This window comes from Eumetopias jubatus, unplaced genomic scaffold, assembly GCF_037043125.1.
Source record: "Eumetopias jubatus isolate StellerSeaLion01/CBP00866 unplaced genomic scaffold, mEumJub1_p1.0 scaffold_10, whole genome shotgun sequence".
NCBI lineage: Eukaryota > Metazoa > Chordata > Mammalia > Carnivora > Otariidae > Eumetopias > Eumetopias jubatus.
This window is the reverse complement of record NW_028274816.1, coordinates 60,050,895-60,195,073: the sequence shown is the minus strand read 5'-3', so window position 1 is coordinate 60,195,073 and position 144,179 is coordinate 60,050,895. Positions and strand designations below refer to the sequence as shown.

Here is a 144,179-nt window from a genome sequence, read left to right as displayed (position 1 = left end):
AAAAGTTTTTGAATTTTGTGTCCTAATGCAAGCAAGGATGCATGTGTAAGATTTGTTCCCAGTGTAATTTATCTGATGCTGATTTAGGGATGAGTTCTGACTTAGAGCTGTGGTTCTCAAACTGAGCCTGCAGCAACCTCAGAGAGGGTTTGTTAATACATGATTTCTGGGCCCCTCTGCGGTGTACTCTTTCAAGTAGTTCTGGATTGTGCCAGAAATTCTTTTTTAGAGTCTAGGGTAATGCTACTCGTGCTGGTCAAGAGATTATACTTTGAGAACCAGTGCCTGGGGGCACATTTACTGTTGTCTTCTCCAGTCAGAGTGTAGACCCATATAGCTACAGACAGATGGTATACAAGTACTCCCGTTAACCTGGGTGCTGAGAGTGACTATCCAGATGTCTATGTGGGATTAATTGTGGGCTGGGTTGATTTTCTTCCCTTTTCGGTTTTAAGTCTGAGGACTGACTCTGGTCCAGTAAGATCATAGAAGGGTCCACTCAAATTCTGTATGGGTAGGCCAAGCCAAAACCCTAAATTCAAGGTACATGCCATTGTGGTCTTGTCTGTGTCATCACCACAACTCTGTCTTACATATATTAGCTAATTTGGTTCTCATCATGGCCCTGAAACATAGATTACACTATTATTGCTATATTTTAGATGAAAAAAAACTGAGGTAGTGTGATTTAGCCAATGTCAATAAATCTGTTTCTACGAGTTTGGGTTTGTCTTTTGTTTTTTTTTTCTTTTTAATATTCCATGTATAAGTGATATGTATGTTTCTTGAGCTATTTCATTTTTTTTTAAATTTTATTATGTTAGTCACCATACATCATTAGTTCTTGAGGTGGTGATCCACAATCCATTGCTTTCGTATAACACCCTGTGCTCCATGCAGCACGTGCCCTCCTTAACACCCATCACCGGGCTCACCCCTCCCCCTCCCCCCTCCCCTCTAGAACCCTGTTTGTTTCTCAGAGTCCATAGTCTCTCGTGGTTCATCTCTCCCTCCGATTCCCCCCCTTCATTTTTCCCTTCCTTCTCCTAATGTCCTCCATGTTATTCCTTATGTTCCACAGATAAGTGAAACCATATGATAATTGACTTTCTCTGCTTGACTGATTTCACTTAGCATCATCTCCTCCAGTCCCATCCATGTGGATGTAAAAGTTGGGTATTCATCCTTTCTGACGGCTGAGTAATATTCCATTGTACATATGGACCACATCTTCTTTCTCCATTCGTCTGTTGAAGGGCATCTTGGCTCTTTCCACAGTTTGGCTATTGCGGACATTGCTGCTATGAACATTGGGTGCATATGGCCCTTCTTTTCACTACATCTGTGTCTTTGGGGTAAATACCCAGTAGTGCAATTGCTGGGTCATAGGGTAGCTCTATTTTTAACTTTTTGAGGAACCTCCACACTGTCTTCCAAAGTGGCTGTACCAACTTGCATTCCCACCAACAGTGTAAGAGGGTTTCCCTTTCTCCACAACCTCTCCAACGTTTGTTGTTTCTTGCCCTGTCCATTTTTGCCATTCTAACTGGTGTAAGGTGGTATCTCAATGTGGTTTTGATTTGAATTTCCCTGATGGCTACTGATGATGAACCTTTTATTCATGTATCTGTCAGCCATTTGTATGTCTTCTTCAGAGAAGTGTCTTTTCATATCTTCCCACTTTTTGACTTGATTATTTGTTTTTTGGGTGTTGAGTTTGAGAAGTTCTTTACAGATCTTGGATACTAGCCCTTTATCTGTAGTGTCATTTGCAAATATCTTCTCCCATTCTGTGGGTTGCCTCTTTGTTTTGTTGACTGTTTCCTTTGCCGTGCAGAAGCTTTTTATCTTGATGAAGTCCCAAAAGTTCATTTTTGCTTTTGTTTCACTAGCTTTGGGAGATGTATCTTGAAAGAAGTTGCTGTGGGCAATGTCAAAGAGGTTACTGCCTATGTTCTCCTCTGGGATTTTGATGGATTCCTGTCTCACATTGAGGTCTTTCATCCACTTTGAGCTTATCTTTGTGAATGGTGTTAGAGAATGGTCGAGTTTCATTCTTCTGCATGTGGCTGTCCAATTTTCCCAGCACCATTTATTGAAGAGGCTGTCTTTTTTCCATTGCATGTTTTTTCCTGCTTTGTCAAAGATTATTTGACCATAGAGTTGAGGGTCCATATCTGGGTTCTCTATTCTGTTCCATTGGTCTGTATGTTTTTGTGCCAGTACCATGCTGTCTTGGTGATCACAGCTTTGTAATATAGCTTGAAATCGGGCAATGTGATGGCCCCAGCTTTGTTTTTCTTTTTCAACATTTCCTTGGTGATTCGGGGTCTTTTCTGATTCCATACAAATTTTGGGATTTGAGTTACTTCATTTAGAATAATGCCCTCAAGTTCCAACGATGTGGTTGCAAATAACAGGATTTCTTTCTTTCTCGTGGCGGAATAATGTTCCTGTGTGTCTGTGTGTATTCTAAATCTTCTTTAACCATTCATGCATAGATAAATACTTAGATTGTTTCCATGTGTTATAAATAATGCTGCAATGAACACGGGGGTGCAGAGATCACTTTGAAATCTTGACATTATTTTCATTGGATATATACCCAGAAGTAGGGTTGTGGAATAATATGGTAATTCTATTTTATGCTTTAGAAAGCCTCCATATTATTTTCCACAGTGTCTGCACCAATTTGCGTTCTTGCTCACAGTGCACATTTCCATTTTTTCCCCAACCTCCTCCACACTTGTAATCTCTAGTCTTTTTGACGGTAACCATTCTATCATGCATGAAGTGATATGTCACTGTGGTTTTCATCGGCATCTTTTAAAAAAAATTTAAGCTATACACCCAACGCGAGGCTCAAACTCATGATACCGAGATCAAGTCACGTGCTCTACCAACTGAACCAGCCAGTTTTCCCTCATTTGCATTTTCTTGATTTGTATTTTTTTTTTTTTATGATTTGTATTGTTGAGCATTTTTTCACATACATATGTTGGCAATTTATGTGTCTGCTTTGGAACATGTCTATTCAGTTCCTCTGACCATTTTTTAGCCACATTGTTTGGTTTATGCTCTTGAGTTGTATGAGTTCCTTATATATTTTGGATAATAATGTCTTTTCTGGTGTGTTTTACAAATATTTTCTTCCATTCCATATGTTACCTTTTTATTGTTTCTTTCACTGTGCACAAGGCTTTTTAGTTTGATGTAGTCATGCTTATATTTTTGCTTTAGTTGCTTGTGCTTTTGTATTCATATGCAAAAATCATTGCCACAGCCAATGTAAAGGAGCTTTATCCCTATATTTTCTTCCAGGAGTTTTATAGTTCCAGGTCTTATGTTTACATCTTTAATATATTTTGAGTTAATTTTTTTTATTTTTTTAAAGATTTTATTTATTTGAGAGAGCGCACGCAACAGCGCGTGAGAGGGGAGAGGGTCAGAGGGAGAAGCAGACTCCCTCCTGAGCAGGGAGCCTGATATGGGATTCAGTCCTGGAATTCCGGGATCATGACCTGAGGCGAAGGCAGACGCTTAACCGACTGAACCATCCAGGCGCCCTTTTGAGTTAATTTTTGTGAACACTGTAGGATAGGGTCCCAGTTTCATTTTTCTGCATGTTGTTCTCCAGTTTTCTCAGAACCATTTATTGAGACTATTCTTTCTCCATTGAGTATTCTTGGTTCCCTCATCAAATATTAGTTGACTGTATATGCAAGTGCTTACTTCTGTCTCTTCATTCTGTTCCGTTCGTCTGTGTGCCTGTTTTGATGCCAGTACCATACTGTGTTAATTATGATAGCTTTGTAGTAGAATTTGAAATCAGAAAGTGTAATGCTTCCAGCTTTGTTCTTCATTCCCAAGGTTGCTATGGCAATTTGTGTTCTTTTGTGGATTTAGATAGACGTAGATTTTTTTTTTCAAGCAAAATGCCATTGGAATTTTGATAGGGATTGCATTCAATCTATAGATTGCTTTGGGCTTTTTTTTTTTTTTTTAAGATTTATGTATTTTAGGGGCGCCTGGGTGGCCCAGTCTTTAAGCGTCTGCCTTCGGCTCAGGTCATGATCCCAGGGTCCTGGGATCGAGCCCCGCATCGGGCTCCCTGCTTGGAGGGAAGCCTGCTTCTCCCTCTCCCACTTCCCCTGCTTGTGTTCCCTCTCTCGCTGTCTGTCTGTCTCTGTCAAATGAATAAAAAAAATAAAAAATAAATAAAAATAAATACATTATAAAAAATTTATTTTAGGGAGCAAGAGAGTGCATATCGGGGAGGGCTAGATGGAAAGAATCTCAAGCAGACTCTCTGCTGAATGCAGGGCTGGACAAGGGGCTTGATCTCACGACCCCGAGATCATGACCTCAGCTGAAACCAAGAGTCAGACACTTAACCAACTAAGCCACCCAGGTGCCCCAGGTAGTATGGACAATTTAACAGTATTAATTCTGAGCCATTAACATGGAATAGATTTCTTCTTATTTGTACCTTGCTCAGTTTTTTTCATCAGTCTTATCCTTTTCGATGTACAGATCCTTTACCTCCTGGGTTACATTTATTCCTAAGAATTTTATTCTTTCTCATGATATTGTATATGGGATTAATTTAATTCTTTCAGGTATTTTGTTAGTAGTGTATGGAAAAACAAGTGATTTTTGTTTGTTGGGTTTGTATCCTGCAACTTTACTGAATTTGTTGATTAGTTTGAACAGTGTTTTGTTACAATTCACTATTTTAGAATTTTTTATATGTAAGATCATAACATACGATTTTATTTATATGTGGGATCTAAAAAAAACCAACTGAATAGGCAAACAAATGAAAAGGAAAATCAGACATATGATCAGACATATAAATACAGTAAACAAATTGATGGTTGCCAAAGGGAATGAAGGTGGAGGGGTGGACCAAATGGGTGAAGAGCAGTGGAACATACAGGCTTCCAGTTATGGAATGATCAAGTCATGGGAATAAAAGGTACAGCACGGGGAATATACACTTGTGGTGAGCATAGCATAGCATAATGTACAAAGATATTGAATCACTATGTTGTACACTTGAAACTAATGTAACAATGTGTGTCAACTACACTAAAAAAAATGAAAAGATCATTATCTTCAAAGAAAATGTACTCCTTTTTTTCTGACTTTGATGACTTTTCTCTTTTTTTCACATACTTGGTCTGTTTCAGACTTCCAGCACTATGTTGAACAGGAGCGGTAAGATTGGTCAGTCTTGTCTTTCTCCTGATATTAGAGGAAAATATTTCAACCTTTCAGCATTGAATATGATAGTTAGCTGTGGGCTTTTTGTATATGGCCTTTACTATGTTGAGAATACAGCCCTTCTATACCCAGTCTGCTATTGGTTTTTATCATGAAAGCATGTTTTGTCGGATGCTTTTTCTGATCTCTTGAGATGATCATATTTTTCCTTTCATTCTATGAATGTGGAATATCACATTTATTGACTTATATGTGTTAAGGCATAAATGGGGTTTGGTCATGGCATATAATGTTTTTAATGTGCTGTTGAATTTACCTTGTGAATATTTTGTTGAGAATTTTTATATTTATATTCATCACAGATATTAGCCAGTAGTTTAGTTTTCTTGTTCTTATCTGGTTTTGGTGTCATATAATATTTGCTTCTAAAATGAATTTGGGAGTGTTCCTTCCTCTTGAGATTTTTGGAAGAGTTTGAGAAGGATTGTTCTCGAGCCTTTGCCTGGTAGAATTCATCAGGGAAATCAACTGGTGCTTTGGTTTTCTTTGTTGGAAGATTTTGATTGTGGATTTGGTCTCCTTATTCATTACTGGTTCAGATTTTCTACTTCTTCATGATTCAGTCTTGGTTGATTTCTGTTTCTAGGAATGTATCTCTTTCTTCTAGGTTGTCAAACTAGTTGGCATATTGTTCATTGTTGTCTCTTCTGATCCTTTTTATTTCTTTGGTAAATGTTATGTTTCCCCTTTCATTGCTGGTTTCATTTAAATCTTCTCTTTTATTTACCTTTGCAAAAAACCATCTCTGAATGTCATTGATCCTTTCTATTGTTTTTCTGTCTCAATTTAATTTTTGTCTTTAATTTATTCCTGCTCTGATCATTGCTCTGTCCTTTTTTCAGTTAACTTTTGGCTTAGGTTCTTTTTTTTTTTTCTCCAGTTCTTTTAGGTATAAAGTTAGATTATTTGAGATCTTTTTTCTTAATGTAGGCATTTATTGTTATTAAGTTCTGTCTTAGAGCTGCTTTTAAAGTGTACTATAGGTTTTGATATGTTGTTTCTATTTTCCTTTGGATGTTTTATTTTTACTTTATTTTTAAATTTCTTCTTTGGCCATTGGTTCTTCAGGAGTGTGTTGTTTGGTTTCCACATATTTGTAAATTTTCCCCAGAATCTCTCCTGTTACTAGTGCCCGGTTTCATACCATTGTGACTGAAAAATACTTATCATGATATCAACCTTCTTAAATATGCTAATGCTTATTTTGTGGCCCATCATATCTATCTTGGAGAATATTCAGTGTGAACTTGAGAGAATATTCTGCTGTGAGGTGGACTGTACTGTTTATGTCTGTTAGGTACATTTGGTCTAAAGTATAGTTCAAGTCCAAAAGTTCCTTACTGATTTTCTGTCTGGATGATTTATTCATTTTTTAAAATCTTTTTGTATTGTCTGTTTCTCCTCGCAAATCTGTTAGTATTTGCTTAATATATTGAGGTCCCCCAATACTCAGGGCATGTCTGTGATTGTCTTCTTGATGAGTTGACAACTTCATCATATAATTGTTGCAGCTTTTGGCTTAAAGTCTACTTTTTCTAATAAAAGTATAGCTAACACTGCTTTCTTTTGGTCTCTGTTTGAAATGTCCTTTTCCAAGGCTTCATTTTGAGGTTATGTGAATCTGGAGTGAAGTTTTTGTAGGCACCATATAGTTGGTCTTGTGTTTTTATCCATCCAACCACTCTATGACTTATGAGTGGAAAATGTAATCTATTGATGTGTAATTATTGATAGGTAAGGACTTGCCAATGCCATTTTGTTTTCTTGCTATTTTGTTTCCTGTATCTTTCTTCCTCTCTTGCCGTTTTTGAATTGATTTCTGTAGTAGTATGCTATGATTCTCTTCTCTTTATATTTTTTGAATCTAATGCAGGTTTTTTGTGGTTCCACGAGGCTTACATAAAACAGAGATGTAATAGCCTATTTCATGCTGATAAAAATTTAACTTCAGTTAGACACAAAAACGCTACCATTTTACTCCTCCCCTCCCCCATTTTTATATAGAATCACAATTTAATAATGTTAAATTTAATCTTAAAATGTTCATATTAAAAATTATAGCTATTGTTATGTTTTAGCTATATTTATTTTTAATAATCTTGTCCTTTAACTTTTATACTAATGTTAACTGGTTAACGTACCACCTTGTTATATTATTAGAATACTCTTAACTATATACTTATCTCCATAAGTCTGCTGTAGATTCTCATGTTTTTATATTACTAATTGTTGTCTTTTTATTTCATCTCGAGGAACTCCTTTTAGCATTTCCTGTAAGGCAGGTCTAGTGATGATGAACTCCCTCAGCTTTTGATTTTTTTTTTCTTCAGCTTCTGATTTTTGGGGAAAAGTCTTTATCATTCCCTCATTTACTTTGCTGAACATTCTTTGTTGGCAGTTTTTTCCCTTGAGCACTTTGAATAGATCATCCTCTTCTCTGCTGGCCTGAAGGTTTCTGCTGAAATATCCACTGATAGCTTTATGAGGGTTTGCCTGTAAGTTAAAATCTTCTTTTCTCTTACTGCTTTTAGGAATCTTTGATTTTTGACAGTTTTATTGTAATATATATTGGAGAAGACCTCTGAGTTTGGTGACCAATGAGCTTCATGAACGTGGATATTCAAATCTCTGCCCAGATTGGGAAGTTCTCAGCCATCATTTCCTTAAATAAGCTTTCTGCCCTCTTCTACATACCCTCTGAGACTCCAGTAATTTGCCAATTGTTTCTTTTGATGGTATCACATAGTCTTTCTTCACTCGTTTGGGTTTTTTTTTTTTTCTTTGTTCTCCGACTGGATATTTCAAGTTCCTATCTTCTAATTCACAGATTAATTCTTTTGCTTGATTCTTTCTGATATTGTTGCTCTCTATTACTTTTCTTGAAATATATTTGACATGTAAATTTAAGCTGTACAATGTGTCAGTTTGATGTACTTATATATTGTAATATGATTGCCATTGTAGTAAATAGCACCTCTATCATGTCACATAATGTCTTTTTTATGGTTAGGAAATTTAAGATGTAGTCTTTTAAGAAATCTGATTATTATAATACAATGTTGTTGTCTAGATTCACTACACTGTGCATTAGATCTCCAGGACTCACTTACTTGTAGTTTAAAGTTTCTACCCTTGAACAACAACTGTCCTATCCCCCAACCCCTTGAAACTCGTCGTTACCATTCTGCTCTTTGCTTTTATGAGACTGGTTTTTTTTAGACGCCACATGTAAGTGATACCATATTTCTCTTTTTCTATCTGACTTATAGCACTCAGCATAATACCCTTAGGGTCCAACACTGTCCCAAATGGCAGGATTTCCTTTTTTATGGCTGAATAACATTCCATTGTATATGTGCACTGCATTTTCTTTAATCATTCATCTGTCAATGTACATTTTAATAGTTTCTGTATCTTAACTATTATAAATAATGCTGGAATAAACATGGGGGTGCAGATATCTTTTGAAGATAGCAATTTCATCACCTTTGGAAAAATACCCAGAAGCACATCTGCCGGGTTATATGGTAGTTCAATTTTTAATGTTTTGAGGAACCTTCATATTGTTTTCCATGGCAGCTGTACCTATTTACCTTTGCACCAAAGTGTACAAGTGTTTTTTTTTCCCCCACATCCTCAGCAACACTTATTATTTCTTGTGTTTTCAATAATAGCCATTATAATTGGCGTGAGGTGATCTCATTGTGGCTTTAAATTGCATTTCCCTTATGATTAGGAATGTTGAGCACCTTTTCATGTACCTGTCGGCCATTTGTATGTCTTCTTGAAAATTTTTTTATTCATATTCTCTGTCCATTTTTTTAATTGGTTTGGGGGTTTGAGGTTTATAAATTCTTCATATATTTTAGATATTAACCACTCCTTCATACGTGGATATTAACCAAATAGATGATTTGCAAATATTTTCTCTCATTTCACAGATTGTCTTTTCACTCCATTGATGATTTCCTTTGCTGTACAGAAGCATTTTCTACGTTTAAGTATTTGAGGTATTCTGAGAAATTTATTTTTACAATAATTTACTTTTAAAAAACCAATATGACCTTTATTATACCAATTTTTTACTTATTGTATAATTGACAACAAATTACATGTATTTAAAGTGAACAGTGTGATGTTTTGATATACATATACAGTGTGAAAAGATTCTCACAATTAAGCTAATTAACATATTCACCACCTCACATTTGCAGGGGGGGGGTAAGAACAATTAAAATCTGCGCTCTCAACAAATATCAAGTATGCAATATAGCATTGTTAACTATAGTCAAGATATTGAACATTAGATCTCCAGAACTTATTCAGCCTGTATACCAAAACTTGGTCACAGGGTATAAGCATCTCCACATATCTCTCACCTCTATCTCTTGATAACCATTCTGTTCTCTACTTCTAAAAATTTCACTGTTTTAGATTCTACATATGAGTGATGTCATCTAGTATTTTTGTGTTTGGCTTATTTCATTAACATAATGTCTTCCATGTTCATCTATGTAGTTCCAAATAAGATTACCTCAGTTTTTAAGGCTGAGTAATATTTTAGGGGGTGTGTGTATGTTCAGGAACCGCTATAATGTTTTTCATAGTGGCAATACCTATTTACATTCTCAACAAAAGTACACAATGACTTCTTTTTCCCTGCACCTTTGAGAACATTTGTTATCTTTTGTCTTTCTGTTAACAGCCATTTTCACAAGTGTGAAGTGATATCTCATTCTGGTTTCAGTTTGCATTTTCATGATGATTAGTGGTGTTGAGCACTTTTTTTTTTTTTAATGAAATTTTTTTTTAAAGATTTTATTTAACTGACAGAGAGAGAGGGAACACAAGCGGGGGGAGTGGGAGAGGGAGAAGCAGGCTTCCCACCGAGCAGGGAGCCCGATGTGGGGCTCGATCCCAGGACCCTGAGATCATGACCTGAGCCGAAGGCAGTCGCTCAACCAACTGAGCCACCCAGGCGCCTCTTGAGCACTTTTCATACACCTGTTTGCCATTTGTAGGTTTTCTTTTGAGAAATATCTATTCGGGTCCTTGCCCATTTTGCTATTTAGTTCCTTATATGTTTGGATATTAGTCCATATTAGATATTGGTTTGCAGATATTTCCTCCCATTACATAGTCTCTTCCCTCTTGATTTTTTCCTTTGCTGTTCAGAAACATGTTAGTTTGATGCAATCTAATTTTTTCCCCTCTATTTGCTTTTGTTTCCTGTGCTTTTGGGGTTGTATCCAAAAATACATTGTCCATACCAATTTCAACAATTTTTTCCCTATATCTTCTAATAATTTTACAGTTTCAGATCTGACATTTAAGTCTCTAATCCATTTTGAGTTGATTTTTGTACATAGTGTGAGATAAGGGCCAATTTCTTTCTTGTGCATGTGGATATCCAGTTTCCCTCATCATTTATTAAAGAGATTGCCCTTTCCCCATTGTATTTTTCTGGCATCATTGTCAAAGATCAGTTGACCGTAAATGTGTGGATTTATGTCTGAGCTCTTTATTCTGATCCATTGTTCAATTGTCTGTTTTTGTGTTACTACCATACTGCTTTGATTACTATACCTTTGTAGTATAATTTGAAAGCCTGCAGTGTGATGCTTCAGGTTCAGTGTGATGCTTCAGCTCTGCTCTTTATGTTCAAGATTGCTTTGGATATTTAGGTCTTTTGTGGTTCCACACAAATTTCTTGTGTGTGTGTGTGTGTGTGTGTGTGTGTGTGTGTGTGTGTGTGTGTGTGTGTGTGTGTGTGACATGAGTTTTAGGACTGCTTTTTCTATTTCATGTGAAAACTGCCAATGGAATTTTCATCAGGATTGCATTGAATTTATAAATTGTTTTGGGTAGTATGGACATTTTAATATTTTTTTAAGATTTATTTTTAGAGGGAGCGAGTGTCCACACCTGTGCCCAAGGTGGGAGGAGGAGCAGAGGGAGAGAATCTTCAAGCAGACTCCCCACTGAGCCCAGAGCCCGATGCAGGGCTCCATCTCACAACCCATGAGTCAGATGCTTAACTGATTGAGCCACCTAGGCACCCCTTAATATTTTTTTTCAGTTCATTAACAGAGGTTATCTTTCTATTCATTTGTCTTCAGTTTCTTTGAGTATTTTATAGTTTTCAGTGTACACATCTTTTGCATTCTTAACTTTTTTCCTATTTTTTTTTTTGGTGCTATTACAAATGGGAGTTTTTTCTTCTTTTTCTGAGAGTTTGTTAGTGTGTAGAATCACAACTTTTTTTTTTTTTTAAGATTTTATTTATTTGACAGAGAGCACAGGCAGAGAGAAAGGGAGAAGCAGGCTCCCTGCAGAGCAGGGAAAGCCCAATGTGGGACTCGATCCCAGGACCCTGGGACCATGACCCGAGCCACCCAGGTGCCCCACAACTGATTCTTGACTGTTCATTTTTCATCCTGCAACTTACTGAAATCATTTATTCGTTTTAGCCATTTTTTGTTTTGTGGTGCATGTTTAGAATTTTCTGAATATAGGATGATGTCATCTGCAAACAGGGACAATTTAACTTCTTCCTTTATGATTTGGATTTTCTTTCTTTTTCTTTCCATTCCGCTCTGGCTAGGACTTCAAGTATTATATTGAATGGAAGTGGCAAGAATAGGAAACCTCGGCTTGTTCCTCAACCTAGAAGAAAAGCTTTCAGCTTTCACCATCCCATAGGATGTTAGTTTTGGGCTTGTCATAGATGGCTTTTATCATGTGAGGGAAATTCCTTCTATACCTAATTTGTTGAGTGTCTTTACCATGAAAGGAAATTTTATTTCATCAAATAATTTTTATTTATCTATTAATATGATTGTATGATTTTCACCTTCATTCTGTTAATGTGTATCACATTTATTGATTTGTATATGGTGAGCTATCCTTGAACCTTACAGATAAATCCCACTTTATCATGGTGTATGAGCCCTTTAATGTGATGTGGAATTTGTTTGCCAGTATTTTTTGAAGATATTTGCATCTGTGTTTTTCAGGGCTATTGACCTGTAATGTTTTGTAGTACCCTTGTCTCGTTTTGCTATCAGGGGAATGATGGCCTCATGAGTTTGGAAATGTCCCTTCCGCTAATTTTTTTAGAAGATAAATTTTGGCTTTAATTCCTTAAATGTTTGGTATAATTCACTGGTAAAGCATCTGGTTCTGGGATTTTCCTTAGAGGTCTTTTGAATACTAATTCAGTATCTTTACTCACTATTGATCTGCTCAGATTTTCTATTTATCCACTATTCAGTCTTGGTAGGTTGTATGTTTCTAGGAATTTGTCTATTGTTTTCTAGGTAATCAATTTGTTGGCATGTGATGGTTAATACTTGTCTCTTATGGTCCTTTATATTTCTGTGGTATCATTTTAATGATACATCTTTATTGCTGGTCTTTCTTCTAGCTAATTGTCAATTTGGGTTATTTTAAAAAAATTTTATTGATCTTGTGTACTATCTTTATGGTCTCTTGCTTTAACTTCTGCTTTCATCTTTATTATTCTAACTAAGTTTGGTCTTTTTCTAGTTTCTTGAGTTGTAAAGTTAGGTTGTTTAATGGAGATCTTTTTTTTTAAAATTTTTTATTTCTTACAGTGTATTAGTTAACATAGAGTAGTTTCAGGGGTAGAATTTAGTGATTCATCAGTTGCATATAAAACCCAGTGCTCATTCCATCAAGGGCCCATCACTCAATTACCCCATCCCCCCACTCACCTCCCCTCCAGCAACCCTCAGCTTGTTCCCTATAGTTAAGAGTCTCTTATGGTTTGCCTCCCTCTGTTTGGTTTTTCCTTCCCTTCCCCTAGGCTCATCTGTTTTCTTAAATTCCACTTATGAGATTTTTTTTCCTTTATGTATTTATCACTTTCAAGATCCCTCTTTGAATTGCTTTTGCTGCATTCCCTAAGTTTTGGTATACTGTGTTTCCATTTTCATTTGTTTCAAGGTATCTTTTGATTCTCCCTATGACTACTTTGACACACTGCTTGTTCACAACTGTGTTGTTCAATTCCCACATATTTGTGCATTTTCCAGCATTCTTGATATTGATTTCTGGTTTCACATCATCATGGTAGGAAACAATCCTTGATAGGATTTCAGTCCTTTTGTATTTTTAAAGGCTTGTTTGTGGCTTAACAGATGCTCTATCTTTGGGAATGTTCTCTCTGTTCTTGAGAAGAATGGGCATTTTACTGCTGTTGGATAGAATGTATTATGTATGTCTATTAGGTACACTTGATCTAAAGTATAATTTCAAGTCTAGTATTGCCTGATGGATATTCTATTTGAGTGACCTACCAGCATTGAAAATTGGGTATTGAAGTTCCCTATTATTGTAGATCTCTGTATTTTTCCCTTTATAGATGTTAATATTTGCTTTATATATTTAGGAACTTCAATGCTGGGCGCAAACAAAATTATAATCTCTTAAAGAATTAACCCATTTATCGTTATAACCTTCTCTGTTCCTCTGATAGGTTTTCACTTAAAGTCTGATTGTCTGAGGCTAGTCAGCTTGCTCTCTTTTGATTATCATTTGTGTGGAATATCATTTTCCAACCCTTCAACTTTATCCTATATAGGTCCTCAAAGTTAACATGAGTTGTATACACAGCATAGGACTAGATTTAAAAAATCCTTCAGCCACTCTCTTATTTGGGAAATTTAATCCTTTTACACTTTAATTATTGATGAAGACTCATTGCCATTTTGTTAGTAACAAAGGAACTACAATACAGGTAGAAAGCAACTTTCTTCCTCTCTATCTTCGTTTGTGATTTAATCTTTTAGTGTATCCTTTGATTCCTTTTTCTGGGCATATTGTGTATTTACTACAAAATTTTTGTTTCCCATGAGGCTTACATAAAACTACTTGTAACAGTCTAGTTTAACCTGGAAACGACTTAATTTTGACTACGTACTAAAATTTTACAGTTGTACTTCTCCCTTTTTCTGATATTTTGTTATTGATGTTACAATTTACACATTTTCAGTGTGTATCCACTAACAAATTATTATAGTTGTCATTTTAAATTCTTTTCACTTCTATACTGTAGAAAATGGCTTATACACCACCACTACAGTATAAGAATATTCTGTATTTGACTATGTACTTACCTTCACTAGTGAGTTTTTATGTTTTCATGCTAATTAGTGTCCTTTTGCTTCAGTATGAACAACTCCTTTCAGTATTTGTTGTATAGCACTTATAGTGGTTAAAGAAATCCCTCAACATTTACTTGTCTGGGAACATCTTTCTCTCTCCTTTATTTCTAAAGGACAGCTTTGCTGATATAGTATTTTTGGTTCATAGTTTTTCACTTTCAACAGTTTGAATATATTATCCCACTCTTAATCTGCAAGTTTCTTGTGGGGCTCTCTTGTATGTTATAGGTCACTTTTGCTAGTAACAAAATTTTTACTTTGACTTTTTATTGTCTTTTTTTAATTTTAATCTGAGAAAGAGAGAATGGGAGACAGCACGAGAGGGAAGAGGGTCAGAGGGAGAAGCAGACTCCCTGCTGAGCAGGGAGCCCGATGTGGGACTCAATCCTGGGACTCCGGGATCATGACCTGAGCCGAAGGCTGTCGCTTAACCAATGAGCCACCCAGGCGCCTGTGTCTTTTTTTTTTTTTTTTAAGATTTTATTTATTTATTTGACAGAGAGAGGGAACACAAGCAGGGGGAGTGGGAGAGGGAGAAGCAGGCTTCCTGCTGAGCAGGGAGCCCGATGCGGGGCTCGATCCCAGGACCCTGGGATCACGACCTGAGCTGAAGGCAGATGCTTAACGATTGAGCCACCCAGGTGCCCCCTTTTTATTGTCTTGATGTAGATCTCAACTTGCGAACTATTTGGGGTCCTTTGGACTTCATGAACATGCACTTGGATTTCTTTCCCCAGATGTGGGAAGTTTTCAAGCCATTATTTCTTTACACACATTTTCTGTCCCTTTCTCATTCTCTGACTTCCATAACTCATGAGACTACAAGTAAAACAATGTACAAGACTTTCTTTTTTCCCCACTTTCATTTTTTCTTTTTGCTCCTCTGAGCGGATATCAAATGTTCTGCTCAAGTTTGCTGATTCTTGGTTCAGTTTGCTCAAGTCTACTTTTGAAAGCCTATATTAAATTTTTCAGTTCAGGGATGCCTGGGTGGCTCAGTCAGTTAAGCATCTGACTTTGGCCCAGGGTCATAGGATTGAGCCCCACATTGGGCTCCCCACTCAGCGGGGAGTCTGCTTGTCCTTCTGCCCCTCCTCCAACTCCCGCTCGCTCTCCCTCTCAAAATCTTTATCAGGGTAAATGAAAGGGATATGGTTTAATCTGAAACCAGTTGCAATTTGCTCCCAGTTGCAAAAGCTGAAACAATTTGAGCAACAAAATAAATATCATCATGTTGGATTGAAAATGTTACAATATAAGGTTATATGATATGTGTGTGTGTGTATATATATATAAACTATGTCTTGTCTCCTTAGAGGAGTAGTCCACCTTTTCACTATTGAGTATGTTAGCTGTGGGCTATGTTGAGGTTCATATACCCATTATCATGAGTGGATGTTGAATTCTGTCAAAGGCTTTTCCTGCATTTATTGAGATGATTGTAGGAGGTTAATCCATTATTTTGTTAATGTGCTGTAACACATTGATTTATGGATATTGAGCCATCCTGCATCCCCGGAATAAATCCCATTTGATAATAGTACGTAATCCTTTCAATGCCCTGTTGAATTCAATTTGCTACTATTTTCATGAGGATTTATACATCTCTGTTTATCAGGTAATTGGCTAGTAGTTTCCATTCCTTGTAGTGTCCTTGTTTGGTTTTGGTATCAGGGTAATGCTGACCTCATGCAATGAGTTTGGAAGTGTTCCCTCCTCTTTCATTTTTTGGGCTACTTTGAGAAGAACTGGCAATCTTTACTTTTTCAGTCTCCTTACTAGTAACTGGTCTCTCCAGGTTTTCTAGTTCTTTTTCAATCTTGGTAGGTTGACTAGTAGGAAAGTTCCATTGCTGGGCTGTCCAATTTGTTGGGATATAATTGTAGCAGTCTTTTAGATCCTTTGTATTTGTGTGATGTCAGTTGTAATGTCTCTTATTTCTGTTCTAATTTTCTTCTGACTTTGGGCTTTTTATTTCCTTTAATAGGACAAAGAAGCTATCAGTTGTTCAATTACAAAATGTTAAATCCACAAATATATGATTTCTAGTTTTAACCAGTGTGTTTGGAAAAGAGGCTTGATGTGGTTTTCTGGCCTAGCATATGCTAGATCCTAGAGAATGTTCCAGACGTGCTTAAGAATTTGTATTCTGATGCTGTTGGATGGAATGTTCTATGTCTCTTGATGCCATCTGGTCTAATGTATAATTTAAGTCCAAAGTTTCCCTATTGATTTTCTGTCCAGATGCAGTCCCCTACTATTATTGTATCCCTGTCTCTTAATACTTACTTTATGTATTTAGGTGTTCCTAAGTATTTATACATGTTATATGCTCTTGTTTGATACCTTTATCATTATACAATGACCCTCTTTGTTTTATAAGAGACCTTAAGCCAAAGATTATAACTCTGGCCCCACTTGCTTGGAAGATCTTTTTCCAACTCTTCATTTTCAGTCTATGTGTCCTTAAAGCTGAAAGTCAGTGTCTTATAGGGAATATATACCTGGGTCTTGTATTTATGCCCATTTAGCCACTCTGTCTTTTAATGTAATTATTCATGCGTATGGGCTTACTACTATTGCCATTTTGTCCCTTTATGATTTGCTGTCTGGCATACCTAGATCTAATACAAGTTTTCCTTTGTGGTTACCATGAAGATCGATAAGCTGACATTTTTTACTTTCCCCACCCATGTTTTGGTGTCACAATTTACATATTTTTACCTTATGGGTCCATTAAGTTATTTTAGTTACAATTTTTAATACTTTTGTAACTGTCATACTAGAGTTAGGTGATTTACCCACCACTAACACGAGAGTATTCTGACTTTAACTACGTATTCACCTTTACCAGTTAGTAACAGGAAAACATGTGAAAGTATAAATCGAATTAGGTGTCCTTTCATTTCAGCTTGAAGAAGTTAACTCCTTCAGCCTACACTTGCCTGGGAAACTTCCTTCCATTTTGAAAGACAACTGTGCCAGGTAGAGTATTCTTGGTTCGCAGTTTTCTGCTTCCAGCACTTTTGGACACTTTGGGTTTGTGATCAACTCCCAGCAGAAATGCAGTCATCACTGTAGTTTCAGATATTTTCTATGTACTCAATATTGAGTGTATGGGAAAAGCTTTTCTTTTTCCATATTAACTAATAACAGACAAGGTCCTACATGATGGAAGCAGAAAATATTAGATGCTGTGATCTGTTAGATGACAGAACCACAGCAAGGCACATGCATCTGAGAAGTTCACCCCCAGGCTCCTGAACTTGTTAGCAACAGAAACAAGGAAGGATACAGAGGGCTTGAGAAAAATTTTCGAAGGGGTGGGGGGCATGCCATGAACTTTTATTAAAAATCACGAGATGATTTATACAACTGCTGCAAATAGGAAAAGTCTATTTGACATAGCTGTTCTCTAAGAATATTAATTTCCCAAATCTTATGAAGAGTCTCAAAAATAAGAAGTCTCATATATGCCATGATATCCAAAATTATTTAGTTTTAGCAAACATTGGCAACTTTAGGAATTTCTAGCAAGGTTAAGTGAATCTTATGCCAGGACTACAATAGTTTTTCATTAAGAAATATAACTTTTAAAGTTATAAAAATGGATGTATTATATTCAACTTAATCAAAGATGTCACTGACCCCCAGTGCTAGTTTACTTATTGAGAAATAGATCAATCACCTCTAGGGTCAAAAAGAACACTAGGAAATCCCAACACCCTGTATTATTTAGCACCTTGTGGTATTAGTGAAGAATTAGCCACTGGAAAAGAAGGGTTCCAATAATCTCTGTTTACAAAGAGTCAAGGGGAAAATATTACAAGAAAAATCAAAATATTATAAAGATTATGACAAACATATAGTACATAGTTTAGGCACATTCTAAGCACCTAGAAGATATTTTAAAGTGAGGCTGCAGTTTAAAATAGGAGTAAATCTAACAAGACATGTGAAAAGCCTCTATTAATAAAATTGTGCACTCCCTACTTAGGTAGGTAGTATAGATTTGAAAAAAGGAAAACCTGACCATTTCCTTGGGTAGAATAATATTAGAGACATAAGCACATGTATATTATACAGAAGAATAAACAGTGGTAACCTTCAGGAGTTATTTACAATACCTATGCACAAAGATATAGCAAAAGGGAAGCTGTCTACAATAAGCACATAAAAAGATGTTTAACCTAACTAATCACCAGAGAATGCAAAACCACAATGAGATACCACCTCACACACACACAGCAACTGTTGGTAAGGATGTGGAAAAATTGGAGCCCTGGGCATTGTTTATAGGAATGTAAGTTGGTGTTGCTGCTCTAGAAAACAGTGTAGATACCCAAAATAATTGAATGCAGGGTCTCCAAGAGGTATTTGTAAACCTATGTTCTTAGCATTATTCACAACAGCCAAAAGGTGGGGGAAAAAATCCAGGTGTTATTGTTACATAAATGGATATTGTGATATATGCTTATAATAAATTCATGCCACAGCCTGGATGAAGCTTGAAGACATTAAGCTCAGGGAAATACACCAGTAACAAAAATCATTCTACTCATATGAGATGCCTAGAATAATCAAATTAATGGAGGCAGTAAACAGAATGGTGGTTGACAGGGACTGGGGAGAATAGGAAATGGAGTTATTGAATGGGCACAGAGTTTCGGTTTTTTAAATGATTCCGTTCAGCCTTTCTGTAAGTCCAATCATTCCTTAATGTTTTAAAAACATGTATCCTTGAGAGATGTCAGCACATAGCTCAATAAGCTGTCACTCCTGTATCTACCCCCACCCCCATTAACAATTTAGCATCCATCTACTTATGAAAGTACATTCCTGAGCGCTTTGGGATCCAGGTAGGAAAGTGTGAAATTCCTGAACAGTCTAAGACCAAGGAGAGCCCTTTTAAGAAAGCAGGCTTTCATCCAGGCAGCTCATGGACTGACCAGGGTCCCAGATACAGAAACATTTCCACAATCCTGAGGACCTACCCACAGCCCCACTGGCTATAGGGCCGTCACCAGTACTCTATACCAAGGGCCTTGGGAGCAGTCACACCCATCTGTATGTCCAGTAACGGACATAGAGACCTTGGTCTTGGCTGTGGACCCTGAAGTAGCCATGAATACTGGAGTTCTTTAAGTCCACCAGCCTCCAGCCAACTGTAGATTCTGAAAGGGCCCTGTAAATTGGGTCCAGCCCATCCCCATTATAGTCAACTAGTCCTTCCTGGCCCAGGGACATAGTAGGAGAGTCCCAGGTACAGATCTGAAAATAGCTCTGTACCCTTGAGGACTTGGCTATAGTCCTGTTTGGCTTGGTTTTGTCACTTGTGCAATGGATAATAGACATTCGGACCTCAGTGCAGGCTGTGGACCCTGAAGGTGCCCTAACTGGCTCCAGCACCTCTCAGCCACAGTCCTGGGGCCTCTTGATTTTGCTGCACATCAAGCATAGGAACTCAGGTTCAGTAACATCCTCGACTCCAGCCCCTTCACACTCATAGTCTGTCAGCAGTCTCCCAGCAGGAGACATTCCCATCTCTAATTCCTGAAATTCTGAAAGGGCCCTATACCGAGCTCCCCATACATCACAGCTGCAGTGCAGTGCACTAAAGACACCCAGGAGGAAACATACCCATGTCTCTGGAATTTAGAAAGGGCCCTATACACTGTCCATGGACAATCCTGCGTGCACAAGGATGAGGCAGGAGACACCTTTGCACCTAAGGAGATGTTGAAAGGGCCCTATACTCAGGTACAAGCCCTCTAGTCATGGTCAGGGACCAGCCCATCTAAGGACTTACCAGGAAACATCCATTTGTGCCTCCAGAGTTGTGTCTGAGGACAACAAACATGACTGTAGAAGTTGTAATAGACCTGGAGCACAGTTCCAGTCCCTCTCAACCATGGCCCCAGGCCAGTCCTATCTACCTAGGGACCCATCAAGTGACAAGACAGCATCCCTCTCAGAAACGATGTGGGAGCCAGAGTTGCCATGTACCTGGTAATGGGCTCACTGTTGGAGGACCCAATTGGGGCCCCATGTGTATGCTCATCCTGGTGCCACTCTACTGAGCAAGGTAGTGGAGGCAGTTCCACCCGCTCAGGGACCAGACAGGATCCATACCCATCCAGGTCCCCGATAACATGCCCACCAACCACAGACCCACCAGCAGTCTCATAACTGGCTCCATCCTAGCATGATTGTGATTTTGAAGGTAATACCATCAACCCAGAGAACAGATAGGAATATACGGAAATCCTGGACCTGAGGAATACAACGACAGAAGTGAAACATTCAGTAGATTGCACAACAGATTTGATAATGTAGAATAAAGTGTAAGTGAACTTAAAGACAGACTAATCAAAGTTAGCTAGCTAGATAAACCAAAAGAAAAAGGAAAAGTGAAGACTACATGAATTGTGGGACACTGTCATCTTAGTGAATATTAGTATCACAGAAGTCCCAGAAGGAGATGAGAGAGAGAAAGGAGAACAATTAAAGAAATGATAGCTAGAACCCTGCCAAATCTAGGGAGAGAGATGGGTATTCAGGTACAGAGGTACAGAATGTTGAAAGGACCCCAGCCTGAATCAACACAAGATTACTCTAAGGCACTTATAATAAAAAATATTAAAAGTCAAAGACAAGGAGAGAATTATTAATGCAGCAAGAAAAAAACAACTCGCTGTATTCAAGGGAATCCCTATAAGGATAACAGTGGATTTCTTTGCAGAAACTTTGTAAACAAGGAGGAAGTGGATAATATATATTCAATGCTGAACGAAAAACCTGTCAACTGAGAATACTATATACAACAAATCAAGCCTTCAGAGATGAAAAATCTATCCAGAAAAACAAAAGCTAAGAGAGCTCATCACCACTATACCTGCCTTACAAAACTGAAGAGAGTTCTTCAGGCTGAAATAAAAGGATGTTAAGTGACATGAAATATGAAAGTATAAAACTCACTGGCAAAAGTATATATAAATTCATAATACCCTGCCACTATAATAGTGGTATGTAGATAACTTTTATAGTAGAGAAACAAGTGAATATTAAAAATGACTATAACTCCAATAGCAGCACCTGGCTGGCTCAGAGCATGACTCGATCTCAGAACCATGAGTTCAAGCCCCACATTGGGCATAGAGCTTAAAGAAAAATAAGAAATGACTATAACTACAATGATTTACTAATGGCTGCACACTACACAAAGAAGTGTGACATTAACAGTATAAAACAGGAAAGTAAAAGTGTAGAATTAATTTAAAGTACCTTTTATACATGCAAGATCCTTTAAGTATGCCTCATAGAAACCAGAAATAAGAAACCTAGCGTAGGGCGCCTGAGTGGCTCAGTTGGTTAAGCAACTGGCTTCGGCTCAGGTCATGATCCTGGAGTCCCGGGATCGAGTCCCACATGGGGCTCCCTCTGACTCTCCCCCATCATGTGCTCTCTCTTAATAAAATCTTAAAAAGAAACCTAGTGTAGTTTCCAGGAAGATAAAGAAAAGGAATTCATTTGTACCACATCAGAAACAAACCCCACAAAACCCCACAAAGGAACACTGCAAGAGGGGGAAAAAGGAAGTAAAACAGCAGCAACAACCACCACCAGAAAACAATGAAAGGGCAAGTTTAAGTCCTTATAAATAAATGGTCTCATATTGAATAACAAAAATAGAAAAAATTTTTACATCAATATGCTACCTAAAATATACTCACTTTAACATTAAAGACACATGAGAGGATGAAAGTGAGGGATGAAGAAAAAAATTCCATGCAACTGGTAACCCAAAGAGAGCTGAAGTGACCATACTCATAAAATAGACTTTCAGTCAAAATTGGTAACGACACAAAGATTACATCAATAAAGGATCAATTCATCAAGAGACTATAACAATAAATTTATATGCATTCATTATAAGAGGACCTAGATATTTAAACCAAATCTTAGCAAAACTAAAAGAATAAATAATAAAAGTAGGGAATGTCAGTATTCCACTTTCAACATTTTCAAACAGAAAATTAGTGGATCTACATAACACTATAGACAAATGGACCTAACATATACCCAGAACATTCAACAGCACCAGAAAACACATTCTTCTCAAGTGCACACAAAACTATCTCCAGAATAGATCATATGCTGAGCCACAAAGCCAACCTAAACACATATAATATTAAAGCCATAACTCAAAACTTTCTAAACGAAATGGTACAGAACTAGATATCATTAACAGGAGGAAAATTAATTTCATAAATATGTAGAAATAAATAGCCTGAAGTTAGCTACAGAAAAGAAATATTAAAGATTAGAGCAGAAATTTTAAAAAGTGAAAAAAAAAATAGAACTGAAAACAAAAACACTTAGCTGGACTAACCAAGTGGGGGAAAAGGACCCAAATCAACAAAATTATGAATGAAAGAGACATTACAACTGATACCACAAATACAAAAGACCATGAGAAAGTACTATTAACAACCCCATACCAACAAACTGGACAACCAAGAAGAAATAGAAAAATCCCTAGACACATTCAACCTATAAAGATTGAATCAGAAAATAGGAATCTGAACAGACCAATTACTAATAAGGAGACTGAATCCATTAACAAAAATCTCATGACAAAGCAAAGCACAGGATCAGATGGCTTCACTGGTGAATTTTACCAAATATTTAATGAAGAATTCTCAAATTTTATGAAAAATATCAAAAAGGAGCAAGCACTCCCAAACTCATTTCACAAGGCCAGCATTACCCTGATACCAAAGCCAGAAAGGGACACCAAAAGAAAACTACAGGCAAATACCCCTATTAACAGAGATGCAAAATTCCTCAAGAAAATAAATTGAATACAGAAGCATATTAAAAGAATCATTCGGCACAGTTGGGATTTATCCCTGGGATGCAAGCATGATTCAATATACACAAGTCAATCCATGTGACACATCACATTAATAGAATAAAAAATCTTATGATCCTCTCAATACATGTAGAAAAAACATTTTAAAAAATTCAGCACCCACTCATGATAAAATTCAACAAATTAGGTAGAGAAGTAATATACATAGGCATAATAAAGACCATATATAACAAGCCTACCAGCGACCTCATACTCAATGATGAAAGGATAAAAGCTTTTCCTCAAACACTGCGAACAAGACAAGAGTGTCCACCTTTACCAATCCTATTTAAGATAGCCCTGAGCATCCTACCCAGCTCAATCCGGCAAGAAAAATAAATAAAGGGTAACAACATGGATGGAACTAGAAGGTATTATGCTTAAGTGGAATAAGAAAGACAAATACCATATGACTTCACTTATATGTGAAATCTAAAAAACAAAACAGACTCATAGATACAGGAAAGAAACTATTGGTTACCAGAGTGAAAAGGTTTTAGGGGTTGAAATAGGGGTGGTTGAAATAGGTGAAGGAGATTAAGAGGTAAAAACTTCCAGTTAAAAAAATAAGTAAATCATGGGCGTGTAGTATATTGCATAGAGAATATGGGCAATAATAGTGTAGTAACTTTGTATGAAGAAAGAAGGTAATTAGACTTATTGTGGGGGTGTCATAATGTATAAAATATTGAATCACTATGATATACACCTGAAACTCGTAGGATTTGGTCTGTCAAATATACTTTAATTTTTTTTAAGATTTTATTTATTTGAGAGAAAGAGAGCCCAAGCAGGGGAAAGTGGCAGAGGGAGAGGAAGAAGCAGGCTCCCCACAGAGCAGGGAGCCCGATGCACACTTGATCCCAGGACTCTGAGATCATGACCTGAGCTGAAGGCAGACACTTAACCGGCTGAGCCACCCAGGCACCCCAAATATACTTTAATTTTTAAAGAGCATTAAAAGGGGCACCTGGGTGGCTCAGCTGTTAAGTGTCTGCCTTCAGCTCAGGTCATGATCCCAGGGTCCTGGGATCCAGCCCCGCATCAGGCTCCCCCCTCTGTGGGAAGCCGGCTTTTCCCTCTCCCACTCCCCCTGCTTGTGTTCCCTCTCTCGCTGTGTGTGTCTCTCTGTCAAATAAATAAATAAAATCTTTAAAAAAAAAAAAAGCACTAAAATTGAAAAGGAAGAAGTAAAATTGTCTCTATTTGCAAGGGACATGATTTTACATATAGAAAATCCTATAAACTCTGCGCACGACACATCCACACACACACACACACACAAAACCTGCTCGATATCATCAACAAATTTAGTAGTTACAGGACACAAAATTGACATACAAAAGTTAGTAGGAGCATTTCTATATACTAACAGTGATTATCCGAAAAAGACTAAAGAAAATCCCATTTACATCAGCATTTTTTAAAAGATCTTATTTATTTGACAGAGGGGAAGCAGCAGGCAGAGAGAGAAACAGGCTCCCTGCTGAGCAGGGAGCCCAATGTAGGGCTTGATCCCAGGACCCTGAGATCATGACCTGAGCCGAGGACAGACGCTTAACAACTGAGCCACCCAGGCGCCCCACTTAGGAATAAATTTCATGAAGGAAGAGAAAGACAACTGGAGACCTTAAAAAATTGATTTAAAGATAGCACAAATAAATGGAAAGGTATCCTATGTTCAGGAATTGGAAAAATTAATACTGTTAAAATGCCCATATTACCCAAAGCCATCAATAGATTCAATGTAATCCCTATCAAGATCCCAATGGTAAGAGTGCCTGGGTAACTCAGTTGGTTCAGAATCCAACTCCTGATTTTGGCTCATGTCATGATCTCAGGGTTGAGAGATCAAGTCCCATATTGGGCTCTGGGCTGAACGTGGGGCTTGCTTAAGATTCTCTCTCTCCTTCTCCCTCGTCCCTTCCCCCGCTCACGTGCGCTAAAACAAGACTCCAATGATATTAAATATATATGTATACTTGGGGCGCCTGGGTGGCTCAGTCGGTTAAGCAGCTGCCTTCGGCTCAGGTCATGATCCCGGGGTCCTGGATTGAGCCCCACATCCAGCTCCCTGCTCAACGGAGAGCCTGTTTCTCCCTCTCTCTGCTACTCTGCCTACTTGTACTCTGTCAAATAAATAAAATCTTAAAAAAAATTATATATATATACTTAATGGAAGTTTAATTATCCTGCAGTATTATCAGTTTCAGTTATACAATAGGATTCAACAATTCTACAATTGGAGGCTGGGAAGATGGCAGAAGTGGAGGACCTTACGCTCACTTCCTCCCATGGACACAACTAAATAAAATTCACATCAGTATAAACAACCCAGAAAATAACCCAAAGACTGGCATAACAAACTCCACAATTAATGTAGAGAAAGGCCACATCTAAGAGGGTAGGAAGGGTGGAGACACAGAGGGGAGCTAAACAGATCCACAGGGCCAACCGTGGGAGAGGAGGACCCATGGCCATGGAGAAGGGACAGAAACAAACTATCACACAGGGGAGCCCACATGGGGGAAGATGAATCCCCTTAACATTTGGCTTGGAAAACTAGAGGGGCCAAATTTCATGAGTTCTTATAACCAGCAGGACTTAAAGCCTGGTACTTTAAAAATCAGTGGGCTCAGTTCTGGGAGATCCTGGAAGGCGATAAGAACTGAGTCACCCACTTAAAGAGACAGGACAACAAACAGCTCACAAAGATACAGCATAGAAATGGCATTTTGAAAAATGCCTGGGGTATACCAGAGGCATATTTGTTTATTAATCTCAGAGTGTGTGCTGGAGGGGCAGAGAACATTGGGAGGCTTCTTCAGGAACATAGGAGCTGGTGGGCAGTATTTCCCTCTCCTGTCCCTCACCCTAGACACAGCCATCTATGGGAACCAGTGCACAATTAACACTCACTACCTAACTTGCTAACACCATGCATCCTGTGCATCTCCTTCCCTTGTGTTTCTGTGGATCTGCCCCCTACTGCCAGGCCTGCCTCAGTCACAGCAGATGCAGGTACCCTCCTGCAGAGGACCAGCACAAATCATGCTAACAACACACCTCCTGCCCCACTCTTCTGCAGATCTCCCCCTACAGTAAGCTCTTGTGTGGAGCCCATCCAAAGTGATGCCACAAGCCTGGCAGTTTGAAAGAAACCTGAACAGGGACCAGCACCACTCCAAAGTAACCCCTGACCTGGGGAAAAAGATAACCATACACACAAATCCAACTGTGGCTCCTGCAATGGGCTGGGGACAGACAGTTGGTCTGATTGAATATCCCACCCACCAATGAGAGCTTCTCAAGGGACAACACAGGGAACGTGCCCAGGTTGATGCTCCTACATCTCTGGCAAATGCCTGGTCTGACTCAACTCAATCCCAAGACAGTCCCACACTGGCCTACTAATACCACAGGTACCAATCCCTGACTGCAACAGACAAAGAGAGCCACTGCAGACGATTGGACTGAAAGAAAAACTGGCTCAGTCACAACAGCAAGGGGCATGCAACACATGTAAGACACCCCTGAAACACCAGGTTCTGGTGAACAGGACATTGCACTGCAGGACACTACAGGAACTCTTTTTCATAAAGCTACTACTTTCAAGAACAGGAGACATAGCTGACTTTCTTAACCCACAGAAAAAGACACCGAGAATTAGACAAAATGAGGGGACAGAGGAATATGTCCCAAATGAAAGAAGGGGACAAAATCACAGCAAGGGAGCTAAGCAAAATGAGAGAATTAACATGCCTGATAGAGAATTTAAAGTAATGATCATAAAGAGACTCAACAGACTTGAGAAAAGAGTGGAGGACATCAGTAATAGCCTTAACAAAAAGATAACATTAAAAAGTACAAATCAGAAATGAAGAACTCAATAAATGAAATTTAATATACACTAGCTGGTATAAATAGTAGATTAAAAGAAGCAGAAAAATGAAACTGCAACCTGGAGGACAGTAATAAGAAGCAATCAAACTGAGCAGGTGAGAAAAAAATAACAAATGAGAATAGGGGCCCTGGGCTGACTCAGTAGAGAACGTGACTCTTGATCTCAGGGTCATGAGTTAGAGCCCCACATTGGGTGTGGAGCTTGCTTAAATAAATAAAACTTTAAAAAATAACAAATGAGAGGGGCGCCTGGGTGGCTCAGTCGGTTGAGCATCTGCCTTAGGCTCGGGTCATGATCCCAGGGTCCTGGGATCGAGCCCCACATCAGGCTCCCTGCTCGGCGGGGAGCCTACTTATCCCTCTCCCTCTGCCCCTCCCCCTGCTTGTTCTCTCTCTCAAATGAATAATCAATAAATAAAATCTTTAAAAATAAATGAGAGGGCGCCTGGGTGGCTCAGTTGGTTGGGTGACTGCCTTTGGCTCAGGTCATGATCCTGGAGTCCCGGGATCGAGTCCCACATCGGGCTCCCTGCTCAGCGGGGAGTCTGCTTCTCCCTCTGACCCTCTTCCCTCTCATGCTCGCTCTCATTCTCTCTTCTCTCAAATAAATAAATAAAGTCTTTAAAAATAAATAAATAAATAAAAATAAATGAGAATAGACTTAGGGAACTCAGTGACATTATCAAATGTAGTGATATTTCCATTGTAGAGATCCCAGGAGAAACAAGAGAAAAGGGGGCAGAAAATTTGTTTGAATTAAAAATACTGAAAAGTTCCCAAATCTGGGGAAGGAAACAAATCCAGATCGAGGAGGCACAGAGATCCCCTAGCAAAATCAACCCAAGTAGGTCCACACCAAAACACTAGTAATTAAAATGGCAAAAAGTAGGGGCGCCTGGGTGACTCAGTCAGTTAAGCATCTGCCTTCCGCTCAGGTCATGATCGCGGGGTCCTGGGATCTAGTCCCGCATTGGGCTCCTTGCTAAGCGGGGAGCATGCTGCTCCCCCTGCCTGTGTGTGCACTCTTTCTCCCAGACAAATAAAACTTTTAAAACAATTTAGGAAAGGGGGGGTGGAGCAAGATGGCGGAGGAGTAGGAGACCTGGATTTCATCTGGTCTCAGGAATTCAGCTGGGTAGGGATCAAACCATTCTGAGCACCTACGAACTCAACAGGAGATTGAATAGCAACAACTCTATGAACAGAAAACCGACCACTTTCTGGAAGCTTGCAGGGAACAAAAGCTCCCGAGAGCAAACTCGACCAGATTGCTTAGCCTGGACCAGCAAGGGCGGGGCAATTCTGCCTCAGGCAAAGACATTTGGGAACCCCGGCAACAGGCCCCTCCCCCAAAAGATCAGCACGAACAGCCAGCCAAGACCAAGTTTACCAATCAATGAGAACGGCAGAAGTCCAGAGCTAGGGGAATACTGCATATAAAATTCATGACTTTTTTACCATGATTCATTAGTCTTTCAAAGTTAATTTAACTTTTTTTTTAAATTTTTCTTTTTCCACCATCTTATTTTTTAAAAAAACATTTTTATTTTTCATTTTTAGAGTCATATTCTATCCCTTCATAGTAGTTACCCTTATTTTTGGCAGATATATAAGTTGTTCTCTCTTTAAAATTTTGAGATACAGTTTCTTCTAACATATCAAAATATACCCTAAATCTCTAGTGTATGGCTTTGTTCTAGTCTCCTGCCTGATCACATTCTCTCCCTTTTTTCCTCTTTCCTTTTTTTTAATCCTCTTATTTCTTTCTTCAAACATCTTATCAATTCCTTTTTAAAAATGTTTTGGGCGCCTGGGTGGCTCAGTTGGATAAGCGACTGCCTTCAGCTCGGGTCATGATCCTGGAGTCCAGAGATCGAGTCCCACATCGGGCTCCCTGCTCAGCAGGGAGTCTGCTTCTCCCTCTGACCCTCTTCCCTCTCGTGCTCTCTCTCATTCTCTCTCTCTCAAATAAATAAATAAAATCTTTAAAAAAAATGTTTTATAATTTTCATCTTTACAGTCATATTCCATCCCTTCATCGTATCAACCCTTATTTTGTACATATATAATTTTCTTTAAAATTTTAGGAGGCACTTTCTTCTAACAGACCAAAATACACCCAAAATCTAGTGTGTGGCACTGATCTATGCACCAGCCTGATCATATTTGATCATATTCTGTTTTTTTTTTGTTTTGTTCTGTTTTTGTTTGTTTTTTTATCTTTTTCTTTTCTTTCTTTCTTTTTTCTTTCTTTCTCTTACTTTTCCCCTGGTTTCAGGTCTTTTCTGATTTTATACAGTATATTTGCTGGGGATGTTGTAAACCTGTTAGCATTTTGTTCTCTCATTCATCTATTCTCCTCTGGACAAAATGACAAGATGAAAAAAATCACCTCAACAAAAGGAATAAGAGGTAGTACCATCTGCCAGGGACCTACTCAATACGGACATTACTGCGATGTTGGAACTAGAGTTCAGAATCATGACTTTAAAGATATTAGCTGGGCTTGAAAAAAGCATGGAAGTTATTAAAGAAACCCTTTCTGGAGAAATAAAAGAACTAAAATCTAACCAAGTCGAAATCAAAAAGGCTATTAATGAGGTGCAATCAAAAATGGGGGCACTAACTGCTAGGATAAATGACGCAGAAGAGAGAATCAGCAATATAGAAGACCAAATGATGGAAAATAAAGAAGCTGAGAAAAAGAGAGATAAACAACTACTGGATCACGAGGGCAAGGGAATTCGAGAGATAAGCGATACGATAAGATGAAACAACATTAGAATAATTGGGATCCCAGAAGAAGAAGAAAGAGAGAGAGGGGCAGAAGGTATATTGGAGCAAATTATAGCAGAGAACTTCCCTAATATGGGGAAGGAAACAGGCATCAAAATCGAGGAGGCACAGAGAACCCCTCTCAAAATCAATAAAAATAGGTCAACACCCCGACATCTAATAGTAAAACGTACGAGTCTCAGAGACAAAGAGAAAATCCTGAAAGCAGCTCGGGAGAAGAGATGTAACCTATAATGGTAGAAACATTAGATTGGCAACAGACCTATCCACAGAGACCTGGCAGGCCAGAAAGTACTGGCATGATATCTTCAGAGCACTAAACGAGAAAAATATGCAGCCAAGAATACTATATCCAGCTAGGCTGTCACTGAAAATAGGAGAGATAAAAAGCTCCCAAGACAAACAAAAAACTAAAGGAATTTGCAAACATGAAACCAGCCCTCCAAGAAATATTGAAAGGGGTCCTCTAAGCAAAGAGAGAGCCTAAAAGCAGCATGGACCAGAAAGGAATACAGACAATATACAGTGACAGTCACTTTACAGGCAATACAATGGCACTAAATTCATATCTTTCATTAGTGACCCTGAATGTAAATGGGCTCAATGCCCCAATCAAAAGACACAGGCTATCAGATTGGATTAAAAAACAAGACCCATCAATATGCAGTCTGCAAGAGACTCATTTTAGACCCAAAGACACCCCCACATTGAAAGTGAAGGGGTGGAAACAAATTTACCATGCTAATCGACACCAAAAGAAAGCTGAGGTGGAAATCCTTATATCAGACAAATTAGATTTTAAACCAAAGACTGTAATAAGAGATGAGGAAGGACACTATATCCTACTTAAAGGGTCTATCCAACAAGAAGATCTAACAATTGTAAATATCTATGCCCTGAACATGGGAGCAGCCAATTATATAAGGCAATTAATAACAAAAGCAAAGAAACACATTGACAACAACACAATAATACTGGGGGACTTTAACACCCCCCCTCACTGAAATGGACAGATCATCTAAGCAAAAGATCAACAAGGAAATAAAGACTTTAAATGACACACTGGACCAAATGGACTTCACAGACATATTCGGAACATTCCATCCCAAAGCAATGGAATACACATTCTTCTCTAGTACCCATGGAACATTCTCCAGAAGTGATCACATCCTAGGTCACAAATCAGGGCTCAACCGGTACCAAAAGACTGGGATCATTCCCTGCATATTTTCAGACCACAGTGCTTTGAAACTAGAACTCAATCACAAGAGGAAAGTCGGAAAGAACGCAAATACATGGAGGCTAAAGAGCATCCTACTAAATGAATGAATGGGTCAACCAGGAAATTACAGAAGAATTTAAAAAATTCATGGAAACCAATGAAAATGAAAACACAACTGTTCAAAATCTTTGGGATGCAGCAAAGGCAGTCCTAAGAGGAAAGTATATAGCAATACAAGCCTTCCTCAAGAAACAAGAAAGGTCTCAACTACACAACCTAACCCTACACCTAAAGGAGCTAGAGAAAACACAGCAAATAAAGCCTAAACCCAGCAGGAGAAGAGAAATAATCAAGATCAGAGCAGAAATCAGTGAAATAGAGACCAAAAGAACAGTAGAACAGATCAACAAAACTAGAAGCTGGTTCTTTGAAAGAATTAACAAGATTGATAAACCCCTGGCCAGACTTATCAAAAAGAAAAATGACCCAAATCAACAAAATCATGAATGAAAGAGGAGAGATCACAACCACACCAAAGAAATACAAACAGTTATAAGAACATATTATGAGCAACTGTATGCCAGCAAATTAGATAAGCTGGAAGAAATGGATGCATTCCTAGAGATGTATCAACTACCAAAATTGAACCAGGAAGAAATAGAAAACCCGAACAGACCTATAACCACTAAGGAAATTGAAGTAGTCATCAAAAATCTCCCAACAAAAGCCTAGGGCCAGAAGGCTTCCCAGGGGAATTCTACCAAACATTTAAAGAAGAATTAATACCTATTCTTCTGAAACTATTCCAAAAAATAGAAATGGAAGGAAAACTTCCAAACTCATTTTATGAGGCCACCATTCCCTTGATCCCCAAACCAGACAAAGACCCCATCCAAAAGGAGAATTAGAGACCAATATCCCTGATGAACATGCATGCAAAAATTCTCACCAAAATCCTAGCCAATAGGATCCAACAGTACATTAAAAGGATTATTCACCACAACCAAGTGGGATTTATCCCTGGGCTTCAAGGTTGGTTCAACATCCACAAATCAATCCACGTGATACAATATATTAACAAAAGAAAGAACAAGAATCATATGATCCTCTCAATAGATGCAGAAAAAGCATTTGACAAAGTACAGCATCCTTTCTTGATCAAAACTCTTCAGAGTATAGGGGTAGAGGGTACATACCTCAATATCATAAAAGCCATCTATGAAAAACCTACAGCGAACATCATTCTCAATGGGGAAAAGCTGAGAGCTTTCCCCCTAAGGTCAGGAACGCGGCAGGGATGTCCACTACCACCACTGCTATTCAACATAGTATTAGAAGTCCTAGCCACAGCAATCAGACAACAAAAAGAAATCAAAGGCATGCAAATCGGCAAAGAGGAAGTCAAACTCTCACTCTTTGCAGATGATATGATACTTTATGTGGAAAATCCAAAAGACTCCACCCCAAAACTGCTAGAACTCATACAGGAATTCAGTGAAGTGGCAGGATATAAAATCAATGCACAGAAATCAGTAGCATTCCTATACACCAACAACAAGACAGAAGAGAGAGAAATTAAGGAGTCGATCCCATTTACAATTGCACCCAACACCATAAGATACCTAGGAATAAATCTAACCAAAGAGGCCAAGGATCTGTACTCAGAAAACTATAAAATACTCATGAAAGAAATTGAGGAAGACACAAAGAAATGGAAAAACGTTCCATGTTCATAGATAGGAAGAACAAACACTGTGAAGATGTCAATGCTACCTAGAGCAATCTACACATTCAATGCAATCCCCATCAAAATATCATCCATTTTTTTCAAAGAAATGGAACAAATAATCCTAAAATTTGTATGGAACCAGAAGAGATCCCGAATAGCCAGAGGAATGTTGAAAAAGAAAAGCAAAGCTGGCGGCATCACAATTCCAGACTTCCAGCTCTTATTACAAAGCTGTCATCAAGACAGTATGGTACTGGCACAAAAACAGACACATAGATCAATGGAACAGAATAGAGAGCCCAGAAATGGACCCTCAACTCTATGGCCAACTAATCTTTGACAAAGCAGGAAAGAATGTCCAATGGAAAAAAGACAGTCTCTTCAACAAATGGTGTTCGGACAATTGGACAGCCACATGCAGAAGAATGAAACTGGACCATTTCCTTACACCACACACAAAAATAGACTCCAAATGGTTGAAAGACCTAAACGTGAGACAGGAGTCCATCAAAATCCTAAAGGAGAACACAGGCAGCAACCTCTTCGACCTCAGCCACAGCAACTTCTTCCTAGAAACATTGCCAAAGGCAAGGGAAGCCAGGGCAAAAATGAACTATTGGGCCTTCATCAAGATAAAAAGCTTTTGCACAGCAAAAGAAACAGTCCACAAAACCAACAGACAACCGACAGAATGGGAGAAAATATTTGCAAATGACATATCAGATAAAGGGCTAGTATCCAAAAATCTATAAAGAAGTTATCAAACTCAACACCCAAAGAATAATCCAATCAAGAAATGGGCAGAAGACATGAGCAGACATTTTTCCAAACAAGACATCCAAATGGCCAACAGACACATGAAAAAGTGCTCAACATCACTGGGCATCAGGGAAATCCAAATCAAAACCTCAATGAGATACCACCTCACACCCGTCAGAATGGCTAAAATTAACAAGTCAGGAAATGACAGATGTTGGCGGGAATGTGGAGAAAGGGGAACCCTCCTACACTGTTGGTGGGAATGCAAGCTGGTGCAACCCCTCTGGAAAACAGTATGGAGGTTCCTCAAACAGTTGAAAATAGAGCTACCATACGACCCAGCAATTGCACTACTGGGTATTTAGCCCAAAGATACAAATGTAGGGATCTGAAGGGGTACGTGCACCCCAATGTTTATAGCAGCAATGTCCACCATAGCCAAACTGTGGAAAGAGCCAAGATGTCCATCGACAGATGAATGGATAAAGAAGATGTGGTATATATACACAATGGAATATTATGAAGCCATCAAAACGAATGAAATCTTGCCATTTGCAACGACGTGGATGGAACTGGAGGGTGTTATGCTGAGTGAAATAAGTCAATCAGAGAGACATGTATCATATGACCTCACTGATATGAGGAATTCTTAATCTCAGGAAACACACTGAGGGTTGCTGGAGTGGTGGGGGGTGGGAGGGATGGGGTGGCTGGGTGATAGACATTGGGGAGGGTATGTGCTATGGTGAGCGCTGTGAATTGTACAAGACTGTTGAATCACAGATCTGTACCTCTGAAACAAATAATGCAAAATGTTAAGAAAAAAAAAAAGAAGAAGATAGCAGGAGGGGAAGAATGAAGGGGGGGGGAAATCGGAGGGGGAGACGAACCATGAGAGACGATGGACTCTGAAAAACTGAGGGTTCTAGAGGGAAGGGGGTTGGGGGGATGGGCTAGCCTGGTGATGGGTATTAAAGAGGGCACGTTCTGTGTGGAGCACTGGGTATTATGCACAAGCAATGAATCATGGAACACTACATCAAAAACTAATGATGTAATGTATGGTGATTAACATAAAAAATTAAAAATTTAGAAAAATAAATAAAATGGCAAAAATTAGTGATAGTGATTTTTAAAGGCAGCAAGAGAAAACAGCTATACATGAGGGAAACCCCATAAGTTTTTCAGCTGATTTTTCAGCAGAAACTTTGCAGGACAGAAGAAAGTGGCATGGTATATTCAAGGTACTGAAAGGAAAAAACGTGCAGCCAAGAATACCCTATACAGCAAGGCTATCATTTACAATAGAAGGAGAGACAATGAGTTTCCCAGACAAACAAAAGTTAAAGAATTCTCGACCACTAAACCAGCCCTACAAGAAATGTTAAAGGAGGTGGACTGGGAAGATAGCCAAGTAGGAGGACACTGTGTTCACCTCATCCCATAGATACAACTAGGTAACACTCACATCAGCGTAAGTAACCCAGAAAACCATCTGAAGTTTGGCACAACAAACTCCACAACCAAAGATAGAGAAGCGGCCACGTCGAAGAAGGTAGGAAAGGCAAAGATGCAGTCTGGGAGCAAAATGGACCCTGGCCATGTGTGGTAGGGAGGGAGCTGGTGGCACAGAGAAGGGTGAAATACAGCCTCTCACACCAAGGGGCCCATGAACAAGGAGGACAAATCCTCATAACATTTGCCACTGAAAGCAAGCGACGCCAGGGGCGCCTGAGTGGCTCAGTCAGTTAAGCATGCGACTCGATTTCAGCTCAGGTCATGATCCCAGGATCCTGGAATCCAGCCCCATGTCAGGTTCCTCACTCAGCAGGGAGTCTGCTTGAGGATTCTCTCTCTCTCTCTCTCTCTCTCTCTCTCTCAAATAAATACATAAATCTTTAAAAAAAAAAAACAACGATGCACTTCGCAAACACTGTCCTAGTGGGTTGTTGCAGGTTTGGAAAGAATATAAAAGGTGCAAAAGGTCCCATTTTTTCGGTGTTCCTGAGGTCTGGAGGCGCTAATATTCTTCCACATATGAATATGTGATCATAATACATGCATTGATGTGGTTGAGTAATGTGATCATATGAACATTGTAGAGGCCCCTTTTAGGCAGCAGGGTTGAGCTGTGGAAACCTGAGTAAGGCAAAAGGCCCACAGTGACAAACAAGCTGAATGCAAACAGGCTCATTAAGTGTTCCACCTTGAAATAACCATAGACCCTAACTGACCCATTTCAAGCAGGCACAGGCACATTTCCTAAGTAACCAGAAAAGGGAAAATTTCATACATCCCTATGATCCCTCCCCCTGCCCTGTAGCTGCAACCTCCCACCACTGCCTCATCAGTCTCTCCTTTACTGCCCTGACCACCACTCCTCTGGAGTGTATTCAGTAAACTCCTTTATTCTTCCTTGAGTGAATTCTTTCACCACCCACACCGGTGGTCCTCACCCAGTTGGGACACTCCACATTTGGTGGATCCCATCTGACTGGAGCACCCCACAAATGTGAGTACGATCGCATGAGATTGTGTGTGTTGTTGTGTAAATGAATCCAGTAGAGTTTGCAGTAATTGTGTGGATGACAGTACTTATGATAGAGAGCATGTGGTTGTAAGTAGGTATGTATACGTGAATGTGATTGTGTGTGTGCACGTCCATGAGTATCTGCATCTGTGCTTGATGTGTATGTGTGTTTTCTCCACCATCATGACTCTAATCCCTGACTTAGAAATCAAGGATAATTAGATAGTGAACCAGGATCAAATTTTGGAATTGTTAATTTGAAATATCAAGGATTTGTGTGTACTCATATATTTCTTCATTTCTTACAAAAGTAATGAGTGCCCATGACAGAAGATTCAACAAGTGTAGAGTATGGTAATTATTCAATGCTCTTGAACTTAGTGAGGGGAATCTTACATTTTTTAAAGGGGAGAATCTGCCCATGAAACCATCTGATGATGGTCCTTTAGTTATTTACAAATCTTTCTCTAATGATCCTGATTTATTTAGACTTCCTATCACTACTGGGGTCCATATTGTTCAGTCATATCTTCCCACAAAAATTCCTTATCATTTAACCTTCAAATTCATTAGAATCTGCAATGAATCTAATAATTTTTTTAAGGTTTTATTTATTTGCCAGAGAGAGAGCACAAGCAGGGGAACCAGCAGGCAGAGGGAGAAGCAGGCTCCCCGCTGAGCAAGGAGCCTGATGCGGGGCTCGATCCCTGGACGCTGGGATCATGACCTGAGCTGAAGGCAGACGCCTAACCAACTGAGCCACCCAGGCATCCATGAATCTAATAATTTCTAATGCACATTAGTGACTTCATGTTCTTTTTTACTTGTATCTCAGTGAATATCCTTATCAAATATGTTGTCAGATTCTAAATTTGTGCCATAAATTAAGAGATGGTACCTCTCTGTGCTTGCCAATTAGTAAAGAATTCATTTTCAGGCAGAACTACTCAGCAAAGCAGAGAATCCAGTGAGTCGATGAACTTCATTGTTATATTGCAGGCCATCACAAATCAGACCTCAGAATTTCCTGCTTCCTCTATATGAGATCCTATCTGCATCCAGGGATCATACAAAAGGTGAGCTTCTCCTAAGTTCCACACAAATGGTCTCTTCAGAGATGTTAATAGAAGATGGTGATGATTTTTAGTAGTTAGCAACAGGGATTTTTCCCCCCCCATAACGTTTCCCAGGTCCCTAACCCTGCACTATCATTGCCACTACAGGTGAAATAATAATTTGCCGTTCTGAAGGGAGGTGAGGTCATAGAATCACACATCCATATCTCAGGGTCGGGCTGCCTCCCTGTCACACATGCAAGAGTTGTTACAACCTTCACACTCAATCCACCTTCCTGGAAGCAGAAAAGCATTATGTATTTACTGCCTCAGTGTGAGGAACAGAGTCTGTAAGGGAAGGAAGCAGATCAACAGCCTGGGTGATCATGTGAGTAAATGGAATTCTGGGGTGGACTGTTCTCCAGTTCAAAAGCTACACGGGAATGAGGAAAATTCCTGAGGCATGAGCTGAGCTGGTTGAAATGGAGCTTTCGACACCACACCAATCCCTGATGTCTCAGTGTAATTTACCACACTCCTTACTGGCAGTGGTTGTTGGTGTTGAATCCAAATAATAATGAAATCTGATTTTCAGGATTCTTAAGGTTTACAGTTCTTAATCTCTTCAGTTCATCTGGACTAACTTTTCAGGATAATACATCCATACTTGTAATAATGAGCAGGGTGGATCTCTTGGAATCACATAATCCTATACAAGAACAGTCTCTTAGTTTCTAAAATACATTTTTCTCTATTTATGGGTTAGGATACATATAAGGGAGACATTGATTATCTACTAGAACATGTTTTCTGATTATTATAGAGAGACTGTTCAAAGTAGGAATTTAGGGGGAAAGTATTAAAAAAAATACTTTGTGTTGTATGTTTCATAGAGCAGTTGCCAGGCTCAAATGCATCTTGAGACATTTTCTCTGGTTTAAGAATATTTTGGTATCAAACCTAAGCTCAACATGTATTTCTCTACAACTCTGTACCATGCACAAGATTTCACATATCTTACTTTCTTGGTAATAGTTTAACTCAGGTGTGAATAGAGTAATAGGTGCACTATTTGCTGCATGTTTCCCAACTGTCTGCCCCTCTCTTCTCATGAGTCATTACTCTAGTCTGTCTGGGCTCTGCTGGGACAGAAGAAGGAATACCAATCCCCTAATATAATCAGAGAGATGTACATTCTGTTTTACACAATGTGCAGCTATTTATTCATTCATCTCGCATTGAATCCTAAGCTCTATTACTGAACACATTACAAGCAAGTATTGACTAAGGAAGACTGAGCTTTGCCTCATTAAACTGTAATAGCAATTCTAAAGGAAATGCTATTTATTATGGACTTGTAGAATTCAAGTTTTATTAATGTTTACCATGGAAAAGTTCAGAGTCTATGCATTAATAAAACATTAGATCCTAAAACAATCTGGAAAATATAGAGAAATAAATACTTGAGCACTGTAACTCTCAATGTGACAAATGAAAATTTTCCCAATGTTAACTGGGCATGAGAATTTAAGACAATTCTCTCAATAAAAAGGTGCATATGAGGTGGTCATTCAAGCAGCTGAAGAAAACAATAGAGCCACAGAACAATGATGTAAGTAGGCTGAGGTTCAGCTGGATGGCAAATTCAGAATTGCCCACCACAGAATGGTGGGTCAACAAGTTTTGCACAATCCATCCGCACTTGATCGTAGCCAAAAGGCTGAAAATGACTGCACAATCTTAGAAAGATAATATTCATTTGAAATAAAGTTATGATAAAATATCATTAGGTACTTAAATTATACTCATGTGAAAATGGCCATATATAAACTCGATTATGTCGAAGAACACCACAAAAAGATGTGCTTGCTGATCTTGCAAAGATATCCAGTGACTACCAAAAATTTACAAATACACAGTCTTGGGTCAAATGGCATAATTTAGGGATCTATAAAAGGTAATTTTTTCCCCTTTATTTAGTGATATGTAAATTGACTATAGTGGTTTTATGACTCTTTGGGGTTCACCATCATGGTCTCCAAACTGATAAAGTTTATTTTTTAATTCTTTTATAAAGATTTTATTTTATTTTATTTTTTTGAGAGAGAGAGCGTGAGTGGGGGGAACAGCAGAGGGAGAGGGAGAAACAGACTCCCCACTGAGCAGAGACCATATGTCCTGGAGTGCTCAGTGTAGAGCAGACTGTGATTTCTCTGCTCTGGGACATAGGTTTCCATGTGGTCACTTCTGCTCTGATTCTCGGAAGCGACGCAGAAAGCCTCCAGGAAAAGCCACCAGAGAACAAAAGCTCAAAAAGACCAGTTTTCACTGAGCCCACCCCCCACCACACAAGGGGCAGGGCAACTCTGCCCAAGCAGGGTTGCCTGAGTAACAGCACAGCAAGACCCTCCCTCACAAGACAGGCTGGAAGAACAAGAGGACAACAACCCTAGGGTCCCTGTAAAACAGGTGCACCTTGCTTGGGTCATGGTTAATACTTTGGACTCTGTATATACCCTCAACCACCCCGCAACAAAATGACTAAGAGAAGGAACCCCCAACAAAGAAAAGAATCAGACTATGGCCTCTGCCACAGACCTAATGGATATGCATATAAGCAAGATGTCGGAGATAGACTTCAGAGCAATGATTATGGAGTCGATAACAAGACTTGAGAAAAATATTAGTGACAATATAGAATCTCTAAGGATAGAAATGAGACCTAATCAGGCCAAACTTAAAAATGCTATGAATGAGATGCAGTCTAAACTGGATACTCTGGCAGCCAGGGTAAATGAGACAGAAGAACGAATTAGTGAGCCAGAAGATAAGATGATAGAAAAGAAAGAAGCTGAGCAGGCCTGGGATAAACTCCTGAAAGCCCAAGAGATCAGACAGAGAGATTAATGATGCCATGAAACGTTCCAATGTCAGAATTATTGGGATCCCTGAGGGGGTGGAAATAGAGGACTAGAAGATCTATGTGAGGAAATCATAGCTGAGAACTTCCCTAATCCGGGGAAGGAAACAAGCATTCATGTCCAAGAGGCAGAGAGGACCACTCCCAAGATCAAAGAAAACAGATCAACGCCTCAACATATATGTAAAATATGTAAAACTCACAAATCTTAGGACCAAGGAAACAATCCTGAAAGAAGCTAGGGGGAAGAGATTTCTTACATACACAGGAAGGAACATCAGAATAATGTCTGACCTGTCCACAGAGACGTGACCAGCCAGAAAGGGCTGGCAAGACATATTCAGGGTACTAAATGAGAAGAACATGCAGCTAAGGATACTTTATCCAGCAAGGCTGTCATTCAGAATGGATGGAGAGACAAGGAGCTTCCAGGATTGGCAGAAACTGAAAGAGTATATGACCACCAAGCTGGCCCTGCAAGAAATATTAAGGGGGGGGGGTTCTATAAAAGAAGAAAGAACCCAAGAGTAGTCTAGACCAGAAATTTACAGAGACAATCTATAGAAACAGGGACTTCACAGGCAACAGGATGGCACTAAAATCGTATCTTTCAATAATCACTCTCAATGTGAACGGCTTAAATGCTCGCATAAAACAGCACAGGGTTGCAGATTGGGTCAAAAGACAGGACTCATCCATATTCTGTCTATAAGAGACTCATTCTGAACCTAAAGATACATCCAGACTGAAAGTGAGGGGATGGAAAACCATTTTTCATGCCTATAGACCTCAAAAGAAAGCTGGGGTAGCAACTGTCATATCAGACAAATTAGATTTTAAGCTAAAGACTGTAGTAAGAGATACAGAGGGACACTGTATTTTTTTTTTTAAGATTTTTTTTTTTTTTTTTGACAGAGAGACATAGCAAGAGAGGGAACACAAGAAGGGGGAGTGGGAGAGGGAGAAGCAGGCATCCCACCGAGCAGGGAGCCTGATGCAGGACTCGATCCCAGAACCCTGGGACCATGACCTAAGCCGAAGGCAGACGCTTAACGACTGAGCCACCCAGGCACCTACACTGTATCATTCTTAAAGGGTCTATCCAACAAGAAGATCTAACAACTGTAAATATCTATGCCCCCAACATGGGAGCAGCCAACTACATAAGCCAACTGTTAACCAAAATAAAGAATTATATTGATAATAATACTTTAATAGTAGAAGACCTCAATGCTCCACTCTCAGCAATAGACAGATCATCTAAGCAGAAGATCATCAAAAGAAACAAAAGCTTTGAATGACACTTTGGACCAGATGGACCTCACAGACATATACGGAACATTCCACCCTAAAACAGAACACTCATTCTTCTCGAATGCACACGGAACTTTAATAGACCACATACTGGGTCACAAATCAGGTCTCAACCGATATCAAAAGATGAGATTATTCCCTGCATATTTTCAGACCACAATGCTTTGAAACTGGAACTCAACCACAAGAAGAAATTTGGAAGGAATTCAAACACTTGGAAGCTAAAGACTGTCCAGCTTAAGAATGTTTGGGTCAACCAGAAAATTAAAGAAGAACTTAAACAATTCATGGAAACCAATGAGAAAGAAAACACATTGGTCCAAAACCTAGGAACACTGCAAAGGCGGTCCTAAGGGGGAAATATATAGCCATCCAAGCCTCATTCAAAAAAGTAGAAAAATCCCAAAATGCATAAGCTAACCTTACACCTTAAGGAACTGGAGAAATAACAGCAAATAACACCTAAACCAAGCAGGAGAAGAGAAATAATAAAGATTAGAGCAAAGATCAATGAAATAGAAACCAGAAAAACAGTAGAGCAGATCAATGAAACTAGAAGCTGGTTCTTTGAAAGAATTAACAGGATCGAGAAACCTGTGGCCAGACTTATCCAAAAGAAAAGAGAAAGAACCCAAATTAATAAAATTATGAACGAAAGGGGAGAGATCATGACTAACACCAAGGAAATAGAAACAATTATTAGAAATTATTATCAGCAACTATATGCCAATAAATTAAGCAACCTGGAAGAAATGGATGCCTTCCTGGAAACCTAGAAACTACCAAGACTGAAATAGGAAAAAATTGACAATCTAATAGACTAATAACCAGTAACAAAATTGAAGCAGTGATCAAAAACCTCCCAAAAAACAAGAGTCCAGGGCCAGATGGATTCCCAGGGAAATTCTACCAAACATTTAAAGAAGAAATAATACCTATTCTCCTGAAGCTGTTAAAGAGAAACAAAAGGAAAACTTCCAAATTCATTCTGAGGCCAGCATTACCTTGATCCCAAAACCAGGCAAAGACCCCACCAAAAAGGAGAATTACAGACCAATATCCCTGTTGAAAATGGATGCCAAGATACTCAACAAAATCCTAGCCAATAGGATCCAATAGTACTTTAAAAGGATTATCCATCATGACCAGGTGGGATTTATTCCTGGTATGCAAGGGTGGTTCAAAATTCACAAATTAATCAGTGTGATAGAACACATTAATAAAAGAGAAGACAAGAACCATATGATCCTCTCAATAGATGCAGAAAAAGCACTGGACAAAATACAGCATCCTTTCCTGATTAAAACTCTTCAGAGTGTAGGGATAGGGGGAAGATTCCTCAAGGTCATAAAAACCATCTCTGAAAAGCCCACAGTGAATATCATTATCACTGGGAAAGAGCTGAGAGCCTTTCCCTTAAGGTCAGGAACACGACAGGGATGCCCACTCTCGCCACTGTTGTTCAACATAGTACTAGAAGTCCCAGCAACAGCAATCAGACAACAAAAAGAAATAAAAGGTATTCAAATTGGCAAAGAAGAAGCCAAACTCTCTCTCTTCGCAGATAATATGATACTTTATGTGGAAAATCCAAAAGACTCCACCCCTAAATTACTAGAAGTCATACAGTAATTCAGTAATGTGGCAGGATACAAAAAAAAAAAAAAATCAATGCACGGAAATCAGTTGCTTTTCTATACACTGACAAAGTAACTGTAGAAAGAGAGATTAGGGAATCGATTCCATTTACAGTAGCACCAAAAAACATAAGATACCTAAGAATAAACCTAACCAAAGAGGTAAAGTATCTGTACTCTAGAAACTACAGAACACTTATGAAAGAAATTGAGGAAGATACAAAAAGATGGAAAAACATTCCATGCTCATGGATTGGAAGAATAAACACTGCTAAAATGTCTATGCTACCCAGAGCAATCTATACTTTCAATGCCATCCCTACTAAAATACCATTGGCAGGGTGCTTGGGTGACTCAGTCATTAAGCGTCTGCCTTCTGCTCAGGTCATGATCCCAGAGTCCTGGGATCAAGCCCTGCATCGGGCTCCCTGCTCTGCGGGAAGCTTGCTTCTCCCTCCCCGACTCCCCCTGCTTGTGTTCCCTCTCTCACTGTGTCTGTTAGTTAATAAACAAATAAACAAACAAATAATACCATTGGCATTTTTCAAAGAGCTGGAACAAACAATCCTAAAATTTGTGTGGAACCAGAAAGACCCCGAATGGCCAAGGAATGGTTGAAAAAGAAAAACAAAGCTTTGGGCATCATGTTGCCTGATTTCATGCTATATTACAAAGTTGTGATTACCAAGACAGCATGGTATTGGCACAAAAACGGACACATACATCAGTGGAACAGAGTGTCCAGAAATTGACCCTCTATGGTCAACTCTATGGTCAACAAATGAGGAAAAAACATGCTGTGGAAAGAAGTCTCTTCAATAAATGGTGCTAGAAAAATTGGACAGCTATATACAGAAGAATGAAACACGACCATTCTCTTACACCATACACAGAGATAAACTCTAAATGGATGAAAGACCTCAGTGTGAGACAGGAATCCATCAAAATCCTAGAGGAGAACATAGGCAGTAACCTCTGACCTCGGCCACAGGAACTTCTTTCATGACATGTCTCCAAAGGCAAGGGAAACAAAAGCAAAAATGAACTTTTGGGACTTCATCCAGATAAAAAGCTTCTGCACAGCAAACAGTCAACAAAACAAAGAGGCAACCCACAGAATGGGAGAAGGTATTTGCAAATGACACTACAGATAAAGGGCTGGTATCCAAGATCTATAAAGAACTTCTCAAACTCAACACCCCAAAAAACAAATAATCCAGTCAAAAAGTGGGCAGAAGACATGAACAGACACTTCTCCAAAAAAGACATAGAAATGGCTAACAGACACATGAAAAAATGTTCAACATCATTAGGCATCGGGGAAATTTAAATCAAAACCACATTGAGATACCACCTTACACCAATTAGAATGGCAAAAATTAACAAGGCAGGAAATAATAAATGTTGGCAAGGATGTGGAGCAAGGGAAACCCTCTTACACTGTTGGTGGGAATGCAAGTTGGTAAAGGCACTTTGGAAAACAGTATGGAGGTTCCTCAAACAGTTAAAAATAGAGCTCCCTGGGCACCAGGGTGGCTCAGTTGTTAAGCATCTGCCTTCAGCTCAGGTCAGGGTCCCACGGTCCTGGGATTGAGTCCCACATCGGGCTCCCTGCTCAGCAGGAAGCCTGCTTCTCCCTCTCCCACTCCCCGTTGCTTGTGTTCCCTCTCTCACTGTGTCTTTGTCAAATAAATGAAATCTTAAAAAAAAATAGAGCTCCTCTGTGACCCAGCAATTGCACTACTAGGTATTTACCCCAAAGATACAGATTTAGTGAAAAGGGCCACATGCCCCCCAATGTTCATAGCAGCAATGTCCACAATAGCCAAACTGTGGAAGGAGCTGAGATGCCCTTCAACAGAGATGAATGGATAAAGAAGATGTGGTTCATATATACAATGGAATATTACTCAGCCATCAGAAAGGTTGAATACACACCATTTGCTTCGACCTGGATGGAACTGGAGGGGATTGTGCTAAGTGAAATAAGTCAAGCAGAGAAAGTCAATCATCATACGGTTTCACTTATTTGTGGAACATAAGGAATAACATGGAGGACATTAGGAGAAGGAAGGGAAAAATGAAGGGGGGGAAATCGGAGGGGGAGATGAACCATGAGAAACTATGGACTCTGGAGAACAATCTGAGGGTTTCAGAGGGAGGGGTTGGGCGATGGGTTAGCCCGGTGACGGGTATTAAGGAGGGCACGTGATGTGATGAGCACTGGGTGTTATACACAACTAACGAATCGTTGAACTACATCAAAAACTAATGATGTACTGTATAGTGACTAACATAATAAAAAAAATATAAGCAATAAAGTAGGCAGAAAAATTTCACATAATGATAATCATATGTCATAAGTATATATGAACATATGTATATGTGTATGATTATATGTATATATGTGTGTATATATACGTGTATATGCATTATATGTATTTCTATCAACCTGTGCCATGAAAGGAAAAAAACACAAAATGAGGTTGGAGACTTGTGGAACCAAAAATACTTCCTAAAATATTTTTCTTGGTTGCTAATTAACAATTGCAAGTTTCCTTCTTTTTTCTTTAAGATTTTATTTATTTATTTGACAGAGAGAGACACAGCGAGAGAGGGAACACAAGCAGACTCCCGCTGAGCAGGGAGCCCGATGCAGGGCTTGATCCCAGGACCCCGGGATCATGACCTGAGCCAAAGGCAGACGCTTAACGACTGAGCCTCTTAGGTGCCCCAATTACAAGTGTCTGTTAGGAGGGCATAGATATCTGATCAGATCGTTAGGGTTTGCAAAGAAATTCCATCCTTTCTATCATCGCTGGAGAGCAAAAAGCCTCTCATATAAAGGAGAGTAGACCATGCTGAGGGTGACACATGAGGGATAGGCAAAAAGCTTGTGTGTTTTACTGGATTCTATGTTTCCCTGATAAATTCTTCTACTGCAACTTGAGTTCTTTCCTCATTTTCAGACCACTTAACCGTGCCATAGTTCTTTAGCAGAGAAAAGCAATCAGACAAACAGCCTAGCAATTTTAGTACCAAAAGAATTAAAATGAAATGACAATAATTTGTTATGCTGATTTGCACAACTCCATGAAAATCAGTTTGGAAATTAAATAATATGGACATTTGGTGGGAAAATATAATCTAACAATATTGGTCCCAGGACTAATAGCAATTCTAAAGAGAATATCCATGAAGACAGCAAATGTTATAAAAGAGCCTCTCACAACAAACCAGGAAAAACGTTTAATAAGCAGATTCTGAAGGGGAATAAAAGCAGATTCTGCTATTTTAAAAAGTGTCATTAAGTTTTTTCTACTGAGTTTAAGAGCACTGAATAGTTGGCATAGTTCTCACATTTTTGTAATGGGCTTTAGTTTTCTAATTATTGAAGAAACATTGAAAAAGTAACTTCAATCCTTTCAAATTTCAAGGAAACCTATCCATATTTGATCTTGTCTCCTTCCCAAAGCCACCACAATTGCCAAGGCATGGATTAGAGCCATAATAGGCGACAACTTATATTCTATACACATAGAGACCACATCTATACACAGGTACAAACACAAGCCTGTATTAACACTCAAACATTCAAACACAGAATCACATATACACACACAGTCACTTGCATACTCACTCAGTCCCACATTCACAGACACCCATGCAGACACACACCACATACAGGCTCCCTTTCAACATACTCCTAGTGAAACACTTATGACAATACAAACTCACACAGTCATTCTCAGATTCACAAAAATCTCATTCAGTCACATGACAGAGGTGTTTGTATATGGAAAAAATAAGACTACCTACGGTCCCCTGGATGTCTGAAAACAAAAAGCCCTTTCCACTCTTTATACTCTTTGCAACATAGCAAACCTCCATAAGGACCATACTCACAACATGTGCCACTGAAAGAGTAAAGAGCACTGCCACTTTAGGTCGAGGTGCTTGGCATGAAGATGGGGAGTGATACAGTGAGCTCAGAATGAGGGCACAGAGTCTGGGGGCTTGGGGTAACAGAGCCACAGGGGGAGAGACGACAGGACCTGTGTTAGGTTCCTAGGGCTGCTGTCACAAATTAGCACAACTGGGTGGCTAAACAAAAAATTCTGTCTCACAGTTCTGGAAGTTCTTAGGTGTCTGAAGTCAAGCTATTGGCAGGGCCACACTTTATCTTAAGAATTGAGTCTTCCCTCTACCTTCTGGGGTCCGTCAGCTGTCCTTGGCCCTCCTCAGCTAGTAGATGCAGCTCTCAGTCTCCGCCTTTATCATCACACACTGGGGTGTGTGTGTGTGTGTGTGTGTGTGTGTGTGTCAATTTCCCTCTTCTCATTAGGACAGCAGTCATTTAACTCAGGTTTACGTGAAACCAGTATGACCTCGTATCAACTTAATTACATTTGCAAAGACCCTATTGCCCAGTCAGGTTACAATTACAGTACTGTGGATTAGGACTTGAGCATATTTATTTGAGGCACACTATATAACCCACAACAGGATTGAAAGGCATTAGGGAGTTAAATGTCACTGAGGGATTCAAGTGCACTACAGGTTTTAAGGTTAGGGTAGGTGTATGCAGGGGTATTAAAGATATGAGGGATATGTATGTTGAGGGTATAAAAGGGTGAAGGAAATCATGGGAAGGAAGGGGATAATGGATGAGGAATTAATTGGCAAAAGGGAATTAAGAGGCAAGATTGGGTAAAAAGCATGCAAACCTTATTGCCTATGAAGGGTTAAAGAACATAGGGATGGAAGGGGGATAGTTGCTTGTGAATGGAGTCCTGGGGGGTATTCAGTGCTCTAACCAGAGATAAAGGGTGGGAAGAAAAGCTGAGGCCTTGGGAACATAATGGACACAGGTAGTTAATGTGGGTGGAGGGGGATCATCAGACCTGGGAGAAGAGTGGGCATCAGTAAATGAAAGGGCCCAGGAGAAAGACTTAGGGACTGGGGTCATGAGGAAACCAAGGATTCCTAATACATTATGGCAGCAGACCTAAAGGACACAATAAATGGGCTGAAGTCATGGAATGGGGAAAGACAAACGGCAGTGGAGAAGGAGGAAATAATGGAGGATGGAAGATTTGAGGGCAACAGAAGGGGAGGCAGTCTGAGCCGAGGCCTCTGAGATCAGGCGAAAAGGAGTTTATTGGTATAGAGGTCCAAAATCCTGACAGACTTAGAAGAGCAAGGAAGAAGACTGGAAGGATCATTTGCAGGGAAAGATTGAGGTCTTGTGGCTATCTAAAGGTCAAAAGGGTGGAGATATTGAAGGTCACAGTGGGGAATAGAGGGGGGGGACTGGGGGTGACCAAAGTTGCAGGGGTTCAACTGGAGGTCATTAATTCATTCTCCTACTCATTAATTCTCTGATTTGCACTTGATTCATAATTGTCAACAGTTTCTAATTTTAGCCCATGAGACAATAACCTTACATAAAATACCCAGAAATCCTTTCAATTAAATATACAGTAAAGGACCATAGGTCAAATTTTGAGTAAACAATGAGAGTCAATGTTTTCTCTCTTCTTTGGGGATGCCATGCACAAGGTATGACCATGTAGGGGGTCACATGGCAACCATGAGAAGGAAGTGGATTCTACTAACAACTGAATGGTCCTGGAAGTGACTGCTGACCCAGAGGTTCCTGAGAAGATCCAATGCCTCATGAAACGTTAATTTTAGCCTTATAGGGCCCTAACTAACCAGAAAGCCCAGCCAAACCCACTGAAATTCAGACATATAAACAACAAAGTCATGTTTTTGTTGTCTCTTAAATACCTGCAATTGGTTATGGAGTGATAGAAAACGACTACACGTGGGCATATCATTAATTATAAACTAAAAATTAAAAAAATATAAACTTATAAAATATTTAAAGTAAAAATTCCCATTAATTACCCCCAATCAATAATAGTTTGATCTTCAGACATAACAATTTGTCAGGTTGAGGTGGTTCCTCCCTCTTATGCAATTTCAGACTAACAGACGCTGAAATATTTTGTATGTGGTTCATAGTTTACATTATTATATCAGACTTAATCAAATTGCTTTCCTTAATCAATGCTGCATGAAGGTGGCATTTTCACACCAGTAGAAATGGATCTACAGCAACACAAATACACATCATATCCCACGGTAATTATAAATAGAACACCCTGTTGAAACACTCTTATCTATACAATTACATAGTTGAATATTATCTGTCTCCTGCTTTCACACATCATGAAATGTGGATCTCCAATTTATACACATGTGACTTAACTGGGTAGTTCTGGGACATGAGATTGTTGCACCTTCATGACTGTGCATTCTTACAATGGGTGGACAATTGCTAAACTACCCTTGCAAATGGATTTAAAAATGTATAATATCCTACCAGTTGTGTTTCCACTGTTAAATAAAATCTTAAAAAAAAATTTATGTATTTGGAAGTGCGAGTGAGAGTGCGAGTTGGGAGAGAAGCAGATGGAGAGGGAGAGGCACTCTCTCCACCAAGCAGAGAGCCCGACGCCAGGCTCCTGGGATCATGACCTGAGCCGAAGGCCGGCGCTTAACTGATTGAACCACCCAGGCACCCCAGTGTTAAAGAAATTTAACAGGGAAGCCATTGGACTCAGGTGGCTCTAATGCCTTGGTAACCTCTATAAACAAACCTCAACTTATTCCACAGTCACTGCACTGGAATGGAAGAAAATGAACTTAAGAACAATTACAGTCAACTAGGCCTTCCAAAAATAAGTCGACTGGGTAAGGTATATCCGATCAGACACCGTCTTTGCTTTTTGTTTTTCCTCTCTGGAAAAACCTTCCCGCTATCTCCTACAGGTGGACCATGCCTAACCATTTGGATAGACAGATTTAACTGGCCAATTCTTAAAAATCTGAATGTACATCATCAGTTCATCTTCTAACACCACCACCTTTCATTTTGAACACTTTACTCATCTGGCCTAAACATCTTGCCCACTTAGAAAGTGGAAACAAGACTCAGAGTAACGCCTTCCCCTGCCCCTCTCCACCCACTTTTGCACATGCACACCACACACCAACATAACTCTGCCCTCACTTGCTTGGACTTCACTCTTGGTAATGGCTCGCCACAGCGCCTGAGCAGATCGTGTTCCACCAAGTGTCGCACATGCGCAAAGAGGGCTTCTGGCGCATAGAGGACACTGCCGTTCTCAAAGCCAAACCTGCCGTCATGTGTTCCTCCCTTCACCAGCCCAGGTCCCCAGAGCACCAGGCTTGAATCCCATCTTAACCAAGCCCACATACCTGAATTCCCAGTTCAGGCAAGCTAGAACCAGAGTCTATGGACGGACCAGTCCTCCCTTTGACCAATGTTGTTATCATACCCAGAGTTTTTGATGCCTTCTCCCGTTTCTGCCTTCCTAGTGCCAAAACTTCACACATGCACACAGAGAACACGGGTGAACCCCTCAAGGACAATAATTCCGCACCTCCCACAATGCAGGGGACCTCAAAGCAGATGGGGATCAGGGACTGGCCACCCAGGGTCACCCTGTGCAATATAAATGCATAAGGCACCCATCAGTCCCATCCCATCGGACCTTCTGATGACCCCAGATTCCTGTTTCATACTTCAGGCCTAACATTGTGGGCGCAGAGCTCAGCTGCCCAGACTTTGCATCCAGATACATTCCCTCTATGTCAAAATGGGGCTTGCAGAGGCTAATAGAGAATTGTCAGTTCAGATTCTGTCAAAAATGACCTCCGACCACAAAACTGTCCTCCACGGCCCCAATGGCAGTCCCTGATCCTCCTTTCTCAGAACAGCTCGAAGATCAGAGTTCCTGGCAGGTCCACCTGCTGGGGCGGGGGGGCGGGCTGAGTTGGCATCCCCACTTTTCTGAGGCTCATACTGAGATAAAGGTGAGCAGAGGACTTAGAATTTGGTGAGTCAGCTTCACCTTTCTTGTTAAAACAAAGCTTCCAGAGTAACAGGTAGCATCCTGTCTTCCATTACCGGGTGTCCATTGGAAAGTCCACACATTAAAAACTGACAAAAATGCATATATACAAACGAATGACCCATCAAATTTCCCTCAGAACCCTTATCTACCTTCTGTCTCCCAGTATAACATCTATATTTCTGCTATCAAATACATTATTTTTATGATTACTGATAATGAAAAAGCAGAGAAAGACCCTCTACTCCCAGGAAAGCAAATCCAGTATCCAAATCTTCCTGGGAAAGATGTCTATATAGTATCCAATTCTCAGGGTATTTCAAAGATTAGCTCCGATAATATATTTATGATATCCAGCACAGTGTCCTGGACACAATGCATCCTCACAGATCTGTGAGCATGTAACTCAGTAAACATTGAATCCATAAAGGAGTACAATTTTTTTCCCCCCAAAAACAGCCTATCTCAGATACCACAAGTCTTCCCAAATTGCGGGGAGTGAGCAGAGGTGGTCTTCTTTCCAGAAGCTGTTAGTGATCTTCACTGGAAATAAGCAGCATATGCGTGGAGATAGGATGCTAGGTATGAGGGACTCAGCTGTCATCTTCTGCTTTCTCTAGCTTAGGGCTACCGGAAATGAAGTGTGGGGACAACCACCTCAGTGGTTGTTAAAAATACCAATTAATGGGCTTTGTCCCAGACCTAGGGAGTCAAAAATCTCTGAGTGTGGGAACCCAGAGTCTGTTTTTAATGAGAACCTCAAGAGATTTCTATATTCATGAAATTTTGATAAGCAAAGTTTAGCAAAGTCATTCTCACCTCGGGCTTCCCATTGGAATCTCCTGGGTAGTTTTTACAACTACCATCTCCAGTGTTCCAACCCCAAAGATTCTGGCACTTTGTACTTGATGGAGCCTAGCATCAATTACGTCTGAATGACGTGACCCAGGATGTTCCACTGCGAGGCCAAAGTAAATACTGTGAGGCTCCCAGGTACGTTTCTGGGAGATACAAATACAGGGTCTGATCAATGAGGAAGCCTCCATGGGGAGGACTGCTCTGCATAAGATCTGATAGGGAAAGGTCAGTCCACCCCATATTCCTGATGTTGTACCAGGGTTTTTGTCTCCGGAAGACGGGTACACCCCAAAATAAGGGAGGGGTAAATCACATTGGCGCTTCCACTTAGAAACTCCCTACACGTACAGATTTTCATATGCCGCCAGAAGCAACAGAAGAGCAGTCAGATCACATAGACCCTCACTGGCCATGGAGAGGCTCTCAACTCTCACTGGGAATGCCATGGAAGACACTGGAGCAGAAGGTAAATCCTTAGAGGATGTAGGAGCCTGTGGAAAGTGAGAAGACAGAAGGTAATTCTTCTGTGACCACCAGAGAATTAAACGTAGGCTTCCAGAGTCATTCCATTCAAGCAGAACTTCCCAAACCACATTGAAGGCAGAGTTTTCTCCTTTGACCTTTGGCTCTCACCTGTGTCATCTGCTTTATTCATTCCCCCTTATCTGGGTGTGTGACTACCGTGTCCTTTCTCTTTATGTCCTAGGGCTCTTTCCTTTTCCCAACAAGGTGACCAGATTCAGGCTAGAAACAGCAAGACCTGTTCATGAGGAAAAGAAACATGACTCTTGCTGGAAAATCTTCAATTTCAAATCCAGCACTATGCTCGGTAAAGAGCACATCACAGAAAGTTATAGAAAATTATTTCTCCAAATGCTGTTTCCTGATGGCCTCTTCAGAATACTTAGGAGGCATTTTCAATTTCAGTTCCTTAACTCCACTTTCAAGAACTACTGAATCAAAAATAAGGAACAGATGTCTAATTTTGAGATGTGGGCAACAATATTCAATGCCATTTAATGAATTATCACTAATCTAGAGTGATGGTTAGAGATAACTTTAGAAAAGGGGAAGATTCATGATGTTTCATCTTAACATTTCCTTCTTTACACCAACAGATGCCTAGTTAATTCCTTAGAATGATTTCGTTTATAATTTGTGCTGAGTTACACTATAGAATTTAAGATGTTTGAACATACAGAAATTATACAATACTTGCTTCCTTTTGCTGAAAATAAAAGCAAAGAAAGAAGAAAATATGTGACATTAAGGGTAATAAAATGGAAGCTTACAGGACCAAGGACGAATTTAGAACCTTTGCTTACAAAAGCCAGGATCTCCCCAAATCAAATATGAGGGACTTCATTTTCCAAAGCAAACTACAAGAAAGAGAAACTAGAAGATGGGAGTTTCCACATTAAATATGATGGTTTATGCACATCTTTCAGTAAATCCCCTCCAGATTCTTATTAACGATAATGGGAACAATACTAACTTTATTTTTTTACAAGATTTATTTGACAGAGACACAGCGAGAGAGGGAACACAAGCAGGGGGAGTGGGAGACGGAGAAGCAGGCTTCCCGCCGAGCAGGGAGCCCGATGCGGGGCTGGATCCCAGGACCCTGGGATCATGACCTGAGCCGAAGGCAGACACTTAACCACCGAGCCACCCAGGTGCCCCGGGAACAATACTAACTTTATAGAGGGGAAATCTGGCAGAGAGACCCTCAACCAAGTTAACAAAATTAACAGCTGTAATGAGACAAACTGGTATCAGCTGCCTGATGCACATACAAGGACTCATCACTGCTGTAATATTGTTTGCAAAATAAATATTAATTCGGGCGCCTGGGTGGCTCAGTCGTTAAGCGTCTGCCTTCAGCTCAGGTCATGATCCCAGGGTCCTGGGATCGAGTCCCACATCGGGCTCCCCCGCTCGGCGGGAAGCCTGCTTCTCCCTCTCCCACTCCCCTGCTTGTGTTCCTGCTCTCCCTGTCTCTCTCTGTCAAATAAATAAATAAAATTTTTAAAAAAAATATTAATTCATTATAGGATTCTAATCATTAGAAAACAGTTTTATGCACATTTCAAGTGACACATAGCTCCCATATCCTGTAGTCTTTTTTTTAAAGATTTTATTTGACAGAGAGAGACAGCGAGAGAGGGAACACAAGCAGGGGAGTGGGAGAGGGAGAAGCAGGCCTCCCGCCGAGCAGGGAGCCCCATGCGGGGCTCGATCCCAGGACCCTGGGACCATGGCCTGAACCAACAGCAGTCTCTCAACCGAGCCACCCAGGCGCCCCCATATCTTGTAGTCTTTAATGTATTTTAAATAGTCTTTCTTTGAAGCAATCTAGACAGCAAGGCTTTCTTTTTCAGAATGTTGAGTTATTCTGGGGACCCAATAGCCACCTTGTTGACCGTTTCCTCAATCCAGTTTCCATAGACTCAGGCCACACCCAGACAGAACCTAAATATTATATATAACCCTCCTGCACTGGGGTCCCCAAACCCAACCCATCTGCACTGAGAATCTTGGGTATCAACACATCCCCATGTTGATCCATCACGGAATAATTTTCCATAGTTACAGGTCGTGAATTCATGGTAGGAATTCTTCAGACTGTATCGAAAACCTGGCTCAAGAGAATGGAGAGACGGCCCCAAGCTACAAAAGACTAATATCTCGGGGCGCCTGGGTGGCTCAGTCAGTTAAGTATCTGCCTTCGGCTCAGGTCATGGTCCCAGGGTCCTGGGATGGAGCCCCATGTTAGGCTCCCTGCTCAGCTGGGAGCCTGCTTCTCCCTCTCCCTCTGTTGCTCCCCCTGCTTGTGCGCGCTCTCTCTCTCTCTGTCAAATAAAATCTTTATTTGGGAAGAGGGAGAGCGGGAACACAAGCAGGGGGAGTGGGAGAGGGAGAAGCAGGCTTCCCGCGGAGCAGGGAGCCCGATGATGCGGGGCTCGATCCCAGGACCCTGGGATCACGACCTGAGCCGAAGGTAGACGCTTAATGACTGAGCCACCCAGGCGCCCCAAATAAAATCCTTTAAAAAAACAAAATAAAATATCTAAAGAACTTACTATTATAAAAAACAAATTTCCTAGGCAAGAACCCCAGAGGTAGAGAAGTCAATTTTTACAACTTCTAACTATACATTTCAGTCAGAAATGAGGACACAGCCCCTGAGCTAAATCAAGACAAGGTTTACCTGAGCAGCAGCCATTTCTTCCTCTCCCTTCTGTTACAGCTTTCTTTCCCAGGTGAGATTATATAGAGAAATCACACCTGTAAGCCTTTAAAGATCTCAGCATGGCCTCTTCACTAACATCACCTCAGAGGCAGAAGGATCCTGAAATGCACCAAAGGCCACCCTCTCCTTTGCTTTGTCACAGGAAAGCTTCAGAGAAAAGGAGCTCCTACGGGGACACTTGTGTGTGTTTCTCCTTCCCGGTTTCAGATGTCCTCCCCTCCCACAGAAAACCACAAATCCTGCCGCGGGGAACATGGGCTGCACTGACCCGCCCCTTCCAAGGGAAGCCCGAACACTCTGATACCTTCTCCTCAACTGAAAGCAGCTCTCACAAATATATCTGTGAATCCTTGGGCTTCACCCTTACTTACTGAGAAGCACCTGAAGCACACGGTTAAAGCAGCACTGATGTCCTCACCCTGACCAATAGACAGACTCTGGCAGAGGGCCCAGGTGATGGTGGTTCTTAAAACTCGCCATGGGATCTTTACTGTAAACCCAGGCTGATAAGCAATGATGTGCTTTCAAGTTTTAATGTGCATAGAAATCATTTGGTGATTCAGGTTCCATAGAAGAAATGGTGATTCTGCAGGTTTGGAATGGGGTCCGAGAATTGGCATCTATCACAAGTTCCTTGTTAGTGTTGAGGCTGCTCCTGGAGACCCTCGTTCAGTGGCTACACTAGAGAATGCAGGCACAGCACACCTGAGCCCCGCACACCCACCATCTTACGTCAACACAAACACGTCCTGATGAGTTCCCCGTAAAGAGTGTACTTTTCACTGTTGTGAGTTTACTGTCAGTTCCCCGCAAAGACTACAGTCACAATCCTGAGGGACTATATGCTTTCATAGCACTTTAAAGGTTACAGAAAGAAGGCTAGTGAATGCACTGATGTCTGAGCAAGTCTCTTTTTGGAAAAGAACATCTATACATTGATTACTGCAATGGTGATTGAGCCCTTGTGTTTACAAGGTTATGGTGCACCGTGTTGGGAACATCACACATATAATTTCCTCCCCATCATACCCTGCGAGCTGGGCACTACGTGTCCTGTAATAACTATGAGGATGTAGATACTGGGCCCTACCTACCTGCCTTGTCCTCAGTTTCCCTATTGATTAAAAAAAAGCGTGTATACAATAAGAACTACATAAATATGAATGGAAGGATACAGAAAGGGTAGATTATAGAAGTTCAGAGAGTTTTCATTGTTGTGATTACTTTTTATTTTTATTTTTTTAAAGATTTTGACAAGGAAAGAGAGAACTAGAGAGAGGGAGCGCGCTCTCGAGCACAAGCAGGGGGAACAGCAGACAGGGGCAGAGGGAGAAGCAGGCTCCCCGCTGAGCAAGGAGCCTGACTCAGGACTCGATCCCAGAACCTGGAGATCCTGACCTGAGCTGAAGGCAGATGCCCAACCAACTGGGCCACCCAGACACCACAGAAACCTTTTTATTCTTAACAAGAATGTAAAATAAATGCTCCTACTACTGCTAATAAAAATGCTTTGGTTCATGGATGACCCGTCAGGGGTAAAGCAGAAACTCACACAACACAGAAAGGGAACTGTCCCAACTGAAGCAAAGTCCCCTTTTTACTACCGCTTCCTTGCACTGACCCTACAATCCTGAATTCAACCATGTACCCATTTGCTCCAGATTAAAGGTTCCTGGATGTAGGGATCATGACTCTTTTTGTTTTTCTAATGACCAGATGCCATGGAAACAATCAGTTTCTATCTGTTTGCATCTCTACACTTGCTCAGTGTTCTTTACCACAGCACGAAGAACCTGGAGAGACTCCCATCTGGGTACCAAAGTCATGAACAAAGAATATACGGGTAATATTTGAAAGACAAACGTACACATAATTTTATTGGTAATTGATAGATGGCTGATTCCTATTTGAATTAAATCCTACACTGTCTTCAAATGTACTGAGTTGAAAATTGTTATCCAAAAACATAAAACATAGATTAAAAAAAAACCAAAAACACAGTAAATTAATATTGTGGAAACTGTCATACAAAAGGAAGCATTGTTATGGAATTGTAAAACAAGACTAGGAAAAAAATTAACCCCCCAAATTCTGAATAAAACGTACACTCTTAAAAGGATGCTTCTATTCATAATTTTAAACTGGGATTGTGCACCCACGAAAAGTATTTGAAGCACCAGTAGGTGTTGTATGGCAGTAAAATTGCTCAGAAAATTCATTACAATCAATCATAAAATGCCCAAATAACAATTTTATGAATAAGCATTTAAATAACATTGAGAAATTTGTTATTAATATAATTCTCCCGGTTTTACACAGAATGCAAAGGCTGCAGTTCATCCTTTAGAAGCAACAAAACAAAACATTTCTGAATAAAGAAACACCATGAGTTGTAAAATATGCTGCACTTCACTGGTATAAAAACATTTAGGTATTAATTATGCCACATTTCAGATACATTTTGAGGAAAGTGGTTGCAAATACTGATGATTACATTTATATTTATGAAGAAAACCTTTTAATAAACATGGGGATTTTTACTAATTATCTAACTTACTTCTTATAAAACACATGTATATTTAAGCATATTCTATCAGAACTTTAGAATCTAAAATCACAGCTGAATTTCACAGAAAACTAATCACAAATTGAAAACATATAGGACACAGTCACAGGAACTTCATATAAATAAGACAAAACTAGAAAATCATAGTTTTTAAGAAATATGGTAACAACTGACATCTGTCATGATGCAAAAATAGAACTTAAGAAATGGCTTAGCATAGAGTTCCTCAGAAATATGCACAGATTTCCCTAGGCCCCCAAAAGTCAGAAAAGCAGATCACACAAGCCCTCACAGGCTATGGAAGGGTCTTTGGCCCTCCCTGTGAACATGATGGAAGCCCAGGGGGGCCGAAGGAGAATCTTAGAGGATGTAGGATGTTAGATAGGATTGTCTCTCTGTGATAGCAAGGGAAATGAACTGAAGATTCTGGAAAATTATTTCCATTCAAGCAGAACTTCCCAAACCACATTTTAAGTTTTGGCTTCCTCCTTGACCTTTGGAACTCACCTGTGTCATCTGCTTCATTCATTTCCACCTACCTGGTTGTACAGCTACTGTGTTCCTTCACTTCGCATCCCAGGACTTTCTTTCTGTTCCAAAAAGGGTAAGCAGGTCTGGCTTAGATGTAGCAAGACCTGTTTATTTAAAAAAAGGAATATGAGTTTTGCTGGAGATTCTCTAATTTGGAGTCCAGTATTGTCCTCAGTAAAAAAAGAGGAGATTGTAGAATTCTAGAAAATGATTTCCCAAAATACTGTTATTTGATGAGCTTGAATGGAACAATTCTTATGGCAATTACAGGTTCTACTAGAACACCAAGAATGGCAAACAATAATCCTTTTTAAACATTTACTAGTCACTAGATAGCATTACAACAGTTTTTCATAAGTTAATGCAAAAAAAACACACAAAAATAATTTGAGATCAAATATTTCTATTTTTATTTTTTATTTATTTGAGAGAGACACAGCGAGAGAGGGAACACAAGCAGGGGGAGTGGGAGAGGGAGAAGCAGGCTTCCCGCTGAGCAGGGAGCCCGATGCGGGGCTCGATCCCAGGACCCTGGGATCATGACCTGAGCCGAAGGCAGACGCCTAAGACTGAGCCACCCAGGCGCCCCTCAAACACATTATTCTTCCTCTTTTATGAGTCTTCTGTCAAACATCCAGTAAATGGAAGAAATTCGGTTTTAATCAAGGTCATCTGATCTAGAGTTTATGTAACATGACACACAGGTATATATACAGGGACTAAAGCAATGTTCCGCAGGGGCCAAGGGCAGGCTCTCCCAAGATGGGACACTTTGGCATGAAGTGTTTTTTGAGTTAAAGGCAACTGACATCCTGTAGGCCCAAGAGAAACTTTTGCCCCTCTTAACTATGTAGAAGGATCTACATTCGGGGTCTTTCCCAGAATAAGGGCTATCATCAGAGATAAATTTTATCTAGGTAACCCATCTGTGTGCCAGGTCAAACATCTAATTACCAAACATCTGCTCTTCTTAATGCTTTGCAAGAACATCCCTATCTTCAAAGTACCAGACCATTCTTAGTCCAGGATGCCATATATACTTCATTTTGCCTGACTGACTTTGAGATTTCCATGTCTGTAGGTTCCCTTATACTTATGATATTAAATTTGATTTTTCTTTTCAGCTGTCTCATGTCAGTTTTGTTCTTAGTCTAGCTAGAAGACCTTCTGTCCCCCAGCTAGGGGACAGAAATTCTTGCTCCTTGAAAGTATCAACACAAAATATATCGAATGAAGCCAGCATTGGTCTTGTCAGTTCAGATGACAGAATGCCCCTTGGCACAGCTGTACCAGGTAAGGAACATAGAGCCTAGGCTCAAGAGATAGGAATGTAAGCCACTAACTTACAAGTAATCAGCACTACCCTACAGATGTAACTACCAGATGCACCTAATAAAACCTCTAAGATAAAGAAGAAAGATATTTTTCTGATTCAAAGTCTTGTGAGGGGCGCCTGGGTGGCTCAGTCGTTGAGCGTCTGCCTTTGGCTCGGGTCATGGTCCTGGGGTCCGGGGATCGAGCCCTGCATCGGGCTCCCTGCTCCGCGGGAAGCCTGCCTCTCCCTCTCCCCCTGCTTGTGTTCCCTCTCTCGCTGTGTCTCTGTCAAAAAATAAAATCTTAAAAAAAAAAAAAAAAAAAGTCTTTTGAGATAGAATACACCTCCGGGGTACTAGGTGAAGTAGCACCAGAAGTTATCAAGGAACATCTGCTAACATGGCCTCATGGGTCTCCAACAAACAGCATCCATCTTCTCCGTGATACTGAACCAAACCGTGCCCTTGGGCTCTCTGAACAATAGAATTTGACAAGAGGCCAAACAGGAGTTTCAGGCAAGGCTTTACTGGGGCTTATGCTCCAGCATGAGGGAGAGAGCACAAAAGAAAGTGTCCTCAGGCTGACTCCCTGAGGAGAGGTCAGGGAGAATTTTTAAAAAAGAAACTTAGGTGGAAAAAGAATGCTGTCTAAACATATAGTGGCAGGGATCTATTAGCACCTGCATGCTTAAAGGTCATGCTTTTTCACCTACTGCTTGTCTAATTAACATATTAAATCTCCACCCCTGGGCATGATTTTTGGTATTAGAATGAGGGAAAGAGTCAAAAATTTCAGCACTGTGGTCCATCGTGGCACAACCTGGTTTGGTCCAACCTTCATTAGTGTTCATAGTTAGCATACTTCCTCCAAATTCCTTCAACATAACCTACTTGGGAGGCATAAAGTTTTGGCTTCCCTCCCCGCCACTGCCACCCCCCCACCCTTTATGGAGGCAGCCAAAGAATGCTGGATTTCACAGTCAGTACTGACAGAGCCTGAGTCCAGTCTCTGCTCTGTCTCAACACTTGCCCCCAATTTTCCCCTTAAAATTCTTCACTTGCAAGCCATCAAGGAGTTCAGGACTTTTGAGCATTCACTTCCCCATTCTCCTGGGTGGTACCATAACAATAGCTGGAGGAAATATAAAATGGTGGAACTTCTATGAAAAACACTATGCAATTTCCTCAAAAGATTACAAATAAAATTATCCTATGATCCAGCCATCCCACTTCCAGGTTTATATACAAAAGAATTCAAAGGAAGATCTGAAATTGATATTTGCACATCCATGTCCATTGCAGTTGTATTCACAAAAACCAATAATAGGTAGAACCCACACAAATGCCCGCACACAGATGAATAGATAAATAAAATACAGCATATACATACCATGGAACACTTTTCAGTTTTCCAAAAGTAACAGATTTTGTGACGTGATATAACTTAGATAAGCCCTGGGGACAGTATGTTAAATGAAATAAAGGAGTCACAACAACAGATACAATAGGATTCCACTTTTGTGAGTAATCTAAGACAGTCAAACTCAAAGAAAATTGTAGTGGTATGTGCCAGGGACTTAGAGTAGAGGGAAAAAATGGTGGTTAAGAGGTCTTAAGTTTCACTTTTGCAAAAAGAAAAAATTCCAGAGATAGTTTACACAGTAATGTGAATATACTTAACAACACTAGCGTGCCCATCTAACAATGGTTTGATGGTAAATTTTGTCATGTGTTATTTTTAACCACAATTAAATTTGTTTAAATGCCTAAAAGAGAACAGATGAAACTGTCTTCATTTTCATGACTACTCATCTAGACAGAATAAAGCAACCACTGACCATTAACCAAGAATAGAAATAAACAAGAAGTCATGAACACACCAGGTGTAATATTTTTATAGACAAAAGCAGATATAATTTTGTTTGTAATATACATATAGATGATACACATTTGAATTAAACCTTACATTATCTGTAAAGTTATAGAGTTGAAAATTACGATCCAAAATTATAATATACAGGTAACAACCTAAATTAATCAATATTGGGGATCCTACCAAGAACAACACAAAGTGATAGTACTGGAACACAAAGAAAATTTAACAACCCAAATTCTTAATATTAAAACCAGTTTCTATTATAACTATAAATATTAACCATGACTGTGAATTCATGAAGAGTAAGCATTTTGAATCATGGGTATGTATTGTATGGAAGGAACTTTTCACAGGAAATGCTTTATAATCAATCATGAAAGCTCACATGAAAAGTTTAATGAATGAGAATTTAAAAGGCACAATAGACACTTACTATGGTGTTACTACAGCATTCCTACTCTTACACTACATGTAAAGGCTATAAGCCAACCTGTAGAAGAAAAAAAAATCCTAGATTTCTAAATAAAGGAACAAATGAAAGCTGTATAACATGGTGAACATCACTAATATATAAAATAAATATTTGGGATTAAGTTATACCACAATACAGATACACATTGAGGGAAGTGGATCAAAAACCTAGTAACATTTTGACTAATGTAAATTTAAATTTATGAACCAAATATTTTTTTAATTTTTAGGTAATCTCTATATCCAATGTGGGGCTCGAACTCATGATCCTGAGATCAAGAGTCACATACTCTACCAGGTTAGCCAGCCAGGCACCCCTATGAACCAAATATTTTAATGAATATGCATGCCAACTATTATCTAACTTCTTATAAAACGTGTGCATTCAAGTTCTGTTATATCAGAACTTTTGAATCTAAAGGCACACACAAATTTCACATAGATCCAATCAGAACATGAGAATATTCAGGGCAGTCCCAGGAATTTTTGTACAAAACAATTATAAAATGACATGTTATACAGAAATAAGGTAACAGAGACTGTACTATATGGTGGACAATGTTCTAACGTCCTCTATAGCACTCATTTAAGAATTCTATGAGGTTGGGGTGCCTGGCTGGCTCGGTTAGTAGAGCATGCAACTCTTGATCTCAGGGCTGTAACTCTGAGCCCCGTGTTCAGTGTAGAAATTATTTAAAAAAAAATAAAATCTTTAAAAAAAATTCTAGGAGGTAGATACATGAACTATTTTATCATTGTGGATTTGAGCATATAAAAGAAATTTCAAATGATAGTGCATAACAAAAAAAGACATTTTGAAGTAAAATAGAGAATTACATTTTCTCATTTTAGGGAAGTGCTCAGTGCTATGATGAAATTACCGAGTCTGAATTTTGTGGGGTCATGTTTGAAACTGCCATAGGTTTGGAAATAATAAAGCAGACAACACATCACTTCTATCCCCAGTGTTTCTGGAATTTCTGCACCAAATCTCATTATCTGCACCACTCTTCTCACGCACTTCCAACAAATAAAACTTAAAAGATAGCTTAATATAGAGTTCCTCTATGTGCACAGATGTTCACAGATAATGAGGAGTGAAGAGCAAACAGATCACTGAGGCCCACAGTCCAAGGGAAGTTGTTGTTGTTGTTATGCACTGAGGATGTGATAGAGATCTCTGGAGCTGAAGGAGAATTCTTGGAAGATAGAAGAGCACAATAGTGTCGGACAGATGACCCTCTGTGAGATGAAGAGGAATGAACTTAGGCTTCTCACAATCATTTCTGTAGAAGTAAAGCTCCCCAAATCACATTTTCAGGTCTGGCTCCTTCCTGGAACTTTGGGCCTCACCTCCATCATCTGCTTAATTCAGTCCCACCTACCTGGGTGGATGGATACAGGTCTGGCTTTGACACAAGATCGGTGTATTAGAAAAAAAAGGAAAACGAGTATTGTTGGAGATTCTAACTTTCAATCCACAACTGAGCTCAGTAGAGAAAAGAGGACATTATAGAATTCTAGAAAATGATTTCCCAAAAGCTGCTGCCCAACAGCCCCTTTAGAACATGCAGGAGGGGGGCCCCCGGGTGGCTCAGTCAGTTAAGCATCTGCCTTCGGCTCAGGTCATGGTCCCAGAGTCCTGGGATCGAACCCCGCTTCGCTTCGGGCTCCCTGCTCAGCGGGAAGCCTGCTTCTCCCTCTCCCACTCCCCCTGCTTGTGTTCCCTCTCTCACTCACTGTCTCTGTCAAATAAATAAAATCTTTAAAAAAAAAAAAAAACATGCAGGAGGGATTTCCAATGTTCACATCCTGACCTCCACTTCCAAGTACTACTGCTACAATAATAAAGAGTAGAAATAGGGAGTTTAAGATGTAGGCAATATCATTTTATGCCACTCGATGTTTAGAATTGCCACTAATCTACAGAAGTGATGATGTCACCCCTTTAAGGAAGGGGAAGCTAAGGCTGAAAAGCAAACACCGTGAAGATTTTTCTGTACATCTACAAACTCCTACGTATTTCCCTTTCTGCCTGGATCTGAATTCCAATCATGCAAAGAGGAATCTTCCAAGAGACAGTCTTCAAAGGAAGGAACAAAACCCTGAGTGTGGTTTGGGAAATCTGGAAGGAGTCATCCTCACCCAGGAAGAGGAGGTGTCCGTAGTTCTCTAACATCACATCCCTGTACAATTCCCGCTGAGTGTGGGTCAGGCATCCCCACTCCTCCTGAGAGAACTCTATGGCCACATCCCTGAATGTCAGCAGTGCCTGCAATAAACACCACAGTGACCGAGTGGCTAGGCAGAGTTCACAGTCCCTAAGATGAAAGAGGAGGTTAATGTCACCAACTAGACCCCAAGACCCGACCTTCACTGCTTACCGGCTTTGTATCCATCGACCCTTGTCCCACATTTTAATCTCTTCTTTCCGCCTTATCTTTTACTTCAGGCAAAAGACCCCATGTGCATAGTCTCCTGTGATGGAAACAGAAACTACCCCGCACGTAGTAACAACTGCCATGGCAAAGAGCTCATGCTGGTCCCTACCACCCAGCACAGTTTGAGTTTAACCCCTGACTCACACCTGCAGATGGACCAGAGTGACTGACACTTACTTTTACCTCACTATGATACTAAAATCTCTGCTCATGCCTCATTTACATAATATACAAAGTATGTAAAGAACTATTTACTTAAGGCGCATGTGCAACCTATGCCCACCTCTACATATGATGACAAGGCTCCCATTTCTAAATATTCATCCTAACTCTAAGTAAAAGGAACCCTCACCTTTGCTTGGGGAGTCAAGGCTTTGGAAGTTATTCCTTGTGATCTCCTTATTTGATACAAAGTTTCGTTTGTGTGACAACCCCACCTGGTGTAGTTTCTATCTGATACTCAGCAAGGAGGGAACTCATGTTCATTTAGTTGTATTAGGAGAACTGGTTCTGGCTTAAGTGAGTTTCTTGCTTTATGCAGTAAGATGATTTTTAGCATGGTAATACGCTTGAATGTTTTCTCTAGCTGAGATAAGAGGATGGCATACGATCCACAAAACCAGTATAAATACTGTGTATTTCTCCAAGATAAATTGTAAAATGAAGGCATAAACACAGGCATACACATTGTTGAGAACTGTGTTTATATCATACAGTATAAATTGCATCTATTTCTTAGATGGAAATTTTTGGTGGGTTACAAATATACGTATCAAATTCTAATGTGAGTTAGAATTTCACAATAGTGCATTGGAAATCTTGTTAAAATGCAGATTCTGTTGGCTCAGTTGTTACGCGTCTGCCTTCGGCTCAGGACATGATCCCAGGTCCTGGGATCGAGCCCCACATCGGGCTCCCTGCTCCGCGGGAAGCCTGCTTCTCCCTCTCCCACTCCCCCTGCTTGTGTTCCCTCTCTCGCTGTGTCTCTGTCAAATAAATAAATAAATAAAATCTTAAAAAAAAAAAAAAAGAGTTCTGGGGTGGGATCCTAGTCTGCATTTCTAATAAGGTAGTAGCCTATGGGCCAAGGGATCCATTTCTGAATAACAAAGAGGTAGAACTCAAAGGCAAGAATTCTTGGAGGACTTGGAACTGAACGAGTTTTATAGCAGTTACAGGTTTCTTACTAGTACAGCAAGAATGGCAACAATACTTTTTGAGCATTGCTAGTTACTAGATAGCATTCTAACAATTTTTCATAAATTAATGCAAAATAATAATAATCTAAGAGAGCAAACATACTATTCTTCTACTTTCATGCAAATATTTTGTCAAACAGCCAGTACACGGAAGGGATCAGGTTATTAACCTAACCTCGAGTGATCTCAAATGACACACAGGTCAATGTACAGAGAAGACTCTAAAGCAGTATTTCATAGCCAGTGTCAAACCTGAGAAGAGTGTTGGAAACAAGAAGGGATCCGCATAAAATCAGCCTCCCTTTTACATTTTATGTACACATCCATATATTTAAAAAGTAATTACATGATCTCAGGGTCCGTGGGGAAAATGTCATGGCAATTTACATTAAGGAACATTTTCAATGACATAAAATTTATGTATCTACTTGTGGAAGATGATGCTTCTTTTAATCACACTATAAAGACAAATGCACAGAATGGTATAAAGAAAATAGCCAGTTTCTGAGTCCAGTATTTCACTGACAGTTTTTGTTTCAATCATTTGTGCTACATTGTTTCAGAATTTTAAGACACTTGAACGTGTTAATTGAACGTGTTATGTTTTCTTTTTCTGAAAATACAAAGAGAAGATTATGTCTGTGACATAGGTGGAGTAAAATGGAAATTTATAGGCTCAGAACCACCGTTCCCAGAAGTCAGTAGCTCCAGTGCACAAAAGTGAGAGCCTTCATTATCCAGTGGAATTCATATAAGAAAGGAATTTCCAATTTAATTGTGGAGGCTTCTGCACATCTTTCCGTAAATCCATCTCACATCCGCATGAATGATAAAAGGGAAAATATTAACATTATAGAGGAGCAATCTGGCAGAGGGCACCAAACCAAGTCAACAAAATTAACACCAGCTGTAAGGAAGCAAAGTGGTACCAGCGCCTGAGACACACAGGACACATTATTACTGCTGTGTTCTTGTGGCCCCCCCAAAATAAATCAGACTAATCTAATTATGAGAAAACAGTGGATTTATGCAAATTTCAAGCCACATACAGCTCCCATGTCCTGTAAGGTCTAGCATATTTTTTTTTAATTTTTATTTATTTGACAGAGAGAGACACAATGAGAGAGGGAACACAAGCAGGGGGAGTTGGAGAAGGAGAAGCAGGCTTCCCGCGGAGCAGGGAGCCCGATGCGGGGCTCGATCCCAGGACCTGAGCCCAAGGCAGACGCTTAACGACTGAGCCACCCAGGCACCCCATCTAGCATATTTTAAATAGAGCATCTTTCTTTCACATTCTAAAGAGCAAGACTATTTCTTTTCCAAAACTTTCTGAGTCATTCTGGGCCTAATATCCAACCATTCTGCTTATTTGTGCACTTAATTAATCCTGATCTACACAGAGCCCAAAAAGCATCCAGAAAGAACCTAAATGTGAAATGTTCTCCCTGACTGGTATCCCAGGATCTGACCCCACCCACAAGAGGAATTGTGGATTCAACGTCTTCCCTTGTGGATCTGTCACAAAGGGAGTATTTTCAATGGTTGCAGGACATTAATTCAAAGTGACAATTGTTGTCACCCTATTGAAAGTCAAGTTGGAGAGAAGGGAGAGAAACCTCTGAAATATAAGAGAGAAGTGGTCTAAAGCCCTACCCTTGAGTATTATTTTTTAAAAGGTTTTAAAAAGTAGGTGAAGGGGCACCTGGCTCGCTCAGGCGGTGGAGCATGCGTGATTCTTGATCTCGGGGTTGTGAGTTTGAGCCCAACACTGGGTATAGAGATTACTTAAAAATCTTTAAAAGGTAGGTGAAAACACTCATGAGGCAGAAACATCAGAACTAGAGCAATAAACATTTGCAATTTCTAAATGCACGAAAATTCAGGAGGAAAAGATGACACTGCCTCTGACCTGGGAAGCAAGGCTTACCTGAGAACTGGCCATTTTTTTTCCTCTTCTGGTCCTTTAGCTTTCTTTCTCGCAAGATATTTGTGGAAAAATCACAGCTGCATCAGGAGAATATGCCTTTAAAGTCACCAACAGAGCTTCTTCACCTGCAAACTGCTAGCCAGTGGGCCAGATTTGCAAATGTAGAAAAGGCCCAACTTCCTAGGCCTTTGTATCAGGAGCTATTCGGAAACTATGAGCTCCTACGTGGAAACCAATCTCTGATTTTTTCTTCTGTTTTCAGGGACTTCCCTCCCACAGACGCCCACAAATTCAGCTACAGCATAGGAACCCCTACAGCATAGGAACCGTGTACTGCTTGGACCTGACCCTCCCAGACTCATGTAGCGGAGACCCTGTTACCTCTCTGAGAGCCAAAGACTGCTCTCAACTCATAAAATATGGGAAAGCCCTCGTGCTTAACCCTGGCCTCACTTAGAATCACCTGGAGTCCTTAATTAACACAACACTGTTGTTTTCACCCAAACCAACTGACAGAATTGGAGGGGCACCAGCAATGATCATTTTTGAAACTCCACACATGATCCAGATTGAGATCCATGTCTTCTCCACTGGTCAGAGTTTCTGGAGATTGACACATTCTCCCTCTTTCCGCTGCACAGGGGGAGACACCCTTACAAATGGAGTTTTCCCTTATAAATGCAAATGTCTCTTTCAAGAGGAAACTTTTACTGGGTTTCACAGCTTTTCCTTTGCTCTTTCTTTAAAATAACCAGCCTAAAATAATTCTTACACCAAAGAGAACTATTTTGAGATGACAAATTCTGCTCTCCTTCCAGTAGGTAAATGTTTATTTTCATAAGTAACTGCCACACAGTTTTCCAAAGTGAATGTACAACTTACCCTCCCATCAGCAATATATGAGGATTTTAATTCTTCAACATTTTCAAGGAAATTTGGTGTTATCCTTTTTTCTTTATTTTAGCCATTCTAGAAAATATTAAGTGGTTTCTCACTGTAAAATATGAAGTGGTCTTGCTATATTTGTCCTGGTGACTGGGATGAATGTGTCGGAAAAGAAACTTTTTTTGTTCTTTGCATCTAGATTCTTTGGCTGGTCTAATGATCAAACTGACATAAGACAGATTCACGGGACAAAAACAAGTTTATTTCTTATTACAGGAATCCCAAAGATATGAGGCTCAAGATAGGCAATTGATGCTTATATGCCATTCTGACCTAAGGAGAAGGGGGTAGGGATTTACAATTTCAAAAAGGGGAAGTACATTCACAGGAGAATGGAAAGAACAAATGTTTGCCACACCAGGCAGGTAATTCTTTCTGATATAAAAAATTATCTCTGGTATTGGCTGTCTTCCTGGTAGAGGTCTCCCATCTAATTTCTTCTTGGTATATATGTCAGCCTCAGAAAAGAAGGAAATCCTACTTGCAGCAACAGAATAAAACTGGAGGAGACATTTGTTAGGTTAAATAAGCCACACAGAGAAAAACAGATACTGTATGAAATCACATATATGCACTGATACGGTTTGGAGTTGTGGGGTCTGGAGCCGATGACCAAGAAAGAATTCTTGAGAAGTCTTTGGTGCAAAAAGGTGGTTTCATTGAAGCACGGGGACAAGAAAGAGCTGCACTGGGGTGGTGAGGAGTGACTGATTATGTAAGATTTTCTATCCTATGAAGGGGATGGTGATGTTAGGGCAGGAAATTGAGTCTATAGGTTTCTGGAAGTTTGGCTATTGATAAAATTGCTTCTTTTCTTGTAAATCTTTAAGACAGTTGCAAACTGATGGATACTCCAGTCCTGCATGACTGTGATCTCTATCAGTTAACCATTTGTTTTTCCCTTTCCTTTATTCTAGGGCAGCCAGGGTGCCTGAGGAATGTCACAAGTATCCCACATGGTGGGGGGGGGTTCGGGGGAGGTGGCATTGCCGGATGTAAGCTAGTGCTTTGTCCTCAGCTTGCATTCTGCTCCCTCATCATGTGGGATCTTAAAAAAGTCAGAATCATAAAAGTGAAGATGACCATGTTTGTTGCAAGGGGCTAAGGGTGGGGCGTATGTTCAGGTGTTGGTCAAATGGTCAAAAGGTTCATTATGCAGGATCCATGAGCACCAACCATCAAAACATATAGCATGTATAGTTAATAACAGTGCATTGTACACTTGCAATTTGCTAGAAGAGCCTTTTAAGTGTACTCACCCCCCCACACAAAAGATCTTAACTATGAGAGGTGAGGGTATGATCGTTAGCTTGACTGTGGTAATCACTTTTTTCTTAAAGATTTTAAGTAATCTCTACACCCAAAGGTGGGGTTCAAACTCACAACCCTGAGATCGAGAGTCGCATGCTCTACCGATGGCGCCAGCCAGTGCTCTTGAATGTGGCAATCATTTTGTAGCTGGGGCCCAGGGGGGTCCCAAACAGACCAGGTTTGGCCACTGGCCCCTGACAAGATCCAAAGGCAGAGAAACAAGCGGAGGTGAGACAAGAAAGGGATTTACTTCGGTGACACCAAAGGGGGTGACACCAAAGGGGATGTGACCAAAGGGGACGTGCGGGTGGGCAAAGCTCTGATTTCCAAACATCTGTTTTTAGCACCCTGTGAGGTGCATTCCTTGCCTCTGAAACCCAAGATCCCTACCCGTTTCTCCTTACTCCAGAATGACATATACATCTCATTCTGCCTGACTGTATTTAAAATTTCCGTGTCTACGTGGTATTCCCCATGGGTATGCTATTACATTTGGTTTTCCCATGTTAATCTCTCTCGTGTCAATTTGAGTCTCTTTTTTTCCTTCCAATTTGATTCTCAGTCCAGCTAGAAGAACTCTTGAAGGGGACACAAATTCTTGCTCCCCCACAGTAGATTTCTGTCCTGCCAACAGATGGGTCACTCAGATAAAATTTATCTCCTGTAATAACCCTTGTTTTAGAAAGAGCCCCCAATTTAGATTCCTCTCTGTAGTTAAGGTAGGAGCAAAAGTTTCTCTTGAGCCCACAGGGTCTCAATTGCCTTCAGGTCCAAATAATCCACATGCCAAAGTGGCACATTCTGGGGGGGCCTGTCCCAACCCTTTTCAAGGCACTGAACTTAATGAGAAAAACAGAAATTAAGGCACCAAACCATACAATCTTTGCTCTCATATATCTGCTTTTGGATTTCAGCAAAATGTTAGCATCTACCATTGAGACACAGGAAGAACAGCAAACCAAACCTCTGACCTGCTCTAATCTGCTCACCAAGGGGAGAGCCCAGAGTGGGGCCACATATGGAAAAGCTTCAGAAAAGAGGATTCTGGATGGAGCTGGGAGGCAGAGGGCTCTAGGCTTCTGATCTCCCTGCCTATGGGATATTCCCAGTTCTGTCTTCCTAAATTTGCCTAGCATAAGCTTTCTATGATTGTATTCTACTTAAGCCAGTTCCCTGTCCATTTTATAATATAAAATAATAAGCAATTTAACATAAACACTTAAGAGTTTTTTTTTTTTAATTTTTGTTTAATCAAATGGTGGAGCTTCTACTGGTCTTTCAACTCCTTCGGTCTTCTGATGGCAGACTTTACTGTGACGGCAGAATTCACTGCGACGGCTGAAGTGGTGTTGTAGGTCCAGGTGCCACCAGTGTCAGTTTTCATGCAGAAGCCACAATGCCAGATCCCCACAGCCCGTCTTTTCATCTTGGTTTTGCCACAGAAGGAGCAAGTGTGCTTGGTGTGCTGGCTTATCTTATAATCTTCACCATTTTCCTGAGGGAGGCACCACAACAGATCCCGTATTTACCCATGATTCCGACCTTCTTGGTGCATTTAGCCATGTTGCCGCAAGCCCAGAAAGAACATTCCTAGAGGGCACCTGGGTAGCTCAGTCGGTTAAGCATCTGCCTTTGGCTAGGGTCATGATCCCAGCATCCTGGGATCAAGACCCACGTCAGGCTCCCTGCTCAGCAGAGTCTGCTTCTCCCTCTCCCTCTGCACCTCCCCTCTACTCACACTCTCTCTCGCACACTCTCTCTCAAATAAATAAAATCTTAAAAAAAAAAAAAGACATTCCTAGAGCTGAAAGTTGAAAAAAGTTTCTTCAGCTTAAAAGGATTTATGTATATTTCAAAGATATGGAGAAGGAAATTACAAGATTGCTAAACTGAATATTCTAAGAAAAAGGAAGCGAAGGAAATCTTTTCCCTTATTTTGAGCTGAGAGTATTACACTTCCTGTGTTGTATATGTATTTGTTCTTAGCACAACCAGGTCTAGGGCCCTGATCACCTAGGGCTGGTGGGCATCTAGACTCCCACAGGCACAGGATTTGGGTAGCTAGGGGTGGCCTTGAGCTCACTGGGCTCCTGCACAAAGGTTTGAGCAGGGAGGAAGGGGTAGCACTGGACAAGGCTCAGCACGCACACAGCAGCGGGGAGACAGCACAGGCTTGGTGGAAGGACTGCTTTGTGCTGCAGACACTGACTCAGGTTGGGGCTGTGCTCTGCCTTATTCCTGGGTGCCTGCAAGCAGATGGCATCATGAGGGATGGTCCACAAGCCCAGGCAGATGGAGGGCCAAGGTTGCTGCAGGAGACTCGGGGCCAGGTTTCCTGTGGGCACTTATGAGGGTTTGGGTGGAATCTTAGGAGCACAGGCTCTGTAGTCCCACTTCACAAAAGGTGTGTGTGTGTGTGTGTGTGTGTGTGTGTGTTGTGGGGGAACACTGTGTCATTGCTGAGTGCACAGAAGTCACATGGTGATAGCAGTGGGTGAGGGGGACTCAGTGCCAGAATTCTGTCCTCCAGAAACTCCCCAGTCTGCAGGCCCAGACGACTCCAGGGGAGACGTGGAGTCACAGGATGAAAGAAGATTTGAAGGCCTGGAGCAGGTAGCGGATTTTCCCTCCAGCCTAGGCGCCCGCAACCAGGTCAGATTCAGGGTAATGCACTCGTGTCCTGCCCTAACCAGGCTCATTGGCTGCACACATTGGGTCTAAATGTCAGAGCCTTAGAGCGACAGCACTTCTTTCCTCTGGGAATCTCCCAGGGGGTGGCATCGGGAATTATCACAGCTGAGCGTACAGGTGTCTTCACCACAGCCTTGTTTGAAATGAGCAAAGGACCACAACAGGGGACAGTTTAATCATCCGTGGTGGGAACAAAAGGAAGCCTTTGATGGTGGTGCCATAAACACATATTTGATTGTAAATTATGACTGATGTTTAGTAATAAAGATTATAACTGCACTAATGGACCAGATTTTGTTCACTGTTGCTTCGGTTCCATGTCTGTCTGTGTTCTCTGGGAGTTGTGCCACCATAGGTCTTTCATCTCCATCCTTTAGGTACTTGTATTTCCTCACATCTTGAAATAGGTAATAAAAAACTCGTTGAGGAAATACGTGATTCTAGGTCTGGGACAGAGAAAAGAGTCTGGAGCATCTTGTACTGGTATAAATATGGAAATTTCCCCCAAAAAATACTGGAACCAAAGCCACATGAAACAGAAACTTAAAGGGCTCCTGATGGCCAAAGCTGGAATAATTTGAGCAACAAAATAAATAGTATCATACTGGATTATAATACCTAGTGTAAGTTACTATATACCAGTTTATACTGACACGAATAAATAATTGAACAAATAAATGAAGAGACAAATCTTCCTGGCAGAAAAATGCTAGAGGACACGCACACACTCACACACACGTGTGTGTGTATGCCTGGGTCCAGGGAATAGATATTAACTTAATTCCCCCCAGCTGTTTTTTTTTTTAAGACTTTATTTATTTGACAGAGAGCAAGAGAGCACAAGTAGGCATAGAGGCAGGCAGAGGGAGGAGAAGCAAGCTCCCTGATGAGCCAGGAGCCCCATGGGGAACTCGATCCCGGGACCCTGGGATCATAACCTGTCAAACAAGCAAAATTTAAATACATTATGGAGACCCATGTCCCATTAACCACCACTCACCCAGATCTGGGTTCCCTTTTTCTCCCTCCGAAGGATTTCTGTCTACCCATCTGTTCGTGTCTTTCTCTTTCCTGATTCACTCTACTGTTTCTCCTTTCCTGTGATTCCCGTCTCCAGTCTTGCTTTCTCCCCTTTTCTCTCTTCCTTTCCCTGCGCCTACACTTTCCGGGGGCACTCCTGAGACCTATTTCACCTTCCCTTACTCCTTCTGCCCAGGCTTTCCGACTGCTCCGAGCTCCATCAAAGCCGGCCTCGCTCTCCGCCCCACCCCCACCTGTGTCCTGCGCTCTCCCAGGTCCGCTCCCTGCGCCCCGACTCACTGGCACCCCCTCTGGCTGAGCTCTCGCACGGCTGAGTCTCTCTGCGCTGTCAGCCCTACCGCCTCAGTCCCAGCATCTTCGGCCCACAGCCCTTTTCTCCCCGCTGTCTGCGTCAAGTACCTCGCCCTCGTGGCCCCACCTCTGCTCACCGAGGGCCCCGACTGTCCTGTCCCCCTTCTTCTGGAGCGCCTCCCTTTCCTCCACATTTCGCTCTTCTCTTTTCTCCGCTTGCGACTTTCCGCTCTTACGGCCTCACTGCAGGTCCCTCCCGCGTCCTCTATCTTGCCGCCTCTTCACGGACCCTCTCACGGATCTCTCCTCCGCCATTCCCCTTCTCCTGCCCCCCCTCTCCCCCTCGTCTGCCGCCGTCCCGGCCTCCCTTCCGCGGTCCCGGCTTCCCCAAGGCCCCCCATCCTCGCGGGGAGGGGGAGGGGACCTGCTCCGTGACTCCCCGCGATCTTCCGTCCCGAAGCCCGCGCGGACGAGGGTGCCGTCCCTGGGCATCGGTCCTCTCACGCTACGCGGGGCTGCACGGCGCGGGGGCACCTCAGGAGGGCGGCGGGGTCTGCGCAATCCCAGGGCCAGGGCCAGACTCCGCGCCTCGACGGGCCGAGCCGGGCCAGGCTGCGGCGCGAGGCGCACACGCCCATCTCCCTGGACTCCCACGGCGCGGGCGGGAGGGGCGCCCAGGGACGGCGCGAAGCGAGGAGACAACGCGGCAGGCGGCGTCTGAAGGCCCGAGGCCCGGGGGACCACAGGCAGGGGCCGACTCCGAAAAATGTGAACCTAAACGCACCGGGACCCCCGGAGCCGCAGCGCCGCCCGCAGGGTTCCGTGTGTATCTCCGCGACGCCCTACTTACCGCGGTGGGAGGCGGGGGTGAGGGGACTCTAATGTGCGCGGAGACCCCGGACCCCAGGCTTGTAGGCCTGGGGACTGAGACGCTCACGTACAGAACAGAAAGGACCGAAAACAGTCGCACCCGTCGTAACCTTCCAAAGGGACCTAGCCGCTTGGGGCCCCGGAGGGCTGTAAAAAACTGCGCGTGCGCGCTGGCGGGAGGGCGGGGCTATGGCGTGGCCTGAGTAGAGCGCTTCCGGCAAAGGGAGGGGTAAGATAAGTTTGGGGGCAGTACGAGAACTCAATGAACGCGGGGTGGAGCGCGCCTGACGGAGCGATCCCGGCAATAGGCAGGTTGTGAAAAGTGGCCTGGCCAGGACGCTCCCCGTCTGAGGTGAGGGCGGGGTTCGAGCGGGGCCTGGGTGCAGCGCTTCCGGGAATGACCCGGACACACGCACTGGCCAGAGCGCGGCCGCAGTTCCGGGAGACGGGATGGGGCGGGGCGCTTCCGGTAATGGGAGGGGAACGGATAAGATCCGTCGAGAAGGGCGGGCGGGGCCGGGCGGAAGCTGGGCTGGGAGTTTCGGGGCCTGGGCGCGCCCCACCAGCTATGCCCCTGGCTGGACCTTCAGGGGAGAGGCCAGGACTGCCGGACGGGGTCTGGGTGGGGCCTGCTCTCCGACAGCCCGCCCCCAGGACGTGTCTTTCTTTGGAATTTCCAACCCCTTGAATTTCTGTTGTGTCCCGTGGGACCGGAGTACTGCCTGCCTATTTTAAGTTGTCTCCAACAGTCTGAGGTGGAGCTATAGTCGTCTGGACCACTTGTGTTGAAAGCTAACATGTTTACATTTTCTCAAGGTGAGACGGTTTTCGTTAAAAACGGTTTTGTCCTAGACGGAGAGACGCTGCTCCTTGGAGAGGCCAGCCAGACTCGGTGGTCTGGGACCCCCGTCCTCGGTGGGGAGTAGATGTGGGGCCGCGGCTGGAACCAGAATTTAAGCAGTTTAACTAAGTAAGGAGTGCACCTGTCTGTACAAGGGATGCAAATTGGAATGTGAAATGTGAAAACCTACCAATGCGAAATATGCCATTTTAACCAACATTTTCCAGCCACAATGCTATGAAACTAGAAATCAGTCATAAGGAAAATTCTGGAAAGAGCACAAATACATGGAGGTAAAATAACATGCTACAATCAATGAGTCAAACAAGAAATCAAAGAGATAAAACTTACATGGAAACAAATGAAAACAAAACAATAGTCCAAAATATTTGGGATGCAGCAAAAGCAGTTCTAATAGAAAAGCAATACAGGACTACCTCAAGAAGCAAGAAAATCTCAAATAAACAACTTACACTTGAGGGAGCTAGAAAAAGCAGAATAGACAAAACCCAAAACCAGCAGAAGTAAATGATAAAGATTAGAAATAAATGAAATAAAAACTAAGAAAACAATAGAACAAAGAAACCAGGAGCTGGTTCTTTGAAAAGATCAACAAAATCAATAAACCTTTAGCTGGACTCATCAAAAAGAAAAAAAAAAAAGAAACAGTGTACTCTGATAAACAAAATCAGACATGAAAGAGGAGAAATAACTGACACCACAGAAATACAAACAATTGTAAGAGGTTATGAGAAACTATATGCCAACAAATTAGACAACCTAGAAGATATGGATAGGTTCCCAGAAACATATAAATTACCAAAACTGAAGCAGGAAGAAATAGAAAATTTGAGCGACCAATTACCAGCAATGAAACTGAATTAGTAATCAAAACACTCCCAATAAACAAAAGTTCAGGACCATATGGCTTCACAGGCAATACTCTGATACCAAAACCAGATAAATACACCACACACACACACACACACACAAAAATACAAGCCAATATCCTTGATGAACATAGATGCAAAAATCCTCAACAAAATACTAGCAAACCAAATCCAACAATACATTTAAAAAATCATTCACCACGATCAAGCAGAATTTACTCCTGGGATGCAAGCATGGTTCAATATTCACAAATCAATGTGATACAGCACATCAGTAAGAGAAGGTATAAAAAACATGATTATTTCAATAGATGGAGAAAAAGCATTTGACAAAGTCCAACATCCAATCGTAAAATCCCTCAACAAAGTAGGTTTAAGGGGAACATACATCAACATAATAAAAAGCCTTATATGGAAAACCTATAGCTAACTCAATAGGGAAAAACAGAGCTTTTCCCTTAAGGTGAGGAAAACGACAAGGATGTCCACTCTCACCACCCTTACTCACCACAGTACTGGAAGTCCTACCCACAGCAATCAGACAACAACAAAAATAAAAGTCATCCCATTACTAAGGAAGAACTAAAACTTGCACTATTTGCAGATAACTTGATACTATACATAGAAAAACTGTAAAGACTCCACCAAAACACTACTAGAACTTATAAATTCAATAAAGTCGAAGGATATAAAACCAATGTGCAGAAATATGTTACATTTCTATATTCCAATAATGAAGCAGCAGAAAGAGAAATTAAGAAAACAATCCCATTTACAATTGCACCAAAAATAATAAAATACCTAGGCATAAACAAAAGAGATGAAAGACTTCTACTCTGAAAACTATAAAACAGTGATGAAAGAAACCAAGGACAACACAAAGAAATGGAAAGACATTCTGTGCTCATGCACTGGAAGAACAAATATTAAAATGTCTATACTACCCAAAGCAATCTACATATTTAATGCAATGCCTATCAAAATATCAACAGCATTTTTCACAGAACTAGAACAAACAATCCTAAAATTTGTATGGAACCACAAAAGACCTTGAATAGCCAAAACAATCTTGAAAAACAAGGAGGGGAGGGGAAGGGAAGTAAAAAATTAAAATAATTAAAAAGAAAAACAAAACTGGATGTTATCACAATACCAGACAGTTATATTACAAAACTGTAGGAATCAAAACCGTATGGTACTGGCACAAAAATAGACACACAGATCAATAGAACAGAATAGAAAACCCAAAAATAAACCCACAATTTTATGGTCAATTAATCTTTGACAAAGGAGGCAAGAATATGCAATGGGAAAAAGACAGTCTCTTCAGCAAATGGTGTTAGGAAAACCAGACAGCTATACATAAAGGAATGAAATTGGACCACTTACTTACACCATACACAAAGACTCACAATGGATCCATGATCTGTGAGACCTGAAACCGTAAAAATCCTAGAAGAGAGGCAGTGATTTCTCTGACATTGGCCATAGCAACATTTTTCTAGATATGGCTTCTTAGGCAAGGGAAATAAAAACAAAAATAAACTATTGGGACTATATCAAAATAAAAAGCTTCTGCACAGTGAAGGAAACAATCAACAAAACTAAAAGACAACCTATGGAATGGGAGAAGATATTTGCAAATGTCTTATCTGATAAAGGGTTAGTATCCAAAATATATAAAGAACTGATACCACTCAACACCCAAAAAACAAATAATCCAATTAAAAAATGGGCAGAAGGCATGCATGAATAGACATTTCTCCAAAGACGACATCCAGATGGCCAGCAGATACCTGAAAAGATGCTCAACATCACTCAACATTAGGGAAATGCAAATCAAAATTAAAATGAGCTATCACCTCACACCTGTCAGAATGACTAAAATCAAAAACACAGGAAAAACAAGAGCTGGTGAGGATGTGGAGAGAAAAGAAATCCTCTTGCACTGTTGGTGGGAATGCAAACTGGTGCAGCCATTGTGAAAAACAGTATGGTGGTTTCTCAAAAAGTTAAAAATAGAACAACCCTATGATCCATTAATTGCACTGCTGGGTGCAGTGCACCCCAAAATACAAAAACAGTAATTTTCAAAAGGATACATGTACCCTGATGTTTACTGCAACATCATTTACAATGGCCAAATTATGGAAGCAGCCCATGTCCATCAACAGATGAATGGGTAAAAGAGTTGTGGTGTGTGTATACAATGGAATATTTTTCAGTCATAAAAAAGAATGAAATCTTGCCGTTTGTAACAACATGGTTAGAGCAAGAGAATACAATGCTACGTGAAATAAGCCAGTCAGAGAAAGACAAATGGCATATGATTGCACTCATATGTGGAACTTAAGAAGCAAAACAAACAAGCAAAGGGAAACAGATAAACTAGGAAATAGACTCTTAACTATTGAGACCAAACTGATGGTTACCGGAAGAGAGGTGGGGGGGGGGGAGGTGGGCTAAATAGGTGATGGAAATTAAGGAATGCACTTCCAGATGAGCACTTGGTGAGGTATGGAAGTGTTGAATCACTGTATTGTACACCTGAAGTTTATTACACTGTATATTAACTGGAGTTTAAATTTTAAAAACTTAATAAAACAGAGAAAAAAAAACACCTAGCACCAAACAATTTCAAGTTTCTGTCTTTACAGGGAGAGGGGAGAAAAAAGAAAGGAACATTGATGCTAATTTATAAGGCAAATAAGTTTTCTTTCAGCTCTTAAAAATCTGCCTGAAGACCACCAAAGAACATTGCCACATACTTAAAAATCAGTCTGGTTCTCCTTCTCACTCTCCACTCTATGCACTATAATTCAGTAAGGGCAGAAGGGTGGAAGTGTGCAAGGGTGAGAGGAAACTGGAGACAGATGGCCTCAGGGTGACAGGTAGCCCCTGAAACCTGATGGCCCGCAACAGTCGATCATTGCACACGTACACGACCTTAGTGCCTCACCCCAAACTCGCAGAAGAGGGCCCACTGAAAAGAAACCACTTTTCTTTCAGGGTTTATCCTCTGTTTGCTCCAGACTTAAGATTTCAAAGACAGGTGAAGGGGGGGGGGGGGGGGAGAAGACGTAAAAAGGAGGGTGGAGTAATTAAAAAGAAGAGATGATTTTTCCAAAGCTGTAGCCTCTGCCCTAAAAGTGATCAAATCCATACTAACTTGGGAGAAAGTGTTAAAAAGGGCTCCATCTAAGACCCCAAAGGAATACACCCTCGAGAGAAAGTACAGGAAGATAAAAATGTCAACTTGATTTTCAAGAAGGATCACTCCGCTGGTGTGACCCAGACGCCACCACCCAGCACCTGGACCCTGCTGTGCCCCCAGTGAAAGTGGGAAAGGAACTATATGGCAAGTTCCAAGTGCAGACTGTGAGGCCTCCGAGCACCCCGGACTCCAGAGGCCCTGTGTGGGGCCACCACGTGCCAGTTAAGGCCTGGGACTGGAAGGCTCTTCTGTGGCCGCCCCTGGTGGCACTGAGCTGCAGTTTTCCATCCCAGCATGCTCCCTCCCTCACAGGAGCCTGACTCCCCCTCAGGACGCCCCCTGCCCTTTTCCCAAAACATTCAGCTTTCAGCTAAGTTGCTCAGGAAACAGGCCAGCTTTCTTTCAATGCCAAACCTCAATCTTTAAGGCTCCCGGGGGTGTTGGGTGTGGGCAGGCATAGCATCCCCATGTCCTCCCTGGGGTCCAGCCAACACTGGCTATCATGATCACTGAAGTCCCCAATTCCCAGGGGCTTTGGTGGCTACTGGCAAGCTCTCCGGGATCCAAGTGGCTACATCTAGAAAGCATTCATGCAGCCACCACTGGGGTGGGTGGTGTGCCTACCTGGTTCCAAGGGAATATGAAAAGGGGACTGTGGATGGGCTCCCGAAGAGTCCCATTGTGAGAAAGGGAGAGTCCCAATATGTGGACCCATCCCAGGTACTGGAAAGTGGGAGCTAGGGGAGTTCCACCTGAAAGTGAGAAGTGCTGCTACCTGTGGGAGTTTTCCTCGGGTGAAAACGTAGACTAGGGGGCGCCTGGGTGGCTCAGTTAAGCGTCTGCCTTTGGCTCAGGTCATGATCCCAGGGTCCTGGGATCGAGCCCCGCATCGGGCTCTCTGCTCGGCGGGAAGCCTGCTTCTCCCTCTCTCTCCCCCAGCTTGTGTTCCCTCTCTCGCCGTGTCTCTCTCTGTCAAATAAATAAAATCATAAAAAAACACAAACCTTAGACTAGTAACATTAACAATAAACATGTCCAGGAACTTCGAAGATCTTTGAATGACACTAAAGGACCCTGCACTTTGATATGGCTGTTGTGTCTGTTCCTCTTATGTGCAAACACATCACCAAGGGGAACAATGCTGCTAAAAATTATAGAACTATGATCATTTCTAATGGGGAACCAACGTAAGTGGAGAATATTGAATTGCAGTGGACATGATAAATGTAGCCCATACATCATATTCCCATGCAGGATCCTCTGACTCTGAAGACAAAAGAATTTCATCAGTCACTGTAAGTTGGCAGGATGGCTTCAGGAATGTGACCATCGGAACAATCTTCTTATCACAGACAGGATTCAGAATCACTGGAAATTTCTCCCTTCTCTACCATTATCTCCTTTACTGGGCGCAGGGTGAGGTCCACAGATTTGATGCTCAAGCACCTGATTATAGCCAACTCTTTGGCCCTGCTTTCTAAAGGTGTCCCTGGACAGTGGCAGCTCTTGATTTGAAAGATTTCCTTGACGATGTCAGATGCAAACTTGTTTTCTGTCTTCACAGAGTGGGAAGGGGTGTGTCCGTCAGCAGCACCTGCCTCTTGAGTCTCTTCCAGGCCATCCCAGTCAGCCCCAGAAACTCCACATGGGCAGAACTGGAGTAAAAGCTCCCAGGCACATTGGCTCCTTTGTTTCGTTGTGCTGTATCCTGCCAATACTGGTAAATATCTCTTTTCCTGTGTGTGTGACTGGCAAATGGAACAATGCAAACATCACAATGAAAAAGGATTTGGGATACTGTTCTGGGGTAGGTAATAACAAAACCACACTATCACTACAGGCAACATTGTTATCATTCTCTGATATTTGCTGCTTGGGGGTCGGCTGTGAGCCCGTGGCTCCATGGTTTCCATCTTGCTTAAGCACAAGCAGTGGGTCAGGCACATTCATACCAACAATCTCTCCCCAAGATGCATCCCCGGGTCCACAGTCACCCAAAGAATCCTTGTCCTTGGGAGCACCCTTGTATCATTTTATACCGTCTTCCACCTTCCAAGTCTGCACTGTTCTTATTAATAATCCCAGTTGGTTGCTGGTGAACATCTCTGCCTTAAACAACAGATTTTTCCCAACTGTAGGCCCCTTTGTTCTCATGAGCCATGGCTCCAGTGTGTCCAGGCTCTGTTTTGTCTGGACAAACGACTAAACCTCCTGATGTCATCAGAAATGTAAAGTGGGGCACCTGGCCAGCTCATTCAATAGAGCATGCAACTCTTTTTTTTTTTTAAGATTATTTATTTATTTGAGAGAGAGAACGAGAGACAGAGAGCGCATGGGGGGTAGGGTCAGAGGGAGAAGCAGACTCCCTGCTGAGCAGGGAGCCTGATGCAGGACTCGATCCCGGGACTCCAGGATCATGACCTGAGCTGAAGGCAGTTGCTTAAACAACTGAGCCACCCAGGCGCCCGAGCATGCAACTCTTGATCATGGTCGTAAGTTCGAGCCCCACACTGGGGCTTGAGTTTAATGTAAAAAAAAAAAAAAAAAGAAAGAAATGAAACATATAAAGTTATGTTTATGCACAGCATCCATTGTTTATTCACTCCTCTTCACCGAGTTCTACAGTGATGACACAATCACCTCTTAAGTTGTGTGCAATAATAAACCATAAACACAACAACTGTAAATGGAGTTACTATGTAATTATTATTTAAATCCTTATGTAATTGTTAGTCATGTTTATAGTGGAGCAGTTCGAGTCTATGAAATAAAAAAGACATGGATCTCACACAACCTGGATATTATGGGGATGTCTTTGAGTGCAGAACTTCCAGTTTGACATAATATATTTATCCAGAAACTAAGCATGGAATATCTGGTAAAGTTCCATGGAAAAGGAACAGTATGTGAGATGGCCATTCAAGAAACTGAACAAACAAAATGTTCTCTGGGAAAAATGAAATAGAATGGGGTGAAGCGGAAATGGAAATCAGGTTCAGGTAGTAGGTGTATGTGGGGGCCAAGGTATGAAATTAGTACATTACAACCTTATAGAGATGGTGGTTGTTGGAAAGATAATTATATGGAGGGAGAGAAGCACAATATTTTTTTTTCTGTAGAAACATCCAGATTAAACTGCAGTGGGAAAAATGAAAGCACGAAGATGTATGGCTAACTGTTTAAACGACATCAGGTGAGTGAGAGACAAAAAGGCAAAATGTCTAGGGTAAAGTGGCATGGGTTTTGGCAACTGCAGAGGATAGACTTTTCTGTATCACGTGAAGATGACAATTCTCATGTTGGAAAGAAAGAAACCTGGGGGCACTCATGTCAGTTAGGAGGAAGTAAGTGGAGTTTTTGACTAAACCTGTAGCAGCTCAGGAACAGTCATTTAGAAGGAAAGTCAGGAATCCTGTTTGTTTATGTGCAGTTTGTGGCAGGAGGATTTCCACAAGGACAAAACAGTTGTTACTCAAGTACAGGAAAAATTACAATATAGCTAGCTCTGTATTTACCTAATGAAGCTGTAGTAAAATATTAAGGATTCAATAATTTGAAGAGAATTCGTTTGACATAATGAATCTTGTTATATCGAACCCTATGGCACAAAAATAGAGAAATACTATTTTTAAGATTAGAGCCACTCAAATATTTACCACACATTAGACCACAAATCAAGATGCAATACACACACACTCATATATGTCTGTGTGTCTGAATGTGTACGTATGGTGAGTTGTTAGTCAGATTTTGTTATTCATCAATAGTATTGGCAAACTGTACATTAATAAATGAGAATAATACCACTTACAATGATTATAATGACAACCTACATTAAACTCTATTATACAGTCCTGTTGGCAGTTTACTAGGTTGAAATGCCATGAGATTATATTTCATTATTTTACTTTAATCCTAATGTTTTAACTTGTGAAAAAAAAATTACTGGAGTCAAACAATGTTAGATTTTAACAAGAGCTATTACCAATTTATGTTCAATATAACAGTGGTAAGTTGGGATTAGATTTACCAACATGCAATAGCATGTTCTTCATTACCCATGGTCTATTTTCTTATTTTCTATCTTCTGTGTAAATTTTCAATAATTCTCTACTTTACCTTAATTTAGGAGGTTTTACACTCAATATCTTCATGTTTCACCTAGGAATTAGAGCACATCTTTTAAAAAACAAATTACAGTACTATTTAATGTCTTTACAATAACAAAAGGACGTGAGAACATTAATCTACTTACCTTCTCCTGAATTTTTAAAAAATTGGTGACAGGTATTTCAAAACAATTTTCAAGATATACATATAGGTCTTAAGTACAAAGCACAGTAAAATAGCACAAAGTGAACACATCTCTGTATGTATTTTGTAGTTCAAAAAAACCAGAAGATTTTCAACCCAAAAAACCTCCCAGTTACTATCCACCACAGTAAACAGTAATGTGACATTTAACAGCACAGATCACTTTTCAAAGTGCCTGTTTGGCACTTTATAGAAATGGACCCATACAGAATAGAATCTTCTGTATTTGGCTTCACATTCCAAATGATTTCATGAACTCATTCCTATTAACACACGTTGTAAGTCATTTACTAGCATTAGTTCCATTGTGTGGACTCTTAACATTTAATAGAATTCCATTGTATAAATATCTAACAATTACTTTAACCTTTCCACTCCTGATGCACATGTGGGTGGTTTTCAGTTTGGGGCTATTATGAATAGCTCTGCTACGTAAATTCTAGAATTTGTGCTTTGGTGACACATGCACAAATTTCTGTTGGAATAGTAAATTTCATGGTCATAGGCTTGCAACTGTTCAGCTTTCATTCATACTTCCAATACTTTTCAAAATGTTTTACCAATTTTCACAACCATCACCATTTGTATGAGATTCCATATTTATCCACATTCTTCAGGGTAGGCTGAAGGGAGAACAGTGTTAGTGAAGCAAACTCCCCAGGCATTTCCTTTCAGTGTATGGGTGAGAATATACTACATTTATCTCAACCCTCTGCTGTCAGTGTTTCCCTATGTGGATGAATTGTTTGTTGGAAAGTTACAGACATTAGTCTCAAAAGCCCTGTCTAGGACATTCCTTCTCTGCCAGTAGGTAAAGCTGATAAAATGTAACAAATTCAGAGTCCTTTTCCAATTACAGTTTACTGGAATTATATGGGCAATGTGCAATGCTCATTCTAGCAATAAAGAAAAATACACTGTTGTATCTTGCCCACAACCACCATCAAAAAAAAAAAAAAAGGCCCAGCCCTTTAATAGACTTCTGGAGTATCAGAGACAATGCAAAACTGTGCCAGATTCCACCATTTGGAGTCTCTGACAAAGGCGGGCAGTCTCCATCTGGAAAGCTCCCTTGGGGTTTGGACTCAGGTTTGTTTGTTTTTAAAGATTTTATTTATTTGAAAGAGAGAGAGCACGAGCAAGGGGGAGGGGCAGAGGGAGAGGGAGAAGCAGACTCCCTGCTGAATAGGAAGCCCGAGGCGATGCAGGGTTCAATCTCAGGACCCTGAGATCATGACCTGAGCTGAAGGCAGATGCTTAACCAACTGAGCTACCCAAGCGCCCCAGAACTCAGGTTTGACATAACCAACAGGTAAATTGCTTTCGAAAAGCAGCCATTAGCTTGCTACCAAACATTTGTCAAAAGTGAAGCATGATCCATTCGGGACTTGTGACTGTCTGGTGTAACATTCCCATGTTGATGAGGCAACTTGAACCCTACAGCCAACAACGCAGAGAGGTCCTAAAAGACTTGCTGGTCAAATGGAGAAGGTATATTTAAGGGTGAATCCTGACTGGCATCAGTAACATCTCAGCTCTACAGGAATAAGTCATATCTGCAGCCTGCAGCAGAGCCCCTGGCACCGTGAGGACCTCAGTGATCCCAGATTCCCCTCATTGTCTGACACTGGTCCACTGATGGTTCACCAAAGCTGAAACCTCATGGATTCACTGGGCTGGATGTTTAGCCTCTCTGTTGGACATGCAGAAACGAGAGCTGATGTGGTTGTTTTACTCAGTGGTCAGAATCCAGGATCTTGGGCTATCGCCCAAGCTGGAGTTATTGGACCTGCCACTTGAAAAACTACAGACTGAGATTAAGGGCACCAATCTTTGTGTAGGATGCAGAAACAAATCATTGGTGCTGACATAATCATCTGTGTTCACTCATTCAGAAGCCATGGTGGGCGAACACCTGTTCACTAAAGAAATGGACTATATTCAAGCTGTTGATCAAGCCTGTATTTTCGTTTTTAAACTTTCATTTTTTTTTTTTTTAAAGTAAACTCTGCAGTCAACGTGGGGCTCAAACTCACAACCCCGAGATCAGGACTCATGTGCTCTACCAGGCCAGCCAGGTGCACCAAAGCTGTTTTGTAACTGCCACCGCATGGTACCACTGTGGGTCTTCTGTAGGCTGACACATTTGGGAGGCCCTCATCTGTTTAAAAAACCCTCTAATCTCTATCCTAAAGCTTTCTTTCTTCTAACATTCCCTGTGAATTCTCTCTCCTATGACAACCCCAGACTCTACTGCATTCCTGGGACTGCATTGGTCATGTGAGGAAAAGAGATTAATCAGCTGTGTCTAAGAAATCGCAGGTGACATGTTACCTCACTTTTATCCTCAGGCAAACCCTCCAGGTTAGGACAACAGGAGATTAGGTTACAGGGGTGAAGGTAGAATGCAGAGGGATGATGTGGGTGACTGAGAATAGCTTTTGGGGTGGTATGCTCTCAAGATGAAATGGAGAAGCACCTGAATTAGGATACTGTATCACATGACCTGTAACTAGTATAGGAAGGCACATGCATGTACAATGCCTTCCATCAATCATATGATTTTACAGAAAGGTCCCCACACAATGTGCAACTGAGCCTTACAGGGAAGGCACCACCCTGAAGGAGCAATCTGAAACTTCTCCAAAGTCAGGATCTAGAAGTTCTGCCACCAAACTCAAGTAATAATCCTCACACTACGCCAGAACCAATCCTTATACTCCTATTCTTGTCTCATAATGTGTGAAAACAAAAGAATCTTCCCATTGCCACTTTAGGAAATGTATGTGTATGTGTGTGTGTATTTCATTTCAGGGACTGTGACATTCACCAGTACTCCACTGTATTCTCCTAGAAGCACAGGGACTGCACAGACCCTGCTCAGAGAGCTTGTGTGCACAATCATGATATCAGAGACCTACACAAAACTGGTTGTCTTGTGTGAGGGCAGCTTCCCTCCCCAAGGCAGGACCTCTCCTTGTGCAGCTCTGCCTCTTCTATTGCGTCTTGAGAACCTCTGTCCAGAATGAGGAGTTTCTGACCCTGTTCTTAAGGGAAAGATGGAAGCTTCGTTCATTCAGACAATAAGAGAATTTCAGTGGTACTTCCGGACTCATCTTCCCCTTTCCTCAGACCCTCTGCCCACTTCATGCAAGATTAGAGGTGGTTCCAGAACAAAGTATCCACCAATGCAGAATAAAGCAAACACTTTGAACATCCAATCCTTTGGTTCTACTCCTGTGCTGCTGATTCAGTTCTTAGAAGCAGAGTAGGCCGCACGTTATGTGGGGTGGAGGCATATCTCATTTACGGTGTTCTGGAAAATTACCAAGGAGGTGACAAGTTTTCAGAATTTTAAGTTTTAAGAATGACTTCTGGATGTACCTATAATGTCCTTTATTCTCATATGAACAAAGAGCTGCCCCTGAACTTTCTAAAAGCCACAGCATATCATGTTGCCTTTCGTTACTCTTTATTTTGAAGTAATTACAGATACACAAAATGTGCAAAGACTGTATGAAAACGTCCTTGTAAACTTCACCCCTTCACCCAGGTTCCTCAGATAGTTACATGTTACATAACATAGCACAGTATCACTCTATGACCCAGCAAACAAATTTACATCCACAATCAGCGAAATGTTCCTACCCAAAAGCTGTCACTGTGCTGGAGATTCCTGTAAAGATGATGACTAAGGAGCTGGCTATAAACAGGTGCTTGACACTCAAATCTGTGGATCTTAACCTTCACCTATGACAAAAAGGAAGATATACTGGTAAAGAAAGAAGAAATTCCCCAGGATTCTAATCAGCACCTGTGGTAAGAAGACCATTCCTACTGCCAAAAACCTGGAGGCCATCTGATGGTTCACAATGAGTGACGTTCTTCCTTTGGGGGATGCTGCATGGGAACCTGAAGTCTCGCCTACATTTACCATTTCAAGTGTAAACCAATATTCTTCACATAGGCTTACTTCCCATTAAGACATATTTACTTCAGGGGCGCCTAGGTGGTTCACTGGGCTAAGCATCTGCCTTCAGCTCAGGTTATGATCATGGGGCCCAGGACTGAGCTCCACGTCAGGCTCCCTGCTCAGCAGGGAGTCTGCTTCTCCCTCTACCGCTGCTCCTCCCCGCTCTCTCGTGCTCTCCCCCTACTATCAAAAATAAATAAAATCTTTAAGAAAAAAATATTTAATTTTAGCTTCATTAAAAGCCTTCTAAGAGTTGAATGGGGAATTCTAAAGAACGCTCACAACGTAAGAATCTCTGCTGTCAAGGCACTTGAAGTCTTCATTCATCAAAAATCAGGGATGGGACTACTACTAGTTTCATTCTAAGGAGGAGAACTTAGGCACACAGGGTTGAGTGATTTCACTATCTTCACTCCTTGTTTAGCAGCAGACTGGGGACTTAAAGTTACTGGGGGAGGTATCAAAGCACATGATTTAACCATTACGGTATACTGAAAAAGCTGGATGGCTATGTTCTTATAATAATCTAGCTCTACACTTGGGTGTTTTCATAACTTGTACTCATATTTTAGATTAGTGGCATATTATTTATAATTTTGGCTGGGACCAGTTTCCATTTATGTGCAAAGATTTTTTTTTTATATGCCAATACCAATGATGCATGAAGCTTCCAAGACCTTAATAAACCGGATACTCTGATTGCAACACAATACATCCAGAATTTGCACCATGACCAAGTTGAACTTAATGACTGCAAGATTTGCTTAATATTAGTACAGTAAGAGAGAGTCCTGTGTTTTTATGCCAGGAACAAGAGAGAGTGGCACCTGTCACCAGAACTTCGGAAATATCTCATATGATGCGCCACAGGTATGGTAGAGAAAATGCTAATGTGCAATTATACCAAGACTGCAAGATACAAGGTCATAATACAAAAGTTAACTATCTTTCCTAGATATCAGCAAGAAACAAGTGACTTGAAAATTTAAAAAAAAAACATCATTCACATCAGGACCAAAACAAGAAGTTCCATCACAGACATCACTGTGGCAACACATGGAAAGTCTGTGATGGAGACATAACATCATTAACAGATTTCCAACTACAGGTCCAAATTCAATAATAAAGTAAATAAACCTCATCATGCAATCTAAATGAATAAAATGACTGTATAAACTGAAGATACGTGGGCATTTCCACAGATGCCCCTGCTCCTTTGATACCCATTGTCTCAGGAATTTTCAATCATTTTGACTTTTAATTTTCGGGCAGAATCTAACATTTGATTTGATTAATCTTCAAGAACTAGATTTAGTTCTCACTAGTAAGAATTTTCTCATGCACAGTACATCGTACCACCTACTTAAGCAATTTACCACATGTTGTGTTTATAGGGTTTTCCCCAACATGAAATCTTTGGTGATTCCTGAGGTCAAGTCATGGCACGAAGGCCATGCCATTCTTTTGTAAAGTTTCTTTGCAGTATGCATTCCCTCATGACTCCAAATGTGAGAACATTTAATAAAAGCCTTACCACAGGTTCTACATCTTTATCTTCATTCTGTGTATATTCTGGTGTCTACTCAGGCTTGAATACTGCTTAAAGGCTTTCCCACATTCATGACATCTGTAAGGCTTCTCCCCAGTATGAATTCTCTGATGAACTGTAAGGCTTGAATTCTGACTAAAGGCCTTGTCACATACATTACATTTATATGGTTTCTCTCCAGCATGAATTCTCTTATGTTGAGTAAGATTTGAACTCCCGGAGAAGGCCTTTCCACACTCATTACACTTGTAAGGTTTCTCTCCAGTGTGAGTTCTCTCATGACCCCAAAGGTGTGAACGGGTGATAAATTCCTTACCACACTGATTACATTTATAAGGTTTCTCTCCAGAATGGATTCTTTTATGTTGAACAAGATTTGAACACTCAGAAAAGGCTTTGCCACACACATTACATTTGTAAGGCTTCTCTCCAGTATGAATTCGCTCATGTCCCCAAAGGTGTGAACGTATCATAAAATCCTTACCACATACATTACATTTATATGGTTTCTCTCCAGTATGGATTCTCTGATGCCTCGTGAGGTTTGAGAACCTGTTAAAGACTTTGCCACACTCATTACATTTGTAAGGTTTCTGCTCAGAATGAATTCTTTGATGAGTAGCTAAGGTTGAGCAATGGCTAAAAGTCTTCCCACACTCTTTACATTTGTAAGGTTTTTCTCTTTTTGGTGTTTTTTGGTGTTGTGTCTGTAATGAAGAATGTGTAAGAGCCTTCCCATATTTGTTAAAAATGTTGGCTTTGACACTAGAAGGAATCTTTTGAAGTGAAACTGAAGTCTTTTTGGTAGACTTCTCAACTTGATTACTTTCATGAATTTCCTCTTGGGTTTGAAATCTTTGCAGTTCAGCCAGATGTGAATGAAAGCTTAATCCAAGCCCACTGTCCAAACAGTTCCTATACTTGCTTCCTGAAGAGCCTACCTTGTTTTTTAGTGTCTTATTCATATCATGTTTATAATACTGAGATTTACTATTTCTTATGGAAACACTATGCTTTACAGGGAAATTATTCCAGAATTTGTGATGTTGTTGGTCTTCTCTACAAGTGAGATTTTTATAATGGGATGTAGTCATTCCTTTGTAATTTTTTTCTTCATATAGCCACTGAGTCCCAAATTTGTTCACATCTTGCTGGACTTCCCTCAAACCAAAGTCATCAAAGTCATGACTTACGTGTCTTTCCAAAACCAACGTTTGGAATAATTCTCCATTATTAATGTTGTCTTTTGGTGGTAATTCTTTGCTCATACATCTAGTAGAGATATCTGTAATATATAAATAAAGACAGGCTTCATATTAACCAGAGTTTATAAAGACGGATATTTTATATGAAAAAGTATTACACCAGGGGCACCTGGGTGGCTCAGTCATTAGGCGTCTGCCTTCAGCTCCGGTCATGATCCCAGCATCCTGGGATCAAGCCCCGCATCGGACTCCCTGCTCAGTGGGGGGCCTGCTTCTCCCTCTCCCTCTCAAATAAATAAAAGATTAAAAAAGAAAATAAAAGAAAAAGTATTATACCAAAAGTAGAATTCATAATTAACAGAGTTATCAAGCTTCTCAACCATGGTGTGCAAATGTTTAGAAACACAAAAAAACATAAGATTCCTCAGTAATGAAAGAGTGATTACATGTAGTTCAAATTATTTTCAGGTAAGCCTATTTAAATGCTCTGTGATCAAAAGTTCCAGTGCCCTGAAAGACAGGAATTTTCCATAGGCACCCCAAAACCTAAAAACCTCATAGGAGGGATAGAGGTGAATCATACTTGAAAAAAAAATATATATATATTAAAGTCAATTCTTGAGGGGCGACTGGGTGGCTCAGTCGGTTAAGCGTCTGCCTTTGGCTCAGGTCATGATCCCAGGGTCCTGGGGATCGAGTGCCCGCACTGGGCTCCCTGCTCAGTGGAAAGCCTGCTTCTCCTTCTCCCTCTACACCTCCCCCTGCTCATGCTCTCTCTTGCTCTGCAATCTCTCTCTCAAATAAATAAAATCTTTAAAAAAAAAAAAAGGTCAATTCCTGAATACTTGCTGTCTACAATATTAAAATAACATTCAAGGATAATAAAATATTCTTCTGAATACTTCTTCCAAAAATATACCCAGGCAAAAGAGGCATACTGCAATGTAATAATCAGTGAATTGTGATTATATACCATAATATATGTAGAAATTAATTATGTGTCAATCATAATGAAAAATAATAAACATGTTAGTAACCCAAGGCGAATCCAGAAATAATTAATAAATACGGTCATTTATTAAAAAATGTATATAGACTTCAGAATTCTAAAGAGCTCACCCATAAGAGAAAAAGAAAGAAGTTGTATTTCAAGAGAAGCACACAATATCATAAACGGAAAATATGTTGAAATCATCCATTGTGAAATAGAAGTTCTGATAAATATGTAATAGTATAGAGATTAACAGTGGGGCTCTGTGACATGGAAATGGCAAAGAAGGGAACTTCAGGAGACTCCAGCAGGAGATGAACTACCAAAAACTGTCAGAATGAACTTTGTAAGAACCCTGGAAATTAATCACGGGATTCCAGCAACAAGGCACCCTCTTCATCAAGAAAAAGGTAGCTGTTTTAACTTGCCCTGACTCTGTGCCCTGCACCCCAGCTAGGAAGTGGCCTTGAAGATGGCAGTCTGCAAGGGATACAGGCTTCCCAAACCTCAGGGAAGAGATGGCATCTTCAAAGAACTGTGACTGGTTATTTGTTTGTTTCTTAAGTCTGCCTGCTGGCTCCCTGAAGGAGTGGCTCAAAATGCTTGCTTTCTTTGGCCTACCTCAGATCTCTACCTAAATGGAGCTAATAACCAGGGGCCATTCGTCACAAACATTTAAAGGTAAGTCTAGTAGCCACTGCCACCTAGGGCAGGAGAACAACTGGGGCAAACAATGTGCAAACTGAAAACCCTGAGGAAAACACTGGGGAGTGAGGTGCACTGGGGAGTAAGGCTTTGAAAATTCCCCACACATTTTAGGGACCCTAGAAGGTTGCGGGCATGCCCAGGACCAGACACATGAGAAAAGACCTGAGAAGCCCCCAAGCGTTCCTGCTGACCAGCAGATTGTGAGCAAGCAGAAGTGAAGGATAAGACACTAAGGCACTGTTGTCTTAAACTTCTACCCTGTATGTTTCATGCACTCCCCAACACACACACACACACAGACACACAGACACACACACACACACAACTCATCTACAAAGAGTGGAAAGTTGATTTGTTTTGTGTTTGGTTTCAGCAGTTTCAAGAAATCTGTTGAATCACTAGCTGACCAATAAGCGAACCAAAGGCATCAATGGCTACACGTAAAAAAGAAAATACACCACACAAAATTTGTTGAGGGAAACAAACACACACACACACACAACAACAATCACAAGAGACATAAAAAAATCCACCACCCTCGGAAGGGAGAATATTATGATTTCCAACGTTTCATCATATTCAAAATGTCTCACTTTAAACATGAAGTTACAAAGGAGGCAACACAACAATAAAGCAGGACCCATACAGAAAAATATTTAATAAATGACAAAACTTGGCCCTAAGGAAGCCGAAACTTTGGACTTACTAAACACACACTTTAAATTAACTCTTTAAGCTAAAGGGAATGATGGACAAAGAATTAAAGAGCAATCAGAAAAATACTGTATCAATAAACAGAAAATATCAATAAAGAGATAGAAGGTGGAAGAAGAAACTGAACATATTCTGAAGCTGAAATGTAAAATACCTGAATTGAAAAATGTCATAGAGAGGTTCAATATCAGGTCTAATGAGGTGGAAGTAAGATTCAGCTAACTGGCAGGGAGATCAGTTGAGATTACCCTGTATGAGGAGCACAAAGAAAAAGACTGAGTATAAGCGAATAGAGTCTAATGGTGCTGCAGGACAACATCATGTGGGCCAACATATGAACAATGGGAGTCCCAAGAAGAAAGGAGAAAGAGAAGGAGCCAGGATTATTGAAGAAATATGGTAAATAATTTCTTAAATGTTAAAGACAAGACTCTACAAATCTAAGAACTCAGTGAACATGCAATTAAGAAAAACTGCAACAGAGACGCACACTGCAACAAATCATAATCAATATGTGGAAAGACAAAGGTAAAAAAGAGAACTTTGAAAGCAGGAAGGGAGAAGCATGATATACAAAGGACGCACAATAACTTGCAGAGCTGATTTTTCAGCCAAATCATGAAGTCCAGAGACAATGGCATAACGTACTTAAAGTGCTGACAAATGAAAAAACAAACAAAACAAAAATCTGTTATCAATTCTATCCCCAGAAACACCGTCCTTTGAGCATATGGGAGAACTTAAGGCTTCCAAGAGAAACAAAAGGTGAGAAAGTTCCTTGTAAGTAAAACAGCACTATCAGAAATAAAAGATGGAACACTTCTCACTTTATTCTCAGAGGCCAACATTAATCTTATTGCCCCCAAAGATTATTTATTTTAGAGAGAGAAAGTGAGTGAGTGCTGGAGGGGAAGAGCAGAGGGAGAGGCACGGAGAGTCTTAAGCAGACTCCACGCTGAGCGTGAGAGCCCGACAGGGTGCTTGATCTCATGACCCTGAGATCAAGACCTGAGCTGAAACCAAGTTGGACCCTTAACCGACTGCACCCCCTTGGTGCCTCTGAGGCCAACATTATTCCGATACCAAACCAGACAAAGACATCACAAGAAAAGAAAACTACAGAATAATATTCCTCATTAATACAGATGTAAAAGTCTTCATCAAAACACCAGCCAACTGAATAGAAAGTTTTATTAAAATTATACAACAAAGGGACACCTGGATGGCTCAGTGGGCTGAGTGTGTGCCTTTGGCTTGGGTAGTGGTCTTGAGTCCATGTTGGGCTCCCTGCTCAGCAGGGAATCTGCTTCTCCCTCTTCCTTTGTCCCTCCCCCCCCCTCAAATAAATATATAAAATCTTAAAAAAAAGAGAGAGAAAAGAAAAAAACTTACACAACATAAATAAGAGGGACTTGTTCCAAGAATTCAACAATGGAAGTTTCAACCTATAAACGCCCATAAACATAATAATCCATATCAACAGTAAGACAAACAGAAAAAAACCTACATAATGATCTCATTGTATGCAGAATATCTGAAAAATTCTAAAACTCTTATGACAAAAACACTCAGCATACTCAGAAGAGAAGGGACTTTACTCAACCTCTTAAAAGATTTACGAAAACCTATAGCTAATATCCTAGTTGAAACAGTAAAGATTTCCTCCTGAGATAAGAAATAAGACATGGACATCCATTTTCATTGATGGTATCTAACAGTATTCTGCAAATTCTAACCAGAACAATAAAACAAGAAAAAAAAAAAAGCCCAGATATTGGAGGGAAAAAGGAGAATTATCTCTGTGTGAAGATGTCATAGATTTACATATATAGAATTCCATGAAATATCCCCTGAAAGAGGTAAACACACACATACAAAATCTTATAATGTTATAAGTGATGTCAAGAAAGTTGCAGGATACTCAGTTGTGCTTTATACAATATACTGAACAACCGGAAAAGGAAATTTTAGAAATGATACTATGTATAATGTACCATCCAAAGAATAAAATGCTGTGAAATAAATTTAACCAAGGAGGTGATAGGCCTGTAAAGCTGAGAATTGTAAAATGCTGCTGAGAGAAATTAAACATGTTTACATAAAGGGAAAAAACAGAGCATACAATGGATTGGAAGATTGCATATTTTTAAAGATGGTAATATTGACCAAAGTGGTCTGGAGATTCTATACAGACACTATCAAAATTCCAAAAACCATTATGGTAGAAGTGGAAAAACATGATCCAATAAATATGGAACTGCAAAGGGCCCCTAAGAGTCCAGACAATATTGAAAAAGAAAAATTCTGCACAATACATAAACAGAGACAAAACATAGGCTGGTAGTTTCCAGGGACTGGGAAGAGAGGAAAATGTGGAGAAACTGCTTAATGGGTAAAAAACAGTAAATTGGAGGGTTGGAAATAAACAACCAGACAGGGGTAGTAGTTGAACAATTGCTAAATGCGGTGAAATGCCAATGAACTATTCACTTTAAATGGTTAGTTTCATGTTATATGAATTCTACTCTAATAAAGCGTTCCTTTTATTTTTTTAAAAAGATTTTATTTATTTATTTGAGAGAAAGAGGACGAGCAAGGAGAGAGGCAGAGGGAGAGGGAGAGGGAGAAGCAGGCTCCCTGCTAAGCAGGGAGCCCAACATGGGGCTAGATTATGACTGGAGCTGAAGGCAGACGCCTAATGGACTGAGCCACAAAGGCACCCTTAAAGTGTTCTTTTTAAACTAGCTAACAATCTAAGTGATTTATTTTGCAATAGATCTAAAAATAAATATTTTCCAATTTTAGTATGTTAAATTTGGAACTAAGTCTGATTATATTAGGTAAAAGTAATAGTTTTTCTTAGGCTGGCTTCCTCTCATTACCTGAAATTCTATCATGGATCTCTCAACATAATTCCGCACGTGAAACAGAAATGAGGGGAGGGAGGCTTTTACTATATTAGTAAACATAAAATTATCATGAAGAAAAATTACTGTGCACATGCCCAAAATTATTAAGTCCTGAATTCACGAAGATTATCAGGAGACTATAGGTAGCCTTGAGTCACTGCACTGAAACCACAAGGAATAACTTCTAATGAAGTCAGTATTATCAGCAGCAGTTAAGGTCAAAAACAGTATTTGCCAGTGCCAGGGGATTCATGCAGCAGGTGGCTGTGCAGGGGTAACCCAAAAATGTAAGAAACAAAAATGGTCAGAGAACAATAGAACACTGAGCTATGGGACAACAAGCACAATGTGAACACTAATTAGAGTTCAGCTTAAATAAAAGATGGAAAACAAAACAATCATCATGAGTTAGCTGAAAAATGGGATTTCCAGGACCTTACAAAATTTTGTGGAAAACTGTATCATGAGTAACAGTGATGAGGTACACGAAGTGCAAGAAATTGGGATTTATCTATAAAATAAAATTAGATATTTAAGTATTAGTTTAGTATGCGAAGAGTTTCATGGCAAATCTAGATAGGGAAATGATTTCTTAAAACACTTGAACCAAAATAAAAGTCTATAAAACTCATATAAAACCCAACAAGATATGTTTAGACAAATTAAAATATACCACAGAGAAATGAACATATCTTATGTAACTAATTATGGATGAATCACCTCTAATTCTGGGAGGAACACAGTCACTTCAAAACAAAAGTATATTCTCAAGATATCCAAGTTTCCCAATTTAAAAACTCCCAATTCATTCAAATGAGAAAAGTATTTTAAGTTTATTTTTTTTAGCAATCTCTATACCCAAAACAGAGCTAGAACTCATGACCCTGATCAAGAGTCACATGATCTTCCGAATGAGCCAACCAGGCACTCCAAGAAAAGTGTTTCTTTTTTTTAAATTTTTTTTAAAAGATTTATTTATTTATTTATTTGAGAGAGAGAGAATGAGAGCTAGAGAGCACGAGAGGGAAGAGGGTCAGAGGGAGAAGCAGACTCCCTACTGAGCAGGGAGCCTGATGTGGGACTCGATCCCGGGACTCCAGGATCATGACCTGAGCCGAAGGCAGTCGCTTAACCAACTGAGCCACCCAGGCACGCAAAAAGTGTTTCTTAATAACCAATTATAAAGTCAAGCAACACTCATGGAAAAATTTAACTATGAATATATTTTCTCTATTCTGGAAGTTATATAGGTTTTGGGAAAACAGCTGATCATCTACAACCCTTAACATTCAGGAAGGAAATCTTTTTTTTTTTTTTAAGATTTTATTTATTTATTTATTTATGTGACAGATAGAGACATAGTGAGAGAGGGAACACAAGCAGGGGGAGTGGGAGAAGGAGAAGCAGGCTTCCCTGCAGAGCCGGGAGCCCGATGTGGGGCTTGATCCCAGGACCCTGGGACCATGACCTGAGCCGAAGGCAGACGCTTAACGACTGAGCCACCCAGGCGCCCCAGGAAGGAAATCTTATAAAATATATGAACCAACATTCATTCTTTGATCAGACAGTCCCACAAAAAAAGGGTATAAAATAAAGAACACCGAGAAGTGTCATCAAATACATAACCAATGATTAAATACAAAAATAACAGGTTTACAATACCCTGCAGATCAAAGTACAAACATTTTCAAATACAGAAATGTGGTAGAGTTCAATAAGGTAGGCACCATGAACTCATAAATTCCCTCAACACAATATATCAAATCTTATTTGTTGAAGAAGGAATATAGCACACACATGGAATGAACACTGTTGCATGAACAATAGTTTGGACAACAGCCTCACAGATGAGGTTATGAAGGCAGACAATTTTCTCCCTAGAATAAATTCCTGTACTTGTTCACGGGGCCTGGGTGGCTCAGTTGGTTAAGCCTCTGCCTTTGGTTCAGGTCATGATCCCAGGGCCTTGGGATCAAGTCCCGAGTAGGGCTCCTTGCTCAGTGGGGAGCCTGCTTTTCTCTCCCTCTCTCCTCTCTCTGGTAAATAAATAAATAAAAGACTTTAAAAAAAAAAAAAGGGTGCCTGGGTGGATCAGTCGGTTAAGCATCTGCCTTTGGCTTGGGTCATGATCTCGGGGTCCTGGGATCGAGTCCTGCATTGGGCTCCCTGCTCAGTGGGGAGTCTGCTTCTCCCTCCACTCCACCCGCCCGCCCCCCCATTCGGGATCTTTCTCTCTCAAATAAATAAAATCTTTAAAAAAAAAAAAAGGAGCACAATTATGTTAAAAAAAATTTCTGTACTTGTTCATGCATAATCAAGTATACTCCTTAGTGTACTCCATCAACACTGCCACAGTGTCCCCAAGACACACTTTGGTGACACGCCAAAAACCGGAAGGACAACTGGAGCCATCAGCCAGGCTCTCGTGCTACACTCACTGTCAGCATCCTGGAACATGCTGACCACACTACTCAGGTGCTTCAGGGCCCACGTCGCTACTTAGCAGGGTGATGCTCTGACATCTAAATATATGTGCTCTCCATCCAGAATGTTCTTTTACCCAGTAAAATTCTCCTGGGAGAGTTCACCACAAGGTGCCCAGTTGACCAAAATATGAGGATAAAATTTCAGACGCTGAGGAACTGTATTTCAGAACCAAGAAAATTTCACAGGCAACACCATACAAACTTAGGAGACCAGGAAATCAGGGACAGCCAAGGGTTTCCCACACTCCCAGACTAAGGAGGAGCTGCAAGAGGGAGACAAAGACAGGAAATTAAGGAAGGGGGTTTGATTTTGTGGGGTGTTCAAACAGGACCTAAGGTCGGCCTACAGTCTCCAGGCTGAGGGCCCAAATCCTGAGATACAGTCCCCTTGAAGGACTGGGAATCAAAGGTTTTCCCCGCCCTCTCTCTATACAGCACTGCTGAAAGCAATCTCAAAACACCCTTCTATTCCCAGTACACATGCCCCTGAAGGGCGAAAGTGGAAATGAGGATATGGTAGAGGCACGGATCAGGCAGAGGGCTTGACACAGCCCATGCTCCTGCCTGGAGTCCCAGATGCAAAAGAGCAGCCGATGTTCCCACCATGACAGGTCACTCAGCACATGAAATGGGATGCAAGCTGGAGAAGGCCTGCAGTCAGGACGAAGGGGAGCCTCAGATCAGATCTGTGTGAACGGAGTAGGGAAGGAGAGGCTAAGGAAGGAAGAATACCCCTTACAAAGAGCCCTTCATGTGCTCCCCAAGGTTGAACCAGTAAAGGGCCCTGGGGGGGGGCAGAGAACTGCATGTCTGGGTCATGTTAAAGACTGCCCTTGTTGCTGACAAGAGCAGCAGAACCACCGAGGAGGGCACAGAAACATACACATACAAAGAAGAGAGTGAAGGAGAGGGAGAACAGTGAGTTCCTGTGAGAGTCCATGAGAAATCAACTCTTCTTTTCCAACCACCTCTCCTATGCAGAGGGAATGGTCCAAATGACATTTCAGGAAGTCACTTTCTGCCATCTATCCCTATTCGTGTTCACATCTTTGACACCTTCCCACCCACCAGGGTTTTGTTGCTAGTTTTACCCCACTCTTAGCATTTCAGAGCAAGCACTCTGCACAGTGGAGATAATATCCAGCTCAGAAAGAGATTCCTGCTGATATGGAAAACAGCAGATGATGTCCTGGGGTTTTCCCAGTCCTTTGTCAGCTGAGACCAAGGACGTTCATTACAGGCGCGTCTAGAATAGCATTTCACAAATTTGTTCAATGACATTCTTCTTCCTAATGCTTAAATGTTTGACAGATATCCAGCTCTCTTCCCAGAACGACCAAGTCAAAATTACAGGTGTAAAACCAGGGAATGTGGTATTTTAGTTTTGACATAAGGTCTTGTTCCTTCTAGCACCACCACTACCTGCATGATCATCTGCGTTTAAAATCCAGATACCACATTGTGAAGCTTTTCATTTCTGAATCAGCAGGGGCTGATTCAATTTCAGTCAAGCAGAGAAGGGGCTCCCAAGAAATCCCCAAGAAAAACACAAAGACACACCAGAGCAGTACCCAACCTCCGTAGGGAAACTAATCCTCACCCAGGAAGACCAGGTTCCTGTAGTTCTCCACCATCACGTCCCTGTACAAGGCCCTCTGAGCAGGGTCCAGGCACTCCCACTCCTCCTGAGAGAATTCTATGGCCACATCCCTGAAGGTCAACAGTTCCTGAAATGAAAGCACATTTCACCAAGAGGCCATTAGGGAACTACTTACTTCATAAAAATGAGAGGAGGAGAGAGGTGGAAGGGTCAAACAGAAATGAGGGCTTCCGTAGGTCCACAAAAGATCATTCTGAGCAAGTCATATACCCCTGATTTGGATTTGTTACACTTTTCCATCACAGGATTTCCTTCAGCTCAACTGAGGACTTTACAATATTGTGCCAGGTAAAATACACAAATGCAAAAACATCGACAAATGGTAAACTACATGCAAGTTCTAGGTAGTATGTTGTACACACCAAATGACAGCAAATTTCCACACGAGCTACAGCATGAGTAGTGTCTTCAGGGTTGATAAAGTCTATAGTAGTGTTAATGAAAGGTGTAAACTGCAAAATGGGAATCTCATAATAATAAAGCCATCTGAAGTTCTGAACACTTCCCATATGGTAAGCATTACTCTAATGCTTTACAAGTGTTAACCTGTAGAAGGACATTGCATCCAATTAAATTAGTATTTGTTCCCATCTTACACAGGACCCAACTCTGTCACACACACTCTAATGAACATGCCTCTGGTCAAACAGATACAAACGGCAGAGCGTGCACCTGAACCAAGTGGTCAGGCTTTAGGATGGGACTCATAGTGCCACACAGTGAAGTAATGCATGCAACAATGAACGTCTGTTGACAGAGGGTTTGCTAATGAAGAAAACCTGAAACAAGTTCAAGGCTGAAACATAAGCCTGGATAAAAGGTCAATATATACGCATGCACACACACATGCACTTACACCATATTCCTACTGCTATTATCTCATTTCCATGATGGTGTAGAAATAAATTTAAGGCCATGGAAAATATGTCAGACATACTTCCAACGTTAAAATAAATAAAAGTTATTTATGAAAGGATGATGTCTTTTTTACACACCATGGGCTAATGTTCACACACACGTGTGGACAGAAAACACATACACTGAAAATAACTGAAATCAAAATACCAGTTTCTAAATGACATCTTTTTTTTTTTAAGATTTTATTTATTTATTTGATAGAGAGAGAAACAGTGAAGACAGGGAACACAAGCAGGGGGAGTGGGAGAGGGAGAAGCAGGCCTCCCGCTGAGCAGGGAGCCCGATGTGGGACTCGATCCCAGGACTCTGGGATCATGACCTGAGCCGAAGGCAGATGCTTAACCGACTGAGCCACCCAGGCGTCCTTAAATGACATCTATTTTTACATAAATCTTTATTATCTATCATTTTTTACTCATGTGCATTTCTGGTACAAGAACACGTGCAAATTGTATTAGATGTAAATAAAACTGTCAATGTTATTCTATTTAGTCTGCTTACAAAAACAACCCTGTAAACACAATTTTTTAAAAAAATATTTTATTTCTTTGAGAAAGAGACAGAGTGAGAGAGAACATGAGCAGGGTGAGGGGCGGAGGGAGAAGCAGACTCCCCGCTGAGCAGGGAACCCAATGCGGGGCTCAATCCTGGGACTCCAGGATCATGACCTGAGCCACAGGCAGACGCCCCTAAACACAATTTTTTTTTAAAGTAATCTCTACTACCAACGTGGGGCTCAAACTCATGACTTCCAGATCAAGAGTCCCATGATCTACCCCCCAAACAAGCCATGCACCCCCTGCAAGATTTTTCTAAAACTAGTAACAAGTACTTTTGATCTCCATTAAATAGATACATGGAAGTGTATGAGCTGGAATCTGCATGCAGATCGAGGGGCTGAGGGCAGGTCCTGGAGTGAGCATGAGCAAACATGTCAGGAGGGACACCAGAGTGTGGCGAGCACGGCCACCTGGAGGTGAGGACACAGACGACAGAACAAGGAACTGAGATATGACTTTACCTGAGAATGAGTCATTCCTGACTCTCTGGGCTTTCCTCCTCTCCCTCCCCTGGGCTTCTCTGCCAGGCTAGATGGGTCTTGAGACGTCAATCCTGAGTGTCAAATATATGCTGTTTAGAACTTGGTCAACATACGCCTTCCTGTTGCACACACACACACACAGGAAGATCCTCCCCTCTGCTGCCCACCGCCACAGGAGGGATTCAGGGACACCGTACTGCTACATGGAGACCAGCAAGTGAGTGTTGTGACCTCTTCCCGCAGAACTCACTCCCCTCCTGGTGAAGCACACACATGAGCTGCAGCAGTGGGGAATCTGGGCTGCATTAACCCTCCCGTTAAAGCCACAGACCCGCCCCGATGACACCCCATGTAGAGAACAACCCCCCTCACCTCTCTCTAGATCAGGGGCTGCTTTTAGTTCTCATCACTGGATGAGCCAGAGCCCTAGTGCTTGATGCTGGATACTGAGGCTGGGCCCCATTATGCCCAAACACAAGAAGAGAAATCTCTGGGGACTGGGCACATGAGGAATGTGCAAAATGCCTCACAATCCCATGGGAAGTCAGGGTGGAACACCAGAGGAGACCAGCCCAGCACCCCACCCACCTGTGGCTCTGCTCCCTCCTAGGGCCCTGTCCCCTGCATGCAAACCGTGGAAGAGAAAGGAGCAGAGAGACCCATGCAGAGCAGGCATCACAGGTCAGAATGGGGGGTTGGAGGGAAGCTAGAATGGGACATGGCAGTGTCAGAGATGGCCCCATGAGAAGGTGATCTCACAACAAACACCTGGGGAAGGAAGTTCACCACCTGCATTTGAAGTCAGAGAATTCTAGACAGAGGGACCACCCTTGGGAAAGCCCTGGGGCAGTCCTGACCCTGGCCTCAAGAACAGCAAAGGCATCTGTGGGCCTCAATCCCAGGGAGGGAGGAGGAGACAAGCAGGGGATCAGGTCACAGAAGTAGATCAGGAATGTCCAGCCATGGTCTTCAGACAATGTTCTCCTCCATCTCAAGTGAATTCTGGAAGCCCTGTAGTCTTTCACCCAGATTAAAGTCTTTTTTTTTAATTCTATCATAAGTGAAAACACACACAAACAAGAGGCTGTGTATTTTGAAAACATGCCAAGATGGTTACCTACGCCCCAGGAAGGATGGCACTGCTCTTAACTGGGAGGTGGAGGACGGGTGGGAACACAGTCGGGGGAGTTCAGGAGGTCATGTTTGGAAACTGTAAGGTGGAGATGCCCGTTACATGTCCCAGCAGAGAGGCAGAAGAGACAGCTTAGAACACAATGTGGCGTCTAGGGCAGGGGTCTGAGATGGAGTGTGAACCTAGGAGACCTCAGGGTGTTTAAACCCTGAGACACGGTGATATGGAAAGTCACCAGGTGTAGACAGAGAAGAGAAGAGGTCCAAGACTAGCCAATGGGCTACTCCTCCAATCAGAGAGGGTTGAGGAAAAATATGCAGAGGAAACGGAAGTTAACAAGGTGGGGAGAAGAAAACTGAAACACACACACACAAACGAGAGGTAAGATTTGTCGATACTGTAACGTCCAGAAAGCCATTAAAAAAAATGTCTTCAAAGGAAGGAGTGGTCACTGTTCAACATGTTGCTGATCAGATGAAGAGAGTCAATCACCCAGTAGATTTAGAACATTGGAGGACATTACTGTCTCCGACAAAGGGAATGGAATGGTAGACCAAAGTCTGAGGGTTAAGAGTCAAATTCAAGCACAACTGCAGAGTACAGACAAATTTTCAGTGTTCTGCATAGAAGAGCTCTTTGTATCTTTTCACTATTGTGAGAAATGCTATGAACATAAGAGTACAGATACTTGTTCTGGTCCCTGTTTTCAAGTTCTTTGTGAATATACACAGAAGTAAATTTGGTGGATCATATGGTAATTCTACGTTTGATTTTTTAAAAAGCTATCTTATGATGCAAATAATTATAAAATGCACGAGTCATATAAACAGTAATTCTCTTTCTCATCTGTTCAATTCAAACAAGCAAATTTAAAGTTAAATACATTATGGAGACACAGGTCACTCTATCACAACTGAATCACCCATGTCCCATTAACCACCACTCACCCAGATCTGGGTTCCCTTTTTCTCCCTCCGAAGGATTTCTGTCTACCCATCTGTTCGTGTCTTTCTCTTTCCTGATTCACTCTACTGTTTCTCCTTTCCTGTGATTCCCGTCTCCAGTCTTGCTTTCTCCCCTTTTCTCTCTTCCTTTCCCTGCGCCTACACTTTCCGGGGGCACTCCTGAGACCTATTTCACCTTCCCTTACTCCTTCTGCCCAGGCTTTCCGACTGCTCCGAGCTCCATCAAAGCCGGCCTCGCTCTCCGCCCCACCCCCACCTGTGTCCTGCGCTCTCCCAGGTCCGCTCCCTGCGCCCCGACTCACTGGCACCCCCTCTGGCTGAGCTCTCGTACGGCTGAGTCTCTCTGCGCTGTCAGCCCTACCGCCTCAGTCCCAGCATCTTCGGCCCACAGCCCTTTTCTCCCCGCTGTCTGCGTCAAGTACCTCGCCCTCGTGGCCCCACCTCTGCTCACCGAGGGCCCCGACTGTCCTGTTCCCCTTCTTCTGGAGCGCCTCCCTTTCCTCCACATTTCGCTCTTCTCTTTTCTCCGCTTGCGACTTTCCGCTCTTACGGCCTCACTGCAGGTCCCTCCCGCGTCCTCTATCTTGCCGCCTCTTCACGGACCCTCTCACGGATCTCTCCTCCGCCATTCCCCTTCTCCTGCTCCCCCTCTCCCCCTCGTCTGCCGCCGTCCCGGCCTCCCTTCCGCGGTCCCGGCTTCCCCAAGGCCCCCCATCCTCGCGGGGAGGGGGAGGGCACCTGCTCCGTGACTCCCCGCGATCTTCCGTCCCGAAGCCCGCGCGGACGAGGGTGCCGTCCCTGGGCATCGGTCCTCTCACGCTACGCGGGGCTGCACGGCGCGGGGGCACCTCAGGAGGGCGGCGGGGTCTGCGCAATCCCAGGGCCAGGGCCAGACTCCGCGCCTCGACGGGCCGAGCCGGGCCAGGCTGCGGCGCGAGGCGCACACGCCCATCTCCCTGGACTCCCACGGCGCGGGCGGGAGGGGTGCCCAGGGACGGCGCGAAGCGAGGAGACAACGCGGCAGGCGGCGTCTGAAGGCCCGAGGGCCGGGGGACCACAGGCAGGGGCCGACTCCGAAAAATGTGAACCTAAACGCACCGGGACCCCCGGAGCCGCAGCGCCGCCCGCAGGGTTCCGTGTGTATCTCCGCGACGCCCTACTTACCGCGGTGGGAGGCGGGGGTGAGGGGACTCTAATGTGCGCGGAGACCCCGGACCCCAGGGTTGTAGGCCTGGGGACTGAGATTCTGACGTAGAAACGCGAAAGTTAAAATCCCAGGCAGCCGATTTGACCTTCGCTCCCGGTTAGCCGCTTCCGGGTCGGCGACAATCTGCGCCTGCGCGCCAGTGGGACGACGGGACTGGGAAGGCCCTGTGGGGAGTGCTTCCGGTAATGGGCGGGAGGCGAATTGTGGCCTGGCCGAGATGCTCGCCGCCTATGGGCGGGGTTGGGGCAGAGCCTGGGTGGAGCGCCTCCGGCCGCTCCGGGAAGCTCGTACTGGCCAGGCCTTCGCCCTGAATTCTCTGGGTGGGTTGGGGCGGAGATTCGAAGAAGCATTTCCGGTAATGCGAGGGAAACACATATGATCTCTGGAGCCAGGGCGGCGGTAGGGCGGAGCCAGGCGGAAACTGGGCGCAGAGCTTCCGGCGCTGGGCGCACCGGAGGGGTGGTCCTGTCTGGGCCGTCGGACTCGAGGCTACGACCGTTGGGCCGGGCCTGGGTAGGGCGTCGACAGAGAGGTCGGGCCTTCTGGTAGCCCCTACGACCAGGGGCTGGATCCTGGGGACGGAACCAGGATCTCGGGTAGGATCTGGCTGGGGCCTGGTTGCCTCTGCTCCCAGTACGTGTTTTTGACTTTCCATCCCTTCCCATTTCTGTCGCGTCCTGTGTCACAGGACTGCTGTCTGCCCATTTAAGTTGGTTTCAAAAGTTTGAGGGAAGGTTGGAGTTTGTGGGCCGCCTTGTGTTAAAAGCTAACGTGGTTACGTTTAATTAAGGTGAAAGTGGCATTCCTGAAAAACTTTTGAGGACAAGGAACAAGTGTTGGCAAGGATGTGGAGAAAAAGGAACCCTCCTGCACTGTTTGCAGGAGATCAGACTGGTACACTCTGTGGATGACAGTCTGGAGTCTCCTCAAATAAAAGAACTACCTTCTGACCCGTAATGGAACTACCTGGTATTTACCCAAAGAATATAAAAACACTAATTCAAAAGGATACATGCACCCCTATGTTTATTGTAGCATTGTTTATAATAACCAAGTTATGGAACAGAGACGCATCAGTTGATAGAGGAATGGATAAAGAAGTTGTGGCACACACACACACACACACACACACACACACACACACACACACAAATGGAGTATTACTCAGCCATAAGAGTGAAATCTTGCCGTGTGTAAAAATAATGGATCCAGAAAGTATTATGCTAAATGAAATAAGTCAGAGACAAATAGCATATGACTCAGTAATATGTGGAATCTAAGAAACAAAATAAATGAACAAAGAAAAAAGAGATAAACCAATTTAGGACTTTGAACTACATAGTACTCCCTGAAGGTTGCCAGGGGGGAAGTCGGTGGGGGGATGGGAGAAACAGATGAGGGCCATTTAAAGCACACTTGTGTTGATGAGCACTGTGTAATGTATACAATTGATGACTCATTAAATGGTATACCTGAGGGCGCCTGGATGGCTCAGTCGTTAAGCGTCTGCCTTCGGCTCAGGTCATGATCCCAGGGTCCTGGGATCGAGCCCCACATCGGGCTCCCTGCCCCGCGGGGAGCCTGCTTCTCCCTCCCCCACTCCCTCTGCTTGTGTTCCCTCTCTCGCTGTGTCTCTCTCTGTCAAATAAATAAATAAAATCTTTAAAAAAAAATGGTATACCTGAAACTAGTATAACACTGAATATTAACTATATTTGGCATTAAAATAAAAAACTTGGGGCGCCTGGGTGGCTCAGTCCATTAAGTGTCTGCCTTTGGCTCAGGTCATGGTCCTACAGCCCTGGGATCGAGCCCCATGTCAGGCTCCCTGCTCAGCGGGGAGTCTGCTTCGCCTTCTCCCTCTGCTTCCCCACTCCTGCTCTGGGCTGTCCCTCTCTCTCACATAAAATAAAAATAAAATAAAAAACTTAATGCAAAAAAACTTCACTTAGAGATAGACATGTGCATCCTGCGACAGGCAAAATGTACTGAGTGGCCTGGGACCAGGTCCTCTGTGGAGAGTGATGTGGGGCCATGGCTGGATCCAGGAAATGTCTCCTGCATTAGAATGTAAGCAACTGAAGAAAGGAGTGCGGCTTTCTTTGCAAAGGATGCAAACTGAAATGTGCAATGCAATACTCAACCAATGTGAAATATACCATTACTGACCAACATTTTTCGGAATGTCATTTCCATTTCTAGCCCCATTCATCATGTGCTCAATCCTGTGTTCATATCTAGAGCTGTTCATAGGCACAGGACCTGGTGTGTGGGAGATGGGGGTTGAGACGTGATATTTAGGTCACCACGGTTTAGAAAAAAATTTTTTTAGAGTACATATCTAATTTGAGTTGTTCTTTATGTTTGTCAACGTATTCCACACTTGAAGTGACTGATAAACTCAACTTGAGGTAAACTTTTGTGACCTCATAATTCATTTCTCAGTAATTTCTAAATATAATTGCAAATTCATTTAGTTTTTTTATGGAGATTTTTGTATTGAGAAAGTTGACAGGTACACAAAACCCATTTTGGGGAGAAAATGAAAACACACAATAGAAAAAGTAAATACTGTTTGGGCCATAGCAGAACCCAGAGAATACATTTTTAATTGAAAAATTCTAGGCACTTTATAATTGACCTTTTGATACAAAATGACCTATTAAATTTACTTTTATCCAGAGTAACACTTCATAAAAAATTATGTTAGCATTTTTGTTTTTCTATTTCTAAATGTTCTGTCAGGTGTGGATTATAATCCTGCTCTTTTGAGTATATATTCTCTAGAAGACTGTTGAGTTTGATGTCATTTAAAGAATACTTTTGCAATATTTCCAGGGTCATTTGACAGGCACGTGAGTTTTCTTTATATGAACACTAAGGAAAGTGAAGGTAGACTGTCAATTTTCCAAAGGTCTGATTTATACCTTCAATAATCTTTAAGGCAATATCCATGAGTTAATATCCACGTTTCTCTAAAATCCATACATGTTAAAGATGAATTCTACAGTAAGAATTGAGGAGATAAAGGCATTTTGGATAAAAAGGCTTTTAATATATTAAATTTGTAAGGTTTCCTGTATACATTATGTGGTGTTTCATAAGTTTTAAGCCTGCTTATGGCTTCTGAAGTTTTTAATATTTGAATTACTTAACATTTACTAAGGTTTGAGTATCATTACTCATAAAATTCTTAAGTTTTCATTCCAAAATTAGTATTGTGGTGATCTCACAAGGAGTGAATTTTGGATGAAAACGTTGCCATATATATTACATTTGAAGATTACTCTGAGGTATTTAATGGATGTTTAATAATGTTTGACTTGGTTAAATACAGTGCCCCACTGTGTATAATTTTAAGATCTCTCCTGTATGAATTTCTGATTAGTAAAGATTCATCCTGTCTAAAGATTTTCCAAGTTCATTACTTTTGCAGTTTCTTTGTAATATGTAGAACTATATTATTTTGTTATCAACAAAAAAAGGGATCAAAACTTTCCCACCCTCATGCAAATGTTGGTTTTGACACTAGGAAGGATTCTTTCAGGTTGTGACACTAAAAACCTTTTTGATGGATTTCTTTGCTTGAGTACATTTACAATGTGTATCCTGTTTTAAATGTCTTCAAATAACCTAGATATAACTGAAAGAGAATCCAATCCTATTATCACATCATTCCATGCATTTGTTTCCTGCATGTTAAAAAAAAATACAGTGCTGGGGATAGATGAGAACCTTCAGAAGGTAATTACGTAGATTATGCTGTATTATATAATATTGCCTACCAGCCATGTTGGCATGAAAGAGGTTTCACAGCATGGACTCCCATGATCACAAATAAGTGACCTGTAGAACTTTCAACAAACTCTCAACAGCTGGAGAGAAGGCAATTATACGTGAAAGTCATGGATCCATTTTGTTTATGGGGAATTTTGCTGCTTGTGAAATTTATATTATCCTGCATCGTAAAGATTTCCATCATGTTACAGTCCCTATGAATTCTCTCTCCCATGACGACCTCCGGCTGTACTGCAGTTGTGGAACTGCATCAACCATGTGAGGAAAAGGGATACAGGAAAAATCAATCAGGTTTGTCTAAGAAATGGCAGGTACCATGTTACCATTTTTCCCCCTCAGGCCAACTCTTCAGGAAAGGACAAACACCTACAATATTAAGAATCTGTACTGCAAAGACAGTTAACTCTATTCATCACAAATCTGGGGGTGGAAACTACTACTTCCATTCTAAAGAGGACTATGAAGCACAGTATTGAGTGATTTCAGTAACTTCATATCCTGTTTAGCAGCAGACTGGGGACTTAAACCTACTGGGGGTGGTAACAAATCACATCATGTAATCAACATGATATACGGAAAAAGGTGGTTGATGATGTTCTTCCAGTAATCTAGATCTACATTTAGCTCTTTTCATAAGCTGTCCTTGTAGTTTAAATATTTTATTTATTTATTTGAGAGAGAGAATGAGATAGAGTACATGAGAGGGAGGAGGGTCAGAGGGAGAAGCAGACTCCCTGCTGAGCAGGGAGCCCGATGTGGGACTCGATCCCGGGACTCCAGGATCATGACCTGAGCCGAAGGCAGTCGCTTCACCAACTGAGCCACCCAGGCGCCCTTTCCTTGTAGTTTAGATTCTGGTATGCTATTATAATTTTGTCTGTGACCAGGTTCCATTTATATGTAGAGATTTATTCCATATGGCAACACCAATTATGCATAAAGCTTCTGAGATTTTTTTTCTAAGACATTTATTTATTTAGAGGGAGAAAGAGACTGCAGGGGGGAGGGGCAGAGGGAGAGAGAGCCTTAAGCTGACTCCACACTGAGTGCGGAGTCAGACGCAGGGCTTGATCTCATGACCCCAAGATCATGATCTGAGCTGAAACCGAGAGTCAGATGCTTAACCGACTGCCCCACCCAGGCGCCCCAGCTTCTTAGATCTTAAACTGTAGATACTCCGATTGCCACATAATACAATAGGAACCTGCCCCATGACCAAGTTGGACTTAATGACTGCAGGATTTGCTTAATATGAGTACAGTAAGAGAGAGTCCTTTCTTTTTATCCCAGGAACAATATCCCAGGAACAAAACAGTGGTACCTGTCACCACAGCACTGAACAATTTTATGATGCCCCAAATTATGGTAGATAAAACACAATATGGAAATTATAGCAAGGCAGCAGGATACAAGGTTAATGATCAAAAGTTAACGGCCTTCCTAGATACCAGAAATAAACAAGTGAATTAAAAATTAAAAACAAAATACCATTTACATTAGGACCAAAACAAAAGGAACCATCACAGACACTAGTGGCAATTCACAAAAGGTCTGTGTTGAAGACATAACATCATTAACAGATTTTCAACAAGTCTAAAGTTGATAATCAAGTAATGTCAACAAGAAATAGAAAATAAAAAGATCATATAAACTGAAGATAAGTAGGGTGTTCCACAAATATCCCTGCTCCTTTGACACCCATCATTTCATGAATTTTAAAACATTTTGACTTTTAATTTTCCTGCAGAGTGTAAAATTTGATTTGATTAATCTTCAAGAATTAGACTTAGTTCATACTATTAGAATTCTCTGATGCATAGTATATTGTGAAACCTGCTTAAGCAATGTACCAGCAATCATTGTATTTGTAGGGTTTTCTCTGACATGAAATCTTTGGTGAATCCTGAGGCAGGGCATGAAAGCTGTGCTACATTCTTTGGTGAGATTTCCTTGCAGTATGCATTCCCTCATGACTCCAAATGTGAGAACATTTAATAAAAACCTTACCACAACCTCTACATCTATATCTTCATTCTATGTATATTCTGGTGTCTACTCAGGCTTGAACAGTGCTTAAAGAATTTGTCACACTCATGACATTTGTAAGGTTTCTCTCTGGTATGAATTCTCTCATGACTCCAAAGGTATAAACATTTAATAAAAGTCTTACCACACACTTTATATTTGTATCTTCACTCTATGTGTATTATGGTGCTTATTGATGCTTGAGTAGTGCTTAAAGGCTTTGCCACATTCATGACATTTATAAGGTTTCTCCCCAGTATGAATTCTTTGGTGAACAGTAAGGCTTGCATTCTGACTAAAGGCCTTGTCACATACATTACATTTATAGGGTTTCTCTCCATCATGAACTCTCTTATGTTGAGTAAGATTTGAACTCCTGATAAAGGCCTTGCCACACTCATTACATTTGTAAGGTTTCTCTCCAGTATGAATTCTCTCATGACTCCAAAGGTATGACCGTGTGGTAAAATCCTTACCACACTGATTACATTTGTAAGGTTTCTCTCCAGAATGGATTCTCTTATGTTGAGCAAGATTTGAACCACTAGAAAAGGCTTTGCCACACTCACTACATTTGTAAGGCTTCTCTCCAGTATGAGTTCGCTCATGACCCCAAAGCTGTGAAGGTATCATAAAATTCTTACCACATACATTACATCTAAATGGTTTCTCTCCAGTATGAATTCTCTTATGAATACAGAGGTGTGAACGCGTGGCAAAATCCTTGCCACACTGATTACATTTATAAGGTTTCTGTCCAGAATGGAAATTCTTATGTTGAGCAAGATATGAACCATCAGAAAAGGCTTTGCCACACTCATTACATTTGTAAGGCTTCTCTCCTGTATGAATTCGCTCATGACCCCAGAGATGTGACTGTGTGGCAAAATCTTTACCACATATATTACATTTATATGTTTTCTCTCCAGCATGGATTCTCTGATGCCTCATAAGGTTTGAGAACCTCTTAAAGGCTTTGCCACACTCATTACCTTTGTAAGGTTTCTGCTCAGAATGAATTCTTTGATGAGTAGCTAAGGTTGAGCAATGGCTAAAAGCCTTCCCACACTCATTACATTTGTAAGGTTTTTCTCTTTTGGGTGTTTTCTGGTGTTGTGTCCGTGATGAAGGATGCATAAGAACCTTCCCATATCTATTAAAAATGTTGGTTTTGACACTAGAAGGAATTTTTTGAAGTGAAACTGAAGTCTTTTTGGTAGGCTTCTCAACTTGGTTACTTTCATGAATTTCTTCTTGGGTCTGAAATCTCTGCAGTTCAGTCAGATGTGAATGAAAGCTTAATTCAAGTGTACTGTCCAAACAGTTTCTATACTTGCTTCCTGAATAACCTACCTTGTTTTTTAGTGCCTTACTCACCGTATCATGTTTGTAATATTCAGATGTATTTCTGTAATATTCAGATGTATTTCTTCCTATGGAAACATTGCGCTTTACAGGAAAATGATTACAGAATTTATGATGTTGATGTTCTCTACAGGCCAGATTTTTGTAATGGGTTGCAGTGTCTTCTACGTAATTTTTTTCTTCATAAAGCCACTGAGTCTCAAATTTGTTCACATCTTGGATTTTTCTCAAATCAAAATCCTCAAACTCATGTCTTATGTGTCTTTCCAAGAAAATTAATGTTTGGAATAATTCTCCATTATTAATGTCTTCTTTTGGTGGTAATTCTTTGCTCACACATCTGGTAAAGATATCTGTAAGATATAAAGAATCATAGGCTTCCTATTAACCAGAGTTTGAAGATGGGTATTTTATAATGAAAAGTATTACACCAAAATTAAAACTCATAATTACAGAGCTAGTACATTTGTCAACCATGGTATGCAAATGAACAGAAACACAAAGGATAAGATTTCACAATAAAGAAAGGCTGATTACAGGTAGTTCAAATTATTTTCAGAGAAGCCTATTTATAAATGCCCTATGATCAAAAGTTACAACAGCCCTGAAAACTTCGGAATTTTCTACAGGTATCCCAAAGATCATAGCAACCTAGAGGAGGCATAAAGGTGGCTCATATTTAAAAGAAAAAAAAAAAACAACAAAAAAGAAAAATACATATCAAACTCAATTTTCGAATACTTATTGTACACAACATTAAAACAAAGCTTTAAGGATAACAAAATATTCTGAATACTTGCTATAAAACTGCATCCATGTAGAATAGGCATACTGCAATGTTAATAATCAGTGTCCTTATATTCTATAATATATGCTACAATTATCTATTAATAATGAAAAAATAAACATGTTAGTAACCCAAATTCAGCAGTTATTAAGGAATATGTATATTTGTAAGAAATATATATAGACATTAGAATTTTAAACAATTCACCCATAAGAAAAAAAGAAAGGTTGTATTTCAAGAGAAGCACACAATATCATAAACGGAAAATATGTTGAAATCATCCATTGTGAAACAGAAGTTCTGATAAATATGTAATAGTATAGAGATTAACAGTGGGGCTCTGTGACATGGAAATGGCAAAGAAGGGAACTTCAGGAGACTCCAGCAGGAGATGAACTACCAAAAACTGTCAGAATGAACTTTATAAGAACCCTGGAAATTAATCACGGGATTCCAGCAACAAGGCACCCTCTTCATCAAGAAAAAGGTAGCTGTTTTAACTTGCCCTGACTCTGTGCCCTGCACCCCAGCTAGGAAGTGGCCTTGAAGATGGCAGTCTGCAAGGGATACAGGCTTCCCAAACCTCAGGGAAGAGATGGCATCTTCAAAGAACTGTGACTGGTTATTTGTTTGTTTCTTAAGTCTGCCTGCTGGCTCCCTGAAGGAGTGGCTCAAAATGCTTGCTTTCTTTGGCCTACCTCAGATCTCTACCTAAATGGAGCTAATAACCAGGGGCCATTCGTCACAAACATTTAAAGGTAAGTCTAGTAGCCACTGCCACCTAGGGCAGGAGAACAACTGGCGCAAACAATGTGCAAACTGAAAACCCTGAGAAGAACATTGAGGAGTGAGGTGCACTGGGAAATAACGCTTTGAAAATTCCGCAATTATTCCAGGGACCCTAGAAGGTTGCGGGCATGCCCAGGACCAGACACATGAGAAAAGACCCGAGAAGCCCCCAAGCGTATACCTCCAGCTGACCAGCAGATTGTGAGCAAGCAGAAGTGAAGGATAAGGCACTGTTGTCTTAAACTTCTACCCTGTGTGTTTCAAGCACTCCCCAACACACACACACACACACACCTCATCTACAAAGAGTGGAAAGTTGATTTGTGTTTGGTTCTAGCAGTTTCAGGAAATCTGCTCAATCACTAGCTGACCAATAAGCGAACCAAAGGCATCAATGGCTACAGGTAACAAAGAAAATACACCACACAAAATTTGTTGAGGGAAATAAATACACAACAATCATAAACATAAGAAACCCTGGGAAGGAATATTATTATGATTTCCAAAGTTTCAACATATTCAAAATGTCCCGTTTTTAACAAGAAGTTACAAAGGAGGCAACACAACAATAAGGCAGAACCCATTCAGAAAAATAAATATTAAATAAATAATGAAAACCTGGCCCTAAGGAAGCCCAAGTTTTGGACTTACTAAACACACACTTTAAATCAACTATTTAAGCTAAAGGGAATGATGGACAAAATTAAAACGCAATCAGGAAAACACTTTAAATAAACAACAGAATATCAGTAAAGAGATAGAAGATGGAAAAAGAAACCAAACACATTCTGAAGCTGAAATGTAAAATACTCGAACTGAAATATTTCAGAGGGGCACCTAGCTGGCTCAGCTGGTTAAGCGTCTGACTTCAGCTCAGGTCATGATCTCAGGGTCCTGGGATCGAGCCCCACATTGGACTCCCTTCTCAGCAGGGAGTCTGATTATTCCTCTCCCTCCGCCCTTCCCTGCTCTCATGTTCTCCCTCTCTCTCAAATAAATAAATAAAATCTTAAGAAAAAAAAGAAAAATTTCATAGAGAGGTTCAGTATCAGGTCTAATAGGTGGAAGTAAGATTCAGCTAACTGGCAGGGAGATCAGTTGAGATTACCCTGTATGAGGAGCACAAAAAGACTGAGTATAAGTGAATAGAGTCTAATGGTGCTGCAGGACAACATCATGTGGGCCAACATATGAACAATGGGAGTCCCAAGAAGAAAGGAGAAAGAAAAGGAGGCAGAAGAGTTATTGAAAGAAATATGGTAGACAATTTCTTAAATGTTAAAAGACAAGACTCTATAAATCTAAGAACTCAGTGAACATGCAATTAAGAAAAACTGCAACAGAGACGCACACTGCAACAAATCATAATCAATATGTGGAAAGACAAAAGTAAAAAAGAGAATTTTGAAAGCAGGAAGGGAGAAGCATCACATATAAAGGACGCACAATAACTTTCAGAGCTTATTTTTCAGCCAAACCATGAAGTCCAGAAACAATGGGATATTTAAAATGTTGACAGATAAGAGGGGGGGACAAAAAAGTCAACCAATTACAACTTCCAAGATAAAAGATGAGGAAGTTCCTTGTAACTAAACCACCACCACAAGAAATAAGAGGGAACACTTCTCTTTTTCCCCTCCCAGTCCCCCCAAGAAAGAACCTTTCTTAATTCAATTCTCTGAGGCCAACATTATTCTGATACCAAACCAAAGACATCACATGAGAAGAAAATGATAAACTAATATCACTTATTAATATAGATGCAAATATCTTCAATAACATACTGTCCAATTAAATACATAGTAGATTAAAATTACACAACATAAACAAGTGGGACTTACTCCAAGAATTCAAGGATTGACAGACAATTCAACATGTAAACATCTACCAATATAATAACCTAGATTAATAGTAAAAAGAAAAAAAGAAAAACCTACATAATCATCTCATTGTCTACAGAATATTTGAAAAAACCTAGAACTCTCTTTCATGTTAAAAAACACCAGCATACTTAAAACAGAAGTGAACTTCCTCAACTTCTTAAAGGTCTAATATAAAAAACCCACAGTTCATATCATAGTCATGGTGAAAGAGTAATACTTTCCCCCTAAGCTAAGGAATAAGTGATGAAATACTGACTTTTATCAATGCTATCCATCACTGTACTGCAAGTTTTACCAGGACCAATAAAACAAAAAAAGAAAGAAAAGAAAAATTAAATATACATACATATTGGGGAAGAAAAAGGACAATAATCTCTATGTGCTGATGACATAACACTATGTATAAAAAATTCCATAAAATACACACACACAGGGCGCCTCAGTGGCTGGGTCGGTTAAGCCTCTGCCTTTGGCTTAGGTCATGGTCCCAGGGTCCTGAGATCCAGCCCCAGGATGGGCTCCCTGCTCAACGGGGAGCCTGCTTCTAGCTCTCTCTGCCTGCCCTTCCCTCTGCTTGTGCCCTCTCTGTCAAATGAATAAATAAAATCTCTAAAAAAAAAAAATACACACACACAACCTACTCTAAGAATGTGTCCTAATGATGTCAGGAAGGTTGCAGGACACAGTATCAACACATGAAAGCTGTTGTGCCTTATAAACTCTACTGAACAATCTGGGAAGGGAATGTTAAAAATATTCCATATATAATGAAACATCAAAGAAATAAAATACCTAGGAAAAAATCTTAACATAGGCAGTGAAAGACCTGTAGACTGAAAAGCATAAAATGCTACTGAGATAAATTAAACACCAAAATAAATAGAAAAGACATCTCATATTTATGGGTTGGAAGATATCATATTTTTAAAAAGATGGTAACATTTACCAAAGTGGTCTAGATATTCTATATACACATTATGAAAATTCCAGAAACCTTCCTTGGAGAAATGGAAAACATGATCCAATACATATGGAACTGCAACAGGCCCTGAAGAGTCCAGACAATATTGAAAAAGAAGAAATCTAAATAATAAACAGAGACACAGTGCAGACTGGTAATTTCAGGGACTGGCAACAGGAAAATGTGGAGAAACTGACTTATGGGTAACGGAAAGTAATTTGGAGTGATGGGAATGTTGTGCACTTAGGCAGAGGTGGTAGTTGGACAACTGGTAAATGCACTAAATGCCACTGAAATGTTCACTTTAAAATGGTTAATTTTGATTCCGAGCAAGAAGGCGGAAGAGTAGGGGACCCTATTTCAACCGGTCTCCTGAATTTAGCTGGACATCTATCAGACCATTCTGGACACCTATGAAATCAGCCTGAAATGTAAGAATATATATTTGGATCTCTATGAGCAGAAAATCTCCAGCAGTCTTGAGGTATGAAGGGTGGAGCCGTGATTCTGTGGGCAGATATCAGAAAATAAACAGAAGGGGGACGGAGCAGCCATAAGCTGGCACTGGGAAGGTGACAGAATACCAAAGAACAAAAGCTCAAAAAAACAGTTTTCACTGAGCCCACCACCCCCCCACAGGGGTCACTGCAACTCTGCCCAAGCAGGGTTGCCTGAGTAACAGTGCGGCAGGCCCTTCCCCCAGAAGACAGGCTGGAAGAACAAGAGGAAGACAACCCTGGGGTCCCTATAAAACAGGTGCATCTTGCTTGGGTCATGGTTAATACTTTGGACTCTACATTCCCTCAACCACCCTCCAAAGAATGACTAAGAGAAGGAACCCACAACAAAGAAAAGAATCAGAGACTATGGCCTCTGCCACAGACCTAATGGATATGCATATAAGCAAGATGTCAGAGACAGACTTCAGAGTAGCAATTATGAAGTCGTTATCGAGGATTGAGAAAAATATTAGTGATAATATAGAATCTCTAAGGGCAGAAATGAGATCTAATCAGGCCGAACTTAAAAATGCTATGAATGAGATGCAGTCTAAACTGGATACTCTGGCAGCCAGGGTAAATGAGACAGAAGAATGAATTAGTGAGCCAGAAGGTAAGATGATAGAAAAGAAAGAAGCTGAGGAGGCTTGGGATAAACTCCTGAAAGCCCAAGAGATCAGACTGAGAGAGATTATTGACGCCATGAAATGTTCCAATGTCAGAGTTACTGGGATCCCTGAGGGTGGAAGTAGAGAGAGGACTAGAAGATCTATGTGAGCAAATCATAGCTGAGAACTCCCCTATTCTGGGGAAGGAAACAAGCATTCATGTCCAAGAGGCAGAGAGGCCCACTCCCAAGATCAAAGAGAACAGATCAATGCCTCAACATATAATAGTAAAACTCGCAAATCTTAGAACCAAGGAAACAATCCTGAAAGAAGCTAGGGGGAAAAGATTTCTTACATACACAGGGAGGAACATCAGAATAATGTCTGACCTGTCCACAGAGGCGTGGCAAGACAGGAAGGGCTGGCAAGACATATTCAGGGTACTAAATGAGAAGAACATGCAGCCAAGGATACTTTATCCAGCAAGGCTGTCATTCAGAATGGATGGAGAACAAGGAGCTTCCAGGACCGGCAGAAACTGAAAGAGTATGTGACCACCAAGCCGGCCCTGCAAGAAATATTAAGGGGTGGGGGGGGTCTATAAAAGAAGAAAGAACCCAAGAGTAGTCTAGACCAGAAATTTACAGAGACAATCTATAGAAACAGGGACTTCACAGGCAACAGGATGGCACTAAAATCGTATCTTTCAATAATCACTCTCAATGTGAATGGCCTAAATGCTCCCATGAAATGGCATAGGGTTGCAGATCGGATAAAGACATGACCCATCCATATTCTGTCTACAAGAGACTCATTCTGAACCTAAAGATACATCCAGACTGAAAGTGAGAACCATTTTTCATGCCAACAGACCTCAAAAGAAAGCTGGGGTAGCAATTCTCATGTCAGAAAAATTAGATTTTAAGCTAAAGACTGTAGTAAGAGATACAGAGGAACACTATATCATTCTTAAAGGGTCTATCCAACAAGATCTAACAATTGTAAATATCTATGCCCCCAACATGTGAGCAGCCAACTGCATAAGCCAAATGTTAACCAAAATAAAGGAGACCTCAACACTCCACTCTCGGCAATAAACAGATCTAAGCAGAAGATCAGCAAAGAAACACGAGCTTTGAATGACAAATTGGACCAGATGGACCTCATAGATATATACAGAACATTCCATCCTAAAACAACAGAATACTCATCCTTCTTGAACGCACATGGAACTTTCTCCAGAACGGACCACATACTAGGTCACAAAAAAGGTCTCAGTCAATACCAAAAGATTGAGATTATTCCCTGCGTATTTTCAGACCACAATGCTTTGAAATAATTTGGAAGGAATTCAAACACTTAGAAGCTAAAGACCATCCTGCTTAAGAATGTTTGGGTCAACCAGTAAATTAAAGAAGAACTTAATTCATGGAAACCAATGAGAACGAAAACACATTGGTCCAAAACCTATGGAATACACAAAGGCGGTCCTAAGGGGGAAATACATAGCCATCCAAGCCTCACTCAAAAAAGAAAAATCCTGAATGCACAAGCTAACCTTACACCTAAAGGAACTGGAGAAAAAAGAGCAAATAAAACCTAAACCAAGCAGGAGAAGAGAAATAATTAAGATTAGAGCAGGGATCAATGAATTAGAAACCAGAAAAACAGTAGAGCAGGTCAATGAAACTAGAAGCTGGTTCTTCAAAAGAATTAACAGATCGATAAACCTGTGGCCAGACTAATCCAAAAGAAAAGAGAAAGAACCCAAATTAATAAAATTATGAATGAAAGGGGAGAGATCATGACTAACATCAAGGAAACAGAGACAATTATTAGAAATTATTATCAGCAACTATATGCCAATAAATTAAGCAAGAAGAATAAATTATATATCTAAGTTAAAATAAATTATATATCTAGGTTAAATAAATTAACCTAGAAGAAATGGATGCCTTCCTGGAAAGTTATAAATGACCAAGACTAAAACAGGAAGAAATTGACGATCTGAATAGACCAATAACCAGTAACGTAATTGAAGCAGTGATCAAAAACCTCCCAAAAAACAAGAGCCCAGGGCTAGATGGATTCCCAGGGGGAATACTACCAAACATTTAAAGAAGAAATAGTACCTATTCTTCTGACACTGTTTCAAAATATAGAAACAGAAGGAAAACTTCCAAACTCATTCTGAGGCCAGCATTACCTTGATCCCATAACCAGGCAAATACCCCATCAAAAAGAATTACAGGCCAATATCCCTAATGAATATGCATGCCAAGATACTCAACAAGATCCTAGCCAATAGGATCCAATAGTACTTTAAAAGGATTATCCATCACAACCAGGTGGGATTTATTCCTGGGATGCAAGGGTTGTTCAGTATTTGCAAATCAATCAGTGTGACAGAACATATTAATAAAGGAAAAGAACCATATGATCCTCTCAATTGATACAGAAAATGCATTTGACAAAATACAGCATCCTTTCCTGATTAAAACTCTTCAGAGTGTAGGGCTATGGGGAAGATTCCTCAAGTTCATAAAAACCATCTCTGAGAAGCCCACAGTGAATATCATTATCACTGGGAAAGAGCTGAGAGCCTTTCCCTTAAGGTCAGGAACACGACAGGGATGCCCACTCTCGCCACTGTTGTTCAACATAGTACTACAAGTCCTAGCAACAGCAATCAAACAACAAAAAGAAATAAAAGGTATTCAAATTGGCAAAGAAGAAGTCAAACTCTCTCTCTTCCCAGATGACATGATACTTTATGTGGAAAACCCAAAAGACTCCACCCCCAAATTACTAGAACTCATACAGCAATTCAGTAATGTGGGAGGGTACAAAATCAATGCACAGAAATCAGTTGTTTTCCTATACACTAACAATGTAACTGTAGAAAGAGAAATTAGGGAATCGATTCCATTTACAGTAACACCAAAAACCATAAGATACCTTGGAATAAACCTAACCAAAGAGGTGAAGGATCTATACCCTAGAAACTACAGAACACTTACGAAAGAAATTGAAAACACAAAAAGATGAAAAAACATTCCATGCTCATGGATCAGAAGAATAAACACTGTAAAAAGGTCTATGTTGCCCAGGGCAATCTATACTTTCAATGCCATCCCAATCAAAATACCAATGGCATTTTTCAAGTGCTGGAACAAACAATCCTAAAATTTGTATGGAACCAGAAAAGACCCCAAATCGCCAAGGAATTGCTGAAAAAGAAAAACAAAGCTGGGGGCATCACATTGTCTGATTTCAGGCTGTACTGCAAAGCTGTGATCACCAAGACAGCATGGTGCTGACACAGAAGCAGACACATGGATCAACGGAACAGAATAGAGAGCCCAAATATGGACCCTCAACTCTATGGTCAACTAATCTTCAACAAATCAGGAAAAAATATGCAATGGAAAAAAGACAGTCTTTTCAATAAATGATGCTGGGAAAATTGGACAGCTATATACAGAAGAATGAAACTCGACCATTCTCTTACACCATACACAAAGATAAATTCTAAATGGATGAAAGACCTCAATGTAAGACAGGAATCCATCAAAATCCTAGAGGAGAACATAGGCAGTAACCTCTTCGACCTCGGCCACAGCAAGTTCTTTTCAGGACATGTCTCCAAAGGCAAGGGAGACAAAAGCAAAAATGAACTTTTGGGACTTCATCAAGATAAAATCTTCTGCACAGCAAAGGAAACAGTCAACAAAACTAAGAGGCAACCCATGGAATGGGAGAAGATATTTGCAAATGACATTACAGATAAAGGGCTGGTATCCAAGATCTATAAAGAACTTCTCAAACTCAACATCCAAAAAAACAAATAATCTAGTCAAAAAATGGGCAGAAGACATGAACAGACACTTCTCCAAAGACATACAAATGGCTGACACATGAAAAAATGTTCAACATCATTAGGCATCGGGGAAATTTAAATCAAAACCACATTGAGATACCACCTTACACCACTTAGAATGGCAAAAATTAACAAGGCAGGAAACAACAAATGTTGGAGAGGTTGTGGAGAAAGGGGAACCCTCTTACACTGTTGGTGGGAATGCAAGTTGGTACAGGCACTTTGGAAAACAGTACGGAGGTTCCTCAAACAGTTAAAAATAGAGCTCCCCTATGACCCAGCAATTGCACTACTGGGTATTTACCCCAAAGGTACAGATGTAGTGAAAAGAAGGGCCACATGCACCCCAATGTTCATAGCAGCAATGTCTGCAATAGCCAAACTGTGAAAGGAGCCGAGAGGCCCTTCAACAGATGAATCGATAAAGAAGATGTGGTCCATATATACAATGGAATATTACCCAGCCATCAGAAAGGATGAATATGCACCATCTGCCTCAACATGGATGGAACTGGAGGAGATGATGCTAAGTGAAATAAGTCAAGCAGAGAAAGTCAATGATCACATGGTCTCACTCATTTGTGGAACATAAGCAATAGCACAGAGAACATGAGGGGAAGGAAGGGAAAACTGAAGGAGGGGAAGTCAGAGGGGGAGACGAACCATGAGAGACTATGGTCTCCAGGAAACAATCTGAGGGTTTCAGAGGGGAGGTGGGTGGGGGGATGAGGTAGCCCAGTGATGGGTATTAAGAGGGTACGTGTTGCAAAGAGCACTGGGTGTTATACACAAATAATGAATCATGGATCACTACAACAAAAACTAATGATGTGCTGTATGGTGACTAACATAACATAATTAAAAAAAATATAAATGGTTAATTTTATGTCATGTGAATTCCAGTTTGATTAAAAGTTCATTTTTATTTTTTAAAAAATTTTTTAAAAAGATTTTATTTATTTATTTGACAGAGAGAGACAGTGAGAGCAGGAACACAAGCAGGGGGAGTGGGAGAGGGAGAAGCAGGCTTCCCGCTGAGCCAGGAGCCCGATGTGGGACTCGATCCCAGGACCCTGGGATCATGACCTGAGTTGAAGGCAGACGCTTAATGACTAAGACACCCAGGTGCCCTAAAAGTTCATTTTTTTAAGTAACTAAAAATGTGAGTGATTAATTTCACAATAGATTTAAAAAATAGGTATTTTCTGATTTTAATATGTTAAAATTTTGAAGCTAAGTCTGTTTATATTATGTAGAAATAACAGTTTCTCTTAGGCTGGTTCCTCTAATTACCTGAAATTCTATTACTGAATCTTCTCAACATAGTTTCACATATGAAACGGACATGAGGTGAGGGGTGTTATTGTCATATGGATTTGTAAACCTATAGTTATCATGAATAAATAAAAATTAATGTCCAGTTGCCCAAAATTAATAAATCCCGACTTCACAAAGATTATCAGGAGACTATATATAACCTTAAGGGTCATATGACCAAGATCAAGGAATAATTTCTAAGGCATTATTATCAGTAGCACTTAAGGGCAGAAACGATATTTTCCAGTGCCATAAGATCCATGTGCAGAGGTGGTCAACATAAGAAACAATAATAGTCAGAAGACTATAAAACACCTGAGAACATAACAGTCTTCATGGGTTATAAATAAAAGGATTTCCAGAACTTTACACATTTGGTGGAAAATTGTGTCAAAAGTCATAGTGATGTAAAGTACATGAAATGTAAGAAATTGGCTGTTTCTATAAAATAAACTTAGATATTTAGGTATTAGTTTAGCATACCAAGAGTTACATGGTGAATCTAGACACGGAAATGATATAACAATAAAGCATCTGAATCGAACTTTAAAATATCTCTATAAAATTCATATAATACCTAACAAGTTATGTTTAGTAAACTTAAGATATACTATATAAAGACCAAAATATCTTATAAAAGAAATTATGAATGAATTTCTTTGTATTTCTGAGGTTGAACACAGTCACTTAATAACAAAAGCATGTTCTCAAGATATCCAATATGCTAAATTTTAAAAATCCAAATTCATTCCAATGAGAAAGGTATTCGTCAATAAGCAGGTATTAACTCAAGCAAAACAGATATAGGAAAGATAACTATGATTTTATTTTCACCAAATTCCAGATAAAGGTTTTTGGACTAAGACTGCTCCTCCATATCCCTTAGTACTCGGGAAGGAAATCTTGTAAAATATATGAAACAACATTCATTCCCTGATCAAAGAGTCCCACAAATTACAGGTATAAAACAAAGAACATTGATGAGTGTCATCAAAAACACATAATCAATAATTAAATACATATATAACAAGTTCATTTGTAATAGATGGAACCCTGCAGATCAAAGTAACATTCAACTACAGAAATGCAGTAGAGTTCAATAAGGTAGGCACCATGAACTCACAAATTCCCTCAACACAATAAATCAACATCTTATTTGTTGAAGAAGGAACAATGGCACACACATGCAATGACACTGGTGCATGAACGATAGTTTGGTCAGCAGTCTCACAGATGAGGATATGAAGGCAGACAATTTTCTCCCTAGAATAAATTCCTGAACTTATTCACGCCAAATTAAGGGGGATGATCCTTACAATACTCCATCAACACTGCCACAGTGTCCTCAAGACACACTTTGGTGACACGCCAAAAACCGGAAGGACAACTGGAGCCATCAGCCAGGCTCTCGTGCTACACTCACTGTCAGCATCCTGGAACATGCTGACCACACTACTCAGGTGCTTCAGGGCCCACGTCGCTACTTAGCAGGGTGATGCTCTGACATCTAAATATATGTGCTCTCCATCCAGAATGTTCTTTTACCCAGTAAAATTCTCCTGGGAGAGCTCACCACAAGGTGCCCAGTTGTCCAAAATATGAGGATAAAATTTCAGACGCTGAGGAACTGTATTTCAGAACCAAGAAAATTTCACAGGCAACACCATACAAACTTAGGAGACCAGGAAATCAGGGACAGCCAAGGGTTTCCCACACTCCCAGACTAAGGAGGAGCTGCAAGAGGGAGACAAAGACAGGAAATTAAGGAAGGGGGTCTGATTTTGTGGGGTGTTCAAACAGGACCTAAGGTCGGCCTACAGTCTCCAGGCTGAGGGCCCAAATCCTGAGATACAGTCCCCTTGAAGGACTGGGAATCAAAGGTTTTCCCCGCCCTCTCTCTATACAGCACTGCTGAAAGCAATCTCAAAACACCCTTCTATTCCCAGTACACATGCCCCTGAAGGGCGAAAGTGGAAATGAGGATATGGTAGAGGCACGGATCAGGCAGAGGGCTTGACACAGCCCATGCTCCTGCCTGGAGTCCCAGATGCAAAAGAGCAGCCGATGTTCCCACCATGACAGGTCACTCAGCACATGAAATGGGATGCAAGCTGGAGAAGGCCTGCAGTCAGGACGAAGGGGAGCCTCAGATCAGATCTGTGTGAACGGAGTAGGGAAGGAGAGGCTAAGGAAGGAAGAATACCCCTTACAAAGAGCCCTTCATGTGCTCCCCAAGGTTGAACCAGTAAAGGGCCCTGGGGGGGGGGCAGAGAACTGCATGTCTGGGTCATGTTAAAGACTGCCCTTATTGCTGACAAGAGCAGCAGAACCACCGAGGAGGGCACAGAAACATACACATACAAAGAAGAGAGTGAAGGAGAGGGAGAACAGTGAGTTCCTGTGAGAGTCCATGAGAAATCAACTCTTCTTTTCCAACCACCTCTCCTATGCAGAGGGAATGGTCCAAATGACATTTCAGGAAGTCACTTTCTGCCATCTATCCCTATTCGTGTTCACATCTTTGACACCTTCCCACCCACCAGGGTTTTGTTGCTAGTTTTACCCCACTCTTAGCATTTCAGAGCAAGCACTCTGCACAGTGGAGATAATATTCAGCTCAGAAAGAGATTCCTGCTGATATGGAAAACAGCAGATGATGTCCTGGGGTTTTCCCAGTCCTTTGTCAGCTGAGACCAAGGACATTCATTACAGGCGCGTCTAGAATAGCATTTCACAAATTTGTTCAATGACATTCTTCTTCCTAATGCTTAAATGTTTGACAGATATCCAGCTCTCTTCCCAGAACGACCAAGTCAAAATTACAGGTGTAAAACCAGGGAATGTGGTATTTTAAAGTTTTGACATAAGGTCTTGTTCCTTCTAGCACCACCACTACCTGCATGATCATCTGCGTTTAAAATCCAGATACCACATTGTGAAGCTTTTCATTTCTGAATCAGCAGGGCTTCAATTTCAGTCAAGCAGAGAAGGGGCTCCCAAGAAATCCCCAAGAAAAACACAAAGACACACCAGAGCAGTACCCAACCTCCGTAGGGAAACTAATCCTCACCCAGGAAGACCAGGTTCCTGTAGTTCTCCACCATCACGTCCCTGTACAAGGCCCTCTGAGCAGGGTCCAGGCACTCCCACTCCTCCTGAGAGAATTCTATGGCCACATCCCTGAAGGTCAACAGTTCCTGAAATGAAAGCACATTTCACCAAGAGGCCATTAGGGAACTACTTACTTCATAAAAATGAGAGGAGGAGAGAGGTGGAAGGGTCAAACAGAAATGAGGGCTTCCGTAGGTCCACAAAAGATCATTCTGAGCAAGTCATATACCCCTGATTTGGATTTGTTACACTTTTCCATCACAGGATTTCCTTCAGCTCAACTGAGGACTTTACAATATTGTGCCAGGTAAAATACACAAATGCAAAAACATCGACAAATGGTAAACTACATGCAAGTTCTAGGTAGTATGTTGTACACACCAAATGACAGCAAATTTCCACACGAGCTACAGCATGAGTAGTGTCTTCAGGGTTGATAAAGTCTATAGTAGTGTTAATGAAAGGTGTAAACTGCAAAATGGGAATCTCATAATAATAAAGCCATCTGAAGTTCTGAACACTTCCCATATGGTAAGCATTACTCTAATGCTTTACAAGTGTTAACCTGTAGAAGGACATTGCATCCAATTAAATTAGTATTTGTTCCCATCTTACACAGGACCCAACTCTGTCACACACACTCTAATGAACATGCCTCTGGTCAAACAGATACAAACGGCAGAGCGTGCACCTGAACCAAGTGGTCAGGCTTTAGGATGGGACTCATAGTGCCACACAGTGAAGTAATGCATGCAACAATGAACGTCTGTTGACAGAGGGTTTGCTAATGAAGAAAACCTGAAACAAGTTCAAGGCTGAAACATAAGCCTGGATAAAAGGTCAATATATACGCATGCACACACACATGCACTTACACCATATTCCTACTGCTATTATCTCATTTCCATGATGGTGTAGAAATAAATTTAAGGCCATGGAAAATATGTCAGACATACTTCCAACGTTAAAATAAATAAAAGTTATTTATGAAAGGATGATGTCTTTTTTACACACCATGGGCTAATGTTCACACACACGTGTGGACAGAAAACACATACACTGAAAATAACTGAAATCAAAATACCAGTTTCTAAATGACATCTTTTTTTTTTTAAGATTTTATTTATTTATTTGATAGAGAGAGACACAGTGAGGAGAGGGAACACAAGCAGGGGGAGTGGGAGAGGGAGAAGCAGGCCTCCCACTGAGCAAGGAGCCCGATGTGGGACTCGATCCCAGGACTCTGGGATCATGACCTGAGCCGAAAGCAGATGCTTAACCGACTGAGCCGCCCAGCCGTCCTTAAATGACATCTATTTTTACATAAATCTTTATTATCTATCATTTTTTACTCATGTGCATTTCTGGTACAAGAACACGTGCAAATTGTACGAGATGTAAATAAAACTGTCAATGTTATTCTATTTAGTCTGCTTACAAAAACAACCCTGTAAACACAATTTTTTAAAAAAATATTTTATTTGTTTGAGAAAGAGAGAGTGAGAGAGAACATGAGCAGGGTGAGGGGCAGAGGGAGAAGCAGACTCCCCGCTGAGCAGGGAACCCAATGCGGGGCTCGATCCTGGGACTCCAGGATCATGACCTGAGCCACAGGCAGACGCCCCTAAACACAATTTTTTTTTAAAGTAATCTCTACTACCAACGTGGGGCTCAAACTCATGACTTCCAGATCAAGAGTCCCATGATCTACCCCCCAAACAAGCCATGCACCCCCTGCAAGATTTTTCTAAAACTAGTAACAAGTACTTTTGATCTCCATTAAATAGATACATGGAAGTGTATGAGCTGGAATCTGCATGCAGATCGAGGGGCTGAGGGCAGGTCCTGGGGTGAGCATGAGCAAACATGTCAGGAGGGACACCAGAGTGTGACGAGCACGGCCACCTGGAGGTGAGGACACAGACGACAGAACAAGGAACTGAGATATGACTTTACCTGAGAATGAGTCATTCCTGACTCTCTGGGCTTTCCTCCTCTCCCTCCCCTGGGCTTCTCTGCCAGGCTAGATGGGTCTTGAGACGTCAATCCTGAGTGTCAAATATATGCTGTTTAGAACTTGGTCAACATACGCCTTCCTGTTGCACACACACACACACAGGAAGATCCTCCCCTCTGCTGCCCACCGCCACAGGAGGGATTCAGGGACACCGTACTGCTACATGGAGACCAGCAAGTGAGTGTTGTGACCTCTTCCCGCAGAACTCACTCCCCTCCTGGTGAAGCACACACATGAGCTGCAGCAGTGGGGATCTGGGCTGCATTAACCCTCCCTTTAAAGCCACAGACCCGCCCCGATGACACCCCATGTAGAGAACAGCCCCCCTCACCTCTCTCTAGATCAGGGGCTGCTTTTAGTTCTCATCACTGGATGAGCCAGAGCCCTAGTGCTTGATGCTGGATACTGAGGCTGGGCCCCATTATGCCCAAACACAAGAAGAGAAATCTCTGGGGACTGGGCACATGAGGAATGTGCAAAATGCCTCACAATCCCATGGGAAGTCAGGGTGGAACACCAGAGGAGACCAGCCCAGCACCCCACCCACCTGTGGCTCTGCTCCCTCCTAGGGCCCTGTCCCCTGCATGCAAACCGTGGAAGAGAAAGGAGCAGAGAGACCCATGCAGAGCAGGCATCACAGGTCAGATGGGGGGTTGGAGGGAAGCTAGAATGGGACATGGCAGTGTCAGAGATGGCCCCATGAGAAGGTGATCTCACAACAAACACCTGGGGAAGGAAGTTCACCACCTGCATTTGAAGTCAGAGAATTCTAGACAGAGGGACCACCCTTGGGAAAGCCCTGGGGCAGTCCTGACCCTGGCCTCAAGAACAGCAAAGGCATCTGTGGGCCTCAATCCCAGGGAGGGAGGAGGAGACAAGCAGGGGATCAGGTCACAGAAGTAGATCAGGAATGTCCAGCCATGGTCTTCAGACGATGTTCTCCTCCATCTCAAGTGAATTCTGGAAGCCCTGTAGTCTTTCACCCAGATTAGTCTTTTTTTTTTTAAATTCTATCATAAGTGAGAACACAAGACTAGCCAATGGGCTACTCCTCCAATCAGAGAGGGTTGAGGAAAAATATGCAGAGGAAACGGAAGTTAACAAGGTGGGGAGAAGAAAACTGAAACACACACACACAAACGAGAGATAAGATTTGTCGATACTGTAACGTCCAGAAAGCCATTAAAAAAAATGTCTTCAAAGGAAGGAGTGGTCACTGTTCAACATGTTGCTGATCAGATGAAGAGAGTCAATCACCCAGTAGATTTAGAACATTGGAGGACATTACTGTCTCCGACAAAGGGAATGGAATGGTAGACCAAAGTCTGAGGGTTAAGAGTCAAATTCAAGCACAACTGCAGAGTACAGACAAATTTTCAGTGTTCTGCATAGAAGAGCTCTTTGTATCTTTTCACTATTGTGAGAAATGCTATGAACATAAGAGTACAGATACTTGTTCTGGTCCCTGTTTTCAAGTTCTTTGTGAATATACACAGAAGTAAATTTGGTGGATCATATGGTAATTCTACGTTTGATTTTTTAAAAAGCTATCTTATGATGCAAATAATTATAAAATGCACGAGTCATATAAACAGTAATTCTCTTTCTCATCTGTTCAATTCAAACAAGCAAATTTAAAGTTAAATACATTATGGAGACACAGGTCACTCTATCACAACTGAATCACCCATGTCCCATTAACCACCACTCACCCAGATCTGGGTTCCCTTTTTCTCCCTCCGAAGGATTTCTGTCTACCCATCTGTTCGTGTCTTTCTCTTTCCTGATTCACTCTACTGTTTCTCCTTTCCTGTGATTCCCGTCTCCAGTCTTGCTTTCTCCCCTTTTCTCTCTTCCTTTCCCTGCACCTACACTTTCCGGGGGCACTCCTGAGACCTATTTCACCTTCCCTTACTCCTTCTGCCCAGGCTTTCCGACTGCTCCGAGCTCCATCAAAGCCGGCCTCGCTCTCCGCCCCACCCCCACCTGTGTCCTGCGCTCTCCCAGGTCCGCTCCCTGCGCCCCGACTCACTGGCACCCCCTCTGGCTGAGCTCTCGCACGGCTGAGTCTCTCTGCGCTGTCAGCCCTACCGCCTCAGTCCCAGCATCTTCGGCCCACAGCCCTTTTCTCCCCGCTGTCTGCGTCAAGTACCTCGCCCTCGTGGCCCCACCTCTGCTCACCGAGGGCCCCGACTGTCCTGTCCCCCTTCTTCTGGAGCGCCTCCCTTTCCTCCACATTTCGCTCTTCTCTTTTCTCCGCTTGCGACTTTCCGCTCTTACGGCCTCACTGCAGGTCCCTCCCGCGTCCTCTATCTTGCCGCCTCTTCACGGACCCTCTCACGGATCTCTCCTCCGCCATTCCCCTTCTCCTGCTCCCCCTCTCCCCCTCGTCTGCCGCCGTCCCGGCCTCCCTTCCGCGGTCCCGGCTTCCCCAAGGCCCCCCATCCTCGCGGGGAGGGGGAGGGCACCTGCTCCGTGACTCCCCGCGATCTTCCGTCCCGAAGCCCGCGCGGACGAGGGTGCCGTCCCTGGGCATCGGTCCTCTCACGCTACGCGGGGCTGCACGGCGCGGGGGCACCTCAGGAGGGCGGCGGGGTCTGCGCAATCCCAGGGCCAGGGCCAGACTCCGCGCCTCGACGGGCCGAGCCGGGCCAGGCTGCGGCGCGAGGCGCACACGCCCATCTCCCTGGACTCCCACGGCGCGGGCGGGAGGGGCGCCCAGGGACGGCGCGAAGCGAGGAGACAACGCGGCAGGCGGCGTCTGAAGGCCCGAGGGCCGGGGGACCACAGGCAGGGGCCGACTCCGAAAAATGTGAACCTAAACGCACCGGGACCCCCGGAGCCGCAGCGCCGCCCGCAGGGTTCCGTGTGTATCTCCGCGACGCCCTACTTACCGCGGTGGGAGGCGGGGGTGAGGGGACTCTAATGTGCGCGGAGACCCCGGACCCCAGGCTTGTAGGCCTGGGGACTGAGATTCTGACGTAGAAACGCGAAAGTTCAAAACCCTCAGAGGCCGATTTGACGTTCGCTCTCTGCCAGCCGCTTCCGGGTCGGTGAAATGCTGCGCGTGCGCGCCGGTGGAACGGCGGGATTGGGCAGGGTCCGCGGAGAGTGCTTCCGGTAATGAGCGGGGTGCGAATAGCGGCCTGGCTCTGACGCGCACCGCCTGTGGGCGGGGCTGGGGCGAGGCCTGGATATTGCGCTTCCGGCAATAGGGGAACTCACGCTCTGCCCACATCTTGGCCCTAAACCCAGGGGGCAGGATGGGGCGGAGCTATGGAGGAGCGCTTCCGGTAATGGGAGAGAAACTGAAATGGCCGGCGGAGCCAAGATGTCGGGAGGGCGGGGCCAGGACGAAACTGGGCGGAGAATTTCCGGCACTTGGTGAGTCGTCAGGTTTGCCCTAGCTAGGATTTCCGGAGAGAGGCCATGACCGCTCAGCGAGGTGGGCGGGGTCTGGCTTCTGCTGGGGCACGACGTCGGTCTTTTTTGGAATTTCTAATCGTTTCTATTTCTTTTGCGTCCAGTGGGACGGGACTACTTCCTACGAATTTAAGTTCATGTTTGAACAGTGAGGTAAAGATTGGAGTTGTGTGGGCGCCTGGGTGGTTCAGTTGGTTAAGCGAATGCCTTCGGCTCAGGTCATGATCCTGGAGTCCCGGGATGGAGTCCCGCATCGGGCTCCCCGCTCAGCGGGGAGTCTGCTTCTCCCTCTGACTCTCCGCCCTCTCATGCTCTTTCTCTCTCTCTCTCAAATAAATAAATAAAATCTTTAAAAAAAAGGATTGGAGTTGTGCGAGACATGTGTGTTGAAAGTTAACATGGTTATATTTTAAGGGTGAAAGTGGCTTTCCTCAAAAACTGTTGTGAGAAGAAAAGAAACAACTTTTGGCAAGGATGTGGAGAAAAAGGAACCCTCCTGTACCGTTTATGGGAATGCAAACTGGTGCAGACTGTGTAGAAGACAGTATGAATTTACTCCAAAATAGAAGTACCTTACTACCCAGTAATTGAACTAGTGGGTATTAACCCAAAGAATAGGTAAACACTAATTCAAAAGGATATATGCACCCATATGTTTATTGTAGCATTATTTACAATAACCAAATTATTGAAGCGAAGAAGTGTCCATCGACTGATGATTGGATGAGATGTTATATATATATAATATATATACACGATGGAATATTACTCAGCCATAAAAGAGAGTGAAATCTTGCCATTCACCTCAACCTGGATGGAACTAGATGGTATGATGCTAAGTCAAGTAAGTCAGCCAGAGAAAGACAAATACCAAATGATTTCACTCAGATGTGGAATTTAAGAAACAAAGCAAAACAAAGGAAAAAAGGAACAAAAAAAAAGACTCTTAACTACAGAGAAAAATTAATGGTTACCAGCAAGGAGGTAGGGGTGAGGGATGGGAAAAGTAGGTGCTGGGGATTAGGAGTAAACCTATCATGAGTAATTTATAGGGTTGTCAAATCACTATATTGTATGTCTCAATATAACACTGAATGTTAACTACATTGGAATTAAAATTAAAAACTTAATTTAAAAAACCCTCTTTTGATGAAGAGATAGAGATGCATGTCTTGGGAGAGGTGAGCTGGAATCGGTAGTCTGGGACCAGGTCCTCCATGGGGAGTTATGTGGGATCATGGCTGGAATATCTCCTACATTAGAATTTAAGCAATTTAAGTAAGCAAGGAGTGCACCTGTCTGTGCAGCAGATGCAAACTGAAATGTGAAATGCAAAACTATGCTAAATGTACCATTATTTACCAACATTTTTCAGAACATAATTTCCATTTCTAACCCCATTCACCATGTACTCAATCATGTACTCATTTTCAGAGACGTTCATAGGCACAAGACCTGGAGTGTGGGAGATGAGGGATAGATTTAGGTCACCAACTACTGGTTTAAAAAAAATTTTTTTTTTAATGTAGATCTAACTCGAGTTGTTCTTTATATCTGTCAACACATTCCACACTTGAGGTGACAAACTCAAATTACTTTCAGGTAAACCTTTGTGACATCATAATGCATTTCTAAACATTATTTCTAAACATAATTTCAAATTCACTTTACTTATATATAGTTAATATTTTATATTATATACAGTTTTATTAGTATATATAATTAGTATATATTAGTATATGTATTAGTATTGTATTATTAGTCTATATATTAGTATTATGTTATATTGGTACATATATTGGTATATAAGTATATATATTACTATTATATTAGCAAATATATTAGTATATGTTAGTTTATATTAGTATATATTATATATAACTATATATAGCTATAGTTTAGTATTATGTTATATATTATAGTGTATTATATATAATTATATATTATTTTATAATTATGTTATGTTTATAAGTAATATAAATAATTATATTATGGCAAGATTTCTCTCTTTTTTATGGCTGAATAATATTCCATTGTGTGTGTATATAAATCAATATTATATATTTTTAATTATATATTATATATATATATATATCTCACAACTTCTTTATTCATTCAATCCTCAATGGATACTTGAGCTGCTGCCATATCTTGGTTATTGTAATTAATGCTATTTTAATCATATGGGTACATGTATCCCTTTGAATTAGTGTTTTTGTATTCTTTGGGTAAATAGTGTGATTGCTGGATCATTAGATAGTTCTATTTTTAACTTTTTGAGGAATCTCCATACTGTTTTCCACAGTGGCTGCACCAGTTTGCATTCCCACCAACAATAGTGCACGAAGGTTCCTTTTTCTCCAAATCCTTGCCAACACTTGCTGTTTCTTGTGTTGTTGATTTTAGACATTCTCACATGTGTGAGGCGATATCTCATTGTAGCTTTGATTTGCATTTTCCTGATGGTAAGTGATGATGAACATCTTTTCATGTGTCTCTTGGCCTTCTGGATATCTTTTGCCAAATTCACTTTACTTTTATCCAAAGTAAATAATGTATTTTCATTAAAAAATTATTTTCTATTTTAGCACTTTGTTCCTTTTCTATTTCATTTTGTATAAAAAGACTTTTAATATATTAAATTTGTAAGGTTTCACTGCCATATACATTATATGGCATTTCATAAGCTTTAAAGTAATGTTTATAGTCTTGATGTTCATTACATTTGAATTCCTTAGCATTTACTAAAATTTGAGTTATTATTCCTCATAAAATCTTAAGTTTTCATTCCAAAACTAACATGTGATGATCCCACAAAGATTGAATTTTGGATGAAAACATTGCCATGTATATTACATTTTAAGATTTCTCTGAGGTAGTTATTTACTGATGTTTAGTAATGTTTTACTCTTGCTGAAATATAGTGCCCATCCAGTATAATTTTAAGATCTCCCCTAGTATGAATGTATGTTTAGTGAAAATTCATCCTAAAGTCTTTGCAAATTTTTTTCTAATAACTGTGATATTTTGTTATCAATAAAGAACCTTTATGCAAATGTTGGTTTTGACACTAGAAAGAATTCTTTCAGGTTGTGACAGTAAGGAACCATTTTGATGGATCTCTTTACTTGATTACATTTATAATGTGCATCCTTGTTTTTAAATGTAAGTCACCCAGATATAACTGAAAAGAGAATCCAATCATATTATCATATCATTCCATGAATTTGTTTCCTGCACATTAAAAAAAATAGTGTTGGGGATAGATTTGGGGATCTTGCAGAAGGTAGATTATATAGATTAGCTGTACTATGAATACTGTCAACCATCCATGTTGGTTTCAGCATGGATTCCCATGTTCACAAGCAAACTTCCATCAAACTCTGGACATTGTGGAACTTCCATCAAACTCTTAATTGGGGGGAAGCCAGTTATAGGTGAAAGTCATGCACCCATTTTGTTTATGGGGAATTTTGTTGCTTATAAAATTTACAAGTCAGCAAAATGAACACATTCACAGGGAAAAAAAGAGAATATTTCCTCAATCACAGGAAGACTTTGATATGTGTCGCCTTGTTATATCATTATAAAACAGATGCAAATTATTAAAGATTGAAGACTTCAAAATCATTAGACTTCAAATTTTAGAAAAACACAGGACCTAGTTCACCTAGTTAAGGTGAACTAAAAATTAAACTGTATCACAAAAACAGAGTATACATTTTTTAAGCATACATGGAACATATGATATTTATCACTATCAAAATTTAAAAATCTAGGGGCACCTGGGTGGCTCAGTCATTAAGCATCTACCTTCGGCTCAGGTCATGATCCCAGGATCCTGGGATCAAGCCCCACATCCAGCTCCCTGCTCAGTGGGAAGCCTGCTTCTCCCTCTCCCACTTCCCCTGCTCGTGTTCCCTCTTTCACTGTGTCCCTCTCTGTCAAATAAATAAATAAAATCTTTTTAAAAAATTTAAAAATCTAGACTTAGATAAGGAGAGACATATACAAAACATTCTTGCAATAGAGAAATTTCTCTGATCACAAAATGTACACAGGCCTCAAGGTCAGACAGAAAAAAAGCTTTTCTAAAAAGGAGTAAACAACACTAGCAAGAAGAGATGTGGTAGTATATGAGCAGGTAGCATGACCTATAGTTGATCAGGGAATTTTTTAAAAGATTTTTATTTATTTTAGAGAGAGAGTGGGGAGAGGGGCAGAGGGAGAGGGAGAGAGAGAATCCCAAGCAGACTCCCCGATGAGTGCAGAGCCTGAAGCGGGGCCTGCTGCAGAGCCGTGGGGGGTTTGATCCCACGACCCATGAGATCATGACCTACACCGAAATCACAAGTTGGACACTTAACTGACTAAGCCACCCAGGTACAGTGATCAGGGAATATTTTACCCTGAGGTCAGCCCTCTCTTTTCAGGGGCTATTAGCAGGAAGGGTTTTTCCTAATTACAATGCTTAAGGATGGGCCAGTGTTCAGGGACCTTGAAGGAGAGAAACTTAACATTTGATTAAGTCATGTTACAGGCATTAAATTCTGGTTGATCAGTAGGGACAATCAATTCACCTAATTATAGGACAAAAAATGGGAATTTCAAGAATTTGTGCCTGGCTTTTTTCCAAGTAAACTATGGACTATAAGTCCTACCAACTAATATAAGAAAGGGTGTTTTTTGCTGTAAGCTGTTCCCTGAAACAGAAAGCATTGGGGAATTTCTTAACCATACTATTTTCCAGGATTCCATGCTCAGATAAATTTCAATATTGTCATTACCTATTAGGAGACCCTAAAATGAATATAGTTCAAAAAATGAATGCATGTTTATTTGTAAAAAGTAACATTAAAAATGTGGATTAATAACAGTGACAGTGAACTTGCTTAGGAACTTTAAAGTATATGCCTGTGTATAGCATTGACAGTCCTTGCATCTTTATTATACCATTTTTGCAAAATTTTGACAGGAAATAGGCATACAGTTTTAAAATAATTACACAAGGGATGCCTGGGTGGCTCAGTCAGTTAAACGGCTGCCTTGGGCCTGGGTCATGATCCCAGGGTTCTGGGATCGAGTCCCACATCGGGGTCCCTGCTCAGCAGGGAGCCTGCTTCTCCCTCTCTCTCTCTCTGCTTGTGCTCTGTCAAATAAATAAACTCTTAAAAAAATAAAATACACAAAATAGGATGAGGTGCAGAATAATGACCCCATTTTTATGATAGTATGACATTTTGTGAGAGGCCATTTCATCCTAAAGGGGTCTTTTCTAAAAACCTTGAAAAGGGAGTTAGTCCATATGTATTTTCCTTGGATACAGGGAAACAGATCATATTTACATAAGGAAAAGAACATGGAGGAGCAGGGGTCATACAAGTGACAAAAATGGTGTTTAGTTCAGCCCGTATGGTTATGACTGGGGAAAGATGGAATCAAGCTATGAGAACACCTGGTTGTAGCAATGTAATTTCACAGGTAACACCCATAGGCTTGTAAGTATAATCAGTAGTAGCATTTGGGACTAAAGAGAAATTGGTTACAGGTAAAACCAACTGGTCTTCAACATAGTGAACAGATCACAATTTCTGTGACAAATTTTGACAGATCCAACCGTCAGAAAGGTTTTCCCCTTCTGCAATGGATTGAAACAGGCAGATTAGAGCATGGTCTAGGAAAAACCAGAAATGAAATCTTTTTGTGCAACTATACAAAAAAAGTTTCCCTTGCGCAAGCACATGAAAAAGTCCTGGAATATTAGAGGGGTAGTGAGAAAACCAAACCCTGACCCCTGCCCCCTCCAGGCCAATGGTTTATTTTTTGGTTGGGAGATTTTGATAACTGATTCCATGTCCATACTTGTCATTAGTCTGTTTAGATTTTATTTGTGATTTATGCTTTGTAGATTGTATATTTCTAGGTATTTTTTTTTTAGGTTATCTAATGTGTTGGACTGTTCATACTTTCATATGATCCTTTGTATTTCTATGTTATCTGCTGTAATGTTTCCTCTTTCATTTGATTTTGAGTCTTCTTTTTTTCCTAATGTAGCTTAAGTTCTGTCAATTATGTTTATTTGTTCAAAAAGCCAGTCTTTAATAATAAAGAGGACAAGCCAACAAGAAAATATAGCAATTTTAAATATTTATGCATCCAACATAGGAGCATTCAAATACATAAAAAGTTAATTACAAAAATAAAGGAACTAATTGATAATACAATTATAGTAGGGGACTTTAACACCCCACTTCCATCAATGGACAGATAACCTAAACAGAAAGCCAACAAGGAAACAATGGCTTTGAATGATGCACTGGAACAGATGGATTTAACAGATGTATTCAGAACATTCCATCCTAAAATAGTAAATATACATTCTTTTCTTTTTTTTTTTTTTTAAGATTTTATTTATTCATCTGACAGAGACAGGGACAGCGAGAGCAGGAACACAAGCAGGGGGAGTGGGAGAGGGAGAAGCAGGCTTCCCGCCGAGCAGGGAGCCCGATGCGGGGCTCGATCCCAGGAGCCCGGGATCATGACCTGAGCCGAAGGCAGACGCTTAACGACTGAGCCACCCAGGCGCCCCAATATACATTCTTTTCAAGTGCATACAGAACATTCTCCAGAATAGGTCATATACTGGCCCACAAAACAAGCCTCAACAAATTTAAGATCAAATTCATACCATGCATATTTTCTGACCACAATGCTATGAAACTAGAAGTCAACCACAAGAAAAAATGTGGAAATATGACAAATACACAGAGGTTAAACAACATGTTACTAAATAATGAATGGGTCAACCAGGAAATAAAAAAACTTTTTTAAAAGTATGTGGAAATAAATGAAAATGAAAGCACAATGTCCAAAACCTATGGGTTACAGCAAAAGTGGTTCTAAGTGAGTTTTTAGAAATACTTTTTAGAAATACAAGAGTGCCTCAAGAAGCAAGAAAAATCTGAAATAAACAACCTAATATTACACCTAAAAGAGCCAAAAAAAGAAAAACAAAACCCAAAAGCAGCAGAAGGAAGGAAACAGTAAAGAATAGGGCAGAAATAAATGATACAGAAACTAAGAAAACAACAGATCAATGAGACCAGGAGCTGGTTCTTTGAAAAAAAATCAATAAAATTGATAAACCTCTAGCCAGAATTATCAAGAAGAGAAATGACTCAAATACATAAAATCACAAACAAGAGGGAGAAATAACAACCAACACCACAGAAATACAAACAATTATAAGAGAATGTTATGAAATACCATATGCCAACAAACTGGACAGCTTAGAAGAAATGGATAAATTCCTAGAACATAAACTTCCAAAACTGGAGAAAGGAATACATAAAAAATGAACAGACTGACAACCAGCAAAGAAATTGAATCAGTAATCAAAAAACTCTCAAGCCTGGGCCAGATGGCTTCACAGGTGAATTCTACCAAACATTTAAAGAAGAGTTAATACCTACTCTTCTCAAACTTTTCCAAAAAAAGAAAAAGGAAGGAAAACTTCCAAATTCAACCTAGAAGGCCAGTATTATCATGATACCAAAACAAGATAATGACACCACTAAAAAAAAGAGAGAACTACAGGCCAATATCCATGATGAACATAGATGCAAAAAACCTAAATAAATACTAGCAAACCAAATTCAACCAAATTCAAAGAATCATACACCATGATCAAGCAGGATTTACTCCTGGGTTGCAAGCGTGGTTCAATATTTGCAAATCAATGTGATACATCACATCAATAAGGGAAAGGATAAGAACCATATGATTATTTCAGTAGATAAAGAAAAAGCATTTGACAAAGTACAACATCCATTCATGATAAAAAAAAAAAAACACCTCAACAATATAGGTTTAGAGGGAATATATCTCAACATAACAAAGGCCTTATATGGAAAACCCACAACTAACATCATCCTCAATGTGGCAAAATTGAGAGCTTTTCCCCTAAGGTCAGGAACAAGACAAAGATGTCCACTCTCACCACTTTTATTCAACATAGTATTGGAAGTCCTAGCCACAACAGTCAGACAACAACAACAACAAAAATAAAAGGCATCCAAACTGGTAAGGAAGAAGTAAAATTTTCACTGTTTGCAGATGACATACTATAGATAGAGAATACAAAGACTCCACCAAAAAACTACTAGAACTGATAAACACATTCAGTAAAGTTGCAGGATACAAAAATCAATGATCAGAAATCTGTTGTATTTCTATACAATAATGAAGCAGGAGAAAGAGAAATTAAGAAAATAATCCCATTTACAATTGCACCCAAAATAATAAAATACCTAGGAATAAACCTAACCAAAGAGGTGAAATTCCTGTAAGACCTGTACTCTGAAAACTATAAAACACTGATGTAAGAAACTGAAGATGACACAAACAAATGGAAAGACAAATAAAAAAAAAAAAGGGAAAGAGAAAAAAAAAAGAAAGAGGGAGAGAGGGAGGGAGGAAGGAAGAAAAGACACTTCATGCTAAGAGATTGGAAGAACAAATAGTTAAAATGTCTATACTACCCAAAGCAATCTACACATTTAATGCAATCCTTGTCAAAATACCAGCAGCATTTTTCCACAGAACTACAGCAAACAATTCTAAAATTTGTATGGAACTGCAGAAGACCCTAAAGAGCCAAAACAATTTTGAAAAAGAAAAGCAAAGCTGGAGTCATCACAATTCTGGACTTCAAGTTATATTACAAAGCTGTAGTAATCAAAACTATGGTTTTGTGCCAGTATGGTACTGGCACAAAAATATTCACATAACTCAATGGAACAGAACAGAAAGTCCATAAATAAACCCATAATTATGTGGTCACTAAATATGAGATCTGAAACTATAAAAATCACTATGAGACCTGAAACTGTAAAAAACCTAGAACAGAACACAGGCAGTAACCTCTTTCACATTGGCCATTGCACTTTTTCCTAGATATGTCTCCTGAGGCAAGGGAAACAAAAGGAAAAATAAACAAATGGGACTTCATCAAAATAAAAAGCTTCTGCACAGAGAAGAAAACAGTCAACAAAACTCAAAGGCACCCTATAGAATGGGAGAAGATATTTGCAAATGACATATCTGGTAAAGGGCTAGTATCTAAAATATATAAAGAACTTATAAAACTCAACACCCAAAAACAACTAATCCAATTTAAAAACGAGAAGACATGAATAGACATTTTTCTAAAGAAGACATCCAGATGGCCAAGAGACACATGAAAAGATGTTCATCATCACATCATTAGGGAAATGCAAATCAAAACTACAATGAGATATCGCCTCACACATGTGAAAATGTCTAAAATTAACAACAAAAGAAACACATGTTGGCAAGGACTTGGAGAAAAGGGAACACTTGTGCACTATTGTTGGTGGGAATGCAAACTGGTGCAGCCAGTGTGGAAAACAGTATGGAGGGTCCTCAGAAAGTTAAAAATAGAACTACCTAATGACCCAGCAATCACACTGAGTATTTACCCAAAGAATACAAAAACATTAATTCAAAGGGATACAAGCCCTCCTATGTTTATAGCAGCATTAATTACAATAGCCAAGATATGGAAGCAGCCCAAGTGTCGAATGACTGATACATGGAGATGTGGTATATATGTACCTTGAAATATTATTCAGCCATAAAAAGAATGGAATCTTGCCATTTGCAATGACACGGATGGACGTAGAGAGTATAATGCTAAGCAAGGTAACTCAAAGATAAATAACTTATGATTTCACTCATATGTGGAATTTAGAAACAAAACAAATGAGCAAAGGGAAAAAGGAGGGGAGGAGGGGACAAACAGAGAAACAGACTCCTAATTATAGAGACCAAGCTGATGATTACCAGAGGGGAGGAGTGTGGGAGGGATGGGTTAAGTAGGTGATGGGGTTTAAGGAGTGTCCTTGTGGTGAGCACAGGGTGATGTATGAAAGTGTTGAAACACCACATTGTACACCTGAAGCAAATATAACACTGTGTTAACTAACTGGAATTTAAAAACTGTTTAAAAAGTAGTCTTCAGTTCCCTTAATCTTTTCTATTGTTTTTTCCTATTTCATTTATTTCTGTGCTGATCATTATTTTCCTTCTGCTAACTTGGGGTTAGTTTTTTTTTTTCTTGTGCCTTGAGGGGTAAAGTTAGGTTGTTTGAAAAGTTTTTCCTTAATGTAGGTATTGTTATCAACATTCCTTCTAGAATTTCTTCTGATCCATCCCATAAGTTTTGTCAGGGTGTGTTTCTATTTTCATTTGTTTCAGAATATTGTTTCTCTTTTCATTTCTTCTTTGACTCCTCAGTTGTTGAGTAGTGTGTTAATTTCCACATATTTGTGAACTTTCCATTTTTAATCCTATCATTTGTTTCATACTATTGTGTTCAGAAAAGATAATTGGTATGATTTCATTCTTATATTTACTAAGGTGCATTTTGTAGACCTAACATAGGACCTATCCTGGGTAATGTTGTGCGTGTGCTTGAGAAGAATGCATATTCTGGTTCTGTTGGATGAAATAATCTGTATATGTCTGTTAGGTCCTTTCGGTCTGAAGAATAGCTCAAGTCCAATGTTTTTGTGTTGATTTTCTGTCAGAATATTCTATCCATCGTTGCAAGTAGGGTATTGAAGTTCCCTACGCTTATTGCTATTTCTTATTGCCTTTAGATCTGTTAGTATTTGCTTGATATATTTAGGTACTCCAGTGTTAGGTGTATATATGTTTATAATTGTTATATCCCCTTGATGAACTGATCCCTTTTTATTATATAATCAACTTGTCTTGTTACACCTTTGGACTTGAAGTTTATTGTATCTGATATAACTAGAGTGACTCCTGCTCTCTTTTGGTTTCCATTTGCATGGAATATCTCTTTCCATCCCCTCACTTTGAGCCTATGTGTGTCCTTAAATCTCAACTCTTTTGTCAGCAGCATTCACTTGCGTGGTTTTTGTTTTTGTTTTGTTTTTTGAGTAAAGCGATAGTAGTTTATTAAGTGAAGATACAGAAAAAGCTCTCAATAGTGAGAGGGGTCCCAACAGGGTTGCAAAGGGAGAAACTTTTTTTTTTTTTTTTTAAGCCATCCAGTCACTGTAGGTCTTTGACTGGATAATTCATCCATTTATAGTCAGACTAATTATTGATAGGTAAGGGCTTACTGATGCCATCTTATCAATTGCTTTTCTGGCCAATTTGTAGTTCCCTTATTCCTTTTTTTCCTCCTTCTGACTTCCTTTAGGAATTGATAATTTCCTATAATGGAAATTTCCTATAATTGATAATTTAGGATAATTTAGGAATTATCACATTGGCCATTGCACATTGTATATTATCAACAGATTTCAAACCTCAGGATGAAAATCATTGATAGTAATTTGGCCTGTTCAAGAAACCTGAAATAAACTATTTAATAAAATGAAGGTAACAGGACCTTTCCACGGGGATCCTTGTAACTTTAACAGCAATTGTAGGTATTATAATTTTGATTTTTAATTAATCAATTATCAATTATTAAATTTATTTAGAATTTAATTGAATAATCTTTCAGAAGAACTTAAGAGACTGTTTTCTCTACTATGAATTATCTGATGTGTAGCCGATTGTGAGAAATGGTTAAATAATTTATCACATTCATTACAGTTTTAAGGTTTCTCTACAATGTAAATTCTTTGGTGAATCCTGAGGTCAGATCATTGTCTAAAGGCCTTATCATTTTCAATACATTTGTATGTTTTCGCTCTGATGTGAATTCTCTCATGACCCCTCAGGTAAACATCTGAACATCTGATAAAAGTTTAACACCTTCATTACATTTATAAGGTTTCTCTCCAGTAGGAGATAATATTACATATGCTTGATCTTTGGATAAAAGCCTTGCCATACCCATTACATTTTTGTGCTTTCTTTCAAAGATGCATATTCTGGTGTCTAATTAACTGTGAGCCCTGGTTACAGGCTTTGCCAAATACATGACTTACATGGTTTCTGTTCAGTATGGATTCTTTGATGTTGAGTAAGGCCTGAACACACATTAAAGGTTTTGCTACACACATGACATTTGTGAGGTTTCTCTTCACTACAAATTCTCTGATAATCCCCAGTGCTTGATCTTGGGATAAAAGCATTTCCACATATATTAGGTTTACAATGTTTCTTTTCAGTATGCATTTTCTGATGTCTAGTAAGATTTGCAAATTGG

The 144,179-nt window shown here is 40.8% G+C and overlaps 3 protein-coding genes and 2 pseudogenes across 4 annotated transcripts in view; 1 reads left to right on the top strand and 4 right to left on the bottom strand.

Annotated features, from left to right (window-relative positions):
* Nucleotides 1–71,157: 71,157 nt before the first annotated feature.
* Nucleotides 71,158–71,453, bottom strand: LOC114202404 (large ribosomal subunit protein eL43 pseudogene; annotated as a pseudogene).
* A 9,492-nt stretch (nucleotides 71,454–80,945) lies between these two features.
* On the top strand, nucleotides 80,946–85,915 carry LOC114202395 (vomeronasal type-1 receptor 4-like; annotated as a pseudogene).
* Nucleotides 85,916–86,943: 1,028 nt separating this feature from the next.
* Nucleotides 86,944–105,601, bottom strand: LOC148163274 (zinc finger protein 677-like). 2 transcript variants are annotated; one of them, XM_088027809.1, is made up of 4 exons: nucleotides 105,459–105,601; nucleotides 102,177–102,268; nucleotides 100,178–100,304; nucleotides 86,944–90,849 (listed from the first exon to the last, which is right to left on the bottom strand). In XM_088027809.1, exons 2-4 carry the CDS (start codon nucleotides 102,189–102,191, stop codon nucleotides 89,558–89,560), a joined length of 1,434 nt encoding a protein of 477 aa, XP_087883935.1. In that variant the 5' UTR covers nucleotides 102,192–102,268; nucleotides 105,459–105,601; the 3' UTR covers nucleotides 86,944–89,557. The 2 variants fall into 2 exon arrangements, with proteins under 2 accessions (XP_087883935.1, XP_087883936.1); XM_088027810.1 differs by lacking the exons at nucleotides 100,178–100,304; nucleotides 105,459–105,601 and having other exon boundaries at nucleotides 102,177–102,448.
* A 5,231-nt stretch (nucleotides 105,602–110,832) lies between these two features.
* Nucleotides 110,833–131,646, bottom strand: LOC114203984 (uncharacterized). The gene is made up of 4 exons (XM_088027805.1): nucleotides 131,437–131,646; nucleotides 128,482–128,573; nucleotides 126,485–126,611; nucleotides 110,833–113,042 (listed from the first exon to the last, which is right to left on the bottom strand). Exons 2-4 carry the CDS (start codon nucleotides 128,494–128,496, stop codon nucleotides 111,478–111,480), a joined length of 1,707 nt encoding a protein of 568 aa, XP_087883931.1. The 5' UTR covers nucleotides 128,497–128,573; nucleotides 131,437–131,646; the 3' UTR covers nucleotides 110,833–111,477.
* An 11,925-nt stretch (nucleotides 131,647–143,571) lies between these two features.
* LOC114202405 (uncharacterized) overlaps nucleotides 143,572–144,179 on the bottom strand; it is a 17,041-nt gene continuing 16,433 nt past the window's right edge. Inside the window, exon 3 of the mRNA XM_088027794.1 lies at nucleotides 143,572–144,179. This exon is cut by the window's right edge and continues 1,498 nt beyond it. Coding sequence (XP_087883920.1) covers nucleotides 143,930–144,179 — 250 coding nt within the window. The 3' untranslated portion in view covers nucleotides 143,572–143,929.

Bases quoted from the DNA above. Each gene is read 5' to 3' on its own strand.
- LOC148163274 (XM_088027809.1), bottom strand. The intron at 90,850-100,177 runs GTGAGGATTAGT...TATATATTACAG, and splicing joins CAGGAACCTGGTCTTCCTGG to ATATCTCTACTAGATGTATG.
- LOC114203984 (XM_088027805.1), bottom strand. The intron at 113,043-126,484 runs GTGAGGATTAGT...TATATCTTACAG, and splicing joins CAGGAACCTGGTCTTCCTGG to ATATCTTTACCAGATGTGTG.